The 142,894-nt window shown below is 46.1% G+C and overlaps 3 protein-coding genes, 1 non-coding gene and 1 pseudogene across 27 annotated transcripts in view; 1 reads left to right on the top strand and 4 right to left on the bottom strand.

Moving 5' to 3' along the window:
* Positions 1 to 18,596, bottom strand: part of ZDHHC18 (zinc finger DHHC-type palmitoyltransferase 18) — a 35,025-nt gene extending 16,429 nt beyond the window's left edge. For all 5 annotated transcript variants that reach the window (XM_066375523.1, XM_066375524.1, XM_066375522.1 and 2 more), the window contains exons 1-2: positions 18,217 to 18,596; positions 12,241 to 12,401 (exon numbers count right to left, since the gene is read on the bottom strand). In XM_066375523.1, coding sequence (XP_066231620.1) covers positions 12,241 to 12,401; positions 18,217 to 18,500 — 445 coding nt within the window. In that variant the 5' untranslated portion in view covers positions 18,501 to 18,596. The remainder of the gene's footprint in view (positions 1 to 12,240; positions 12,402 to 18,216) is intronic.
* Positions 5,831 to 6,311, bottom strand: LOC136397226 (large ribosomal subunit protein eL33 pseudogene; annotated as a pseudogene).
* An 18,061-nt stretch (positions 18,597 to 36,657) lies between the features above and the next one.
* On the bottom strand, positions 36,658 to 47,712 carry PIGV (phosphatidylinositol glycan anchor biosynthesis class V). Of its 19 annotated transcripts, none has more exons than XM_066375575.1 (6): positions 46,965 to 47,062; positions 45,986 to 46,074; positions 45,703 to 45,787; positions 43,139 to 43,272; positions 38,995 to 40,116; positions 36,658 to 37,008 (listed from the first exon to the last, which is right to left on the bottom strand). In XM_066375575.1, the coding sequence occupies exons 4-6, from the start codon at positions 43,214 to 43,216 to the stop codon at positions 36,727 to 36,729; spliced, it is 1,482 nt and encodes a 493-aa protein (XP_066231672.1). In that variant the 5' UTR covers positions 43,217 to 43,272; positions 45,703 to 45,787; positions 45,986 to 46,074; positions 46,965 to 47,062; the 3' UTR covers positions 36,658 to 36,726. The 19 variants fall into 19 exon arrangements, with proteins under 19 accessions (XP_066231672.1, XP_066231673.1, XP_066231674.1 ...); XM_066375576.1 differs by having other exon boundaries at positions 46,978 to 47,053; XM_066375577.1 differs by lacking the exon at positions 46,965 to 47,062 and adding an exon at positions 46,754 to 46,930 and having other exon boundaries at positions 45,986 to 46,069.
* A 7,701-nt stretch (positions 47,713 to 55,413) lies between these two features.
* Positions 55,414 to 142,648, bottom strand: ARID1A (AT-rich interaction domain 1A). Of its 2 annotated transcripts, none has more exons than XM_066375547.1 (20): positions 141,468 to 142,648; positions 112,245 to 112,457; positions 109,243 to 109,689; positions 107,046 to 107,162; positions 76,246 to 76,486; positions 75,885 to 75,974; positions 75,180 to 75,347; positions 74,207 to 74,519; positions 72,365 to 72,510; positions 72,168 to 72,277; positions 70,785 to 70,994; positions 67,131 to 67,338; positions 65,263 to 65,395; positions 64,915 to 65,090; positions 64,396 to 64,546; positions 64,180 to 64,314; positions 63,999 to 64,095; positions 62,654 to 63,545; positions 62,166 to 62,296; positions 55,414 to 58,473 (listed from the first exon to the last, which is right to left on the bottom strand). In XM_066375547.1, the coding sequence occupies exons 1-20, from the start codon at positions 142,593 to 142,595 to the stop codon at positions 56,743 to 56,745; spliced, it is 6,837 nt and encodes a 2,278-aa protein (XP_066231644.1). In that variant the 5' UTR covers positions 142,596 to 142,648; the 3' UTR covers positions 55,414 to 56,742. The 2 variants fall into 2 exon arrangements, with proteins under 2 accessions (XP_066231644.1, XP_066231645.1); XM_066375548.1 differs by having other exon boundaries at positions 64,915 to 65,087.
* On the top strand, positions 128,266 to 128,399 carry LOC136401527 (small nucleolar RNA SNORA64/SNORA10 family). The gene has a single exon (XR_010750558.1). It is a non-coding gene; the product is annotated as a small nucleolar RNA SNORA64/SNORA10 family (small nucleolar RNA).
* Positions 142,649 to 142,894: the final 246 nt, after the last annotated feature.

Here is a 142,894-nt window from a genome sequence, read left to right as displayed (position 1 = left end):
AGTAGAATGGGGCATGAATCCTGGCTCCACCTCTTACTAGCTGGGTTTCTCCTGATGATACCATTTGTAAGATGTGTGACAGGGCAAACCATTTAACCTCTCTATGCCTTGGTTTCCTTAATCACTGAAAGGGGGATAATAGTACTTACCTCATCAGGTTCTTGTGAGGATTAAATGAGTTAATATATGTGAAGTAGCACAAAGCAAATGCTTAAAAAGTGTGCACTGTTATTATTGGCTCATGGAATTACTGGGAGAAAGAAGGGGAAAGGCAGTGGAGAAAGAACACTTCACTGAGGGTCTACTACATGCTGCGCACTCTGCAAAGAGTATCTTCTTTAACCCTGATAGCATCCCAAGAGGTCAGGTTATCATTGTCATCCCCCGGTTACAGCCAAGGAGACTCTAAAGTGAGGTTAAGTGACTTATCTAAGGCCATACAACTAGTAAGTGGCAGAAGGAGGATGTGAAACCAAGTCTCCAAAGCTTGGGGTTGAGGTCTTTCTGTAAATTTTTAAGTGTCATAATGAGTGTTATTTATCCCTGGTTCCTTCCTCTTGGTGATGGCACAATCCAAGAGCTGGCAGGAACCTCGAAGAGAACACACAGGTCTGGAACACACATAGCAGATACTTGATCAATGTCCCTTAGAGCTCACTGCCTCTATTCTCATCCATTTAGTTTATAAATGAGAAAAAGGCGCAGGAGGGTAGGGGATTTGCTCAAGGTCATACGGCAGGGGAGGGGCAGAGGCAGGGGAACCCAGCTCAGAGTCTCTTTGCAGACACTTCCTTCTCCCTCTCCCCTGCCTCACCTCTTCGCTCTTCCCTTCCAACATCCTACGCAGGCCAGGCCTGTATCACCCATCAGCTTAGGACTCCCCACTCCCGGACCCTCTGCCTTTCAACCTCCCCTCATATACACTGACACATTCCTCTAAATAACCCCCTTTGAGACACTTTTCAGTTCAAAACCTTTCACTTGCCTCCTCTAAAAAAAAAAAAAAAGGACAAACTTCTTGTTCTGATATTGGGCCCAACCTCCATTCCTGGCTTTTCTCCCACTGCTCTTCCCCCACAAGTCACTGGAGCTGAGGGCTTCCTGCCCCTGCTCCAAGCTCCAGCCCCTCCCTTCCCTTGGCTCCCAGGTCTTGCTGGAGCCCTGTCTAATAGCTAGCAGCTTCTTTCACCACTTTGGCCTCAGGGGTTCTTGAGCCTTGTAGCAGCACCTAAACTGCTCACTGCTCCATACTGAAGTGTCACAGGACTGCGATGTGTGCCCTGCCTCTCCAACTAGACCGTACACCCCGTGGGAGCAGGGACTGTGGAATAAACAGGCAGTCCTATGCCTAGGAACCATGAGGCAGCAGGCAAAGAAGAAAGAAAATATGGTTTTGACACAGGCAGGCCTGGAGTTCAAATTCTGACCCTTCCATTTATGAGCTGGTGTCCTTAGGGAAGTTACTCAGCTCTGTGTGCCCACTGTTGCATCTGTAAAAGCAGACAAATAACAACTACCTGGAAGGGACTGTAAGGATCAGAAATGGTATATGTAAAGGAAGCAGCACCTGGCGAGTACTTACTAGAAGCTGTTTTCACAAGGTGCGCGCTCTGCAGTCTGAAACACTTGGTTCAAATCCTGGTTTTGCTCCCCCCTTGCTACTTAAAGAAGTCCCTTCATTTCTCTTGGACTCAGTTTTCTCATTCCATAAAATGGATGTAAGAAAGTCTCAATCTCATAAGGCTGTGGCAAGGGCTGAAAGAGATGCCGCAAGGACAGATGAGCACAGAGGCCTTGGTCCTGAAAAACACTTCGTGCTGTGGCTGTGCTCCGATAGGTGGGTATAAATCTTGGCCCAACCAGTTGTGTGATGTGGGTCAAGTTGCTGAACCTCTCTGTGCCCTCATATGAAAATGGGACATAATCAACTCCATCTTTTTTTAATGTTGTTAGGAGAATTAGGCAAGAATTCATTAAGTGGATTTAGTCAAGTGTCCAGCACCTGGCAAAAGCTTAAGAAATATTAGCCATTATTATTCTTGTTATTTAATTATTTGTGTATATGTGTGTGTGTGTGTGACAGAGACAGAGAGAGAGACAGAGAGAGGGACAGATAGACAGGAAGGGAGAGAGATGGGAAGCATCAATTCTTGGCTGCTGCATCCCAGTTGTTCATTGATTGCTTTTCTCATATGTGCCTTGACCAGGGGGCTACAGCAGACCAAGTGACCCCTTGCTCAAGCCAGCAACCTTGGGTTTAAGCTGGTGAACTGTGCTCAAAGCAGATGAGCCTGCGCTCAAGCCAGCGACTTCGGGTTTTTTTTTTGTTTTTGTTTTTTTGTATTTTTCTGAAGCTGGAAACGGGGAGAGACAGTCAGACAGACTCCCGCATGCGCCCGACCGGGATCCACCTGGCACGCCCACCAAGGGCGAAGCTCTGCCCCTCCAGGGCGTCGCTCTGCCGCGACTAGAGCCACTCTAGTGCCTGGGGCAGAGGCCAAGGAGCCATCCCCAGCGCCCGGGACATCTTTGCTCCAATGGAGCCTTGGCTGCGGAAGGGGAAGAGAGAGACAGAGAGGAAGGAGGGGGGGTGGGGGTGGAGAAGCAGATGGGCGCTTCTCCTATGTGCCCTGGCTGGGAATTGAACCCGGGTCCCCCGCACGCCAGGCTGACGCTCTACCGCTGAGCCAACCAGCCAGGGCTGACTTCGGGGTTTTGAACCTGGATCCTCTGCATCCCAGTCCGACGCTCTATCCAGTATGCCTCCACCTGGTCAACCTAGCCATTATTATTATCGATTTGTCTATATATATTTATTTGTCTATATTGCAAACAACTGATTAACGAAGAAACTTCAGAACACAGCCCATCTGTGAGTGAAGGCCAGCCCAGACAATCTGCAGGACAAGTACAGAAGTCCTTGCAGAATTCTCACAGGCCCTCCCAGGGCAGCGAAGAGCCAAGTCTCTCCTCCAAGGTGGGGAGGGCATTCCTACCAGTATGTTCTGGCCTCAGGGCCAGGATTCTTCCTCTCTAGAGCTGAGAGAAAGTAAAGCTCTGCATACCCAACTTCCTCAGGCTGCCAAGAGCCAGAGGTAAAGGAGAGATGTGTCATGCTGGATGGAGCAAGCGTACCACCCAGATGCTGAATGAATCACCAACTGCAGGACCCTAAATGTGTTGGGTCAAAGGAGGCTTTGTGGGAATGCCACTACAGAGGCTGAATTCCATGGGCAAGGAAGACAAGTAGTATCCCACTGCTTTTTCTCAGGCCAAACAGTCCTGGCCAATCACTGCTCCGGACTTGGCCTCATAATTCTCCTCACCCCAACTCCTCCCACCACTACCAGTGGTAGCTTGTTAGTGCCCGGAACAAGTCCATTTGCCATTTCTGACCACAAGCTCAAACCTCTTAAGCTTCAATAGAGGAAAAACAATTTTCTTATTGACTGATTTTGAGAGAGAGAGAAGGAAGAGAGAGGGGAAAAAACCCTCAATTTGTTGTTCTACCTATTCATGTACTCATTGGTTGACTTGTATGTGCCCTGACTCGTGATCAAACCCACAACTTTGGCATATTGGGACAACACTCTAACCAACTGAGCTAGAGGAAAACAATTTTCATACTGTACTGACATTCCCTGTCTCATTTTACACACACACACACACACACACACACACACACACACACACACACACACACAGAAAACGCTTTAAGTATGGGAAATTAGAATCCTTGCCTTCCAAGGCATTCATTTATTTATTCTTTCAAACATTAACATCTACTATGCCAAGCTGTTGTACAAGGCCTGGGGGAGGCAGGTGAGAGGATAAGGGGCGAGTACATATAGATGAGTCAAATATGCTTGCTTTGGTCACCAGTTCAGAAAATATTTGTTGAAGAAATGAAGAAAGAGAGTGATATAAGAGATGCTGTCCCTGCCCTCAGGGAACCTAAGACCCATTCCAGGGCTCTTCCTGCTTTAGGCTCTTTCCTAAGAAATAGAAAGGGCTTCCTACTGCCTTCCAGGTGGGACACTAAGCCCCTGGGGAAGTAGCAATGAGGGGGACATTCCTTCCCAATGAATGGCCCTGAGAAGCAAATGAGTCTCCAGACGCCTTCCTCCTGACCAAGTGGCCTGCTGTGGGTCTCTATACCTTAACCACAACCCGCAGAGAAGAGCAGGCAGGCATTCTGCCGTCAGAACCTGAATGGCTGGGGCTGTGAATGAAGCCCAGCGGCTGGCTGGCGTGGAAGCCCCCTGGGACTGGTCATGACCTTCTGAGAAGACTTTAGTGAGTGGAGGAGGGGATCTCCACCTGCCCTGTTGGGTCTGTTGTCCCACCTGTGGAGGAAACAGCTGTGGTCCCCCCAGCTTCCAGGCCAGCTCAAGGTCAGTCACAGTGCCCAGGCTGTGAGCACTGAGTCACTGTAATCCCCATCAGACCACTTCTGTTCATTGCAGAGGTTTATGGAGCCCCTACCACATACAGGCTTAGCGGTAACCTGGGTATACAGGAAGAGCTCAGCCTGAGGGCAGAGTGAGCAGAAGTGGATAATTACAGAGTTGGTGTAAGAGGCCCTATGAGTCAAGCATGGTGCCTTTGGGGCCAGCCTGATCTCATTTTGAAACCTGCCTCAGCCACTTTCTAGCCTGTGACTTTGAGGAAGTTGCTCAACCTCTCTGAGCCTCAGTTTCCTCAGGGTAATAGTATCAATGTTGTAAGATGAGGATGCAAATTAGACATGACATAATGGAGAAGTCTAACCACTGGTCTATCCCATAGCTCCCTGGTTGGCAAACTGCAGCTCACAAGCCACATGCGGCTCTTTGACCCCTTGAATGTGCTTGAATGTGGCTCTTCCACAAAATACCACATGCGGGCGCTACCTTGATAAGGAATGTACCTACCTATATAGTTTAAGTTTAAAAAATTTGGCTCTCAAAAGAAATCTCAATCGTTGTACTGTTGATATTTGGCTCTGTTGACTAATGAGTTTACTGACCACTGCCATAGATAGTCACTTAATGGTATTACTGCTGTCTAGATTCAATATTGTGAGACTACAGAGGGGAATATGTGAGGTAGGGCAGGAGGCAGCATTCAAGAAAGCAACAAGAAGAGAGTACTGGCTGGGTATGTCAGTGGTTAGACATACCCAGTGGTTAGACCCACTATGCCAATATGTTGCAGTTCAATACCCGGTCAGGGCACATATAAGAAACAACCAATGAGTACATAAATAAGAACAAGTTGATGTTTATCTTCCTCTCTCTCACTTTGTCTCTTTCTAAAAATCAATCAATAAAAAATTTAAAAGAAAGCAACATAAGATAAAGCTACAATTAAGCTGGGTCAGAATGAATGGTTCCTCGGGCTTGCCAGGGAGGAGGGCATGGCAATGAGCAAAGGCACAGAGTCATTAACTGCACAGTGTGGCTGGGGGCACTGAGAGTGGCAGGAGAAGGGGGGAAGGGTAGGCTGGAGTTTGCTTGACCCTGCAGGCAAGTGGCCTTCATAGGCGAGTTCTCAGGAAGGTGGAAGATAGTGTGTTTCCTGGCCATGACACTAAGCAACCTTGAATCACGTGATGAGAATGTTAACTTCCTCTTTTTTTTTTTTTTTTTAGAACAAATCCATTTTATTTATTTACTTTTCAATAAGCTTAAATCCCCCTGACCGGTGGTGGTGCAGTGGATAGAGCATCAACCCGGAATACTGAGGTCCCAGGTTCAAAACCCTAAGGTCGCTAGCTTGAGAGCGGGCTCATCCAGCTTGAGTGCAGGTTTGCCAGCCTGAGCATGAAATCATCAGTATGATCCCATGGTCACTGGCTTAAGCAAGGAATCATTGACTCCGCTGGAGCCCCTGGGTCAAAGCATATATGAGAAGCAACCAATAAACAACTAAAGTGCCGCACTATAAGTTGGTCCTTCTTATCTGTGTCCCTTCCTGTCTCTCCGTCTCTCTTGCTCAAAAAAAGGAAGGGGGGGAACAACATGACATGGATTCTGTGTCCAATGGCCTTAGCAGGAAGGCTGTTTCGGAATTTAGCACCAATCATTCCACTGTTTCCATAAGCACAAGTTACCTTTTCCCAGATGATTCTGGTTTTATTCGGTTTGCTACTGGGAGTCACTGTGTTGTTCTTTGCTTTGTACACATAAGGATACCCCTTGCCTAGATAGAATTCAATTTCATCTCAAGCAAAACACCTTCAATTTTAAGAAGAGCTTTGTGCTCCCTCTGGTTCCAGAAACCCTGCTTACAGCCAGCAAAATGGCCTTGGACCACAGCCTTCCAGACATTTGTTGTTAAAGAAGTCCTGCTTCCTACAGGCCTGCCTAGGCTCCAAGATGGTGCAAAGAAGGCAAAGTTACTCCCTTTTCAATTCTCTTTCTCTTTCCTTTTTTTTTTTTTTTTTAGGCGAGAGGAGGGGAGATAGTGAGGCAGACTCCCATATACACCCCGACCGGGATCCACCTGGCAAACCCATCTGGGGCCAATGCTCAAGTACTGAGCTATTTTTAGCACCTGAGGCTGTTGAGGCTGTTGCACTTAGACCAACTGAGCTATACTGAGGCTGTCACACACGGACCAACTGAGGTATCCTTAGTGCTGGGGGGGGGGGCAAACTCAAATGAATCGAGCCACTGGCTGGGGGAGGGGAAAAGAAAGAGAAGGGGGGAGGGAGGGGAAGAATAGCAGATGGTTGATTTTCCTGTGTGCCCTTACTGGGAATTGAACCCAGAATGGCGATACACCAGGCTGATGATCTATCCCTGGAGCCACCAGCCAGGGCCTCAATTCTCTTTCAAGCCTTTCATTCCATCAAGGAAAAGTCTCAACTTTTAATACCTAATATCTGTGATCCTCACAGGCCTCAAAGTGGCTGCTTTCAGCAGGCAATTATAACCATCAAGAATTCTGTAACATTGTTATGTTTTTGTTTTTATGATTATTTTCAATGGAGAACAAGTGGCTTTCTGCTTACAGGGGTGATAAAAATTTTAAACTACATTTAAAAGCAAGCCATTTAAAGAAAAATACTAAAGAAATGAAGGTATATGGCAAGATACAGAAAGAGCAAAAGTCCCAAAGGTTGTACTCCAATGTGTGATCCTCGGGAAATGCTGCTGAGGGTGCTAGGAAGGCACCCAAATTCTGAGCCACGAAGGGCCGAGGCCAGATGTGAGTCTTGGAGAGACAACCATGACTGAAGGGAGAAGCCAGGTGTCTAGGCCTGGTAAGAAGAGCCAATCAGGGTAGAGACAGTCCTGGGGCTGTGGAAGGACCTGAGGGGAAATACCCTGAAGATAGGATGGGGCTTGTGACCTGCTATATGCTGGCAGAGGAAGAGGAGGCCGGCGTGTTGATCCTGTGTGTTGTGACTGTCTAGATGAGTGTCCGTTAACCAGACTCAGATGTTTCTATCGCCTCCCATCACACCAGGAGTTTTATGGGCCAAAGTTCCAACCTCCTATCTCTCTCCCAACTGTCCAGTGCATCTGGACCACGTGGCCCTGCAGCTGATCCAGCTGCATGGCCTGCCAGCTGACAAGTCAGGATTGCAAACCAGGGTGGTTAAGGGCCCAGTCTGCCTGCAACTGAGGGGTTTCCCAAGGAGATTTTTATTTTTTTATTTTTTTTATTTTTTATTTTTTTATTTTTTATTTTTTTGTATTTTTCTGAGGCTGGAAACGGGGAGAGACAGTCAGACAGACTCCCGCATGCGCCCGACCGGGATCCACCTGGCACGCCCACCAGGGGCAACGCTCTGCCCACCTGGGGGCGATGCTCTGCCCCTCTGGGGCGTCGCTCTATTGCGACCAGAGCCACTCTAGCGCCTGGGGCAGAGGCCGAGGAGCCATCCCCAGAACCCAGGCAATCTTTGCTCCAATGGAGCCTCGGCTACGGGAGGGGAAGAGAGAGACAGAGAGGGGGAGGGGTGGAGAAGCAGATGGGCACTTCTTCTGTGTGCCCTGGCCGGGAATCGAACCCAGGACCCCTGCACGCCAGGCTGACGCTCTACCACTGAGCCAACCGGCCAGGGCCTTATTTTTTAAACTTTTTTTTTTTTTTTTTTTCCATTTTTCTGAAGTTGGAAACAGGGAGAGACAGTCAGACAGACTCCCGCATGCGCCCGACCGGGATCCACCCGGCACGCCCACCATGGGGCGATGCTCTGCCCACCAGGGGGCGATGCTCTGCCCATCCTGGGCGTCGCCATGTTGCGACCAGAGCCACTCTAGCGCCTGAGGCAGAGGCCACAGAGCCATCCCCAGCGCCCGGGCCATCTTTGCTCCAATGGAGCCTTGGCTGCGGGAGGGGAAGAGAGAGACAGAGAGGAAAGCGCGGCGGAGGGGTGGAGAAGCAAATGGGCGCTTCTCCTGTGTGCCCTGGCCGGGAATCGAACCCGGGTCCTCCACACGCTAGGCCGACGCTCTACCACTGAGCCAACCGGCCAGGGCCTATTTTTTAAACTTTTTACAGAGAGAGGGATAGACAGGGACAGACAGACAGGAACAAAGAGATGAGAAGCATCAATCATTAGTTTTTCGTTGCGCATTGCAACACCTGAGTTGTTCATTGATTGCTTTCTCATATGTGCCTTGACCGCGGGCCTTCAGCAGACCGAGTAACCAACCCCTTGCTGGAGCTGGCGACCTTGGGCTCAAGCTGGTGAGCTTTTGCTCAAACTAGATGAGCCCGCGCTCAAGCTGGCGACCTCGGGGTCTCGAACCTGGTTCTTCTGCATCCCAGTTCGATGCTCTATCCACTGTGCCACCGCCTGGTCAGGCAAGACAGGAGATTTTTAGTGCTAAAACAGGGACAGTCCTGAGAAAAGTGGGAGGCCTGGTCATCCAGCCTCAAACAGGTTTGTGGGGGTAGGAGCCCTATTGGGCTGCAGCTGGTAGCCTAGAAGGCCAAAGTGGGATGTCCATGGCCTGCACAAACCCAGGCCCAGGTAATCAGTTCATGTTTATATGAATAGCACCCCCAGCTCAGAGCCAGCCCCCAACCTTCTCAAAAAGGCTCAGCGACGTTAGTCCTTTTCAAGAAAATGTTTCATCCTGATCAGAAGCTTCCTTTACAAGTTTGAGAATTCAAAGCCCCCACAGATGCCACTTTCTAGTCTTGGCAACTGTTCTCAAAAGGAAAGTCTTCGACCTTGACATGCGGGCCCATGAGACTGCCTCCACCCCAACCCCAGTGAGAATTTCCCAAATTATCTGAAGTACGCATTGTATTCCAGCCAACATGGCCTGATCAGGGCCCCACACCTGTTCCCCTTCTTCCTACCCTGTCCTTTTCTCCTTCTGTTCTAGCCTGGAAGGCACCCTTCACACATCTTCCTGTGCTTGAACTCTACCCAAACTTTATGGCTTGGCTCAGTATACCTCTCCATGAAGCCTCCCCATATTCACCGGGCAGAAAATACTCCTGGTCTCCCTAATCCTCTCCTGAGCCTGATCTCACCTGTGGTGGTCAGTCAGGCCTACCTTTGCCCCCCCGACACCCCCCCACACACACACAGTTAGGAGTCAGTATTGAGAATCAACACATTAATGACCTAGCACATAAATGATCAAGCCTATAATGCCTAATGGAGAGAAGTTCCAACTGTCTCTCCATCAGTCACATGGGGACAGCAAGGAGGCTCAAACATTGGGCTAAAGTCACTCAGCTGTCCATGTGGCAAACAAGGTGAACAAGATACTCACTGTCTAGGAAGGGCTACTGGGCCCGACTAACAATTCCATAATGACCACCATGCAGCACAGGTGGGGACAGCAAGGAGGCTCAAACATTGGGCTAAAGTCACTCAGCTGTCCATGTGGCAAACAAGGTGAACAAGATACTCACTGTCTAGGAAGGGCTACTGGGCCCGACTGACAATTCCATAATGACCACCATGCAGCACAGGGCCAAGATGGCAATACGAAGTGCTGTGAGAATATGTCATGAAAGGTGTGGCCCAATGGGAGTCACAAAGTATGGAGTACCTGAGCTGAGACATAAGGATGAGGGGATGTGCCCATCTCAGGAGAGGAAACAATGGGTTTAGGAGTCAAGGCACACACTCCATCTCCACTCCTCCACCCTCCCTCCTGTGATCACCTGCCTCAGTTTCTGCCTGGTACACCTGGCTATTGTGAGGATTCATGTGAATAATGGGTGGGAAGCCCTCACTATGTATATGAATACAGTCAAGCTCTCCCCAAATGTGGGGGATTACTGTTGTCAGTATTACCCAGACCACTGACAGGAGGTAGAGGATTCCAGGCAGCCAGACCTTGAGCCCAGGCTGTGCTGGACAATAATCCTGCCTCCTGGTTAGCCCCACCCAGGAGGGAGGAGAAACAGGGCTGCAGCTGAGCCTCCCTGCTGACAGGCAGACCAGGAGAAGTCAGACCTTGGGGTTCCGACAGCGCAGAAACCAGACCGAGTGGGCTAGGGATACACAGAAGAAGGAAGCTAAATGTAGGCAGAGGAGGAAGACAGCAGCCAAGGGCGTGGCTGAGGATAGGTCTGAGCTGAGGATGTGACAAGGAACAAAGAGCGAGAGAACAGTCTGACCAGGTGCTGGCACAGTGGATAGAGCATCGGACTGCGATGTGGAGGACCCAGGTTTGAGACCCCGAGGTTGCCAGCTTGAGTGCGGGTTCATCTGGTTTGAGCAAGGCTCACCAGCTTGGACCCAAGGTCGCTGGCTCGAGCAAGGGGTTACTCAGTCTGCTGTAGCCCCACGGTCAAGGCATATACGAGAAAGCAATCAATGAACAACTAAGGTTTTGCAACAAAAAACTAATGATTGATGCTTCTCATCTCTCTCCCTTCCTGTCTGTCTGTCCCTATCTATCCCTCTCTCTGACTCTCTGTCTCTGTAAAAAAAAAAAGAAAAAAAGAAAAAGAAAAAAGAGCAAGAGAACATCCTCTCCACTCCTACCGCCCTCCCAAGCTGCTGCAGAGAATTAGTGGGATGACTTCCTGTCATGGGTGCAGCAGGGCTCTGACATTTACAGGCCACTAGGTCTCTTCAGGGCCAGCTGGGTGTTTAAAAGCTTGTCTGAAAGCCACCCTGTTAGGGGAAGAAGCCAACCACGAACAGGAAACCTGTGAGGTGTGCAAATATCTACGTCACTTCTCAGCAGGAAGGAGCTGGGGTGGAGCAAGCTGAGGTTAAAGCCCTGCCCTCCCCCCCACTGCCCAGACACCTAGGGAGACTCACGCTGTGAGGAATCAAGGGCCATCTGGGGTGCCTGAAAGCACAAGTCCTTGCTGGCCATACTGGCCTTCCTGCCATTCCCCGAATATACCAATTTGTTTACAACTCCAGGCTTTTGCTTTTACTGTTTCCAAACCGCACATGACTGGCTCCATTGCATCATTCAGGGCTCAGCTCAATTGCTACCTCCTCCTAGAGGCCTCCCCTGACTACCTCATCTAAATCAGCCTACTCCCCATACCCACTGTGCTTTTCCCCCAGATCCCCACACAGCTCAACCCTTCATCTACACAGGTGTTTCACAAAGCCTTCCCTGGCTACCCTACTGAAAATCACACACTCTCCCCAGCTCTCATCCTTCTTTCCTGGTTTCCTTTCCTGACACACATGCATTTCTTTCATTGCTGTTTACTGTTTTATTCTTCCCGCTGGAATGTCTGCTTCAAGAGGGCGGAGATTATTGTCCGATTTGTCGACTGTTGTATTGTCCACATCTAGAAAAGTACTTGGCGTATAGTAGGGATTCAATAAATGTTTGATGAGTAATGAATAAGTGTATATGAAGTTTAAGAGCGGGGGCTCTGGTCAGACCACCTGGGGTCTCATCCCAGCTCTTCCACTCACTGTGTGTGATCTTGGACCATTTACTTAAACTCTCTGAGACTCAACTTAATCAGTAAAGAGAGAATAACAACAGTACTTACTTCATCGGATTATTAGGTGATTAAATAAGATCATGGATATAAAGAGGGGAAAATGGTGCCTGGCACCCTGGAAGCACTCAGTGCTGAGCTGGCCGCCACCACACCCTTCGCCTGCTAGTGTTTTTTGTTTATCTGCTCACTTGTTTATCATCTGTCTCCACTGTAGTGTCAGCTCCTACCTGCCTTGCTCACTATTGGACCCCCAGGTCCTAGCATAATGTGGGAAGAGAAAACCAAGCCTCCCATCAAATCCAGGAATGTGGACCTAGAGGACACAGCTTCACTTGAAGTTAGGAGCCTCACCGATCTGCTTCTCCAGGGCGGCAGCTTCACAGACAGTAGCCCGGGGCAGGATCCCGGGGTCGGTGAAACTTGTCTGTAGCAGGCAGCTCATGACGAAGAAGAAAAGGATGGCAGCAATGATGGGGATGGCAAGGGTCAGTTGGCGAGCCAGGAAGGGACAGCTAGAGAAAGAAGGAGAGAAAGATGAGCACGTACCCCTAGGACTCCCTGGGGGACAAAGCTACAGCACTAGGCAGGTTTGTCTTCCCAGCAAATACCAACACATTCTTGAATAGAGCCTCTGCCGGGGCCAGCAGCCACTCCCCTTTAAGTGCCTGACACCACTAATTAATCCTGCACTTTCACCCTGAGCCTGAGCCATGGCAGATGTGATCAGTTGATCCTCGCACTCTTAACCCTTCACTTAGCTGCAGCCTCAGCGTCCTTCGAAACAGAGCTTCAGGCAGCTACAGGCAGTCCTCAGGTTACAAACAAGATGTGTTCTATAGGTTTGTTCTTAAGCTGAATTTGTATGTAAATTCGAACAGGTACATTTACCTTTTTTTTTTTTAGCAAGGAAGAGAGGGACAGAGAGACAGGAGAGAGATAAAAAGCATCAACTCATTGTTGCGGCACTTTAGCTGTTCATTGATTGCTTTCTCATACATGCCTTGGGGGGGGGGCCTCCAGTCAAGCCAGTGACCCCTTGCTCAAGCCAGCGACCTTGGCTCAAGCCAGTGACCATGGGCTCAAGCCAGTGACCTTGAGCTTCAAGCCAAAGGCCTCTGGTTCAAGCCAATGACCATGGGGTCATGTCTATGATCCCACGCTCAAGCTGGTGACCCCACGCTCAAGCTGGTGAGCCTGCGCTCAAGCCAGCGACTTTGGGGTTTTGAACCTGGGTCCCCAGCATCCCAGATGGAAGCTTTATCTACTGTACCACCACCTGGTCAGGTTACATTTACCTATTTAAATGCAACTTAGACAGGTGTTTGTCTTAACATAGTATTTATTTTTACCTTTCTGTCCATATAAATACTTAAACGTTTTCAAACCTACAGACCTATTTCATTCGTAACCCGGAGACTGCCTGTACTACCAATTAATTGGAATGTCAGCTGAGATGACTCATCCAAGACAATGTTCACTCACTCTCACTCACTCCACAAATATTTACTGAGGTCTTCTATGTGCCAGGCAACACCTTCAATAAGAAGCAGTAATACAGGCAGTAAATACAACAATAGTCCCCTGGTCCCTCAGTGAAGCTTATGGTCTAGTGAGGAGAACAGACATGTAAACAGAGAACTGCCACATAGGTTGGCTGAAGGAGGTACCTAAGCTAACGCTCGAGCAATAAGCAGGATTAGCCAGGTGAAAGGGGTTGGGAGAAGAGCATGATCCAGCTACTGACATTTTTACCCAAAGGCTGGCCCCTGATCCCAGCCGGCTTGGAGAATGCCTTGTGCACAGGTCTGATTTTGAGGCCCACCCATATTATTAACCATTGTCCTCTGTTACCTTCCCTCCCCAGAGCCATAGCAGCACCTGGTGGGGTGAGGAGCTGCTATTTGGGAGATGACTGGCCACTGGGAGGCCCGAATCAGCTGAGGTTCCAGGAGCTGGTATAAGAGCAGGAAGCAAGCCTGTGGGCACCTACCTGCCGTTTCTGGAGCCTTTATCACTGGAGGCTCTGGCCTGAGGAGCAGAGATTGCAAAGGCCAAGGGCTCCAAGTGGGACACATGGACACATTCTGCTACAGACATCTTAGTGCTCCCTAGGTCTGAACCTCAGAGCTGGCCCCTCCATGTCACCTACATGACAACTCAACCAGTTCATGTCCAACTAGACTTCTTGGAGCTAGACAAGACTTTAAGTTGGAGACTTGTAGAGCCCTCAAAAACACCAAGTCCCAGCCCCCTGATTTTAGAAACCCACAGCCAGATCCAAGGTCACCCAGCCAGTGACAGGACTGACGCCTCTGGACTCCCAGCAAATGCTCTGTCCATTCATTCAACAAATATTTACTGTATTGAGCACCTACTACACACCAGACCCTGTTCTAAGCACTGAGGATACAATAGTGAGGAGACTAAAGTCCTATTCTCGTGGAGAAAAGCATTAAACAACAGAAAGTATACATATGGTATGTCAGATGAGAGCAATAAGTCAGGGCAGAGGGAATGTGAGGCAGGGATTGCTTTCTACATCACAGGGATGGTCAGGGAAGGATGGAAGAGAGTGAGGGAGTGAGTCATCAAGCTACTTAAAGGTGCAAGGACCTGGGACAGGAGTGTGCAAGGAAGCTGCTGGGCCTGGAGGAGACTACACAGGGGTAGTGGGAGGAGGTGGGGACAGGTAGGAAGCCCGTTGTCTGGCCCTAATCCAGAGAGCCAGGGAGGACTCAGGTCTGATTTACAATTAAAGTTGCACTCTGGCTGCTACCTGGAGTGGGAAGCAGGCAGAAGCTGGGAGCCCTGCTTGGAGGCCTGTGCAATAATCCACCAAACCAAACAATGGAGCAAAGCCATTCTCAGCAGGAAGGACCTAGAGAGCCACCTTTCCTCTCCCCTCAGGCGAGCAGGAGCACCTCTCGCACCCTCCACAACAGCATTCCCATCATGCTGGCTCCCCACTGAGCTTCCACCCCAGTCCAGAAGCTCTTGGCTCAAACCCAAACTCTCCTGCCAACGTCACCATCCCAACTGAGTAGAAGCAGAGGTAAAGCTCTCCCTGAACATAGAAATCCTTGCTTCCTCTCTCTCTGGGGACAAGTCTGTCACCAGCGAAGAAGGTCCTGCTTCTGAACTGACCAAATCCCACACTGTAGGTCACAAGGCCAACTCTCGTCAAGCACTGCTTCCTTCTGCCCTCGCTGCAGCCCTGGTGGGAAGGCTGGGGCAGGACATTGGAAAAGGCACTTTCAAAACACCTCCATGGGCTGGCTCAGAACATGGATCTGAAACTCAACCCAGAGGCCAGGAAGGGCGGAGAGCAGGTGCTGGGGGCTCCCCAGAGCTTCTGCTTGCTAAACTATCCCAGAACTTTGTATCTACCTTGACTCAGAAGGGAAGGGTGAAAGGGAAAAGCTAATTGGTGGGAAGTCCTCAGCCTGCTTCAAGGGGAAACCCAATGTTGACAATACATGATGTGGCATCTGGAAAGGGTAGATGGAGGCTAGTGTCTTTGTGGCAGCCTCATTCATCACACCACAGGCCCTGGGGAAGGGAACCCTGACAGCCAGCACTGGGAGTTGATGATTCCTGCTCCTCCCCCCACTTCTCTCTCTCTCTCTCTCTCTCTCTCTCTCTTCACTAAAAAACAACAACAAAACTTAAAAGTTCTTGCTATAGCCTGACCAGGCGGTGGCGCAGTGGACAGAACGTTGGACTGGGATGCAGAGGACCCAGGTTCGAGACCCCAAGGTCGCCAGTTTGAGCGTGGGCTCATCTGGTTTGAGCAAGGCTCACCAGCTTGAGTCCAAGGTCGCTGGCTCGAGCAAGGGGTCACTCGGTCTGCTGAAGGCCCACAGTCAAGGCACATATGAGAAATCAATCAATGAACAACTAAGGAACCGCAACGAGGAGTTGATGTTTCTCATCTCTCTCCCTTCCTGTCTGTCTGTCCCTATCTGTCCCTCTCTCTGACTCTCTCTGTCTGCCACACACAAAAAAAAGTTCTTGCTATAGGCTATAAACTATGTGCATTACTTTATGCCACCCTCATGACAACTGTGTGGGGGGGGGTACTGTTATAAATGGCATTCTATAGTTGAGGAAACTGATGCTCTGAGAGGTGAAGTGACTGCCCCAAAGATCCATAGTTAGTACCTGGTGGACCTGGGATTTTTTTTTTATTTTATTTTTTGTATTTTTCTGAAGCTGGAAACGGCGAGAGACAGTCAGACAGACTCCTGCATGCGCCCGACCGGGATCCACCCGGCACGCCCACCAGGAGCAACGCTCTGCCCACCAGGGGGCGAAAGGGGGCGTTGCTCTGCCGCGACCAGAGCCACTCCAGCGCCTGGGGCAGAGGCCAAGGAGCCATCCCCAGTGCCCGGGCCATCTTTGCTCCAATGGAGCCTTGGCTGCGGGAGGGGAAGAGAGAGACAGAGAGGAAGGGGGGCGGTGGAGAAGCAAATGGGCGCTTCTCCTATGTGCCCTGGCCGGGAATCAAACCCGGGTCCCCCGCACGCCAGGCCGACGCTCTACCGCTGAGCCAACCGGCCAGGGCCCCTGGGATTTGAACCAGATCTCTTAGCTCCAGAGGTGGCATTCTTTTTTTTTTTTTTAAAGTTATTTTTATTTTTTTATTGTTTTAGATTTTATTTATTCATTTTAGAGAGAGGAGACAGAGAGAGACAGAGACAGAGAGAGAAGGGAGGGAGGAGCAGAAAGCATCAACTCCCATATGTGCCTTGACCAGGCAAGCCCAGGGTTTCGAACTGGCGACCTCAGCATTTCCAGGTCGACGCTTTATCCACTGCGCCACCACAGGTCAGGAAAGAGGTGGCATTCTTAACCACACTGTATAATGAAGACCACAAAAGATGAGAACTAGAAGGGGAATGTGGAGTTCATACCGCATAGGGTGGGTGTGTGCGTGGGTGCACATGCGTGTATACAAGGAATCACATAGCAGGTGGCTGAAGCTAGAGACCAAAAGTAGGGTGGAAAACTTCTGACACGAATATGTGATCCTGGTAAAATGAGAAGTGTTTCCTCCTCATCCATAAACTGGAGGTACCAATGTGGGCCAATCCTGGGGATATAAAGAGGTTAAAACCCATGGGGACAGCCTGACCTGTGGTGGCACAGTGAATAACGCATCAACCTGGAATGCTGAGGTTTCAGGTTTGAAACCCTGGGCTTGCCTGGTCAGGGCACATATGAGAAGCAACTGTTATGAGCTGATGCTTCCCGCTCCTCCCCCCTCCTTCTCCCTCTCTCTCTCCTCTCTCTAAAGTCAATAAATAAAATCTTAAAAAGAAACAAAAACTCATGGGGCAAACATGACCTGTCACACAAAAGCTTTTTGGACTCTCCTGAAAAATAAAGAGACACTACAGCTGTTCCTGCCATGGAACAGGCCAGAGAAACGCGCCAAATGTTGAGAAGGGAAAGAAAGCCAGAAGGTCAGGAGGTGGCCGGGAGCACCTTGGGAGGTATCTGGTGGGGGACAGGAGAAGGCAGAGGAAGGCCAGGAAGTTCTAGAGAAGCTAAGTGCTGGAGAGAAAGGGAGGCCTGGGACACCCAAAGATGTTTGAGGGAAGACTGCCTTAGGACCCAGGGGGAGAAGCAAGGGGAAAAGGTCTCAGAGTAGACAGATGACCAAGGGGACTCTGGAAGGACCCTGAAGGAAATGGGGAAGGTAGCTAGGAAATCTGTGGTAGGGTGTATCTCGCCAAAGGACATGGAAGAAGCTCAGAAGTTATCTGGAAGGGATATAAAGAAAAGATGCCTCAAAAGGTCAAAAGAACCTGGGGGTGGACCAGAGCTTGTCCTGTGGATAGGTAAGGACAGGGGAGCTACCCAAAACGCGGGAGGACTGAGGGGCAGATTCTGGGAGGGCAGAGAGGATGGGAGTCAAGGGACATGGGAGGGCGGTATTCCTGGCAGAGGCTGGCAAAGGCAGAGTGCCAGGGAAGGATGGGGGTGCTAGGGCGGGGCCACAGAGGACCGGCTGGGAGGTTGGGAGGGCGGATGGAAACGAGGGAGGAAGGATAAGAGATACGCAAGGAGACGGAGAGGCCTGAGGACAGACTCTGAGAAGCACAGGGAGGATGCAGGCCCCAGAGGGACAGGGAGCGGAGGGTGCCCGCAGGTGCTGGAAAGGGTGGAATGCCTGGGAAGCGGGAGAGGAGGGGTGCCCAGCTGGGACCAGAGGGTCTAGAGTGCGCACCAAGGGCTGGGGAAGGTGGGGTGCGCAGCCGGAGACAGAGACCCGAGAGGATGGGACGCCTGAGGGGGCGGGGACGGGGGCGCCGCTAAACTCACTCGAAGACGAAGAAGAGGATGGTGGTGGTGAGGATGAGAAGCAGCGTGAGCGCGAAGACGCCGCCGTGGCCAGCCAGCATGAGGCGGCCGCCGCAGTAGAAGCGGTTGCGGCCCGGGAACACCTCCCACTTGCGCCGTGGGCGGTGGCCGATGCTCCCGCTGCCGCTCCAGCGCGGTGCGGCGGCGGGCGGCAGGGGCCCGGGGCCCGGACCGGGGGGAGCGGCGGGGCAGGCGGGCGGCGGGGCGGCCCCGGGGCTGATCTGCTGGTACTCGCAGTCCTTCATGCGGCCGGCCGCGGGCCTGGGCTCCGCGCCGCGCGGGCCGGCCGCGCCGCACCGGGACCCGGCGGAGCAGCGGAGGTGGCGGCGGCAGCGGCGGCGGCAGCGGCGGCAGCGCGCGGCGCTCGCTCACTCGCTGGGGGCGGCCCCGCCCCGCCCCGCCCCCGCCGGCGCGGCCTCCTGCCGCAGCGCCCCCTCCGCCTGGGCCCGGGATGGCGCTCCGGCCCGCGGCCGGGTCCTGACCCGCTGCGGGGCTCTGGCCAGTCCTTCGGCCCCAGAGCCGGACCGGTCCCATCTGCACAATGACGGAGCAGCAGATGCGCGCTTTAGGGCTTCCTGTTCTTTTCAAGCAAACCATTTGTTGGGCGTCCCGTGTGCCAGGCACCGTAACAAGAGTGCCCGGGTGGTGGACTTCGTGATTTACTTCTGCAATCTGTATTGCTGGGCCAGGCAGACTTCACCTATCTCTGAGGACTGATTAGGCAGTCATTTTGCGGAGCTAGCAGGGGTGGAGACGGGGACGCAATCTTCTTTGAAAGCTAGGGGCCTGTTAACTACTGTCTTGAAGTTCAAAATGCCCAGTAGTTGGTTGTGAGTAGTATATGCTCTGGACTTCCTCAGCCAGCTTTGTGATCTGGACCCAGACCCAGGTTTTCCTAGGTGTCACTTCATGTAGTGTCCATGCCTCAGGGTCCCAGTGTCTTTCAGGAATTCTGGGTCTATTCATTTTCTATTGGTGTGTAATCTATATTACCACAAATTTAGTGGCTTACAATAGCACACATTCTCTCACAGATTCCAGGTCAGAAGCCATGCATGGCTCAGCTGAGTTCTTTGCTTAGAGTTTTAGAAGGCAGTCAAGGTGTCAGCTAGGCCTTATTCTCCCATGGACACTCAGGGAAGAATCTGGTTCAAGCCCATTCAGGTTGTTGGCAGAACTTATTTCCTTGATAATGCATGAGTGAAGGTCTGTGATTTTTTCTGACTGTCAGCTGGAGGTGTGCTACAGCCCTCTGCAGTTCCTGGGGTTACCACAATCCCTTGCCCTGTGGGCTTCTCCAACATGGCTGCTTACTTCATTCAAGCCCAGAGGCAAGTCTCTAGCTCTAGTCTGCTAAGACAAAGTTTTACTAAATAACATACAGCAGACCTTAAACACAACAGGTTTGGACTGTATGGGTCTATTTACACACACACACACACACACACACACACACACACACACACACATGATTTTATTTATTCATTTTAGAGAGGGGGGAGAGAAAGGCGGAAGGAGCAGGAAGCATCAACTCCCATATGTGCCTTGACCAGGCAAGTCCAGGGTTTTGAACAGGCGACTTCAGTGTTCCAGGTTGATGCTTTATACACTGCACCACTACAGGTCAGGCCCACAGATTTTTTTTTCAATAAATACTTGTACTGGCCCTGACCAGTTGGCTCAGTGGTAGAGCGTCGGCCTGGCATGCAGGAGTCCCGGGTTCGATTCCTGGCCAGGGCACACAGAAGAAGCGCCCATCTGCTTCTCCACCCCTCCCCCTCTCCTTCCTCTCTCTCTCTCTCTCTCTCTCTCTCTTCCCCTCCCGCAGCCAAGGCTCCACTGGAGCAAAGTTGGCCCGGGCACTGAGGATGGCTCTGTGGCCTCTGCCTCAGGCGCTAGAATGGCTCTGGTTGCAACAGAGCAGCGCCCCAGATGGGCAGAGCATCGCCCCCTGGTGGGCATGCTGGGTGGATCCCGGTCAGGCGCATGCGGGAGTCTGTCTGACTGCCTCCCCATTTCCAACTTCAGAAAAATACAAAAAAAAAAATTTTTTTAAATTAAAAAATAAATAAATAAATACTTGTACTGCTTGACCAGGCGTTGGTGCAGTGGATAGAGCGTTGGACTGGGATGTGGAGGACCCAGGTTCGAGACCCCGGGGTTGCCAGCTTGAGCGCAGGTTCATCTGGTTTGAGCAAAGCTCACCAGCTTGGACCCAAGGTTGCTGGCTTGAGCAAGGGGTTACTCGGTCTGCTGTAGCCCCATGGTCAAGGCACATATGAGAAAGCAATCAATGAACAACTAAGGTGTTGCAACAAAAAACTAATGATTGATGCTTCTTATCTCTCTCTGTTCCTGTCTGTCTCTATCTCTCCCTCTCTCTGACTCTGTCTCTGTAAAAATAAATAAATAAATACCTGTACTGTTTTTCATTCACAGTTGGGACTCCATGATGGAGAGAGCTGACTATATGCATTGATGTAGTCATTTTTTATAAGGGACTTGAGTATTTGGGCATTTTGGTATCTGCCTGGGTCCTGGAATTGATCCTCCATGGATACTGAGGGACAACTAAGTTCTTGGGGAGTCAAAGGTTAAACATGAATTTTCTACTGCACATGCATCAGCACCCCCAAGCCCCACATTGTTCAAAGATCAACTATATGGCCTGACCTGTGGTGGCGCAGTGGATAAAGTGTCAACCTGGAAATGCTGAGGTTGCCGGTTCAAAACCCTGGGCTTGCCTGGTCAAGGCACATAAGGGAGTTGATGCTTTCTGCTCCTCCTCCCTTTTCTCTCTCTCTCTCTCTCTCTCTCTCTCTCTCTCTCTCTCCCCTCTCTATAATGAATAAATAAAATCTTTAAAAAAAAAAGATTTGCTCTTAAAAAAAAAAAAAAGATCAACTATATGTAATGGGAGTGACATTCCATCATTTCTGCCATAGTCTACAGGTTAGAAGAAAGTCACAGGTCCCACTTTAACTTAAGAGGAGAGACACAGTGGATAGAGCATTAACCTGGAATGCTGAGGTCACCGGTTCGAAACCCTGGGCTTGCCCGGTCAAGACACATACAAGAAGCAACTACTATGAATTGATCCCACTCCTTGCCCCCCCTCTTTTCTCTCTTCTCTCTCTAAAATCAATAAATAAAATCTAAAAAAAGAAAAAAGAGGAGAGGATTATACAAAGGTATGAATACCAGGAAGCAGGAATTATTGGGGGTCACTTCAGGGTCTGTCTATCAGACTGGGGTTATTGGAAAACCTAAGGAAAAGTATAGGAAAAGACAGAGCTGGAGACTAGGGTAAGAGAGAGTAAGAAAAAAAGTAAAAAAACATGATGGGAAGGAGTAGAGAGGCAATAACAGTGACATCAAGGATCACTAATTGGTACACATGCCCAAGGCCACCCATCCATGCCCTCAGTGCCAAAGATTCTGGATTTGATGAGTCCTACCTTGGAGTGAACCAAGTTGTGGGCTTCCTCCCCTTTTACTCCGTGGCTATGGAACAAAGTCACAAAACTAGACATACTGCTTCCATTACACATTCCTGCTCTCCCACCTCAACTGGGTCCTCTTGAAACCCCAAACCTTCTCTTGCTCCTCATCACTTCATAGAAATCGACTTGGTTTTCAGCTTTCCTCCTATCTAACTCATAATTTCTGTTCGAATCTATCCTTTCCTCTCATCTTAAAAACGTGGACTTCTGCCTGACCTGTGGTGGCGCAGTGGAGTGTTGACCTGGAATGCTTAGGTTGCTGGTTCAAGGCCGCGGGCTTGCCTGGTCAAGGCACATAAGAAAAGCAACTACTACAAACTGATGCTTCCTGCTTCTATCCCCATCTCCTTCTCTCTCTCCTCTCTCTAAAATCAATAAATAAAATCTTTTAAAAAATGTTTAAAAAGCCTGACCAGGCGGTGGCGCAGTGGATAGAGCGTTGGACTGGGATGCCGAAGACCCAGGTTTGAGACCCCAAGGTCGCCAGCTTGAGCGCGGGCTCATCTGGTTTGAGCAAAAAGCTCACCAGCTTGGACTCAGGGTCACTGGCTCAAGCAAGGGGTTACTCGGTCTACTGAAGGCCTGCACTCAAGGTACATATGAGAAAGCAATCAATGAACAACTAAGGTGTCGCAATGCAGAATGAAAAACTAATGATTGATGCTTCTCATCTCTCCATTCCTGTCTGTCCCTGTCTACCCTCTCTCTGACTCTCTCTCTCTCTGTCTCTGTAAAAAATTTTTAAAAAATTAAAAAAAATTGAAAATTAAAAAATAAATAAATAAAAAATAAAAATGTTTAAAAAATATGTGGACTTCCCTATGCCTGTGGCCAACCCTCCATTCATGTCTTATCTCCCCTCCTGTTCATTGAGACTGCCAACACATACTCAATTCTCCTCTATCAATTAAAAAGCAAAAATAAACTAAAAAACCAACAACAGGCCCTGGCCGGTTGGCTCAGTGGTAGAGCATCAGCCTGGCATGCAGGAGTCCTGGGTTCGATTCCCGGCCAGGGCACACAGGAGAAGCACCCATCTGCTTCTCCACCCCTCCCCCTCTCCTTCCTCTCTGTCTCTCTCTTCCTCTCCCACAGCCAGGGCTCCATTGGAGCAAAGTTGGCCCGGGCGCTGGGGATGGCTCCATGGCCTCTGCCTCAGGTGCTAGAATGGCTCTGGTTGCAACAGAGCAACGCCCCAGATGGGCAGAGCATCGCCCCCTGGTGGGCATGCCGGGTGGATCCCGGTCGGGCGCATGCGGGAGTCTGTCTGACTGCCTCCTCGTTTCCAACTTCAGAAAAAAAAAAAAAAAAGTAAAACCAACAACAGAAACAGCTTTCCATGCTTGGCTACCTCCTTTACTCTAGGCCAGGGGTCCCCAAACTTTTTACACAGGGGGCCAGTTCACTGTCCCTCAGACTGTTGGAGGGCCGGACTATAAAAAAAACTATGAACAAATCCCTATGCACACTGCACATATCTTATTTTAAAGTAAAACAAAATGGGAACAAATACAATATTTAAAATAAAGAACAAGTAAATTTATATCAACAAACTGACCAGTATTTCAATGGGAACTATGGGCCTGCTTTTGGCTAATGAGATGGTCAATGTCCGGTTCCATATTTGTCACTGCTATCCGTAACAGGTGATATGACGCGCTTCCAGAGCCGTGATGCATGCATCCCACGTCACCGGAAGTAGTACTGTACGTGAGCCATGCTGCACTTTGTGGCACCGCCACATACAGTACTCCTGGAGCACAGGATGAGGATGGATCCTGTGCTCCTCTCACTGACCACCAATGAAAGAGGTGCCACTATCGCAGGTGCAGCAGGGGCCGGATAAATGGCCTCAGGGGGCCGCATGTGGCCCATGGGCCGTAGTTTGGGGACCCCTGCTCTAGGCTCAGGTTTATCTTTTCTCTCTCATTAGAGTTGCATTAAAGAGTAGCTACCACTTCCTGCTCACCTATTCATTTCTTAACTTCTTAAAATCTGGCCTATCTACATCACTCTCCTAAAACTTTTTTTTTGTTTGTTTTGGGGGAGGAGGGAGAGAGAGAGAAGCATCACTCGTTGCTCCACTTAGTTTTGCATCCCACTCATTGCATCTCCTACATACCTTGACCAGGATCGAACCTGGTCACCCGAGGTGGCCTCGGGTTTAAGCAAGCAACCCTGGGATTGAGCTGGTGACCTTGGCACTCCAGGTCAAGGCTCTATCCACTGTGCCACCACTGATCAGGCTAAAATTTCTATCTTATATGTTCCTAGTTACCCATTCTGTGTAGCATAAACTATTCATTCTCACCAATACCCACAGTTCCCAGACTCTCTTACAGATAGGTGTGGCCAAGTGACTGAATTCTGGCTAATGGAATGTGAGTAGAAGTGACAGGCTGGCCCATAAAACTCCCAGGTGTTGATCCTTGCTCTTCTTCCCATCTGCTAGAAAAATAGAGGGGACTCAGAACCTAGAAGAAAGTCAAACCAAATGTCCCCATTACAAGTTTCACGGTCCCACTCCTTCTCAATCACAAAACTTTTTTTTTTATTAAGTGAGGGGTGGGAAGGCAGGGAGACAAAGGGACAGACTCCCACATGTGCCCTGATCAGGATACACCCGGCAAGCCCCCTACAGGGAGATGCTTTGTCCATCTGGGGCTGCTGCTCTGCTGCTCGGTAACCGAGTCATTTTAGCACCTGAGGTGAGGCCATGGAGCCATCCTCAGTGCCCAGGGCCAACCTGCTTGAACCATTCGAGTCATGGCTTTGGGAGGAGAAGAGAGAGAGAAAGAACGGGGAGGGGGCAGGGGAAGGGTGGAGAAGCACATGGTCACCTCTCCTATGCACCCTGATTGGGAATCAAACCCGGGACTTCCACATGCCGGGTTGATGCTCTACCACTGGTCAGGGGCTCAATTACAAAACTTAATAAGACTGCATGACCAGGCAGTGACGCAGTGGATAGAGCATCAAACTGAGATGCAGAAGACCTAGGTTCGAGACACCGAGGTCGCCAGCTTGAGCACGGGCTCCTCTGGTTTGAGCAAAGCTCACCAGCTTAGACCCAAGGTTGCTGGCTTGAGCAAGGGGTTACTCCAGGGGTCAGGAACCTTTTTGGCTGAGAGAGCCATGAACGCCACATATTTTAAAATGTAATTCTGTAAGAGCCATACAACGACCTGTGTACCTAACGCATTATCCAATAAAAATTTGGTGTTGTCCCAGAGGACAGCTGTGATTGACTCCAGCCACCAAGCAACCATGAACATGAGCGGTAGGAAATGAATGGATTGTATGTAATACATGAGAATGGTTTTTTTTATTATTATTATTTATTTTTTACAGAGACAGTCAGAGAGAGGGACAGACGGGGACAGACAGACAGGAATGGAGAGATGAGAAACATCATTCATCAGTTCTTCATTGCGCATTGTGACACCTTAGTTATTCATTGATTGCTTTCTCATATGTGCCTTGACCGCGGGCCTTCAGCAGACCGAGTAACCCGTTGCTTGAGTCAGCGACCTTGGGTTCAAGCTGGTGGGCTTTTGCTCAAACCAGATGAGCCCACGCTCAAGCTGGCGACCTTGGGGTCTCAAACCTGGGTCTTCGGCATCCCAGTCCGACGCTCTATCCACTGCACCACCACCTGGTCAGGCAGAATGTTTTATATTTTTAACATTTTTTTTTATTAAAGATTTGTCTGTAAGCCAGATGCAGCCATCAAAAGAGCCACATCTGGCTCGTGAGCCTTAGGTTCCCGACCCCTGGTTTACTAGGTCTGCTGAAGGCCTACGGTCAAGGCACATATAAGAAAGCCATCAACGAACAACTAAGGTGTCGCAACAAAAAATTGATGACTGATGCTTCTCATCTCTCTCCGTTCCTGTCTGCCTGTCCCTATCTATCCCTCTCTCTCTGACTCTCTGTCTCTGTAAAAATAAATAAATAAATAAATAAACTGATGTGACTCTGCATCATGCTTTTTTTTTTTTTGGCATTTTTCTGAAGCTGGAAACGGGGAGAGACAGTCAGACAGACTCCCGCATGCGCCCGACCGGGATCCACCCGGCACGCCCACCAGGGGCAACGCTCTGCCCACCAGGGGGCGATGCTCTGCCCCGACCAGAGCCACTCTAGCGCCTGGGGCAGAGGCCAAGGAGCCATCCCCAGGGCCCGGGCCATCTTTGCTCCAATGGAGTCTTGGCTGCGGGAGGGGAAGAGAGAGACAGAGAGGAAGGAGGGGGTGGGAGTGGAGAAGCAAATGGGCGCTTCTCCTATGTGCCCTGGCCGGGAATCGAACCCGGGTCCCCCGCACGCCAGGCCGACGCTCTATCGCTGAGCCAACCGGCCAGGGCCTGCATCATGCTTTTTAAAAAAATTTTTTTAGAGACAGAGTCAGAGAGAGGGATAGATAGGGACAGACAAGAACGGAGAGATGAGAAGCATCAATCATTAGTTTTTTGTTACACGTTGCGACACCTTAGTTGTTCATTGACTGCTCTCCCATATGTGCCTTGACCATGGGGCTACAGCAGACCGAGTAACTCCTTGCTTGAGCCAGTGACCTTGGGTTCAAGCTTGTGAGCCTTGCTCAAACCAGATGAGCCTGCGCTCAAGCTGGCGACCTCGGGGTCTCAAATCTGGGTCCTCCACATCCCAGTCCAACGCTATATCCACTGCGCCACTGCCTGGTCAGGCTGCATGCTTTTTTTCCCCCTGAAGTGAGAAACGGGAGGTAGAGAGACAGACTCCCGCATGCGCCTGACCAGGAGCCACCTGGCATGCCCACCAGGGAGCGATGTTCTGCCCATCTGGGGCATTGCTCTGCTGCAACCAGAGCCATTCTAGCACCTGAGGCAGAGGCCATGGAGCCATCCTCAGCACCTGGGCCAACTTGGCTCCAATGAAGCCTTGGCTGCAGGAGAGAAAGAGAGAGATAAAGAGAAAGTAGAGGGGGAGGGGTGGAGAAGCAGATAGGCACTTCTCCTGTGTGCCCTGGCCGGAAATCGAACCCAGGACTTCCACATGCCAGGCTGATGCTCTACCACTGAGCCAACTGGCCAGGGCCTCATCATAATTTTTTTATTTTAAGATTTTATTTTTAGAGAGAAAGAAAGGGAGAGAGGAGGGAGGAGGAGCAGGAAACATCAACTCCCATAAGTTGACCAGGCAAGCTCAGGGTTTCGAACCAGCAACCTCAGCATTCCAAGTCGATGCTTTATCCACTGCACCACCACAGGTCAGGCTCATCATAATTTTTTGTTTGTTTTATTTGTAGCAAATAAGTCTGGTGGCTAAAAGAAATAAGAGATTATTTTATGACTACCATGGAAGCACTATGATTCTCTTACCATGAACTGACCCAAATTTGTCATTTTCTGCAAGGACTCTGATGCTTTCAGAAGAACTCCTTACATACCAACTCCCTGTAGTCATCATCACTGCCATACAGTCAAGTGCAACAACCACTTAGGGCCCCAAGGCATTTGCTTTAGTTGGCACTTCATCACAAATAACCCCAGGTGATGATTTGATTAATCATGATGCCACCGCATGTCATGGATTAGTAGCATCACATTTCTCATTGGCAAGAAGCTTAGCACATTCAAATTAAATGACACAACCAAACCAGTTCCCTAATCCTATCTTTTGAGAGCTATTTCATGGGACTGTTACTAGTACCAAATTCTATAGCAGTTAGGGTCCAGTGAGAAGCAACTATACCAGTCATTGGACAGAGAATTTAATATAAAGAATGGTTAGGAGGCCCTGGCTGGTTGGCTCAGTGGTAGAGCGTTGGCCTGGCGTGCGGAAGTCCCGGGTTCGATTCCCGGCCAGGGCACACAGGAGAGGCGCCCATCTGCTTCTCCACCCCTCCCCCTCTCCTTCCTCTCTGTCTCTCTCTTCCCCTCCCGCAGCCAAGGCTCCATTGAAGCAAAAGATGGCCCAGGCGCTGGGGATAGCTCCTTGGCCTCTGCCCCAGGCGCTAGAGTGGCTCTGGTCGAGACAGAGTGACGCCCCAGATGGGCAGAGCATCGCCCCCTGGTGAGCGTGCCGGGTGGATCCCAGTCGGGAGCATGTGGGAGTCTGTCTGACTGTCTCCCCGTTTCCAGCTTCAGAAAAATCCAAAAAAAGAAAAAAAGAAAAAGGAAAAAATTGGTTAGAATGGTAAACTAGGTATAGAGTTGTTAACTAGATAACTGAAAGGGTAAAAGGAAAACTTGGAGATATTATGGAGGCAGCAACAACAGGAAGCATCTATAGTCCTAGGGCTGGGAGAACAAAGGGAAGAGTTTGGAATTACTAAAACTCAGAAGAGGTCTCTAAGAGCTGAAGCTCAGACCTCCAAGTCTGGTCCTGGTGTTTCTTTTCTTTTTTTTTTTTTTTTTTGCATTTTTAACACTGGTCATGTTGTAGTTTCGGTGTTTTTTAATTTGGAAGAGGGACCAACACCTCTGATGAAAGGGGTGCTTGCTACCCAGTTGGGGCTGGTGTCTCTGAGTGGGACACTAATAAACTGATTCTTCAGCTGTTGGGAAAAAAACTCAGCTCCCTCTACAAGAAGGAACTGCTGCTGCCAGGGTGAGGGAACATTGCTGGGGTGACTTCACAGGAACAGGAAGCAAACAGGAGTCCTTTCTTCCCTCCTCTGGCCTCACTATCTCCCTCTGGTGGCCCTTATTTGCACAGCCAAACAAAGAGCCCACTGACAAAGCAGAAATGGGATTTGCAGAATCCCAGCTCCATTATCTCATTAGCAAAAAGTAGGAGGGTGGGTTTGAAGCTGAAAGACAGTAATGTAATAACTAGAACAGGTTTCTTTGTAAAGTAGTAGAAGAAAGAGGTGGACTTAGGTGAGAATTAGCTGGTATTCAAGCAGACATGGAAGGGAAATACAGAGAAAGTCTAGAGATGATAGGCCTTTCAGGGTGGGAAAAGCTGATTGATTCTGGACAACAAATTGTATAATATTGAAAAAGGTCTTAAACCACAGGAATTGAAAGATGTGCTCACCTCCAAAGCAAATACAGGGAAAGAGTGTGGCCTAGCCCTGGTTGGCTAGGTCCGCGATAGAGTGTCAGCCCGGTGTGTGGAAGTCCAGGGTTCGATTCTCGTCCAGGGCACACAGGAGAAGCGCCCATCTGCTTCTCCACCCCTCCCCCTCTCCTTCCTCTCTATCTCTCTCTTCCCCTCCTGTGCCCAAGGCTACATTGGAGCAAAGCTGGCCCGGGTACTGAGGATGGCTCCATGGCCTCTGCCTCAAGCGCTAAGAAAGAGCTCAGTTGCAAGCACGGCCCCGGATGGGCAGAGCATCGCCCCGTAGTGGGCATACTGGGTGGATCCCGGTCAGGTGCATGCGGGAGTCTGTCTCTCTGCCTTCCCGCTTCTCACTTCAGAAAAATACAAAAAAAAAAAAAGAGTGTGGTCGTCCCACTGATCATTTCACACAGCTTTAAGGTACCAACCATTAGTGAGAGTGAGGCAAAGGAGTGAAGAAGCAAATAAGTATATCAGGCTGAGAAGTCTATCTAGAAAAAAACTTTCAATGTTGTTAGTATCACATGGATCAGACTAGATGCAAGTAGAGCAGAAACCTGTTGCGTTAATTTTGTGTGCCAACTTGGCTAGGCCACGGTATGCAGATATTTGGCCAAATATTATTCTAGCTGTTTTTATGAAGGTATTTTTATAATTGAGATTGACATTCAAATCAGTAGACTTTGAGTAAAGCAGATTATTTTCCATGAAGTAGGAGTGTCTCATCCAATCAGTTGAAGGCCTTAAAAGAGAGAAAAAAAGACTTCCCCTGAGAAACAAAGAATTCTACCAGTAGCTTGCTTTGGGACTCAAACTGCAAGATTATCTTTTTCATGGGTCTACAGCTGCTGGCCTACCCTGAAGATATTAGACTTGCCAGCCTCCACAATCATGAGCCCGTTCCTTAAAGTCTCTCTCTCTAGGGCAGAACCACAAAATGGAAGAAGCCTGGATCCATGGTGACCAGGTTGAACAGGTCTCCCTCCTCAAACCTGCATTATATCACAGTGTAAACAAGAAAGAAACCTTTATTTTTTTAATTTTTCCCATTAATTTGAGAGAGGAAGGGCAAAAGAAGGGGGGGGGGAGGGAAGGAGAGAGAGAAGCACCAACTCATTGTTCCACTTAGTTGTTCCATCCAGCTGTGTGCTCATTGATTTCCTCTGGTATGTGCCCTGACTGGACACTGAACCTGCGACCTCTGTGTGCTGGGAGGATGCTTTATCTACTGAGCCACCTGGCCAGGGTTGAAACTTTTATTTTTAGGACACTGAGTTTTGGGAGTTGTTATAGCAGTTAGCCTACTGTTTTCATCCTTTCCTTAACCTTAATAGCATATAATCTTGGGTAACCATTTCTTTCTTCTTCTTGAAGCTATCTATTCCCCTAAAACTATTGTTTCTAATTCTTTAATGATGATAATAATGATAATAATAGAAATAATAATGGCCGCTACCATTCGTGGTTTTCTTTTTTTCTTCTTCCTGAAGTTCTCTGTGGCAGGCATCATGCTAGTGCTTTATCTAGTGTCTCATTTATTTTTTTATATATATATATATATATTATATATATATTTTTTTATTTTTCTGAAGCTGGAAACGGGGAGGCAGTCAGACAGACTCCCGCATGCGCCCGACCGGGATCCACCCGGCACGCCCACCAGGGGGCGATGCTCTGCCCATCTGGGGCGTCGCTCTGTCGTGACCAGAGCCACTCTAGTGCCTGGGGAAGAGGCCAAGGAGCCAGCTCCAGCGCCAGGGCCATCTTTTTGCTCCAATGGAGCCTTGGTTGCGGGAGGGGAAGAGAGAGAGAGAGAGAGAGAGGAAGGAGAGGGGGAGGGGTGGAGAAGCAGATGGGCGCTTCTCCTATGTGCCCTGGCCAGGAATCGAACCCGGGATTCCTGCACACCAGGCCAACGCTCTACCACTGAGCCAACCGGCCAGGGCCAATCTAGTATCTCATTTAATCCTCATGACTACTCCGTGTGATAGGTGCTATCGACCCTATTTTATTTATTTTTATTTTATTTTTAAAAATGTTTATTTTATTGATTTTAGAGAGAGTAATGGACAGAGAGAGAGAGACAGGAACACTGATCTGTTCCTGTATGTGCCCCGGCTGAGATCAAACTGGCAACCTCTGTGCTTTAAAACTGTGCTCTACCCAGTGGTCCCCAACCTTTTTTGGGCCACGGGCCGGTTTATATTACAATTTTTTAAATCTTTTTTAATTTATTTATTCATTTTGGAGAGGAGAGGGAGAGACAAAGAGAGAGAGAGAGAGGAGAGACAGAGAGAGAGAAGGGGAGAGAGGAGCTGGAAGCATCAACTCCCATATGTGCCTTGACCAGGCAAGCCCAGGATTTCGAACCGGCGACCTCAGCATTTCCAGGTCGACGCTTTATCCTGCGCCACCACAGGTCAGGCAAGAGTGAGTCTTAGACGGATGTAACAGAGGGAATCTGGTCATTTTTAAAAAATAAAACATTGTTCAGACTTAAATATAAATAAAACGGAAATAATGTAAGTTATTTATTCTTTCTCTGTGGACCAGTACTGGTCGGTGGCCCGGGGATTGGGGACCACTGCTCTAACCAACCAAGTTATCTGGCCAGGGCTATTTATTGATTTTGAGAGAGGGAAAGAAACAACAATTTGTTGTTCCATTGATCCATGGTTGACTCTTGTATGTGCCCTGGCCGGGAATCGAATCTGCAACCTTGGCATACTGGGATGATGCTCTAATTGCACTACCGGCCTGGGCTATAATACCTATTTTGGAGATGAGAAAAAAGGTTTCGAGAAGTTGAGTCACTTGCCCAAGATCTTATTGACCCTCCTTCTCTTTCTGCACTTTTCCTTTTGACAGTCAATCAAACACAATCTCAAGCCTGCTATAATGATCATGTCTGGTTGAATGGCTCCCTGACTCCTCTCCTTGTTTTCAGTTCCACATTTCCTGGCATATGAATGAGCTGATGGCATTGTAAATTTAACATGTCCTAATGCAGCTATTCAGTTGTTAAAACTGTTGTAAACACTTTTCATTTAATTCCAACAAGCCTATGAGACAGATAATGTCATTGTTCACATCTATGAGCCATAGTGTGACCCATATTTTACAGATAAGTACACTGAGGCTTAGAGACTCAGTATCTGACTCATGTTTACATAACTAGTACACAGCAGAGCTGGGCTTGGGGCTGATTTCAAGGCCTTGATCTCAATAATGACAGCACTTCGGTTCTACTCAAACTAAGCTCTCCCTGTCTTGTTCCATTACCTGCTTCCTATACTCATTCTCTGCCCTTAACTTTTAAATCTTTTTTGTCCTTCCTTCAATGTCCAGCTCAAAGGCCATTTCTCTCCGAAACCTTTTCAGGTATTCCAAAGCTGTAAGGGATCTCCACCTTGTGTGAGTTTACAGAGCGCTTACCTGTACCTCACTCACCTTTTTCTAAGCATACGAAAAAAACTTTAATTCATCTTCATCATAAAAAGGTCGAGTAGAGGCCCTGGCTGGTTGGCTCAGCGGTGGAGCGTTGACCTGGCGTGCGGGGGACCCGGGTTCGATTTCCGGCCAGGGCACATAGGAGAAGCGCCTATTTGCTCCTCCAGCCCCACCCCCTCCTTCCTCTCTGTCTCTCTCTTCCCCTCCCGCAGCCAAGGCTCCATTGGAGCAAAGATGGCCCGGGAGCTGGGGATGGCTCCTTGCCCCCTGGTGGGCAGAGCATCGCCCTGGTGGGCGTGCCGGGTGGATCCCGGTCGGGTGCATGCGGGAGTCTGTCTGACTGTCTCTCCCCGTTTCCAGCTTCAGAAAAAAAAGAAAGAAAGAAAGAAAAAAAAAAAAAAGGTCGAGTAGAGATAGACTGAGACGTGTAAGTATCCCTTCATTCCCCAAAACTGATAAGTTTCTCTCTTGATGAATGTTTCTGTGTATCAGCTAGCAATTCTGAGTTATTTGAGGATGGGAGACACAGCAAGTCATCTTTATTCCCCTAAAATAAAAATAAATAAACAATTGCTGAAAAAAAATCAATCAACTTCAAGTCTCTTGAGCCTGCACACATTACATTTTTAGATGAAGGTAAAAGCGACTGTAAAGAAAAGGAGTGATTTTTTCCCCCAGGGGGATTGGTGAAGACTTGTCGAACATCTCCTCTCCTCCCACCTTCATTAAAGAACAAAAAAGCATAGATCTCTAGGTACATGAAGCTCTGGTTTCTGTTTTAGTTGGGTCTCAGAAGGAAATTACTTTTCTCTGAAACTGTAGACGCCCAACCCAGCTGCAGCATTGTTAGACCTCAGGGTAAACAGGAAGCTTCCTGTCTTGGGCCCTTCATGTCCCTCTCCCAGACTATTAAAGACTGTTAATAGGATGGTAAAAGGACAGCTGCTGGCCATAAAATCAGCCCATTCCTTAGATCCTTAGAGAAGAGCAACTCCATCCCTCCAAGGTCAAAGAGAAAACTGTGGTCTCCAGGTGCATCCACATAGCTGGGGTCCTGTTACCTCCTCTATGATCAACTGTAACCGTAAAGATCTTCGCTAAATACCGGCATGATTTAGATACTATGGGATTCCCATTTATAGGGTCTCTTGTCCTTGAAATTTCTTGTTTCTGGGAGTGATGAGATCTAGTGTAAAGGGTAAGCTGAGACGGCCAGAGCAGTGATATCACTCCCTACCCTGTGAAGTTTGAGTCAGCTCTTCCAGTAGGGGAACAATCAGTCCTGATTATCCCCCAAGAAGAGGCAAAGAGGATAAGGCATGAGAGCAGAGTCTAGTGCTCCTACTTCTGCAATGAAGAGCTGAAATAGGACCTCAGCTCCTCCTACACACAGGGTGGAAGTCCCTGGACTTGCAGCTGTTGGTGAGGAGGGAGGGAATAATTTCTGCCAACTGGAAGGACACTACAGCAGAGATGATCGTTTGCCAAGAAGGGCACTTGGGTGTCTTGGCAGAAGGCAGAGGGCTGCCCCAATCTGTGTGTACATTTTCAGAAGCATTTGACTCTGGACCAAATTCTCTCAGCTGTGCTAAAGCTGGGGTAATGGATGGGAAATGCTTATTGGCCAGGCTGACTAGAGAAGCTCCAACAGAGGGTGCTGGGACTCAGCCAGGAGCTTCCCTTCCGCTGGCAAGTTTAGCTTTCTGTCATGGTCAGAGGGAGCGTGTCAAAATTCCAATTCTCAGGGTTCTCCAGAAGCTGCTTATAATTAACCATTTATTTTGAAGTTTTTGCTTGTAATTTTTTGCTCAAGTAGGAAATGAGTGATGATGATGCAGAACCTCTTACTTGGCTCAAAGAATAAGCAAAAATAGCTCAGCAGAGGTCAATAATCTTATTACCATTAAAGTGATGGGCTCATAACCAAATGGGGCTAGTCAGGTACTATTTCATTCAACCTTGGACTTATCTACAATTTATCAATTTTCTGGCTCCTCTGACTCATGTCTACCAATCAAACAAGCAAAGGTACTTGGGCACAGCAGGCAAACCAGTCACTACTTTGACCATTTAGTTGCCTGGCACATGTTTACATATGCAGGACAATACAGCTTTCCTTCATTCAAAGAAAAGGTCACTTCAGGTACTCCTCAGAGTTGTACCCAAGATGGAGAGGGTTTCTTCTAAGAACTGAATATTTTCTCCTAAAAGCACATTTGAGCCTCTATGTGTTTAGACTGGGGTGATTTCATTGTTTAGGGCAGCTCTTAAGATCTTAGAGAAAAGGACCTACAAGAGGTTGTATGGTTCCCTCACCCCTCAGTCCCTTTTAGGGTATATTATTTCCCCAATTTCAGAAGAGGTATTAAGGCTCCAAAGGCTCTCCCAAGGTCACATAGCTGGTAAGCGGGTTTTCTTGAGAGGACTAGAATCCAGGTCTCTGGCTTTCTTGTGCAATGCTCTTCTTACTGTGACTTTGTCCCCCAAGTAATTTGTATTATTTCTTAAAAGGTAACTGATGGCCCTGGCTGGCTGGCTCAGTGGCAGAGCTTCGGCTGGGCGTGTGGATGTCCTACGTTTGATTCCCAGTCAGAGCACAGAGAAGCGACCATCTGCTTCTCCACCTCAACACCCCCCTCTTCCTCTTCCACAGCCATGGCTCGACTAGTTCCAGTGAAAAGGCCCCAGGCGCTGAGGATGGCTCCAAGGCACCTCTGCCTCAGGTACTAAAAATAGCTCAGTTGCAAGCATGGCCCCAGATGGAGGTGGATCCTGGTTGCGCAGATGCAGGAGTTTCTCTCTCTGTCTCCCCTCCTCTCACTTGAAAATGAAGAAAAATAAGGTAACTGATTGCTCATATATCCATAAGTTATTTAATTGGCATACCTTTGTAAGTTTTTTCATATAATTAAATGGACAAATCATGAAAAAAAAATCTTCAGAAACTGTGTCCCACTTAGAAAAGAAGGTCCTACTTTACTTACTGCCACTACACTATTTAGGCCTCTGCCATCATGTATGGACTATTACCAGCCTGTTAGCTAGAGCCTTTGATTAAACTTAATTTAAATAATTTATATTTAAACTTATGTGTGGATCAGTGGTAAGTTTAAGACTATCTCTGCTTGCCTGACCAGGCAGTGGCGCAGTGGATAGAGCATCGGACTGGGATGCCGAGGACCCAGGTTCGAGACCCCAAGGTTGCCAATTTGAGCGCGGGCTCATCTGGTTTGAGCAAAAGCTCACCAGCTTGGACCCAAGGTTGCTGGCTCTAGCAAGGGGTTACTCAGTCTGCTGAAGGCCCGTGGTCAAGGTACATATGAGAAAGCAATCAATGAACAACTAAGGTGTCGCAACGAAAAACTAATAATTGATGCTTCTCATCTCTCTTCGTTCCTGTCTGTCTGTCCCTATCTATTCCTCTCTCTGTCTCTATTAAAAAAAAAAAAAAAAAGACTATCTCTGCTGTGCCTGGTTGAAAAGACAGATCCAGATATACTCTAGACTTGGAATAAGATTTTTTCACTGCCTGACCAGGCGGTAGCACAGTGGTTAGAGCGTCAGATTGGGACATAGAAGACCCAGGTTTGAGACCCTGAGGTTGCCAGCTTGAGTGTGGGCTCATCTGGTTTGAGCAGGGCTCACTAGCTTGAGCCCAAGGTCACTGGCTCAAGCAAGGGGTTACTCGGTCTGCTGAAAGCCCACGGTCAAGGCACATATGAGAAATCAATCAATGAACAGCTAAGGAGCTGCAATGAAGAATTGATGTTTCTCATCTCTCTCCCTTCCTGTCTGTCTGTCCTTCTCTGTCTCTGTCACAATAAAAAAAAAAAAAAAAAAATAGATTTTTTCACTTACTGCAAAAATAGTTGCTACTCTAAAATTTTCCATAGCCAGGACCATTAGGGGCTCTCTAGTGGCTAATACTGTTCCCATTCTTTTTTTTTTTTCTTTTTTTCTTTTTTCATTTTTCCAAAGCTAGAAACGGGGAGGCAGTCAAGACAGACTCCCGCATGCGCCCGACCGGGATCCACCCGGCATGCCCACCAGGGGGCAATGTTCTGCCCCTCTGGGGCGTCGCTCTGTTGCATCCAGAGCCATTCTAGCACCTGAGGCAGAGGCCACAGAGCCATCCCCAGCACCCGGGCCATCTTTGCTCCAATGGAGCTTCGGCTGCGGGAGGGGAAGAGAGAGACAGAGAGGAAGGAGAGGGGGAGGGGTGGAGAAGCAGATGGGCGCTTCTACTGTGTGCCCTGGCCAGGAATCGAACCCGGGACTCCTGCACGCCAGGCCGACGCTCTACCGCTGAGCCAACCGGCCAGGGCCTGTTCCCATTCTTAACCAACCTTCAAATAGAGAGGTTCTAATGGACAGAGTAAGGGTCCCAAGGCAGCACAGGCAGTGTATTTATGTTTTTGTATTTCCAGTTCCCTGTTAAGTTGGCTTCAAGTCTGTCCCCTGAGACTCCAGGTCATGTCCAAGGCAGGAAGTTGCAATGTAGGAGTAGTCCCAGGAGCCAGTAAGTCAGGAAGTAGCCTAGAATGCATCGTGTGACTAGAGAACAGGTTTTCCAGTTGTGCAAAAGTCCCATGATAGAATTTCTGGGGACCTTTTGTCTTGGTGGAGAGTCCCCTGCAAGAGGCTTCCAAGGCACAGTCTCTAGGGATCTCAGCAGTGGCTCTCGATCCTGAAGCAAGTGAGCTGGAAACCAGTACACAATAGGAGAGGAGGAGCCCAAAAACCTCGTGAGAACCTGGAAATCATAAGAGGGGGAAACCCACACATTTATTGGAATGTCACTTGCCTCAAATTGGATTAGCCTGGGGCTTCCTTGCTGTTGGATGAATTATAACCCCACAAATATAAATGTATTACACTGGACACAACATTTAGTAGAGCTTAGGATCTGCCTTATAAAACTGTGTGTGACACTAGCCAGGTGACCTCAGTGTTACAAATAAACATAGTGACGGACTAATTGCCACAATAATGGATCTATCTGTTGTAGTTTTTAGTCTTCAGAGGTCGAAACAATTTCTATTTACAATTTCTTTTTATTTTTTTAAATTTATTGATTTCAGGCCTGACCTGTGGTGGCACAGAGGCTAAAGCATCGACCTGGAACGCTGAGGTCACCAGTTTGAAACCCCAGGCTTTCCTGGTCAAGGCTCAAGGCACATGTGGAAGTTGATGCTTCCTACACCTCCCAACCTCTTTCTCTTCTCTCTAAAATGAATACATTTTAAAAAAGATAGAGAGAAAAAAATATATTGATTTCAGTAAGAGAGGAAGGGAGAGAAAGAGAGAGAAAGAGAGGAGAGCATCGATCTGTTCCTGTATGTGCCCTGACTGGGGATCGAATTGGCAACTTCTGTGTTTCGGGACAATGTTCTAATCAACTGAGCTATCTAGCTAGGCTCATTTACAGTTTCTAATAAAGGAGTAATATGTACCCTCCCCCAGCAAAAAAGAGTCAATCAATACAAATTTTACCCCAGGGCCTGGACCCTGAACTCTAGGCTGTGATGTGGAGCTTTGGGAATCTAAGGTGGTTCCCTCATCCCATAGGGATGGCAAAGCTCAGGGAAAGGGAGCAGAGGACAGTCACTATGATTCAACATCCTTTTTCTAGGGAAGTTCAGAGCCAAATGGCCTCCCAAATCTGCCTAGAAACACTAAGCTTTGCTGACATTCCCTCCACTAGCGAATCCAGCTAAAAAACTCAGAATGTTACTTTCCGTTTCCCCTGTGCCTCTTATTCACACAGCTCAAAGAACTTCTCGGTCAGCGTGCACCTCCAAGAGGCAGACACTGCTAAGGAGTGGCCAGGATGGAAACAAAAAGACTTCCTTGGAAAAAAAAAAAAAAGACTTCCTTGGGGTTAAGTTGAAACTGGGGCCACAGCCAGGAACAGAAAAAAACAACTGAATGATCAAACCTTTCCTTTCCCTCTTCATCCCCACCACCACTCCAAACATTACACAAGATATCTCCTCTGAAAACCAAGCACCCACTCACAGTACCTCAGAAAGTCAGCTATCAAGTTGAAATTCTGGGTATAAGTGTATTTGGGGAAGGTCCTAGAAGTATTCTCTGTGCTTATTCCTTTATCTGTCAAGTTAGATACTTTCACAACTCTTCTTTCCTTGCATACACTCTTTATTTGCCCAGAATGTTCTTACTCTCTACGACCTGGCCTAAATATGACTCCCTCCTTTGGTCAGCTACCTTCTTCCTCTGTGCTTCCACAATACTTTGCCTCAAAAAGAAACTCCTCTCCCATCCCACTGTGCTATAATTCATCTGTTAAATGTCTGTCTCCCATTTCTACCATGAGACCCGATAGGGCAACAATCTTATCTTATTCATGTTCCATCCTCAGTGGTCTGATTCAGGGTCTAGCACAAAGAAAGCTGCCACATAGTTGTTGAAAAAATAAATTAGTCCTGGCCAGTTAACTCAGTCAGTTAAAGTGTCATCTTGAAACACCAAGGTTATGAGTTCGATCCCTGGTCAAGGCACAGGAAGTGACCAACAAATGCACAATTAAGTGGAACAACATATAAAGGCTTCTCTCTCTTCCTCCTTTTCTCTGTCTCTAAAATCATCAACCAATTAAAAAAAAGAAAAGAAATTAGACCCAAGTCACTCAAATGGGAGAAGTTAGCTGTCTTCCCGATCCTGGCCGAGGGGTTATGCCTGTATTCACATCCTTTCCCCAGCCAGGACTCCACCTCACCTGAACGTGCATGCACAAACTGCCAAACAGCAACAGCACCACAGCGTGAACCAGGTACACGAACACCCGAGGACTGAGGAATCCAAAATCAGGCTTCTCTAGGGCCTCACTGTTCTTATTCCTTTGCATCCCAAGGGTCAGGCAGAACCAAGGGTGGGTGGTCACATATGTCCAAGTTGCCCAAGCAACCAGGATAGCTACTGGTACAGCCAGCAGAAAATTGGGTACCTGCTTAAGCTCATAGTATCTCAAAAAGCCAACATTCCAGTAGATGTCCTGGATATAGCTGTATATTAGGGGAAGTTCCCAGGAGCACCACGGGGGCTCATTTCCCTCTGCAATCCGGTAGCCCTTGTCCACAGCTAACTTCAGCAAGGGTTTAGGGATGGAGTGGGCTGAGCCTGGCAGACAGAACTGTGCATAGGCATAATATTGAAAGAGGGCAAAGGGAAGGCCAAGTGCGAGCATGGACAGGAACACAGAGCCCATCAGCTTCAAGAGCTGTCTGAGAGGATTCAACACCATGAGGGAAGACAAAAAGCTTCGGCACTGAGAATGCATGAGGAAGCCAACATTGACCAGCCCATTGGAGCGTACGCCAGTGGCAAGGGCAAAGACAAGTCCACTAGTCCAGCTTCGGCCCCGTTCCAGCTGCCCCATGGCGGTGAATGTCAGGAGGGCAAACAAAGCTTCTGAGTAACCAGCAGCCAGGAAGACATTGGCAGGGCTGAGGCAGAAAAGCAGTGCTCCATAAAAAGCTTGGTGGGGACAGTGCAAAACCAGACAGCCCAGGTCGTGAAGTGCAACTGCAGCCAGGATAGAAAACAAGGAATTGAGAAATGCTACTGAGATTAACAAGCAACTCCGCAGGCTCAGTAACTCCCGCAAGGGTCTCAGAAGTTCAGTCCCCACCAACAGGACCAGGGGGAAACCAGGGAAGAAGGCAAAGTTGTGCTCATACAGGTAGCCATGCTCAGCAATGAACAGAAAGTGTTCAGCATCCCAGTGAGACAGGCCACCCAGGAGACCTTCCACAAGTTGGTCCACAGAGCCTGAGGGCGTGAGGCGAGGAGGAGAGAAGGCTTCTGCATGGTGATCTGGGATGATGGCATTGAAGAGAGCCTGTGGGATGAAGGAGAACAAGATTTTTGTTGAGTAACTGGAAGAAAAGAATTACTGCTTAATAAAACAAAGAACAGATTTGTTGGGGAAAATCAGTTCAGTTTTGGACTGGTTAAGTTTGAATTAGGCATTCCAGAGCAGAGGTCAATGAGGCAGTGAGATATATGAGTCTGAAGGTCAGGAGAGTGATCAGAGCTAGAGGTAAAAATTTGGGAGTCACAAGTACATGGGCAGTTTTTAAAGGTATGAGATTCGATAAGAACACTAGGAAGTACAGATAGAGAAAAGATCTAAGGACTGGGCCCTGGACACCTTGACATTTAGTGACTCAAGAACCTGACTGGGGTCTGACCTGTGGTGGCGCAGTGGATAAAGCGTCGACCTGGAAATGCTGAGGTCACCGGTTCGAAACCCTGGGCTTGCCTGGTCAAGGCACATATGGGAGTTGATGCTTCCTGCTCCTCCCCCTTCTCTCTCTCTCTGTATCCCCCCCCCCTCTGTCTCTCCCTCTCCTCTCTAAAATTAATAAAAAAAAAAAAAGAACCTGACTGGTAACTCAGTTGGTTAGTCTTTCCCTGATACATCAAAGTTGTGGGTTTAATCTCCAGTCAGAGTATACACAATAATCAACCAATGGCCCTGGTTGGTGGTGCAGTGGATAGAGTGTCATCCTGGAGCGCCAAGGTCACCAGTTAATCCCAGTTCGATTTAGGGTTGCGAGCTCAATCCCAGGGTTGATGGCTCTCGAGGTTGCTGGCTTGATCATAAGGGTGCTGGCTCAAGAGGGTATCAGCTCAACCCTGAGGTGACCAGTTTGAGCCCCAGACAGGGCACATATGAGAAGCCATCAATGGCACAACTAAGTGAAACAACAAGTTGATGCTTCTCTCTCTCTCTCTCTCCCCCTTTCTTCTCTCTCCCCCAAAAAAGAATCAACCAAAGAATGCATAAATAAGAGGAACAACGAACTGATGTTTCCCTCTCTCTCTCTCCCTTTAAAATCAGTAAATTGAATAAAAACCCAAAACAATCAATGAAGGGTACTGGCAATATATTCTTTTTTTTTTTTTTAATTATTTTTATTTTATTTATTCATTTCAGAGAAGAGAGAGAGAGAGAGAAGGTGGGGAGGAGCAGGAAGCATCAACTCCCATATGTACCTTGACCAGGCAAGCCAGGGTTTCAAACTGGCGACCTCAGCATTCCAGGTCAAGGCTTTATCCACTGCGCCACCACAGGTCAGGCTGGCAATATATTCTGATGGCATGAGCTTTAAAACTGGAAGGGTGAACACAGCGGGAGAAATAACGAAGTAGCATTATTACTAAATGTCTTTTTGCCCCTTAGATTGCCAGTTACTTAAGGGAAAAGAGAGCATGACTTTTATACTCACCATCTAGAACAGTTTGTGGAACAGAACAGATACTTAACAAACTTTTGGTGGTTGAGTGAACAGTCTAGAAGACATCCTTGTTTCCAAATCGCCATCTTAATTAGAACCCAGCTGTCCTGGTTCCCTACCCCAGATGCCGATTCACAGTACTGATCCACTGGTTCTGCCAATCACTCAGCTGACACTAGTTCAAAGCTATCATCAAGTCAGTTTCTGTAGCCTGGCACCAAGAGTATATAACCCCATTTCTAGGCTCTTTCTTTTTTTGGTCAGTTTTTTTCTTTTTCCTTTGTAATCATCCCACTTCAAACAGTAAAAACAAATGAGACAGGAGTGACAGTCACTGATAACAGCCCTAGTCTCCAAGTTGAAGACACTTTTAACTAAACAGAGCCTGCTATGCCTCCTATCGTGAGAGAGAAGTGAGGAAAGATTTCCACAAAGGAACCAGCTATGAGCCTCAGAGAGAATGAAGCTTGTGATAAAAGGCAAACATAATTATGGTAATAGAACAAACCTAGGATTGTTGACATTGATTCAAACCTAGATTGTTGACAATGATTGACTACATTCAATAACAACACACACTGAGGATCTACTAAGCACTGGGCACTGTGCTAGGCACTGGATGAAATTCAGACATATATGAAATTTGATTAAAATATGTATAAGGCCCTGGCCGGTTGGCTCAGTGGTAGAGCGTCGGCCTGGAGTGCAGAAGTCCCAGGTTCGATTCCCGGCCAGGGCACACAGGAGAAGCGCCCATCTGCTCCTCCCCCCCCCCTTCCTCTCTGTCTCTCTCTTCCCCTCCCGCAGCCAAGGCTCCATTGGAGCAAAGATGGCCCGGGCACTGGGATGGCTCCTTGGCCTCTGCCCCAAGCGCTAGAGTGGCTCTGGTCGCAACAAAGTGACGCCCCGGAGGGGCAGAGCATCGCCCCCTGGTGGGCGTGCCGGGTGGATCCTGGTCGGGCGCATGCGGGAGTCTGACTGTCTCTCCCTGTTTTCAGCTTCAGAAAAATACAAAAAAATAAAAATAAAAAAAATAAAATATGTATAAGGACAGTCTTTCCTCCTAGAGAGGAAAGAGGGTTTTGCAAAAGTGCACGTGCATTCTGAGGGCTGTGTGTGGATGAAGTAGCAAGGGGGAGACACCAGAGCAGGGGACACTACTGACTGAACAAATATACAGAGATGGTCTCAGGACATTGCCACCTCTTTGCCACTCAACTGACTGACACAGTGCTTGGTATCCTGGTTAGGAGACCTAGGGCAATGCTTTGAATTGTCACACCCTAATGGCACCTCTGGATACAGAACAGTATTGTTGGAAAGGCCACTAGCTCAGAAGTTAGAAAATCTAGGGTTTGATTCTGGCCCTTCTCTAACTTGCTGCATGACTTTAGGGAAACCATTTAACCTTCCTGGGCCTCTGCTGCTTCATGTGTAAAATAAGTGATTAAACAGACCATTCTTAAGAGTCCTACCCACTTTTCAGCTATGAAGCCTGTCTATGGTTCCAATCATAGGGAGGGGCACACCTGGGAGGTGAAAAGAAGATGAGGACTCTTCTTAGTGTTTATCCAAGTCATGTGGCAATAGCATGTTCAAGACAAAAGATCAGAGACTGACCTGCAGCACCAGAGTCAGGACACGGCAGCTGACCGCAAACCTCAGCACCTCTTTCCGGGATGGGTCCAGGGGCCACATCCTCTCACTGCAGGAATTCAGGGGTGTTGCTGCTAGGACTGCGCTCCCTCAGGCTTCTAAACTCCAAAACCAAGGAGGAAATGTCACACATGGGCTGAAAGTAAATTCTTTTTTTTTTTTTTTTGTATTTTTCTGAAGTTGGAAACGGGGAGGCAGACAGACTCCCCCATGCACCCGACTGGGATCCACCTGGCATGCCCACCAGGGGGCGATGCTCTGCCCATCTGGGGCATCGCTCTGTTGCAACCAGAGCCATTCTAGAGCCTGAGGATGAGGCCATGGAGCCGTCCCCAGCGCCCAGGCCAACTTTGCTCCAGTGGAGCCTTGGCTGCGGGAGGGGAAGAGAGAGTCAGAGAGGAAGGAGAGGGGGAGGGGTGGAGAAGCAGATGGGCGCTTCTCCTGAGTGCCCTGGCCAGGAATCGAACCTGGGACTCCCACACGCCAGGCCGACGCTCTACCACTGAGCCAACCGGCCAGGGCCTGAAAGTAAATTCTTTTTTTTATTTTTATTTTTATTTATTCTTTTTTTTTTTTTTTAGAGAGGAGAGAGAGAGGGATAGAGAGAGAGAGAAGGGGGGAGGAGCAGGAAGCATCAACTCCCATATGTGCCTTGACCAGGCAGGTCCAGGGTTTCGAACCAGCGACCTCAGTGTTTCCAGGTCAACGCTTTATCCACTGCGCCACCACAGGTCAGGCTGAAAGTAAATTCTTGAAAGCATTCCTCACAGGACTTCAGCATTACTAGGCAAATTTAATCACGTAACTCCCAGATGACCGAAAAGCATATTGAAGGCAAATGTCACTTGGTGTCACCCTGAAGCACTATTTTTTTGTGTTGGGAAAGTTTCACAGTTAGATATGAAACTGGAAAGCTAAACTTGCAGAAAATCTTTAAAAAACCTATTGAGTGCCCTTATGCAGGAACTAAAGACTTGGGTTCAAGTCCTGGCTCTATCACAGTTCTCATTTAGTCCTTCTGAACCTTATTTCATTATGTTTATAATGGGATCAGATTATTTCTCACAAAATTGTCATGATGGTAAAATAAGGTGTGAAGAAGTACTACTACATTTATATTGTAGATGCTATTATTTGGTGTGTGTCCTTTTCCTCTTGCCCAGAATAATAAACTAGGTCCCAAACCAGAATCCCAAAAATAGGGTACAGAACTTAACTGGAAGACCATAATCACTACACACTCCAGCTTAACTGTCTGATGTGTGTTCAGCTGGTCTGTTAAATTAAGTGGAGAAGGAAAAGAAAACCACCATTGTCAGGACTTCAGCCAGCTTACACTGCTAAAACAAACTTAGAGGCAAAACAGGGTTGACTACTAGGATGGAGAAAACTTATTTCTCATCTCTTTGTTGGAATGGCAGCAAGGTACAAACAATTGCAAAGCCATTCTGAGGCAAGGAATGTACTTCAAGGATTTTTTTTTAAACAATTCCTTGGGCTAAAAATAGCAATGGCTTCTATAGAACCAGTCTGGGAAATAAGAAGGGAGGGCAAGAGCCTCAGAGGCAACTTCTTGATTTGGTGTTCTTGCCCCAATCCACCCTGCAACATTCACTGAGTTCCAGATGTGTGTTGAGGCTCTATCCCTAAAGGAAAAAAATACTTGGCCCTGGCCGGTTGGCTCAATGGCAGAGCGTTGGCCTGGAGTGTGGATATCCCGGGTTTGATTCCCAATCAGGGCACACAGAAGTGACCATGTGCTTCTCCATCCCTCCCTTCTCTTACTTCTCTCTGTCTCTCCCCTTCCTGCAGCCATGGCTCTATTGGAGTGAGTTGGCTTCGGTGCTGAGGATGGCTCCATGGCCTCGCCTCAGGTGCTAAGAAGAGCTCGGTTTCTGAGCAATGGAGGAATGTCCTAGATAGGCAGAACATCATCCTCAGTGGGCTTGCTGGGCGGATCCCTGTCAAGGCTCATGCCAGAGTCTGTCTCTGCCTCCCCTCCTCTCACTGAATAAAAAAAAAAAAAAAAAAGAAAAGAAATCCTTAAACCCAGATATTAATAGGGAGGGTTGGAAGACTTCTTTTTTCTCTTATCTGGCTAATACCTACCAAACCTTTAGGTACCAATTGTTTCTGGCATTCTTCTCTGACCCTCACTAGACAATGTGATATGCTCTCATTGCACTTTGCAGTGTGGTATTGATTGTAATTGCTTAACTAAGTTGCTTGGGAGAGCAGAGGCTTTGTCTATCTTGCTCACAACTATATCCCCCATGCCTAGCATACAGATAGTTTTAGCCTGTGTTCTGATTGAGTGGAAGTGGCAAGAACAGGATGTGGCATCACCAGTTCATTGGCTCTAGATAGAAAATCACTGCTCCTAGTATGCCTCTCACCATACTCATGTTAAGAGCAAGACTACAAAGTCACAGAAGCCCTAAGAAAAATAAAATTTCTCCAGAAAGGGAGCATGATTGGCCAATAGCAATAGTACTTATCCTCAGCACAAGGGGGAGCCTGCTGCTTACTCCATGACCAGGAAGCCTGGAGGAAGGGAGGGGCCACCAACGCCACACCGGTTTGCTCATCAAAATTCGGTTCAAAGGCAAGCTTCTGAAAACCCCAGAGAGCGGAGGTAGTTTGTGAATCTACCCAACATTTCCAACATCTGACTCGCTGAATCGAAAGGAATAGTACAAACAGACACAGCCAATGGATGCAAGTTCTCTATCCTTGGGTGAATTCACTTTTCCCCCTTTATCCAACCCACATGCAGAAGAGGAGTTGGGAATGGAAAAGCATTTAACCCACCTCTGCCTCTCCACCAGGCTGTCATTCTTCCTTCCTCTCTCCAGAGTCCAGCTCTAGCCCCAACGACCACAGGAGACTCGTAGCCTACACTTAGTTTACAGGTAAACCAAGTAAAAACAAAATATAGCTAGTGAGTTCTCCCTTTCAGCTAATTGCCAGCCTCATTTCCCAACAACCCCTTTGCCAAATCACTCTCTAAACTGGCAGGAGAGCAACTGGTTTTACTCTACTTTCCCGTAAGATAAATTACTCACCAGAGAGGTGAGTAATAAGAATCTCCGTAGGTTTTACATTAGCGATCTCATTAGACCGTGAGGCCAGTATAATTACCATCGCCATTTTATAGATATGGAAACTGAGGCTCACTGGGGTCAGATGACACACCTCAGGCTATATTTAAAGAGAATGTAATTTTTTAAAATTCTGAAACTTCAGTCTTCCCACCGGGCCTCATCTCGTCCAAATGGGATGCACTCTTTCTGAGACAGGGTTACAACCAAGGTCTCCCAAATCCAGCCGGGTACTTGTTCAATGATGGCGTAAGCTCTTGCTGGGTACGCTGAAGGCAGGGCAGCCTGCTAAACTGGCGCCCTGGACCCACGGGGTGAGAGAACATCCTCTGTGGGGTGGGGAAATCGCTCTAACCAAGGGTCCTTAAGGCCAGAGGCCTCGCGGTCCGTCGCGAGCCAGAGACCGCCTTCTGCCAGCCCAGTCGCGTCTAAAGCCCGTTCTACCCTTTTTCTTTCAGACACAGCCCCAACCACGGACCGGGGATCTCCTCTCCCCAAAGGGCCCAAGGGACATTTCCGAGGAGGACGCAGGGCCGGAAAGGCAGAGGAGGGCGGGCGAGTGTAAAGGAAGAGGAGGCACCCGGAGGCCGCAATGGCGGAGGGGAGGGGTTCCCCACTTCACAGTGGCCTCCGCTTCCTGAGGCCTCGGTTTAACAACTTCCCTCCCCCAAGGAGTTCAGGGCACCCACGCTGGCGCCTGACCCGCAGCGCCAGCCGGTCTTGATCTCCCAGGCAGGGCCCGAACCTCAGCTCTCAAATCCGGGGCTCAACGCCGGCCGCGCCTGCGCACTGGCTCCGCCGACGGCGGCTCCGTCCCTCTCCTGCCCGGACTCGGAGCTGCCCCGCCCCCTCTGTGGCAGCCATGATGACTCCGGGCAAGTGGAGCGCCAACCAAAGAGCCCCTCAAGTCCTCGCCCTTCTACCTTGGCACCTTTCCGCCTTGGTGACAACCTGGAGACTTCCCTCCTGCACGGCACGCTCCTCAAGCCCCCTCTCCTGCCTTCAGATAGTCACCGGGGCTTCTGTCTCAGAGTCAGTGTTCTTGCCCCAGTTCCATCCCGCAAATATCCTCTGAGCTCCCAGTGTGCCAAGACTCTAGGAGTTGGGGACTGCCCCGCGGCTTCTTCACAGAAGCCAGAGCGGCACTTTCCCTGCTGTCAGGCAACAACAGCTCAGCACAGGGCCTGGCACACAATAGATGTTCTCTGAATAGAAGGGAAAACCTCGGGATTTCTGTAGCCAGCAGTAGCACCCTATGTCCTGGGTGTGAAGAAAGGGGGGGATCTCCCTGACTTTCCACTCCTGTTACCAGGGACCTTCTGTCCTACTTCAATCCTCAGTCCCACTTCAGGTGGCTAATGATGATGGTGAAGGAAAATTAAGAGAACACACCCCCAGGACTTCTTTCTCCTTCCTCATACAAGCAGTTCCTAGGAAGTGGGGCCAAAAAAAGAAGAAAAAAGAAGCTAACTCAACAAAACCGTCTGTTAGGGAGGAGCAGCCAGTTGGTACCCCTGTAACGGAAACTGTTAGAACAACTTTGTGCCGTACCTAAAGGAAATAGATAATAAATCCTTCTCCGTTGGTGGATTTCTTGTTTCTTAGGATTCCAAAGCCTTTTGTGGTTTCAGTTATCTGCCCTCCAAACGACGCTAGGGGCTGGGTTAGCTTCTGGCCACGGCCCTGGCTGAGGGAGGGGTTTATCTTCTGCAACAGCTACTCTTGTAGGTGGGAACAAAGGAGATGGTTGCTATCTCTTAGGCAAAGAAACAGCCCAGATACAGTGGGGGCCGGGAACTGTAGCTTTTGATTCTTTATAACTTATTTCAAGCCTGGAGACCTAAATAACAACAAATGTATCTAAAGTGGATAGAGTATAAATCACATTTTAGTTGTGCATGGAATAGAAGGGGGGAAAATGGAGCTTAGAAGACTCTTCCTCCAGACTTTTCAGTGGCACACACTTGTTCTCAGTTCTAGAGGCCTGTGAGCGGATCTGCAAAGCTGTAGGGCACACCTATGACTGCCCCCTAAGGTTGTGACTTGAGACTCTTGAAGTCTATGGGGCTCCAAGCAGCACTCTGCCTGCAAAGACAACGAGAAATGAACTGTTCTTACTTTGTGAATTCATATGGGAAAAGGTATGCATTCTTAACTTTCCTTCTGCCCACACTAAATTCTCTCAAAAATCTATTTGTAAAAAGGACAGGGGTCTCTTGTGAGAAGTCAGAATGTGTTCTAAGAGCTCAACTGTCCCTTTTTAGAAGTAGAACTTTGTCCAGATCTTAGGCTCTACTTTCCTACAATTTCTCCTTCCTTTCCTTCTCTGCTACCAGCATCCCTACTCTTCCACTCTGTTTCCTGTTTCATTTTCTGGCTCTTGCTCCGACAGGAAAATAAAGAAGCTGAATCTTGTTCTCTCAGAGCCCTGGCTTGTCAGAATAGAAGACTAGGTGAGATGGGAGGGGGTTCTGAACCTCCAAGGCTGTAAGTAGTGAAAGAGGTGACTCTCTCTAGTCTGCTTTTAGAGTCAGAGGCTAAAATGGAGCCTGCATCTGCACAGGGAGCCAGCAGAGTGACCAGCACTGTGGGAGAGCGAGAGCGAGAGAGAGGGAGAGAGAGAGAGAGAGAGAGAGAGAGAGAGAGAGAGGTATCCCAGGGCTCCTGAAAGACTCTATACTACCCAGCCACTTCCATTAAGAAGCAAATATCCTATATCACCAAGAAACAATTTCATAATACAAATCCCTGACCCAAACAATGCATCACTGTTTCTCTCCTTTTTTGTATCAGTTTTTAGAATTCTAGAATATAAGAGTTATAGCATTTCTGTTTCTTGAACTTGCCTAGCTCTGTTTTTTTTTTTTGTTTTTTTTTGTATTTTTCTGAAGCTGGAAATGGGGAGGCAGTCAGACAGACTCCCGCATGCGCCGGACCGAGATCCACCCGGCACGCCCACCAGGGGGCGATGCTCTGCCCATCCGGGGCGTTGCTCTGTCGCAACCAGAGCCACTCTAGCGCCTGGGGCAGAGGCCAAGGAGCCATCCCCAGCGCCCGGGCCATCTTTTGCTCCAATGGAGCCTTGGCTGCGGGAGGGGAAGAGAGAGACAGAGAGGAAAGAGAGGGGGAGGGGTGGAGAAGCACATGGGCACCTCCCTGTGTGCCCTGGCCAGGAATCGAACCCGGGACTTCCACACGCCAGGCCGACGCTCTACCACTGAGCCAACCGGCCAGGGCCCCTAGCTCTGTTCTTGCTGTTTGCCCTGCCTGAAACACTTCACTGCCAGACCACCCTTTGGCAAGCATGTCACCTCCTCAGAGAGGCCTTCCCTGACTATCCACCACAGTCAACACCCTGTATTATCCCATTACCCTGTTCTGTTTTCTTCATAGCACTTATCACCACCTGGTTGTCCTGTCCATGAGTTTTACTCATTGTCTGTTTCCTTGTTTTGGAATGTAAGCTCTGTGAGAGTGGGGGCTTTGTTCAGTGTTTGGGTCCTGCACTTGGGAGGTCCTGCACTAAGTACACTTAGTGCTTTGCACATTGTATGTACTGAATAAAGATCTGGTAAATAAGTCAATTTGTTTAACCTGATACCTATATTTCATGAATGCAAGAACTAAGGGGAAGTGACTGGCCTCAAGTTACACAGTTAGTGGTAGACATGGGACTTAAATTCAGGTCATTAGTCTCTTAGGCAGTTTTTTTGTTTTTTCAAGAAAGAGAGAGAAAGACAAGGACAGGAAGGGAGACAAGAAGTATCAACTTGCAGTTGTGGCACTTTAGTTGTTCATTGATTGCTTTCTCATATGTGCCTTGACCGGGGGTGGGGGGGTCCAGCTAAGCCAGTGACCCCTTGCTCAAGCTAGCAACCATGGGTTCATGTCTATGATCCCACATTCAAGCCGGCGACCCTGCGCTCAAGCTGGTGAGCCCACGCTCCAGCTGGCGACCTTGGGGTTTTGAAAGTGGGTCCTCAGTGTCCCAGGCCCATGCTCTATACACTGTGCCATCACCTGGTCAGGCAGTTTTTTTCCAATACTCCACACTATTTTAATTTTTTAAAAGACTTTATTCATTCATTTTTTAGAGAAGGGAGAGAAAGAGAGAGAGAAGGGGGGTGGGAGCAGGAAGCATTAATTCTCATATGTGCCCTGACTAGGCAAGCCCAGGATTTTGAACCAGCGACCTCAGCATTCTAGGATGATGTTTTATTCACTGCGCCACCACAGGTTAGGCCACACTATTTTAATTTTTTTCAGGTTTACCTTTATCTCTCTTCCTTTTTTTCCACACAAGTAAGTCTTTATGGGCTATGCCAAGAATACCACATAGGGCACACCAAACTCTACTCTTTCCCCCACTAAATTCCTATCTTCGGAGTTTGATTTGTTCAACAAAATGGGAGCGCCTACTCTGGGAGAGATGAGGACATAATACTGAGCATAGCAGACACAGTTCTTGTCCTCAGGGAAATAATATCTACTTTGTGCATTTTATACTGCTTGGCATAAAGCGCTGTTACACCTGCCTGAATGAAAAGAGGAGTGATTTTTCCACTGAAGGTGTGAAGGAAGTTCTCATAGAACACTCCCCTCCCTGAAGCAACCTGACAACTCATTTCTCTCTAGGACTGCCTTGCCTTGTGCCTGCCACATCTGGGAATGGCCTTGGCCCCAAGCTGAGCAGGGAAACAGCCCAGTATCTATTTTCAGTAGTTTAGTTTCCACACACTAAACTTTCCTTGACCCCAATCCTATTTGGAGAAGTTGACCCTGATCTGGGATGTTAGCTTTGAGGCCATGCCATTATGGGATAAAAATGACCACATAGGCCTCTGATACCTGTCACTGCCAACTGTTAGCAGGCAGTGCTAATGACTGTGATGCTAGTCAACTGTGCCTTACCAGAATTTTATGCTTCTTCTTTCTGCTGTGGATAAAAGGCATTCATTGGTAGTTCACAAGGATGCTAGATGGCACTTACATCCATCCTGAAACCTAGGGTGGCCAAAAGCATGTTTTGGCTTCTGCTCTATCACTGGAAGATGATCATAAACCCTAGGACAAAGACCCTGCCCTTCCTCCCAAGTGCAGGACCCAAACACTGATCCTTGAAAGGCCATGGACACTAGGTTATTTTCACTCTTCCATTGGTGTTGCCTTTCAGTAGTTAGAAAACCTTGACCCCCACTTAGAGACCTAGTGGGAAGAACCTTAGCCACTTAGGGGTGGCAGTGGCTATAAGGCAAAAGAGCCAATGAGGTTGGAAGTATTGTTTAGACCAGACTTGGCAGCTCTCCAGCTATGAAAGAAGGTTAAGGTCATTTAGGGGGTGGGAAGGGAGGAGCCTGGGAAAAGAACTACTGGCCACACCCCTGGGCTCTCTACTGGCAAGGTTCTATTTACTTCTCTCAAAAGCAAATTACTCACAGCTCAGTGGCTAGCAGTTCTTGGCCTGTGCTAACTCGGTCAGAAACTAGAGACCAGGCTAGGCTCCCCCTGCATTGCAGGAGAATGGATGAAAGGAACCCAGGAAACCAAACTCCTAGGCAATGCTCCACACACACCCCAGAAATGCACTTTCTGCCCTAGAAAGTGGAGTTCAAAAACAGCCATTAGCAATATTGCTCAGCAAAATATAGATATGAAAAGCTTCCTGTTCAGTGTTTTCCAGAAGTCCTAGGAAGGTGTCCTTGATTGATGGTTAGTCAATTGTCTATTTCCTTCTCAATAGAGGAACACTAACTATTCATTCCTGTCCCTGACCCAAATATTAACAACCATATTTAGTTTTATAAACACTTGATTGAGCCTGACCAGGCGGTGGTGCAGTGGATAGAGCGTCGGACTGGGATGTGGAAGACCCAGGTTTGAGACCCTGAGGCCGCCAGCTTGAGTGCAGGCTCATCTGGCTTGAGCAAAAAAGCTCACCAGCTTGGACCCAAGGTCGCTGGCTCCAGCAAGGGGTTACTCAGTCTGCTGTAGCCCCACAGTCAAGGCACATATGAGAAAGCAATCAATGAACAACTAAAGTGTCACAACGAAAAATTGATGATTGATGCTTCTCATCTCTCTCTCAGTTCCTGTCTGTCTGTCCCTATCTATCCTTCTGACTCTCTCTCTGTCCCTGTAAAAAAAACCCAAAAAACAAACAAATAAACATTTGATTGAAATTCTTGTGATAATTTAACCCAAGCTAAATACAATAAAAGCAAATCTTGCCTGCTGAGCTCCACCACTAGACCCCTATTACTGGTGGTTGACCTCTGACCCAGGATGATGGTATAGTCTGGTGAATTGGGAAAAGCATGGGCCTTAGAGTTAGGAAGACCTCATACAAGCCACTTTCCTCAACTACAAAATGGAAGCCAGAATATTGATCTCACAGTCATGGGACTGTTGTAGGATAGTCATGGGACTGTTGTAGGATTATTTGATGTACTATGTCTGGTACATAAGTAAGTACTCAATAGAGAGCTGTTGTTTCAAGTTTCACTTCTAAGTGTCCACAATAACATTCTGGTTTGTCCATTTTTTCCCTAAGGAAGTGGATGAACAGAAAAGTTATATAATTGTAACATTAGCTTATAAAAGTAACTGCATCTGGCCAATATTTACATTTCACTTATCAACTATGTGCCAGGCTGTGCTGTAGGACAGGGATATAGAAGTGAATAAACAACCTGCCCTCAGAGAGCTTCCCTTCTGGTATAAGACAGTAGATAAGTACAATATACAACAGGCCAGATGGTAACAAACACTACAAAGGAAATTAAGACTGTGCCACCACTGACCTGTGGTGGCACAGTGAATAAAGTGTCAACCTGGAATGCAGAAGTCGCTGGTTTGAAACCCTGGGCTTGCCTGGTCAAGGTACATATGGAAGTTGATGCTTCCTACTCCTCCCTTTTCTCTCTCTCTCTCTCTCTCTAAAATGAATACATAAAATCTTAAAAAAAAAAAAATTAAGGCAGAGAAGAGAAATCAGCAGAGGAACAGATTGCTCTTTTAAATAGGGTAGCCAGGCCTGACCTGTGGTGGCGCAGTGGGATAAAGTGTCGACCTGGAACACTGAGGTTGCCGGTTCAAAACCTTGGGCTTGCCTGGTCAAGGAACATATGGGAGTTGATGCTTCCTGCTCCTCCCCCTTCTTGCTCTCTCACTCTTCTCTCTCTAAAAATCAATAAATATTAAAAAAAAATTAAAGGAATCTCTCTGCCCAGTCCTTAAGAAGTTTCCATTAAAAAAATAAAAATAAAAATAAATAGGGTACCCAGGGCAAACTGCTGATATATTTGAGCAGATTTTAAGAAGATGAAGGGTTGGATCATGTAGTTATCTGATGAGAGTATTCTGGACAGAGGAAACAGTAGTGCAAAGGCCCCAAGTTGGCAACAGCCCTGAATAAGTATAGTGAGCAATGGGGAAGAGAGAAGACTAGAGCTAACAGCAAACTAGATAACTGAGGTTATGATAATGATCTGAACTTTAACTTATGAGAGGCTCTAAAGGATTTTGACCATACTTGGAAGGGAGAGAGATGAGAAACATCAATTCTTTTTTGCAGCTCCTTAGTTGTTCATTGACTGCTTTCTCATGTGTGCTACAGCAGAGTGAGTGACCCCTTACTCAAGCCAGCGACCTTGGGGTCATGTCTATAATCCCATGCTCAAACTGGTGACCTTGGGGTTTCGGACCTGGGTCCTCTGCATCCCAGAGGACACTCTATCTACTGCACCAGGCCAAACTTGGTTTTAAAAGGAACATTTTAGTTGCTATGTTGAGATTAGGTTCAACCAGGTCAAGCAGAAGCAGGGTAGCCAGTTGGGAGGATATTTCAAGGATTCAGGAAAGGTGTGTCTTAAACTACTGTGGTAGTGGCTGGATTGAGGATCAATTTTTGAAGAGTGGTGCTAACCAGACTGGATGTGAGAATGAAAGTAGTCAAGGATTTTTTTTTTTTTTTTGCTAAGCGATGGAGTTGCCATTTACTGAGAAAACTATGGGAGAGGTAGGTTATTAGGGAAAGATGGCATTTTAATTTTGGCATGTTCAAATGAAACGTCCAGAGATATTAAGAAAGCACCTGAGCCTGACCAGGCGGTGGCGCAGTAGATAAGAGCGTTGGACTGAGATGCAGAAAACCCAGGTTCAAGACCCCGAGGTCGCCAGCTTGAGCGTGGGCTCATCTGGCTTGAGAAAAAAAAAAAAGCTCACCAGCTTGGACCCAAGGTCGCTGGCTCGAGCAAGGGGTTACTCAATCTGCTGAAGGCCCACAGTCAAGGCACATATGAAAAAGCAATCAATGAAAAACTAAGATGTCACAATGAAAAACTGATGATTGATGCTTCTCATCTCTCTTCGTTCCTGTCTGTCCCTATTTATCCCTCTCTCTGACTCTCTTTCTGTCCCTGTAAAAAAAAAAGAAAGCAAGCATCTGAATACTCATTGGGAAGCAGGGGAGAGCCAGTCTGGAGAAAGTAATGGTTAAGTTGGAGGCTATCTCCAGATAAGTGGTTGTTTTACTGTTAACAATTTCTAAGAAAAATAGAGATCATCCCCTTTGCCAACTATTTCCAGAAGTTTCCTTCTAGAGCAGAGAATTTCAACTCAAGTGCTGCAAGAATTTTTAAAACATGCGATACCTTACTATTTAGTCTGGGGCACTGACTTCTTTTCCCTTAGATTGTCAAATAAAAAAGTGACCAAAAAAAAAGTGATAACAGCCAATACAATAGCCATCTGGTGTGACTGAATCAAATTATACCTATTTTGGAGGTCAGACTGGCAAAAAAATATATTTTTTGGTGTGCTGCAGTAATTAGTTTATGTATGCCATGAGATGATCAAGATTGAGAATCACTGTTCTAGAGCATTATCAATTTCTTTGGCTATTTAAACCCACTTTATTTCAAGAGGCTAACCTGCTTTTAATGCCTTGAACTTCCTCTTGCAGGCAAAATGATCTCGACTTTCTTAAACGTGGAAGGTAACATGAAATATGGTGCAGAAACGACAGGGTCCAGGATGCCAACTTTTAGGGGAGAGAGCTGCAAGAACAGGACTCACATCCCCAAAAGGCCAAGCTTTTAAATAGTTTGAAAACAATAAAAAGCCTCACAAACGTCTTACCAAGATTTAATGTACATTTATTCTTAACACGTGGAACATATAGTATAAAGATTTCATACTGAATAAATGATATTCATTAAGCCAAAAAAGGAAAAAAGGAGGAATTTACACCAAGTTTTAGCTATACTGTTTGAAATACAAATATGCAGATTTTATCACTGAAAAAATCTCAATTGTGTTTCTTCATCAGTAACTTCAACTGAACCTAGAACTTTTTCACACCTCGATTAGAAAGAAAACAAAACAAAAACCCAGAAAAAAATAAACTATAAGTTGATTGGCTGCTGAGACAGCAAGGACTTTTTACAGAGACCTGTACAGCATCGCGCCAAGAGGGGCAATGTCTGGCAAGAGATTAAATAGCTGTGTCTCGCTTTGTGCAGGTCACCAACTTGTTAACTCGTCATACTATAAAGGGGTAGCTGGGAAGGGGACCAAACTGTGGGGACCCAAGGGTATGTGCAATGTACAACGTCATATATATACACACGTGGCAGCACAGCGGCTGCAGCTAAAGGTTAAAACCAGTTCTAAGAGGTGATCTCAGGGTTATTCATACAATCAAGGAGGAGAGAAAGAGGTCAGGGTGTTGTAGGTTCACACATGATACTTTGGGGGAAAAGCCTTTTTTTTTTCTCCTCAACGTTTTAACTAAAAACATTTTTAAAAACTACAGCTTGCTGCTGACCCAGCGTTTTTTTCTCTTGTTTCCATGTGAGACATTATTATTACAGTATGTTTACAGTATCAGGTGTACAGTACAGTACATGAAAGGGTCTACACTCTACTGCACAGGCCTCTCCAGTGAACAGTCTGTCCACAACTGCGAACTTCTCGGCTCCTGCAAGATTGTGAATGTACAACAATAAACCACACACAGTTCAGCAGTCACCTTTTTTGTCCTTCAGAGGGTTTTTTTTGTATTTTTTCCTTTTTTTTTTTTTACCATTAAAAACAGTTATGAAATGTGGCGTCCCGTTGATGCAAGGACCAGGAAAGCCATTTTTATTTTAATTTTTTTCCCCAAACTCACTGTAAACAACAGTAACTTTGGTTAAAATAAAAAAGTCTTCTATGTAGGCAGAGCTTTGTCTTTTCAAATAGGGTGGGGTCCTGAGGGGAGTAAGGTGAGGACAAGGAACAGAAAGGTAGAAAGGTGAAGGGGGCTGGTAGGAAAGAGAAATAGGAGACTTTTTTCCCAAGGGAGAAGCTGGACAGCACAGGGTAAACTGGATTCTGAGGTGGTTTTGCATAAATAAAGGGCAACAGTCAGTTTCTAAGTTCTCCACACACGCACACACACACAGGGAGGGAGATGTCCCACGGCTGTCATGACTGGCCAATCAGAAACAGTACATCACAAATGACTTGTGAAACCAATGAGTTCATCAATGGCGATACCGAGATGTCCAACAGCCGTGACTCGTACAGCGTGAACTCTGAGTGGTTCTCGTCCACCTTGGCCAGGGCCAGCAGTGCACGGGCAGCCCGCCGCATCATGTCCACACTAGTTGGCTCAAAGGGCGGGTTCTGCATGTGAAGCAGGCTCGCCTGGCTCTGTTGGAACTGTGTGGCAGCAAGGCTATCCTCCAGGAAGCCCAGGAGGTTGCCGATGCTGCCCTTCTGCACTGCGATGGCACGGGCTGCCAGGCTATCGCCCTGTGCCAGGTTGGCCAGTAGTACCACGGCCATCTCCCGGCATACCGGGTTCTTTCGGTCACTGAGGAAGCGCACCATGGTGCTATACAACTTCTCCAGGCGGCTGAAGGGGGGCGTGGCCAGAATAAGGTCCACATTGTTGTCCTGGATGCTGAGTTTGCTGAGGGTTTCCAAGACCAGTCTCTGGGGGGAGAGGACGGCGTTGGGGCCCAGGGTGGAGAAGGGGTCCTGGGCTTCAGCTGAAGGGCAGACTGCCCAGTGTAGGAGTCCATCCAGGACAGGCAGGCAAATGCTCTCAGGGTACGGGGAGAGGTCCAACTGCCCCGAGATGTTGGCTAGCGTGACCAAGGTGTTTTCCCGGAGCATCTCCAAGCAGTCCCACCACCACTCCACTTTGTTGCAGCTCACCCCTTGGTCCTGCTCCTCCTCCTTCTCATAAGTTAGTGGTGCCTGCTTCCGTTCTGGATGCTTGTGGTGTAGAAGGATCAGCTTGCCCAGGATCAGCAGCAGCCCTGGGTGTTTGGACATCTCAAAGTCGTTACCTGGCACAAATGACAGGCTTCGGATGGTATTGGAGACACAGACGCAGCGCTTGGCAAGGGAATCCTGCCAGTCCAGAAGGGTACACAGTGGGGTCTCATCTTTACTGTGGGGTTCATCCTCTAGGATCTTGATGTTCCGGTGGCTCTGTGCGGGGCTGATGCCGAATGGAAACTTGCTGCTCTCCTTTGTAGCCTCTGCACTCTTAGCTCCCTCCTCAGTCAACGTGCTAGACCGAGTAGACAACATATCATCCATAGTGGCTGTGATCCTTTTTTCTGGAGGGCCATCAGGTGGGGGGCCCTCCTGTTCTGTTGTCCCTGGTGTACACTCTGCTGTTGTGACATGCTTCTGGGTGATTGGTAGGCAGGGCACATGAGGCCGGGTAGGCAGCAGCTCTGTCTTACTCTCAAAGTGGGTCTGGATATGCTCAGTGGTGTCACCCCCACCAATCCGCCAGTGCAGCAGGCCACTGTCAAACTCCTGCACACGCCCAAGCTTATCTGAGCAGTCCACCACAAACGGGTCATTCTTCTGCACAATCTTTACTGGAAGCTTGTCAAACTTACTAATAAGTTTCTCCTCACTATTCTCTGAGGCTGCCTTGTCCTTGCCTGAAAAGGCCATCTCCTCATCATTTTCAACTACTTCCTCTTCTTCTTCCTCCTCTAGTTTAGGACTTAGAAGGTCCTCCTCATCCTCCCCTTCCACAGGGGCTGGACTAGACGCCTTGCTGAATCTCCCAGGGTCCAGTAGTGTTCTCTGCCCTGGGTCACCCACCTCATACTCCTTTAAAATGCCAAAGATCTCAATCAGGCAACGTCGAAAATATTCCACAAGGAGCTCTAGCAACCCTGGGAGCTAAAAGAGAAAGGATAGGAAATAAATTAAGGGAGAAAAGTGGGATACAACTTGAGAGATCTCCAAGGGTCTTCCATCTGATCTCCCCCTTTTCCTTCTAGGTCAGACATTTGCATCACTGAGAAAAGCAGAGGTGCTTCCTCCCCAAAGGCTCTCCACAGTTAGTCCTTTTCATTTCTCTTCTGACTGACACAAAGTTCTTCCTTCTGCCCAACCAACCTTCCTTCATGTGAGCCTGCCTCCAGAACAGGAATGGTGACCAACAGCTCTGCAACTCACTACTGATGCCACTATCTCTCAGCCTCCTCTTTCCCAACCAATTTCTGGTTTTCTTCACCAGGCCGTTTGGTCTGAATGGTCATTGTCATTGTCCCTTTTTTTTGTTTAAATTAATTAATTAATTTAGAGGCAGGGAGAGAGAAAGAGACAGGAACATTGAGCTGTTCCTGTATGTGCCCTGACTAGGGAATCGAACTGGCAACCTCTGCATTCCAAGACAATGATCTAACCAACTGAGCTATCCAGCCAGGGCTGTCATTGTCCCTCTTAAAATACTGTATTCCACTGCCAAATAGAGACCAAGACTAAACATGGTGGGATGACCCTCATGACACGAGAGGAGAGATGGAATGCAGTATGAACAAATGTTCATCTGCTCTCTTCTCTCCAAACTCCCCAACATTCTGATGTTGGATCTCCATGAATCATGCAACATAATGAGTGGTATGAAGCTTTGGTTTGCCAAACAGTGGTCCAAGTTGGTGCTACGGCAACCCAAATTTCAGCTTGGATTCTGTATAGTCTATTTACCTCTAGAAGAAGACATTAATTTCCTGTAAGGTCAATTTCTGGTGGAACAGTATAGCAGAATGGGAAAAATAAGGGCTTTTGCCCTGGCTTGGCAGCTCATTGGTTAGAATGTTATTCCTATGTGCCAAGGTTGCTGGTTCAATCCCCAGTCAGGGCACATATGAGAAACAACCAATGAATGCATAAATAAGTAGGAATCAATGTTTCTCTTTTTCTCTCTCTCAAATAAGTTTTAAAAAATAATAATTAAAAAAATAACAAAGGCTTTATTTATTTATTTGGTGACAGAGACAGAAAGAGACACAGCGAGAGGGACAGAGAGGGACATACAGACAGAAAGGGAGTGATGAGAAGCATCAATTCTTTGTTGCGGCTCCTTAGGTGTTCGTTGATTGCTTCCTCATATCTGCGTTGACTGGGGGCTATAGCAGAGTGAGTTCCCCTTGCTCAAGCCAGAGAGAGACCTGGGGTTCAAGCCCTGGGCTTCAAACCAGTGACCCCGCACTCAAGCTGGTGAGCCCGTGCTCAAGCCGAATAAGCTGGTGTTGCTCAAGCTGGTGACCTCAGGGTTTCGAACCTGGGTCCTCTGTGTCCCAGGCCAACACAGTGGTGATATCCACTGCGCCACTGCCTGGTCAGGCTAAAATAAAGGCTTTAGAATTAGAAAAATCTAGATTTAAATTCTGGCTTTTCCAGGAACTAGCCATGTGGTTTAACTTTCCAAGCTGTAGTTTTCCCATCTTTAAGGAAAATCCTAAATTTGGCAGGGTTGTTATGAGGTCTAAATGAAATATATCAAATGCTTGGAATATGGAAATTGCTCAATTATTATTTGCTCCTTTCCTTCTTCTTATTTTTTTTTAATGTTTATTGTATTGGTTTTAGAGAGAGAAAGAGAAAGGGAGAGAGGGAGAGAGATAGTAACACCGATCTGCTCTTATATGTGACCTGACCTGGGATTGAACTGGCAACGTCTGTGCTTCAGGACAATGCTCTAACCAACTAAGCTATTTGGCCAGGGCTGTTCCTTTACTTTCTCGTGGGAGTCAATATTATGCAATAAAGTCAAGTTTTAAATCAGAAAGACTGTTGCCCTGGCCAGGTAATACAGTTGGTTGGGGCATCATCCCGAAGCGCTGAGGTTGCCGGTTCAATCCCCAGTCAGGGCACATACAGGAACAGATCCATGTTCCTTTCTCTGTCCCTTCCTCTCTCGATAAAATCAATAAATAAAATTTAAAAAGAAAGAATCAGAAAGACTGTTAACAGCTGTGTGAACCTAGGTGAAGATAAGACTCTGAACCTAGATAGTCATCTGTAAGTGGCCACAAGGCTATTGTATGACATGAAAGAATGTAAGAAGAACCTGGCACAAAGTGAGGGTACAATAAATGGGAAATATGTTATTTTCTTTTGAAAAAAATATTTTATTTATTGATTTTTCTTCTCTTTTTAGAGATAGGAGAGAAAGAGAAAATAGGAGTGGGTGGGTAGGAAGCATCAACTCATAGTAGCTGCTTCTCCTATGTGCCTTGACCAGAAAAGCCCAGGGTTCCAAACCGGCAACCTCAGCATTCCAGGTTGCTGTTTCATCCAATGTGCCACCACAGGTTGGGCAGTACTTTTTTTGTTGTATTTTTCTGAAGTGAGAAATGGGGAGGCAGAGAAGAGAGACAGACTCCCCCGCATGTGCCTGACCGGGATCCACCCGGCAAGCCCACTAAAGGATGATGCTCTGCCCATCTGGGGTGTTGCCCTGTTGCAACCAGAGCCATTCTAGTGCCTGAAGCAGAGGCCCTGGAGCCGTCTTCAGCGCCCGGGCCAACTTTGCTCCAACGGAGTCTTGGCTGCGGGAGAGGAAGAGAGAGATAGAGAAAGGAGAGGGGGAAGAGTGGAGAAGCAGATGGGCGCTTCTCCTGTGTGCCCTGGCTGAGAATCAAACATAGGACTTCCACATGCCGGGCCAACCAACTGAGCCAACCAACCAGGGTTGGGCATAATTTTTAAAAAACATTTTATTTTATTTATTTTATTGATTTTAGTGAGAGGAAGGAAGGAGGGAGAGAGGGAGAGAAGGAGAGGAGGGAAGAGGAAGAGGGAGAGAGGGAGAGAGGAAAAAAAAGGAGTGAAGGAGGGAAGAGGAGGAGGGAGAGAGAAGAACCCTAATCTGTTCCTATGTGTGCCCTGACCAAGGATCGAACAGGACGATACTCTTAACCAATGGAGCTATCTGGCCTGGGCTAAACAGTAACTATATTAATAACAACGCCCCGTTAATTCCTTGAAAGATGGGTTAGTTGGTAGATGCTAAGGATGCTCAAAAGAAAGAGCAGAATGGTGCAGCAGAAATTCTTCCCAATTACTGGGAAACTCAAGGTGCAAGTGCTGTGGAGAGAGGGTCTGGAGAATCATCTCTGTAAGACATCATTAAATACCACCCCCACCCCACCCCCACCCCCAAGCACATCCCATACTACACCTTAGGAGAATGAGATCAACAAAGATCTTTTCTATTCAGAGTGGATGAAATAAGAAAGGGAATAAAGAAACTATTCTCACTGATGAAGACCACAGGTGGTTCTTGGTAGTCTAGAAAACATGGTGTCCTTGCTGACAACAGAATCTTACCAATACCAAAGAGTTTCTCTCAGATTCCCTTTGAAGACAACCTGATACCTTACATAAATTATTACTGTTTTCAATATTCTGGGCCCATAGCCAGTGGCAAAGTACTAGCATGGAAGGTATCAGAGAGAAAGCAAGAGAGAGGAGACCATGATGGCCAGGGATAACTTAATTCCCTGTGTCACTTAACACCATCAACTTCAAGAAAATACCAGGCCCTCCTAACCTTCCAATCTTTCTCAGGCACCTGTACTTACCTGACTGAGATTGAAGGTCATGATGCTGTTGTCATCATACAGTAGGATGTTAATGGTGTCTAAGGCCCATGTGCTCTCTGCCAGCAGCCCAGACTTGAGGGACATCATTACCCGCCATGCCTCTGGAGTTCCTGAAACAAAACCTCCATGTCATCCACCCACCAAGCACAGGTTGGCTGGAGATCACCCCCAGGGCTGGCCTATCAGCCTTCACTGTTATGAAGATAACAAATGGAGGCAGTTCCTATTTGGGAGATGACATACATCTGCCCCTCATGGCTTCTAGGTCCTCTTAGGACATCGCTGCATAGCAATTCCTTGACTGTAAAAGCCTGAAATCAGCTGATTGCTTCCTTATCCAAATTTCCTTGGTTCTGTTTTAGTCAATACTGGACCAGATTTTACTTCATCCAGAGTATCAGGATGGAGTGAGAACAGTGGACAAGATGGAAAGAGATTACACAACCCAACCAGGGAGGTCTCCTTACCAATGTCTTTCATTGTAAGTCGCCTCCTCTGCTTTAACACAGGCTGTGTGGCTTCGACAGAGCCAGGTGGGAAGGTAATGTCACGCCGAATCATGGGAGGCTGCACAGGGGTAGGTGCTATGTGAGAGGCAGGTACAGGGGGCCCTGCCTTTTGCATCTTCATCCCAGAGTGCAGGAATGGAGACTTGCTAGGAGAGGTGCGGTTCTCCATTGGCCGGGCCAGGGGAGCAGGGCTCGATACCTGAGGAATGTGATTCTGCATGCTTGGTGGGGGCTGGTAGTTGGAAGGAGGGGGCCTTGTCATGGGGGGCACGGGAGCAGAGGGACCATACGGGGGCTGGCGTGTGCCATGGGAAGGCCACGAGCCTTCATGGTTAGCCCTCTGATCCGTATGCAGCATTTCATCTGTTCGATTCACACCATGATAGGCGGGGCCCTGGGGGGCAGAGCCTGTGCTCTGCCTGTTGGCGTAATTGTAGGTCATGTCATTACGCCCTTGCCATATGGTGCCTTGCTGAGCAACCTCAGCTGATGCCTGTATGGGACCACCCATCATTTGTGGTGGCATGTTCTGCTGGGCACTGGAGCCAGGGGGTGCTGAGACACGGTCTCGGCCAAACTGGAATGGAAACTGGTTCTGGGGGCCACTTGCTTGTCGGCGCTCAGTGGCGGCGGCAGCAGTGGCAGGATACGCGGTGCCATACTGGTTGTACACATCTTGCTGAGGGGAAGGCTGGGCAGCTTGTTGCTGGCTGGTGGGCTGGGGCTGGGCTGGGGGCAACTGTTGCTGCTGGGGCTGCCCCTGCCCCGTGCTGTACGGCATGCTGTACATCTCCCCTTCGTGCCGCTTGGCAGTAGGGCCGTATGTGCTATCCATCGGCCGCTTGTAATTCTAAGACAGGGACAATCAGAAGGGAAGTTAATGCTTTGCACGCAGGAATACAAGAACCACGGCTCTACACAAGACATTGGGCTTGCTTCTGCCCCTCTTGAAGAGATACAGACTCCAAGAGAACAAAGAAATAACCTGTACAAATTATCTTTGAAAGTTATCTCTGAAAGCAGGACTCTTTCTCTATTCCCCTCTGGCTCTCCCTTGCTCTAAGTAGAAAAACAAAGAAAAGTTCAAAAATCAAAATAAGGCATGTCACTAGCCCTTTTGGAGAACTAGAAACTGGACTGGACTCCAAATAGAGAAAAGATTGAGGGCTTGGCTCTTTAGGCAAAACTAGTTATTTGGATGGCAGACCACAACCCAATGATCTAAAGTTGAGCTTCTCAGACTTTCCATCTTAGTTTATAAAACTAGTGCTTTGTGTATCAGTCTACCTGATACCTTCCTCACCTGCTGCTGCTGCTGATACATTGTGGTCTGCTGGCTGGGGAAAGGGCTGCCGGAAGGGGTGCCTTGAGTGGAGAACTGATTGCCATAGGAATCATGTCTGCAGGAGGGAGAAAAACAGAAGATCAGGGTGGGAAATGGCAAAGGCCAAGGCCCAGAAGCACTGAGACCAGGCTTCACTCACCGTTGTTGCTGCTGCTGCTGCTGTGGGGGATAGCGGCTAGGAGAATACATCCCCGAGTCTGGGTTGGAAGGCATGAGATTCGGTTGTGGGGCTCCAGTGCCCATGTTTCCCTCGGGTCCTATTCCAGGCTCCGTCCTAAATAAAATTGGAGAATAATATTGAGTCCACTATAGCTGTGGGGTTCTGGGGTGGGACAGGAATGGGGGCCATGCTTACCTCACTCTGTCATAAGGACCTCCATAAGGATAGTGCTGTCGTGGTCCCATTGCCACATTTGCCAGCCCAGGGCCGGCAGCTCGGCTGTAGGGGTCCCCCATCCCGCCGTTGGGGCCCTGCCCTGAGGACATGAAGGGATCACTCCCTGGAGCTGAGTGCAGAAAGGCAGGCAGTGAGCAAACTGGTAGGTGAGCAAGCCTAGCAATATACACCTTGCTTGCCCCCAAGATCCATGCCCTTTTCAGAGGTCAAGTTTATTCCTTTTGTTTTCCTGACAGGTTTAAAACAGAGGTCTAAAGAGGCCCCAATCAGCAAAGAGCATGTACTTTTAAGGGTTGGTAACAAGGTGAGACCAGGGAGAGGAAAATAAGAAAGGAGGCAGGGATAAAGAGGGGTGGTTAGGTCTGAAAATGCCTTATCTCAGAGGATGGCTTGACAAGAACACTGATTCACTCTCAACCTATCACCCCACTTCCCTGGCTCTGTCCTCAGGGTACAAGGCCAACAGCAATTGGTCACCTTTCCTCATGCTGCCATAAGGATCCTTATTTGGCTCGTAGGACATGCGCCCCATCATGTCAGAGGTATTCATACTGGGCTGGTACCCAGGGTTTGGAGTCATGGAATTCCGTTTCTGGAATGTGGGGTCACTTCCATCAGGAAAAGCATCCTGGATCCCGACTGAATTGCTCCTGCTCCAGAGCAAGGAAAGTCAATTAAACCCCAAATAAAGCAATTCCTCTGATAATGCAGGACACATGGGAGTCACTGTCTGGGTAAGCAGAGCAGGGACCACACCAGGCTGCACAGGAGCTCATGCACTTCTGTCCAAGGTACCCCAAATGACTTGCCCGTTTGTGGCCTTACCTCATGCCTGGCAGGGGGGGGATCTGACTGTGTGGTGTGGATGCTGGAGTTGGTGGCTTCAGGTCTCCCCCTTCTGCCATGGAACTGCTGGTTGACTGAGGAGTCTGTGGCCCCTGCATAGACCCTGATCCAGCTGTGGACAAAGATGCAGGGTGAGCAGGAAAGCGTTTAACTCTCAGGAAACACATGCTAGCATCTCTTCAGAAAAGATTATTTGTTACAAGATTAAAGCAAGGAAGCCTAAATCACCCTTCTCTACAGGAAATCTCAAGGCCAGGTCATAAAAAAGGGAACTTGGGGAGTCTATCATGGTCCTTGCTTTTTTTTTTTTTTTTTTTTTTTTGAGAGAGAGACAGACAGACAGGAAGGGAGAGAGATGAGAAGCATCAACTCATAGTTGTGGCACTTCAGTTGTTCATTGATTCATGCGTTCCTTGTCTGGGGAGCTCAGTCCGAGCCAATGACCCCTTGCTCAAGCCAGCGACCGTGAAATCATGTCAAGGAACCCGCACTCAGGCTGGATGATCCCATGCTCAAGCTGGTGACCTCGAGGTTTTTTTTTTTTGTTTGTTTTTTTTTATAAAGATTTTATTTATTCATTATAGAGAGGGGAGAGAGAGAGAGAGAGAAGGGGGAGGAGCAGAAAGCATCAACTCCCATATGTGCCTTGACCAGGCAAGCCCAGGGTTTTGAACCGGCAACCTCAGCGTTTCCAGGCTGACACTTTATCCACTGTGCCACTACAGGTCAGGCTTTTTTTTTTTTTTTTTTTACCTCGAGGTTTTGAACCTGGGACCTCAATGTCCCAGGCCAATGCTCTATCAACTGTGCCACCACCAGTCAGGCAAAATAGGTATAATTTTGATTTATTCACACTGGATGACTATTGTATTGGCTGTTTTCATTTTTTTAATTTGACAATTTAAAGGAAATGAGGTCAGTGCCCCTGACTAAATAGTCAGGCATTGCATGTTTTAAAAAGTCTTACAAGCACACCAGTTGAAAATTGCTGCTCTGGCTCTGGCCAGGTAGCTCAGTTGGTTAGCTCATTTTCTTGATATGTTAAGGTTGCTGGCTCGACCCCTGGTCAGGGCACATAAAAGAATCAACCAATGAATGCAGAAATAAGGGGAACAACAAATCGATGTTTTTCTCTCTTTTCTCTCTTTTTCTTCTTCTCTCTCTGAAATCAATTTAAAAAAAAAAAAAAAGAAAAAAGAAGAAAATCGCTGCTCCAAGTTGATGAGCACAGAACCAACAGTAATTATGTTTCCATTAGTTACCATTCCCAGAAGCAGATATCCCACTGCTTGGGCCTCCCTAGCTGATGAGTCATCTCAGGCACTCATTACACCCTCGGAGGTCAACACCAGAGCACATGTGTTTACACCAACCTTCTAGGAGTCCTGGCCTTCCCATGCTTGCCCAGGCCTCAGCTTCCTTTCACAAAGGAGAGCAGTCAGAGAGTTCCATTCATATCCCCTCCCCACCACCTCCTTCCCATTCATTACCATCTCAACTCCCTGGGGAATTCAGGGCTCTAGTCTGAGCTGCATTCTAAGGTGCTGACATCAGTGGGCCAAAGCTCCCAGACTGTCTTGCCTTGCTATCTGTCAGATTTCCCACTCTGATGTCCCTCCCACTTGCTAGTTTACAAACATTTGGCAAGATGCCAGGTGCACAATGGAAATTAAAACTTAAGGCTATTGCAGGCTACCTCCCAAGAGTTGCCACTGCCTGCTCTTTAGTCTGCCAACCTATTTTATCTGTGACAGAGCACAGCATACATCTCTGGTGGTAGGTACTGGCGAAAAAGGTGAATACTACCCTTGAAGTATGAGCTTTGATGGGGCTCACCCAATTCCTACCTGGAGAGGGAGGCTGGATCTTAGGCTGGGACTTCTTGGAATCAGCAGCTGCAAAGATGTCTGGAGGAGGGTCTTCTCCCCGTTCAATCTTGCACTCAAAGGCATAGAGACATTGGATATACTGCTTTTTCAAGGAGCTGGCAGCACTGCTTGAAGTGCCGACATTGAGGTTGGTCGCAAGTTCCCGCCATTTTTTGTTCTTATTGACCTGTAAAACCAACCATAAGAGTCAAGGTACATCTTCCTGCCCACAAGTCCCAAACCCCATCAGGCTACCAGGTACTTATCTCTTGTGGAATCACAATTCTCAGTTAATCACAAAAGTTAACCCCACTCAGTGGATAGTCCATAAACATTAAATTCGTGGCTGGCTATCATCTACCCTCAGCAGGCTCTATCCACAGATCACTGCAACCATCAGACAAGGCAAATATAATAGGGCATATTTCATATCACTATTAATTAGATAACAGCTTTAAGGAGGTAGTCTTTACAAATACATACTGCTGAAAAATCATGTGCAAATCACTAACAGATTCAAATCCTACTTTATTTTTAAATTTATTGATTGATTTTAGAGAGAGAGGAAAGGAGACAGACAGAAACATCAATCTGTTCCTGTGTGCGCCCTGACTGGAAATTGAACCCGTAACCTTGCCATACCAGGACAATGCTCCAACTAACTGAGCTACCCATCCAGGGCTCAAATCTTATTTTATTTTGAGAGAGAGAGAGAGAAGGGAGAGAAATGAAGATGAGAAGCATCAACTTGTAGATGCGGCACTTTAGTTGTTCATTGATTGCTTCTCATACATGCCTTGACCAAGGACGGGGGGGAGGGGGCTCCAGCCAAACCAGTGACCCTGCACTCAAGCCAGCAACCTTGGGGTTTCCAACCTTAGACCTCTCAGCATCCTAAGTTGATTCTCTACCTACTGTGCCACCTCCAGTCAGGCCCAAATATTTTTTTTTTTTTTTTTTTTTTTTTTTGTATTTTTCCGAAGCTGGAAACAGGGAGGCAGTCAGACAGACTCCTGCATGCGCCTGACCGGGATCCAACCGGCACACCCACCAGGGGGCGATGCTCTGTCCATCTGGGGCGTTGCTCTGTTGCAACCAGAGCCATTCTAGCGCCTGAGGCAGAGGCCACAGAGCCATCCTCAGCGTCCAGGCCAACTTTGCTCCAATGGAGCCTTGGCTGCGGGAGGGGAAGAGAGAGACAGAGAGGAAGGAGAGGGGGAGGGGTGGAGAAGCAGATGGGTGCTTTTTCTCTTGTGTGCCCTGGCCGGGAATCAAACCTGGGACTCCTGCACACCAGGCCGACGCTCTACCACTGAGCCAACCAGCCAGGGCTGTTTTTTTTCATAAACTTTATTAACGAGAAAGAATGGTGCAGTGTGCTTTTTTTTAAAGACTTAATTTAGTACTCAGCAGCATTTTTTAGATTTTTTAAATTAATTTATTCAGTTCTAGAGAGAAAGGAGAGAAAGAGAGAGGGGGGGAGAGAGAGAGAGAGAAAAAGAGAGAGAGAGAGAGAGAGAGAGAGAGAGAGAAGTGGGGAGGAGCTAGAATCATTAACTCTCATATGTGCCTTGACTGGGCAAGTTCAGGGTTTCGAACATCGACCTCAGCATTCCAGGTCGACACTTTATTCACTGCGCCATTACAGGTCAAGCCAGGCCCAAATCTTATTTTAAAGGCACACATAGGCCCTGGCCGGTTGGCTCAGTGGTAGAGCATCGGCCTGGCGTGCGGGGGACCCGGGTTCGATTTCCGGCCAGGGCACATAGGAGAAGTGCCCATTTGCTTCTCCACCCCCCCCTCCTTCCTCTCTGTCTCTCTCTTCCCATCCCGCAGCCAAGGCTCCATTGGAGCAAAGATGGCCTGGGCGCTGGGGATGGCTTCTTGGCCTCTGCCCCAGGCGCTAGAGTGGCTCTGGTCGCAGCAGAGCGACGCCCCGGAGGGGCAGAGCATCGCCCCCTGGTGGGCAGAGCGCTGACCCTGGTGGGCGTGCCGGGTGGATCCCGGTCGGGCGCATGCAGGAGTCTGTCTGTCTCTCCCCGTTTCCAGCTTCAGAAAAATACAAAAAAAAAAAAAGGCACACATAAAAACTAATATTACATAAAATGGAGATGTGTAGTAATACCAACAACCATTGTTGATAGGGTACATTCCAGAATCTTTCCCATCTTCAGGCCACCTGGGCCAGTCAACTGGAATGGCCCTCCCTCTACATAAACCCTATTAATCCTTCAGAAGAACTCAGGACTCATCTTTTGCCTTCCTGGAGCCTGCACAAACTAATTTATAACTACTCTTTCTCCTCTGAACTGTCTTTAGAGTTCAGTCACATCATAGCATCTAAAAGGCTGGCATCCTTTTGCAAACCATGACAAGCTCAGGCTTTGAGATTCCCTCTGTACTTCATCTTAAGTTCAGAAGCCCACCCAGTTAAAAGTATGCCAAACCTAACCCAATGTCCCCTTTCCCTACAGGCAGGAGAGGCTTGTGTGTGTGAAAATTAGTACCAAGGACAACAGCGGGAATAAGCCCAGGGTCACTTCAGAAGCCTCTGTGGCTTTGCTTCCCACGCCACTTATGTGGCAGTGCACACGTGTCTTGTTTTGTTTTGTTTTCCTTTGTGGGGGAGGGAAATAAAGCTTGAAGGGAGAAGGAATTCATAACTGACTGTTGGTTGGCTTCATTCCAATCACTTTCTTTTCTGCTGGTGACAGCTGTTTTCCTCTTCTGATTTAGAAGGTTTGGAATACATCCCTCCCAGTCACGCCTTCCCTGAGCTCAGCCACAAACTCAGGCTCCTGATCTGATGACTACAGAACACACATAGGAGGAAAATATGCAAGCCAGTGTGCCGTCTGTCAGTGTCGTCTCACCCGTTGGCCGCCTGGGCTGAGTGTAAAACAAAGCTATAAGGTATCAGGACAGAGGCAAGGCTCAGGGCAGCGTTCAGTTCAGAGGTTTATAGCAGAGATGAATTCATTCACTTCAGTCTCTCATACAGAGCAAGTGAACAAAATTTCCCAGCTCTTCTCTCTTCACAATTTCTACTATATAGCTCCTGAAATCTTACCTCCACTGAAAAGTTTCCTAGAAAGGGTCAGCAACTAGTTTTTGCTGCCCTTGCATCATCTTGCAGACCAATTATATGTAGCAGAAATCTTGCTGAAAGCTTTATTATTTCTAGCTTTAGACAGTCTAGCAGGGTACACTGTCCCTACTTGACAAGTAAGAAACATTAGGGCTCAGAGTGGTTACAAACCTTTATAAAGATCACATATAAGTGGCTAAGACAAGATTCAAAACCAGGCCTATCTCTCCAAATTTTGCCCTGGTCTACCATGCCAGACTGCCTTCCATAGAATCAGAATGCCCACAGACGTTCCTATCCTTGCAACACAGTGTAACTCTAGATATATGGTAAACGTAATGCTAATACCTCATCCTACCCAGGGAAGCCTCAGCCTTCTGGAAGTCTATCTTCTGGAAGCCCGTGCTCTCAAGTCTGTCAGTATGTGACTTGGAGAGCAGGAAAAGGTAATATCCCTGTGGGATGCATGATGCTAGTTGAAGCCACTGAGTACCTTGAGGCAGGCTTGTTGAAACCACAGGGGAAGCCAAGTGCCAGGCACTCACCTGAGTCAATCCACCAATCTCCTTCACAGACACATAGAGGCGATAGAGGTCCAGAGGTTTCCTACCCACAGCAGGCAGATTTGTCATGCCCATGGCCTTCTCCTCAGTGAAGGCAAGATAACGGTCTACCCATATCTTCCTCTCAGGCTCACCACCCAGCTCATACAACTTGGTGATCTTCTCATTGGTTGTAGTAGAAGAACTGGATTTCTGGAAGGGGCAGATAGAGATTCTTAGGAACTGGTTAGATTAAAGCCTATGCCAAGGGTCTCAGGAGTCCCTTAATTAGGGCAGTGATAAAGCTTCTTATTCTGGGATGGTTACTGACACCTGCCCTGCCTTCATATGGTTGAAAGCCAAAAGGGAGCTAAACCTTCTTCCTATAAAGAAAGAAAAATACTAAACATTGGGTGCTGTGTTAGATGCCTTTCCATATTAGGTATTATAAATTATCCTCTTCTTAAAGCTAAGGGAGCAGGCATAAGGAGGCCATGCCTAAGATCTCATAGCTTTCAAGTAGCAGGGCTAAGTGTCAAATCTTTGTCCACCTGACATCAATGTCACTACCATTCCTGCGCAACTTACCCAGGAGCTTGGACACTTTTACAGACTGTTTTGGAGAACTCAAGAAACTCAAAACATGACCTTAGACAATGGGATCAACTAACATGAAACTATCACCTCTCAAAAAGGAAAGGTCTCCCAATTGCTTGAAAATTTTGGTTTGGATAGTATTCTGTCCAAGACGGGAGGATGGCAAAAAGGTGTGGGAACCAGAGGAGAAGGCCCATAGAAGGTGGCAGCTATGAATTTTTATTTCTCTTACTTTATAAGATAGGAAAAATGAGGTATAACAAAGAACAGAAATGTTTCAAATGACTCAACACTGAACAGATCCCCAGGTTGCCACATGGCCCAACGGACAACACATTCCGGACCAACCTACAGGGACGCCAAGGACCCAAATCCTACCTGCCTCATCTCCCCCTTTACAAACCATAGGGCACCAACCATTCCTGCTGTTCTTAGTATGGTCCATGAAGAGAAGAGCAACTAGTTGCCCATGGCACATACTGGCTATGTATAGGGGGCACAATTTCACAGAGAATTCTATACTGCAAGTCTGGTATATTTCCTCCGTTACAGACAGCTGTGAGAATATAATGCTTTTTTATACATCAGGACTCCTTAGACTAACTTAACCTAATTTAATGAGCTATTATCCTGGGAAGCTTCATGATAAGAAGAGGAAACAACAATATTTTCTGAGACAACCTAGTTTTGTCATAAAAAGCTAGAGTCTAATCACCTTCTTGTTTTTCCTCCCTATCACTGGAAAGAATAAGACAGAAAGTTGAGAGGAGGCAAGATATAAATCATTACTTTGGATTTGGATTCTGTCTTGGGTGTCCCATCAGCCTTGTTGTTCATTTTGGTGGCTGGAGTTAACTTGACATCCCCAAGGCCCATCATCTCTGGGCTGGCTGCCATCCCTATAAGAGAAAAAAATATTCTTAAGTTGAATAGGTTTGTGATATGATCATTCTGGAAGAAATCTCTGAGCAATGACTAGGACTTACCTGCTGAATTGTTGGCCATGGTTCCACCCATTGGATATGGGGGTCCCTGAGGGTTGATCATGCCAGCCATGCTATTAATCCCTTGTCCATAGGGAGGTCCAGTTCCCATTATGCTCCCTTGATTCATATTGGGGTAGCCTGGTGGCCTGAGAAAGATGGAAAGAGGGAGAGAGAGAGGGAGAGAAGGAGAGAAGGAGAGAGAGAGAGAGAGAGAGAGAGAAAGGAGTTAAGAGACACTGAGCTTGCCTGACCAGGCTGTGGTGCAGTGGATAGAGCATCAGACTAGGATGCGGAAGGACCCAAGTTCAAGGCCCTGAGGTCGCCAGTTTGAGTGCGGGGTTACTCAGTCTGCTGAAGGCCCGCGGTCAAGGCACATATGAGAAAGCAATCAATGAACAACTAAGGTGTCGCAAAGAAAAACTGATGATTGATGCTTCTTATCTCTCTTCGTTCCTGTCTGTCTGTCCCTATCTATCCCTCTCTCTGAATCTCTCCCTCTGTAAAAAAAAAAAAAAAGAGAGACAGAGAGAGATACTGAGCTTTCAGATTTAGACTTGAGCAAAATAGGATTGTGTCAGCCAAGACCATTTAGTTAGGCTTACAAGGAAAAAACCACAGTCGTGCACTATCTGACTTAGATATTTTTATCTTCTACCTCCCACAAAAGGTTCAAGCCCCAAATGGGAAACCATAGCTCAATTTTAAAGGAAGCACTCCTTGAAGAATAAAGTCCTACCCTGTCTCTTAAGTACTGCCAGCCTCAAAGCCACCTTCAAAGTCAAGAATGTTTCCATTTAAGAGCTCTCTCTATGCCAAAAGGCCCCAATTGCTCAATGTTATCATGCTTTGTCACATTAAATCCCAACCAAACTGCAGCCCTCAACAGCAAAGCACCTGGTGGTGGCAGGGAATGAAAGGGTCTGGAAGGCCTGTATTCTTTCTTGATGGGCCCACTACAAACCTTGTGCTTTCATCATTCTGAAGTAGTAACCAAACCAACCTCTTTACAGTTACAGTCAATCATCCTATTCTACCTTGGTTCATCAACATCCCAGTAAGGCTAGTCACTTTAAGAACTGTAGACACCAACAATGGAGTACCAGGGCAGAGCCTTCAGAAACAGAGGAATTGACCCTGCTCATCTGGCTCAGTGGATAAAGCGTCAGCCCAGCATATGGATGTCCTGGGTTTAATTTCTGGTCAGAGCACATAAGAGAAGCGACCATCTGCTTCTCTCCCCCTCCCCCTCCCGCAGCTAGTGGCTCAAATGGCTCAAGTGTCAGCCTCAGGTGCTAAAAATAGCTTGGTTGATTTGAGTATCGGTCCAAGACATAGGTTGCCGGATAGATCCCAGTAGGAGCACATGTGGGAGTCTGTCTCACTATCTCCTCCTCTCCTCTCACTTATAAACAAAAACAAAAACACAAAAACAGAGAAATCACATTCTGTGGCCAAGGAAGAAGAGATGGATCTTCAACTCATTAAACCAAATCAATTGAACTTTTTGTGCATTAGCACCAGAGTCAAATGCACAGGACCACATAGAACAGTAGGAAATAAAAAAACTCTGAAGACTTATTTTTTCCTAATCAAAATAACTCATACTTTATAAAGTTCTTTACATATGATATTTGGTCATGTGAAATTTGATGCCAATTTAAGATACTTAAGAATCAGAACTTTTGTTGTGCTTCCTACTGTAAGAAATCCTACTCTTTAAAAAGCTCTCAGTAAAATGCATATTTACTAAGATGATGTGGTTTAGGTCTATAAGTATCTCAATGACCTAAATGACTAATTTATTTCCTTGCACTGAGACCTTCTTCACTTCCCAGGACTTACCTGTTTTGGATAGAGTTGGCAGCAACATGCATGGCGACAGCAGTTTCTTGAGTTTTCCGGTTCATGCCCCCTGGTGGGGGACACATCCCTGACCCAACCTGAGTTGGCATATTGGCCATGTTAGGGCCATAAGGCCGGTTGCCCATGGAGGCATGACTCATTCTCCCTGGAGGGAGTGTGCCATAAGGTGGGATGCCAGGCTGCCCATGCATCTGACCTCCAGCACCCATAGGGTTCATGCTTCCAGCCATGCCTGCACTGGGGTAGTTAGCATTGGGCAAGGCATTATAGTTTGGCTGCCTGGGGTAGCCTCCTAAGAAGGGAGGAAGGAAAGAAGACACAGAAATGTGGTTAGTGACTTATTAGCAACTCACTAATATTGCTCAAACTCTAAAACTCCAAAGATGATAAACAATGGAAATCATTTGAGATTTGGTCTGAAAAGAGACCAATTTCATGGTAGCCTTTACATTATTAAAAATTTTTTTCAAAGTAAAAGGGGAGGGGGCAAAAGCATTGTTCCCTCATCTTAAAGATGGCACAGAGCAAGACTGGCTTTGCTGCTATACAGGCCCAACAACGCCCAGATTCTTTCCTTTCTACATCCTTGCCTTCTAGCCCATGCTACATGAAGGACATTCAAGCTTTAGTTTAGGGCTAGTTTTGAAGAAAAATCCATTCTACTAGGACTAATTTACTAAAAACACATATAATAACCAATAATTACCACTTATTAAGTGTCTTTGCTCAGTCTGGAGCTAAATGCCTTATCCCTATTTTATAGATGAAACAGAGGCACAGGGATATTCAAGGACTTTCCCATGGTGACAGTCCTGCCCTTATTTAGTGCCTGGCCTTGGTGAATTATAAGCAAAGGAAGGTCCTACTCTTACACTCCAGGCAGCAGCATATCAGACAAGGAACTATTTTCTCATCTCATGTCTATGTACTCCTAACTGGGTAGAATACTCACCCTGTGGGCCGTACTGACTCCCCTGGGGACCATAGCTCCCCATGGAGTTCTGCTGGTAGGAGCCCATGCCTGTGTGCATCTGTCCTCCAGAAGGCTGACGCGGAGATAAGGCCGAGCCGGGCTGGGGGGAACTGTACTGGGGCATCTGGGGGTTCCTCTGCATGTAACCTATTTGTGGGTAGTGCCCATATAATTATTACCTCAGTACAATAGGAACAAATGCTTCCCCTTAACCTAGAACTTCACCATCTATAGTTTCTTTAGTAACTAATTGAATAAAATCTGTCTTACTGCTATATAACTGTGTGCCATTTTAGCCACCCTCCAAAGAGACATAGCCATTAACCAGACTATGCCAACTCTTTCTACTAAATGGGGGTTTGAAAAGACAAACAGCAATTACAGAAAAACAAAATGGTACAGCATTTAAAGAGTAAAGATTCCATGATGAGTTTTAGCATCTGCTGACCAAATTAGATACAATGTATGTAGGGCGGACTCTATCAAAATACAGACACTGAGAAACAAGGAATGATTGTGGGGAAACAGTTCTGGAGCCACAACATGGCTAAGCCCACTCTTAACTTCGTAATTGTTGCTGGGATTGTCCTAAACTTCATGGTGATACAGTTTTCCAAAAGCTACTGCACTGGATAACCCAGTGTCAGCCATAGCCCACCCTTCCCTCAAAGCCCTGTCTCTTACCTCGATCTTGAGCAATGCTTGATTGGTTCATGGAAGGATGCATGATGCTGTCTGACTGGCCACTGGGTGGCCGAGGTGGCATCTGGTTGCCTGCTCCAGACAGAGAAAGTAAGCCAATCATGGCTAAGCCTAGAAATTCTGGCTAGGAAGTCAATTCAGAGCTGGAAGACCAAGCACCTCCCAGCATCACATACACAGAGAGCTCCTACCAAGGGGCTCCCAACTCCCTTTTTTCAAATGCTGATGGGAAACTGCAGAAATGACCAGAGAGGCTTTCTCTGCCAGTAGAAGGTTGGGGCCCCCTAATATCATTGGAAGCCAGTCCCACTCCCTCTCCCCAAAACCCAGTACTTGAGGGTACCTGGCACTGCAGCAGGTGAGAGTGGTCCTGAGCGAGACTGAGCAACACTGGCGGGAGAGCCAACAGGGGACGGGGAGGGGCCTCGGATGCCAGGCAGGTGAGGGGAGGTATGAGGAGAGAAAGGAGACTGAGCTGGATTACTCTGCTCTCCTTGGCTGCTGGAAATCCCTGATGTGCTCACTCCAGGGCTCAGAGCTCCTTCTGTCCCCATGGGGAGATCATCTATTGAACCAGACAGATCCTGAAACATACCACACAAGGACATGGATTAGCAGTATTAGGCAGAAAGACTCTTCTTTGAACAATCCTACTATATGATTAATATTTTCCTTAAACACTCAAAGGGAAGTACACCACACACACTATGCTGTCATGATACTATAGCTTACATATGGCAAATTCTCTATTACAGGCCAAAGAGAAAATATTTTAGACTCTGAGTGCCATATACTCTTCTTCAACTACAACTATTCAACTCTGCTATTACAGTTCAAAAATATTTACTGATAATACTTAAAAGTTTTATTGGACCATAGCCAAAAACTGGCCCACCCTCTGGTCTATCCATCAGAAGGAGATCTAGTACTTGTATCTTCCTTCCCAGCCTCAACTTCTATAGTCATAACACTGCAGAATTTCAATAAGTCTTTAGTTTTTTTCCACTGAGGAGGCTTTATAAAGCACTGCCAGGGTAGTACCAGGAGCCACAAGAATATGTTAACAAGTTTGGGCAATAATTAAGATATCCCCTTTCTATCAGATTATTACAACCTACATTTACCAAGGACTCACTTTCTTCAAGTTACCATAATTAAAAAAATTTTTTTTAAATTTTTTGGTGGCAGATAGAGTGAGAGAGAGGGACAGATAGGGACAGACAGACAGGAAGGGAGAGTAATGAGAAACATCAATTCTTCGTTGTGGCACCTTACTTGTTCATTCATTGTTTTCTCATACGTGCCTTGACTGGGGGGCTACAGCAGACCAAGTGACCCCTTGCTCAAGCCAGCAACCTTGGGTACAAGCTGGTGAGCCTTGCTCAAACCAGATGAGCCCGCGCTCAAGCTGGCAACCTCAGGGTCTCGAACCTGGGTCCTCCACATCCCAGTCCGATGCTCTATCCACTGCGCCACCACCTGGTCAGGCTAAAAAATTTTTTAATGATTTTGAGGGAGGGAGGAAGAGAGAGACAGAGACAGAGAGAGAGAGGGAGAGGGAGGGAGAGAGAGATATCTAGCTTAGAGAATTGTCCTGAAAAACTAAGGATGCAGGTTTGATCCTGGGTCAGGACACATACAAGAACCTACCCCAAATGAATGCACAAATAAGTAGAATACCCAAACTATCGTAATATTTAAAATATAAGGGGTAGGAGGTGGAAAATGAACTTATGCACAGGAATGAGAAGTTCTGGGACTATATTCCTAACACCTGGCCCATAATAGGGAAGAACAAATGTTTATCAACTGAACAAATCCAGTTTTTTCTCTAATTTTAAGTTTACTCAATGCAGACCTAGTTTTCTGAGGACTTTGCCTTAAAATTATTAGTAAGAGTTCACTTTGGGTCAATAAACTTCAAGATTAGCAATCAGGAGCTCAATATGAAAAATATTCACCCCAGGAAACCCCCTCCCAACCCTACCCCACATTCGTTCTCTAGCAACACCACTGGCCCAACACAACATATTAAATTAACTTCAGACTAGAACCTAACTATATCTTGAAGAAAGGATGAGAGTTTTGGATAAGGGCTCAGGTTTGAGTTAAAAAAAAAAAGTTCTTTTAAAGGGACACATCTGAAGAGAAAGGAGATCCAAAATGACCTGATTTGAGTCTCTTCTTATTCCCACAACGAGCTCACCTTGGGAATTAGTTCAAGGTGACTCGGACAATAACACTGGAGGTCAGAGAGCACTTTCAGGCTCTCCTCCAAGTATCCAGGTTGGTTGGACCTTCTGCAAAATAGCTGGTTACTTCACTAGGCTAGGAGCATTTCTGCTGAGTTCTATGGAAACAAAGCTTGCCCTGAAGGCAATGCAGGCAGGTAGCTATGCATTTGTGCCTATGTCCAGCTTTCAGTGTTAGCTGAGAAGTTAGAAAACGCTAGCTTTCCACTAAGCGCAGCTAGTACGCCACAGCATGCTTTAAAAATGCAACTAGAATTGGTCTCAGCATGGAAAGGGAACTCAAGAAGCCCTTCTCTAGGTAAAAGCAAAGAGCCTCTTCTCAAAGTACTAAAGAACCTAGAGCTATAAAAAGCCCTGGGTTCATCCTGAGAGAAGGTGATTCCATCTCCATGTTGAAGACTAAGTTCTCTGAGCCAAGGAGAGTAAACTCAAAGAGGCAGCAAGATGATGAGAGAGCCAGCCATGTATGCCAGAAAAGGCCTCAAAAGCCACTTGCTAATCTCTAGTCAGTAACAGAAACCACAGCCCAGTGCTGTTTTAGGGGCCAGTAGGTTCCTTCAGCATTTCTTCCTACAGTCTCCATTCCTTATCAAACCACCAGCTTCTGCTAATAAAAGCTACTTGCTTTTAACATGAAAAAGAAATCAGTGTATTTTTGGAATAGAAGAGGACTCAAACAAGAACTTGGCTCTATTCAAATGACTTTGAAAAATTAAGGGTCTTGAACATTTCTGTCTTTTAAGTATAACACAAACATTCTCATGGTAAAAACAACTCAGTATGGATAGAGCCAAAGTACCCCTTTGCTCTTTTCCTGCTGCCCTCAACAGAACCCTGTTCAATAGGATGTATTATATCCTTGGAGACCTTTTGAGGAACTGAGGAAGGAAAAAAACAAAAAACAAAAAAACCCCAACCATAACCCATCAACCATTGCTATGGAGTCAGGGCAGGGCCTATGGATGCTCCTTCAGACACACATCTGTGAAAAACCAGAATCTCCACAGATCCCTGTGTGAATGTCCTAGTCCAGCTGAGGGAAGCCCAGGAGCCTGAAGAGAACACTGGTAGACCCTGACTCTCAAGATGCTGGGGGCATTTGTGGTGACAAAGTGGTGGCTTTCTTCACAGAGGCACTCTGAGGAGAACTGTCACTTTTGGTAAAGTGCCTTGAGATCCTTTGAGATAAAGTACTAAATAAAACCACCGTCAACAGAAAGCAGCCCCACATGGGCTGGGATAGCAAGGCTCGAATAATAGTGGGGAAGGCGGCAGCATTAACACTCTTATCTCTTTGATTTGGTTGATTTGAGGCCAACCTCTCAAACTGTCATTTCCATCAGATGGCAACCGGTCAGCATGGGTGAGTAGTTGATTAAAAAAAATTAAGTTACCAGAATGTTAGCAATAGGAAGAGACAAATCATTCACATTAACAATAATTACCATTTGATCATCTATGATGTGCCTGGCACTTTATGGAGTGACTTAATTTTCTATAATTTTTGGGAGTAGGTACTTCTACCACTAACATGTAGAAGATGAGGAGAGCTGAGGCTCAGAGATTGGGTTACATGCCCACGTCATCCAGCAACTAAATGTCAGAATCTAGATTTTGATCCCATGTTTGCTGAATCCCAGAGCCTATGTTACTTGTCTCTCCATTATGCTGATATTATATATATGGACTGAGGAAATAGCACTATACCCTTGAGTTAGGAAACCAAGGCCCATATCTTGGTACTTATCAGTTGTGACCTTGGGTTAGCTGACAACAAAATCAGGCTTTGGTTTCCTCACTTATACAATGAGAGGACTGGATAAATCTAAGTTTGTGAATTCCATGCCAGTGGAGTTCATATGCATGAAACTCTATGGCACCATATGGTCAGGGTCATATGAAATATGTGATACCAGTAGCAATGCCCTGGAATGAGAGAGATGACAACACACAAATGGTGTAAGATGGAAGACATACCCTCCAGCCCCGGTGGCTATTCACAAGTAAATGTTTTTATTGGGAAATGGGAGAAAGTTGTAAGGGCAGACTCCAAAAGCAGTCTCTCCCTCTATCTACATGAATAGATATTGCTCTGAACTCCATGTCCTTTTATTGCACAGGACACACCTCTGCTTTCTACCCTACAAAAAGCCAGTTTTTCAGGTCTTTTGTTCTACAAAAAAGCTGGATGTCTGGTTGTTGAGTCAGAGCTCAGTGTGCTCAACAAGTATAGATTTCCACAACATACTTAACACAGACGAGTTCAATCAATACCAGCCCCTAGTCTGTCTAGTGGGGGCCACCTTTAGTATGTCAGGACTCATGTTCTCAGTGCTCCCAAAAGGGTCCACCTGACAGATACCTTCTAGGAGAACTGCTGAAAGATTTATAACACTACCTCTTAAATGGAAAGATCTGTTTTCCTGGGTTTGTGCTCCTCCAAGCATAATCCTGCTAAGAAAGGGGAGGTGAGGATCAGCCCACTCAGTGCCCTGCCAGTTCCAAGGAAGCTGCAGGGCCAGGGAGAATTTCCTCACGTGTTTCCAACGTGTTTCATGCATTTTACTGCTCATCTACCATGCAGATCAAAAGCACTGGAGCAAGTCCAACTATTTCACACAGAATCTCACACTCTAAGCTGGCTACAGCCCTGAAAGCCTTCGTTTCTTCACTTGAAATACTGCCCAATGTTATTTTGGGATGTGACCTGATAGAGAAAGCCCATAGGGAATCCATGACGATAACTGTTCCAGCTGTGATTGGTTGCCCAGTCCCAGTGAGTGCCAGCATGGGTTTGTCAGGCTCTGCTGACAAACAGAACTCAGTAGCTAACACCTTCTCTTCACACCACAACAAAACCATGCCCGAAATTACAGTCCATACCTCAATTGGGGGTGTGTGCGGGTGTGTATGTGTGTGGGGTGCTAGTGCTCTCACAGGAAGGGCTGCAAGTGCTAACATGAATTGGCTGCCTGATGAAGAACATTTCAGGCAGGAAGATACCAGATCAGGGTTAGATGAGGGGGGTTTAAACAATCTCCTAACAGAACCTCATGAGGATGACATCAGTTCATTTTGCTGAGCAGATTAAATAACATCAACAGGCAAATCTAAAGAACAGGCTCATGGCATTGCTTGACTCAGTTTTTTCTCATAAATTTGGCTGAATCTTTGAGAATAGGAGCATTTGTTAACTCCCAGATGGGGTTCTCATATTCTTTTAGTTGTGAAGAGCTTTTGCCAAATTGTGTTAACTGCTGGCAGGGAAACCACCCACTGAGAGTCAGGTAAATCCTACACATGCTTGTAGTAGGTTTGTTTGTGGGTATATGTGTGTGGTGGGAACCTTGCAACTTAACCATATTCAAATGATGATCCTTGAATGAAAAAAATGCAAATGCACAGCTTGAAATGACCAAATCTGGGCTGGCCTATGGTGGCACAGTAGATAAGAGTGTAAACCTGGAATGCTGAGGTTGCTGGTTCAAAATCCTGGGCTTGCCCAGTCAATACACATACAAGAAGCAACTATGAGTTGATGCTTCTCGCCCTACCCACCCCCTCTCACTTCTCTAAAATCAATCAATAAAAATATATATAGCCTGACCAGGCGGTGGCGCAGTGGATAGAGCGTCAGACTGGGATGTGGAGGATCCAGGTTCGAGACCTTGAGGTCACCAGCTTGAGCACGGGCTCATCTGGTTTGAGCAACGCTCATCAGCTTGAGCCCGAGGTCGCTGGCTCGAGCAAGGGGTCACTCGGTATGCTGTAGCCCCTCGGTCAAGGCACATATAAGAAAGCAATCAATGAACAACTAAGGAGTTGCAACAAAGAATTGATGTTTCTTATCTCTCTCCCTTCCTGTCTGTCTGTCCCTATCTGTCCCTTTCTCTGACTCTGGCTCTGCCACAAAAAAATAAAATAAAAAAAATAAAAATAAACACACACACACACACACACACATGAAAAAACAAATGATCAAAACAGCACCAGCAATTTGTCAAAAGATATTCCTAACCCAACAGATCCATGGCCATAGCAAGAGGCTGCTGGAGGCTGCTCTCATGCTAGAGAACAGGAGGAAACCCTAAAGAACACAGAAAAGGCAGGAAACTTAACCCTTGAAGAAAGGCAGATGGTAAGAAAAGAGGCAACAGCTTTGGCAAACTTCAAGACAATTACACAGGAATTACTTAAGGCACGTAAGCTTTTGGGAGACTTGTTTTTTTTCCATAAAACCTTCCTTAAGTAACATATATATTTGTCAAGGGTCAAGCAGAGAAGAAACTATCTCTATCAAACACTTCTATCCCCCCACCCTCAGTTGTTGCTAGATGGAGGAGGGGCAATTTGACCCACCCAGACTGGTAGGGACTCCAGAGTATGGCTGCTACATTGTTATTCCAATGAATGGTCTCAATCCAACAGATTAACTGCCATCCCTGCCTAGAGAGTAGACTAGCTGGTGATGGCTTGAATGCCAAGAACAAATTAATGCATAGAATAGGTTGTCTCTTGCTATTGGTGGTCCACAAAAGGGGTTAAACAGATGGTAAGGAAGAAGAAAGAAAAGATGCAGAGGCTAACACCATCCTTTTAGCTTAGGGCCAAGCACCGCATCTCCTGCCTTCACTACAGTCAGTTTGGAATAGCAGAAATTGCTTTAGGAAAGGCTCAGAGAACTCTATTTCCTACCCCTTCTCCCCAGGTTTCCAAAAACCTCTCACCAAAACTCTCTCTTTTTTTCTACAATAGGCTATTCTGGGGATAATAGATTGTTTCTTCCTGGTATCTTCTGGCTGCCTAGTGAGGATGTACAATGGAGAAGGATCAGATTCTTCTTGTCTTCAGAGTGTTTGGTAGGGGCTCACCTCCAAGAAAAAAAATCCCCTTTATATACATATCAGAATGCATATATAAAGCTCTGGGAGCCCCAATCACCGAAATCAAGATACTGAAAAGAGGAATAAAGCAAGTCCTTTTGTGTCTCCCTCTTGAAGGGAAGGAGAACTGTCATGTGTTCAACCCTAAGGTATGTGATTGGCTCACATTTTGTTCTCACAATCATCTTTTTTTTTTTTTTTTTAACAGAGACAGAGAGAGTCAGAGAGAGGAACAGATAGGGACAGACAGACAGGAACGGAGAGAGATGAGAAGCATCAATCATCAGTTTTTCATTGTGACACCTTAGTTGTTCATTGATTGCTTTCTCATATGTGCCTTGACGGTGGCCTTCAGCAGACCAAGTAACCCCTTGCTCGAGCCAGTGACCTTGGGTCCAAGCTGGTGAGCTTTGCTCAAACCAGATGAGCCCGCGCTCAAGCTGGCGACCTCGGGGTCTGGAACCTGGGTCCTCCACATCCCAGTCCGATGCTCTATTCACTGCGCCACAGCCTAGTCAGGCTCACAACCATCTTTTGATCTCGGTATCAATCCCATTTTAACAAAGAAGTAGGAAGCTCAGAAGTTAAATGACTTACCCAAGGGCAGAGACCCATTAAACAGAAGAGCCTGTACTCTTTGGCTCCAAAGCTGCCACTATCAAAGGCTCCATGTTCCAAACAAGGTCAGGCAACAACTTGTCTCCAGACATGCTGGGTGTTTATAGCTACGTAACTCTAACAAGCTAACCTTACTAGACCTCAATTAGATCTTCTGCAGAAGGAAAGACTAAAACTAGATAATCCAATTCTATAATGCTATGTGTTTCTCTCTTTCTTAGCCACTCTTCCTATAAACTACTCTTGCTTTCTAAACCTTCTTTCATGGTTTACTACAAATTTTTCACAGCTTGTTTTCACTTTGTTTTTTGTTTGTTTGTTTTTAATTTATTTATTGATTTTAGTGAAGGAGGGAGAGAGAGATAGGAACATTGATCTGTTCCTGTGTGAGCCCTGACCAGGGATCAAACTGGCAACCTCTGTGCTCCAGGACGATGCTCTAATCAATCGAGCTATCCAGCCAGGGTGGTTTACTTTCACCTAACTCTCTTAATTTAAACCTACTTCTACACTAAAGAGTATAGTCCTTTTTCTCACCTTTGGGTCCTGAGAAGGGTACTTAATGCACAGAAGAGACGGGTGAGGCCCTGGCCGGTTGGCTCAGTGGTAGAGTGTCGGCCTGGCGTGCAGAAGTCCCGGGTTCGATTCCCAGCCAGGGCATATAGGAGAAGCGCCCATCTGCTTCTCCACCCCTCCCCCTCTCCTTCCTCTCAGTCTCTCTCTTCCCCTCCCGCAGCCAAGGCTCCATTGGAGCAAAAGTGGCCCGGGCGCTGGGGATGGCTCCTTGGCCTCTGCCCCAGGCGCTAGAGTGGCTCTGGTTGCGACAGAGCGATGCCCTGGAGGGGCAGAGCGTCGCCCCCTGGTGGGCGTGCTGGGTGGATCCCGGTCGGGCGCATGCGGGAGTCTGACTGTCTCTCCCCGTTTCCAGCTTCAGAAAAATACAAAAAAAAAAAAAAAAAAAAAAAGAGGGGTGAGGACAGAATGACTTAGAATCTAGAGAGACAAGCAGGAAATTAAGTCCCATGAAGGTAGGTATCTGGTCTCTACTGGTTTTCATTATTGAATATGCCCTAATCCTATTACCAAGCATAAGGGTGTGACCCAAGGAGAGAAGCCAAACATTTCTGGCCTCTACTTGGCCTCATCTCAGGCAATTTCAAAACCTCACACTTTCCTCCTCACCCAGAGCCCTGCAGTCATCCTTCCAAACTGCAGGATGATGGAGCCTTTATTAGGGGCCCCATTTCCCAAACTACAAGATGGGACAGCTTCTCTCTGGGGGCAAAAACCAATCAAGCTTTAATCCCTTGTTCATAGCTGTGTTCCAACAATGGGCCAACAGAGTTAATCTGTAACAGAGCAGTGTGGCCCATTTCCCAGCTGAAGAGAGATGGGTGGGAAAACCAATTCCTTAAAGTTGCACATTAGGTGCAGCAACTATAGACTAAAGTAGTTTTTTGCCTTGGAAACTTCAAAGATGAGAATAGCTCTGTGTGTGTGTGTGTGGGGGGGGGGGGGAGCAAAGCCTCCAAAGTCATAGTACAACTTCCTTTGCCCTTCAACCAACAGGTAGGACCCAGAGTCCCTCTAAGGCTGCTCTAGGCACAGTGTTATAAGACTAATAGCACTGTGTTGAATTTGCCCTTTCCCCCACTAGCCTATGCAACCAGAGCAGGACCAGTATGTAGTCTTCTGTTATTAGTGACCAGAAAATAATGTCAGGCACACAAAACAAGATGTTCGAAAAATATTGCTGAACCAGTAATCTACTCAAAAGCATCCTCTTTAGACCCAATGTCTATTAGTCCTCTCTCTTTCATCACCATTCCCCCATCCTAACCCTGTAATTGAACTTTAGACCTCCACATTCAGTAAGGCACTATTGGGTCAAGGCAACTTACTGCTGTCTAAAACTGGAAAGTGCAACCCCGAACGGGCCTTAGCCACTTGAATAAGAATTCTTGATAGAACTGCAGTATAGGGAAGGATCACCCAGAAAGGAGGCTGTCAGGAGGCAGGGCTCTGTGTCACTGAAGCAATTTCAATCTAATTACAAAAATACAGAAACCTATTGTTCTAATCCACCACAGCAGAATCTCTTCAGGTGGATATGACCCTTTGGGCGGAGGCTGAGGGTGCTGCTGAGGTGTAAACGGTGAAGAAGAAGACTGCTGTGCGGCCTGCATTCCTGTGGTGGGAGCCCAGGCAAACAGCAGCTCAGCCACTGCAGCAGCCATTGATTTTCCAACGGTCGATATTCTGCTCCCACAGATCTGCTCAGCTACAGGTTTAATCACATTGAGTGCTTCTGCTCAGCATCTCCCCTGCACTTCCCCCTCCCAAACCAACAGAACAAATACCAAACACAATGAAAGCTGGCACTGGTTAGATGGTGTTCCCCAGAGCTGGCCCCCACCCCCAGAGAAAGTCTAAGCACCAGCTCCAAGGGAGCCAAAGCTACATGGGCAGTCCACAAGAAGCTGCAGGGTAGATCCAGTCTCTAGAGAATAATTTAATCCCTTGTCCAACACTTCTATACAGACCCTTCTAGTAATTAAAAGATTTTACATTAAAAAAATCCAGGTTCCCAACTTAAAAAAATAAATAAAAAGATCCTAGGACTCACATAGGGCACTAATCAGTTGAACCCTTGCTTTCCAGGTTGTCAGTCCCTACTAGGCCTGCATAATCCCATGTCACCAAACTGACCAGCATTCTGACACACACACTTGGGCTGGAAGAGATGTCTCATCTAGTCAGAAACTACCTTTTGGCTAAAAATGTGCAGTGTTTTAACAGTCAGTAGCTAACAGACTCTTCATTTGAGGCATGACAAAAATGAAACTGGGTCAGAGATGGGCCTGAGTTAGAGTAGTCAAGAGCAGTGCATATTTATGGAATAGGACTGTGCTAATCCCAGCAGGAAGTGAGTATGACAAAGCTGGAGAATACAATGTGGTTAGGAACTTCCCACTTTCTCCAAGTCAAGCATTCCTTTTTAGGAAGGCCAACCACACACACCTTGGTCCATCATGATCAGCTTGAATCCTAGAACCTGAGCAAGGAGGGCAGGAAAAAGGGGAGAGGAAAAGAACACAGAAGAGAAAGCAGAATTCTAGGTATAAGAAGTATAGGGGGGGGGGATCTTAGGCTTCCACCTCATCTGGCTGCCCCTCAAAATTACAGCAACCAGAGGCAAGCAAAGATGTAATAATGTGAACAACTGAGGAAGACAAAGCTGGCACTGTGCTCAACGTAGCTTAGACCAAGGTCTAGGGGGCTGGGCTGCACGGCCTCCTTGGTTTGGTATGTAAAGCCCTAAATTTATATTTGCCAGCCGTCTTTTCTATTATGGGCCTACTGGTCTAGATAAAATCTAATATTTGGGGCAAGGGAGTGGAACAAACAAACCCAAGAGTGTGGAATGGATATAATCTTAAACCAGAAAAGGACAGCTATCAACCACAAAAGTCATTAAAACCAGTGGTCCCCAACCCCTGGGCTGCGGACCGGTGCCGATCTGTGGGCCATTTGGTACCGGTCCGCAGAGAGAGAATAAATAACTTACATTATTTCCATTTAAGTCTGAACAATGTTTTATTTTTTTAAAATGACCAGATTCCTTCTGTTACATCCGTCTAAGACTCACTCTTGTGATGCTGGTCTCGTAAGTTCGACAATTATATTTAAAAATACCACAGTTTTTACGCCAGTCGCATAATTTTATTTTGTGCATTTATCCATCCCACTCTAAAGGCTGATCCGTGAAAATATTTTCTGACATTAAACCGGTCCGTGGCCCAAAAAAAGTTGGGGACCACTGATTAAAACCAAAAAGAATAAGACTGAACATAGGGCCAAGTTCTAAAAGTAGAAAATGGGGTGGGGTGAATAGTCTTGATAACTGTTCCTCTCAACATTGATCCTTTTTATTTGAACATGGTTTCTCTCTTACCTTCCTCCAAATGTCAGGAAATTACCTTCACTCATCTCAGTAAACAATCTTCAACATCCCTCCCACATCACAGTTGGCTGTAAGGGGCAGGTTTGCTGATTCTCAGCTTGAGCCTTCAACCCCTAGTTTTCACCTTCAACAAGACATGGCTTCTTAGCTTCCTTGGAAAAGGTCAAATGGGAAGGAAGCAAGCTGGTAGCTTGCAGGTGAGTTCAGCCTCATGGCAGTCAGATTATGTCACAATACCAGCCAATTCCATGTTGACACCAGGTGGGGAAGATGGAATAGTTCAGGCCACAAAAGTGAAGAAAGCACAAGACCAAGCACTGGTTTCCTAAGGGACAACACTAAGTTCACATACCAGATTCACCATAGCTTTCACATAGAACACCAAATATTTTAGAAACATGCGAAAAAAAAACTGAGCTAATGCTATGCTTGATTTATCAAGTATGTTAACATAATTCCACGCCTAGGGATCCTCCCACTTGGATCAAGTTTAGAGAGCAAATTCTCACTATGGTGTAGAGGAGCCTAGTGGTTTCTGTAAGGATAGTACTGACGGGAGGGTTATATCTTGTTCAAAAAGTTCCAGCTCCCCTAACCCACCACCCATCCCAGGACAAATGAAAAATAGCTTGGCAGTACACATCTGGTAGGCTGGCCTTTTGATCTTGGTTGGTCTTTTCGGGACAAGAACAATGGCAGCTTTGCAAACAGTACCAATGTGAGGGAAAGGGAAGGGGGAAACAAAGCCACTGTCACCAGGGCAACTGAGTTCATCCATATGTTAATTTGGAGTTCCAGGAAATTCTAATTTTTGAGGTTTCTTCCCACATTTACTTCCTACTTTTGAGTCCTACATCTTCCTGAAGAGTAGACCTAATTTCAGAAGCCATAGTATTGCCAAGAAATCTCAACCCCACATCTCCTTCTTCCCTTTCTCCAAAGAGAAGACAATATAAAAGACAAAGTGTTTTCTGAACAAGGTATTCTTCCTTCTCTTAATTGAACTTTTTGCTGACCCTTTATAGGAGCTAGTCCTAATAGTAAAAGCACTGGACTAGAAGTCCAGAAAGCAAATGGTCTCATTTACTTAATTGGCCTTAGGCAAGTCCTTTACCCCTCTAGGCCTTAGGTTAGTCATATGTAAAGTGGGAGGTAAAGGGGAGTGGTAGTGTTTGTATTTGTGTGGTAAATATTCTGTGGACTAACTCAAGCTGCCTCTATCCTACTTCTTCCCTAATTTTAGAAGTTTAAAAAGTTAAAAACTACATCTCCCAGAATCCCTTCCGATGGGTATTGGATACAATTCAGTTTTCACTAATTAGAAGCAGGCTCAGATTAGAGTAATGTATAGCAGAGACCATGTTTCTGTCTCCTTCATTTGTTTCTGCAGGAGTATTTCAGCTTCATCTTCCAGTTAATTGGGTGCTGGTTGTGGCAGCAGCAGCTGCTGCTGCTTCTTGATTCCAGTTTACTGATCCCGGATAGCAGATTTAGAGCAACCAATCTGATAGTGACTCACAAGCAGGAGTTCCCTTAGTGGGTCAAATCTGGGTCTAGGTTCCTTCCATTCCTGAAGGACAAGCCTAGCAGTTGCTCCTTCAATCCTAATGTTTTCTCTTTTTTGTATGTGACAGAAAGAGAGAGAGACAGAGAGAGAGAGAGAGAGAGAGAGAGAGAGAGAGAGACCGAGAGGGACAGACAGGAAGGGAGATGAGAAGCATCAATTCTTCGTTGCAGTTCCTTAGTTGTTCATTGATTGCTTTCTCATGCGTGCCTTTGACTGGGGGACTATAGCAGACTGAGTGACCCCTTGCTCAAGCCGGTGAGCTGTGCTCAAACCAGATGAGCCCACATTCAAGCCGGCAACCTCAGGGTTTTAAACCTGGGTCTTCTGTGTCCCAGTTCGACGCTCTATCCACTGCGCCACCACCTGGTCAGGCCCTTCTAACAATTTTGTAAGACCAATTCCCAATATTAATCCCTATTATACAAACATATCTAGACCTAGCTTTCAGTGTAGAAACTACTCTGTGACACAGCTTTGTTTTTTTTTTTTTTGTATTTTTCTGAAGCTGGAAACGGGGAGGCAGTCAGACAGACTGCCCGACCGGGATCCACCCGGCACACCCACCAGGGGGCGATGCTCTGCCCATCCAGGGCTTCGCTCTGTTGCAACCAGAGCCACTCTAGCGCTTGGGGCAGTGGCCATGGAGCCATCCCCAGCGCCCGGGCCATCTTTTGCTCCAATGGAGCCTCGGCTGCGGGAGGGGAAGAGAGAGAGAGGAAGGAGAGGGGGAGGGGTGGAGAAGCAGATGGGCGCCTCTCCTGTGTGCCCTGGCCGGGAATCAAACCCGGGACTTCCGCACACCAGGCTGACTCTCTACCACTGAGCCAACAGGCCAGGGCCTCTGTGACACAGTTTTAACAGAAGATCCCAAAAGAGTACTTGTGAAAGAGAGAGAACAGAATTATTCACAAACACATTCTCTGCTAAGTCAACATCTTTTGGGAAAAATAGGTAAGAGAGGGAGGGGTGACACAGAATTTTAAAACACATTTAAAATATACCTTCACTTTGTCCCTTTTTATAAATTCCCTGCACCTTCTTCCTTCTACTCTAAGCTCTGGGAAGGTTGAATTACTCACACGAGATGAAGGTTGAGTCAGCATACGCTTTCCTTTTCATCCCTCCCTATAGTCTCTGCAAGCTTTTACTCTGCATTACCTGCCCAACCCAAAATAAGTACTCTCTGGGCTTCAGGGAAGTTTGGGTTAGAAAGGGTACCAATGCCTTCTTCAGCATCAGGAAATATGGTTTTTTATTAGTTCCAGGGCATACCTGTCCTAAAAGCCTTATGCACCTAATGAGTGAAAAAAGGTTTGGCCTGTACAAGATCCCAGTTTATCTTCTGATACCAATTTCTGGCAACTACCAGCTACCTATATAGCAGGGCTGGGACAAACTAAAAAACAATGTCAAATCTAAGTGGTATGCTTGGCGGGGGTGTGTAACTTCCCACCAGTCCTCAGTAGGTAAATGACCCCAGGAGACATCACACCAAAGGTACGGCTCAGTCAGTATTCAGACTGAAGTTGTACTAAAGAAATCAAAAGGTTCTAGCAAGAGGAATCTGTGTGAGATACACAAGCAGGAAGCTGAGCTGAGCTGAGCCACCAGCAACTAGAATAGAAACAGGAAATGGGCCCAGGAACAGGCATACGGAAATCTGCAGCAAGCAGCATAGGCTCCGGCAGGCACCAGGCAGTGTCAGGGCTGGAGCAGAGTGACAAAGATGGAGAATCGGATAGGCGAGCCCCACCAGAGAACCAGCTTTCTACAGAAGGAACATTTACTTGCTCAGGGTACATGCTGCTTGATCATTCTGGGCAGATATGGTGGGGGTGGGGATTTCCTTTTTCAGACTTTGTGAGAGCACACCTGGGCTACAACTCAAGGGGAACAAGCATAGATACACGGTCAGATATAAAGAAAACAGAACCACCTAGCTTCTGAGTATAAAAACTGCAAGTGGCATTTCTGTTACCTCTTTGAAAATAAGCTGGCAAAAACCATTGGCCCCTTTTACCACGAAATGTGACAAAAGGGAATACAAACCATGTAAACTTAAAATCCTTAAAACATTCCAATTTTCTAAGCTTTTAGAAGATTTCTCTCATCCCCCCTCCCCAATAAACCCAGATGGCAAAAGCTCTTTTTTCCTCCTTCTTCCAGGTGAAAAGGAGGGGAGACAGTGAGGTAGACTCCTTCATGTGCCCTGACTGGGGTCCACCTGGCAACTCTGTCTTGGGCCAATGCTGGAGTAATGAGCTCTTTTTAGTGCCCATGCCCAAGGCTGTCATGCTCAGACCAACCGAGCCATCCTCAGCACCCAGGGCCACGCTTGAACCAATCGAGCCACTGGCTGCAGGAGGAGAAGAGGGAGAGAAGGAGGAGAGGAATGGGGGGGGGGGGGGAGAGAAACAGATGGTTGTGGTGATGGTGTGGGAGAAGCAGATGGTCACTTCTCCTGTAGTGCCCTGACCAGGAATTGAACTGGCGACATCCATACACCAGGCCAACACTCCATCCATTGACCCACCGGCCAGGGTCATAAAGCTGGCTCTCAAACTCAGATAGATAGCAAAACCTAGGGGCTATTCAACAAAGGTTTACTGAGTATCTGCCTGATACAGGTCAGCAGATACAGACTTCCGTACTCAGGCAGAGGTATCACCATAATCTATGTGATCATGAAGAAACTGCTTGAAGAAAATGGGGAAGAAATCCCAGAGAAGGATATTTCAGCTAAGTTTTAAAGCCAAAGTAGAAGTTTGCTGAGCATTAAAAAAGAGAAGTGTGTGTTTGTGTGTGTTGGGGGTGGGAGGCTCATGACATTCTAAGCAAAAGGAAAATGGCAGGAAGGACCAAGAGTTGTAAGGAGCTTAAGGTACACCTGAGTGGCTAGAGATGAGGCTGTAGAGGTATACTGGGAGCTGTGGATGGCCCCGCAATGGGGTCTGGACTGTAGGTATGGGGTGCCCCTAGCACTCATAAAACACTTGGTGGTGGTCTCCCATTCCCATCTCTCACACTTAGAGATTATTTAAATTTTACTAAACAGCAAAAATTACTGTATTCCAAAGAATCCAGATTTATTACACTCTCAGCTCTCAGGGCTTAACTCCTTGCTTCTAAACCATTAGACAAATGAATCACCTGGGATTTTGCTAACAATAGTGGATCCTTTAAAGCTGAGGTGAGGCCCAAGAATTTGCATTTCTACCAAGTTCCCAGGTGATGTCTGTGCTCCTAGATAATGAAACCACATTTTTTTTTTCAGAAACAAGGATATAACTGATTCAAGTTAGCATTAATCAGGACACTGTGTTCTAAGAAGAAAGGCACAGAACAGGGCTTGAAGGGAAACCAAAGAACCAAACTCTAGTCAACTTTCCCTTTCCACTCTCTGAGGTGAGCCCTAGTTGATTCGATTCTCCAGCAGACCTGCCCCATGGATTTGCCCTTCTTCCCTTTCCCACCCCTTCCTATCCTATCGCAACTCAGCTGTGCCTTCACCACAAGGTCTGGAAAAACAAAAATGAGATGGAAATCCATTTGTATTCCTTCTTTTAGGACAAGTCTAGTAAATGTTAAATGGCAAAAGAGTTGAAGCTTTTTTTTTTTTATTCCCCCCCCCCCCCCCCGAGACAGAGAGAGAGTCAGAGAGAGGGATAGACAGGGACAGACAGGGACGGAGAGATGAGAAACATCATTAGTTTTTCGTTGCACATTGTGACACCTTAGTTGTTCATTGATTGCTTTCTCATATGTGCCTTGACCGTAGGCCTTCAGCAGACCGAGTAACCCCTTGCTCGAGCCAGTGACCTTGGGCTCAAGCTGGTGACCTCGGGGTCTCGAACCTGGGTGTTCTGCATCCCAGTCCAATGCTCTATCCACTGCCCCACCACCTGGTCAGGCGGGGTTGAGGCTTTTGGCTAAACATGAAAAGGATCAGATTCTCTATGTCTTTCTTTTGCTGGGTGGGATGTTACAGGAAGCATGTCAATCTGAAATATCAAAGTGAGTTGGATTCAAATCCTAATTCTTACCCTTAGTTTCATATGTAAAACAGGAGTGATTACTCAGTATATTTCAATTCCTGCCCTTCTAGGATTGGTATAGGCTGTAGCTTCTTTCCTGACCTTATTCCTGCCCTCTAAGATCTGATTCTTCAGAACAACACAGTTCCCTCTCATTTCCTCTTTCCAGATCCCTGTAACCCAAACTCTCAGGGTCTGAGACCATCACAGCAGTAAAATATGAGTGCTAATAGCTACTATATTGTTAAGTGAAATCTAGAAAAGGTTTTAGAAAACCAAATGATAAAAGAGTATCTACAGATAATGTAACAGACATTAAAAATCCTAATCCTGTTTTCTACCTCACTCCTGCCATCAATAACCACCAAGTCTAACTAACCAGAGAAAACAAGTATGATCTAGATCAGTGGTTTTCAACCTTTTTACACTTGGGAACCAGTGAAAAAAGGAATTATTTTAGAGACTGCTAAGGCAGAAAACACCCTGAGCACAAGCAAATCTAAGATCATTGGGTTTATAATCTTCATATAACATCACGGTGGTTAACTCTTCCGCGGACCTGTCCACAGACTGGCGGTTGAAAAACACTGATCTAGATCTTCAACTGCAGCCTCTAGGGCAGCGGTTCTCAACCTGTGGGTCGTAACCCCGGCGGGGGTCAAACAACCAAAACACAGGGGTCGCCTAAAGCCATCAGAAAAATATGAGAACTGCTGCTCTAGGGCTTTTTCAGTCAAGAGTATAGTGTCCCTTATAAGCTAGCTCAGTGAGTGTTCTTGATTCTTTTCTCTCATAACACCCAAAGATGTGTCCATTTATATTAATACTCTGCCAGCATCTTCACACTGCTATCTGCCTTATATACCTGCAGGTCTTGAGATGATTTGGGAAAACTCAGCTGCTTCCTCCTTCAATGACTTTCAAGAGTGCTCTTTACCTTGACACCTTTCCTTTGCTTGTTTCCTTTCCTCCAGTCCTCAGAAACCAGGTCCTTTCCTTACCTAAAAAGGATCCCAATAACTTCTTCACGACAAATCAACCTTTACATACATTTAATGTGGACCATCTTCCTCCCTCCCTTGGCTTCCATAAATGTGACAATCCTGGTCCTCCTCCAGTTTATCTGGCTTTATGTTGGGTGTTTCTACACAATGACCACAGACATTGTCCAGGCCTCTATCTGGCTCTCCTCTTCGTACTCCTTGGCCTGGGAGGCCTACGTCATTCCATGGTTTGTTTAACTATTAAATCACACAGACAACTCTCAAATTTGATTCTGATTCAGCTCTTACTCAAGTTTTAGTCTCCTATCTCCAACTAGTAACCAAGCATTTATTTTTAGATTCCTCACTATAAGGAACTTATTATATTAACCTATTCTATTAACATGGATAGGTTTACAGACAGACATACTCAAAAGTGTCTATTAACCTATCCATGTCTATCAATGAGATTTTCTATGAGTCAATCAAACTCATTAAATTTTTCACCCAAAAGAATCTACTTATTCTCAGTTCTATATACTCTTTCCTGCACACAGACCACCACACTTTTGCTAGAAGTACTTCCAAACGTTTAATTTATCCCCCTTCCAAACCAAACTACACACCAATGGATCATTTTTGTAAAGCATTAGTTTTATGTTATTGCCCTAATTATGTATCAGAAGGCCCATAAGATCAGACCCAAATGCCTTACTTATTATTAGCACACCAGGTCACAACCCGTGATCTAGCTTTCCTGCCTAAGAAGCCTGATTCTGACCAGCCCCCTAAATATCATCTATACTGCATCTACTCCACCACCTGGCCTCTGCTCAGGCTGTACTTTTCCTTTCCAACCACCTAAGTACATCCATACCTAGCTCATTCTAAACTTCTACCATGATTGTCTTCCCTTAACTATTTAGACATAAATAGATCACTGACTTCACTGAACTCTCTGACAGCACTCACAGAAACACTCTTCTTTGATATTTACAGTATTTCATGAATGAAACAGAGGAGGATACTTGAGGGTACCAACCATGTAACATTCAGAAGTACAGATTTAAGGTCCTGGCCAGTTAGCTCAGTTGATTAGAATGCCATCCCAAACCACCAAGGTTGTGGGTTCAGTTCCCAGTCCAGGTACATAACAGAAGTGACCAAGGAATGCACAACTAAATGGAATAAATGAATGCTTCTCTCTCTCCCTCCCCCCCTTCGTCTCTGTCTCTCTAAAATCAATCAATGAAAAAAAAAAAAAAAAGTACAGCCTGACCAGGCGGTGGCGCAGTGGATAGAGCATCAGACTGGGATGCGGAAGACCCAGGTTCGAGACCCCGAGGTTGCTAGTTTGAGCGCGGGCTCATCTGGCTTGAGCAAAAAGCTCGCCAGCTTGGACCCAAGGTCGCTGGCTCGAGCAAGGGGTTATTCGGTCTGCTGAAGGCCCACGGTCAAGGCACATATGAGAAAGCAATCAATGAACAACTAAGGTGTCGCAATGCGCAACAAAAAACTAATAATTGATGCTTCTCATCTCTCCGCTCCTGTCTGTCTGTCCCTGTCTATCCCCCACTCTGACTCTCTGTCTCTGTAAAAAAATAAAATAAAATAAAATAAATTAAAAAAATAATTTAAAAAAAAGTACAGACTTAAAAGTTCAGGTTCCCTTAGAAGTCATCAAAATTCAACCCTTATCTAATGTGCACCTGTCTTTTAAAAAATTTTTTTTATTTTTCTGAAGTTAGAAGTGGGAAGGCAGTTAGATAGACTTCTGCATGCGCCCGACCAGGATCCACCTGGCGTGCCCACCAGGGGGCGATGCTCTGCCCATCTGGTGCGTCGTTCTGTCTCTGCCAGAGCCATTCTAGAACCTGAGGTGGAGGCCATAGAGCCATTCTCAGCGCCCAGGGCCAACTTTGCTCCAATGGAGCCCTGGCTGCGTGAGGAGAAGAGAGAGAGAGAAAAGAGAGGGGGGAGGGGAGAGAAGCAGATGGGTGCTTCTCCTGTGTGCCCTCACTGGGAATCGAACCTGGGACTTCCACACACTGGGCCAAGGCTCTACCACTGAGCAAACTGGCCAGGGCCTGTTCACCTGTCTTCTATATAATACCCACAGCAAACAGCATCAAGTTTTACTTCAATAACAAGTAATTTATCTATTTTAAAACATCCTCCAGATTACAAAGAACTTTGTCACACTCAGGTTAACAGGTAGCCAGGTTTTAATTATTTATTTACTTTTAAGTGAGAGAGAGAGAGAGGAAGAGAAAGAAAGAGAGATAGGAAGGGAGAGATGAGAATCATCAACTTATAGTTGCATCACTTTTGTTGTTCATTGATTGCTTCTCACAAGTGCCTTGACTGGGAGGCTCAAGCCAAGGCCAGTGACCCCGGGATCATGCTTTTGATCCCGTGCTCAAGCCTGTAACCTTTGGGTTTTGAACCTGGGATCCCAGTGACCTAGGCCGATGCTCTACCCACTGCGCCACCACTGGTCAGGCAGTAGTCAGAGGTTTTAAAGCAGTAAGGTTTTACTTGCCAGGGTTTTTAATTAACTAATTAATTAACTAACTAACTAACATTTATTTTAGTGAGAGGAGGGGAGGCAGAGAGACAGACTCCCACACGCACTGTGACCAGGATCCACCTGGCAAAGCCCACTAGGGGACGATGCTCTGCCCATCTGGGGGACTGAGCCATTTTTAGCACCTGACCTAGAGGCTATGGAGCCCATGGAGCCATCTTTAGCGCCTGAGGGTAAATCGCTCGAACCACTTGAGCAGGGGTCCCCAAACTTTTTACACAGGGGGCCAGTTCACTGTCCCTCAGACTGTTGGAGGGCCAGACTATAAAAAAAACTATGAACAAATCCCTATGCACACTAAACATATCTTATTTTAAAGTAAAAAAACAAAATGGGAACAAATACAATATTTAAAATAAAGGACAAGTAAATTTAAATCAACAAACTGACTAGTATTTCAATGGGAACTATGCTCCTCTCACTGACCACCAATGAAAGAGGTGTCCCTTCCAGAAGTGTGGCAGGGGCTGGATAAATGGCCTCAGGGGGCCGTAGTTTGGGGACCCCTGCACTTGAGTCATGGCTGGGGAGAGGAAGAGAGAGAGGGAAGGGTGGGGGGAGGGGTGGAGAAGTAGATGGTCACTTCTCTTGTGTGCCCTGACTAGGAATTGAACCTGGGACACCCACATGCCAGGCTGACTGACGCTCTACCACTGAGTAAATAGGCCAGGGCCAGGTTTGATTTTTAAAAAAATTGATTTTAGAGAGAGGGGAAGGGAGGGGTCAAGGGAAGGGAGGAAAAGAGAGGGGGGAGAGAAGGAGAGAAGGGAGGAGAGAGGGAAAGATGGGGGAGAGAAAGGGAGAGAGGGGGAGATAAGGGGAGAGAAGGGGTGAGATGGGGAGAGGAGGGGAGGGGAGAGAGAAACATTAACTTGTTGTTCCACTTATTTATGCATTCATTAGTTGATTCATATATGATCCCTGACCAGGGACTGAACCCACAACCTTGGCATAGTGGAACGACACTCTAACCAACTGAGCTTCCCAGTCAGGGCTAAGTTTGGTTTTTGTTTTTTAAATGATCATTCTGGTGATTATGCTGAGGAGCGACTTGGAAGGAAAAGAACCAACTGTCAGGAGGCTGTGGCAAGACACTAGGTAAGGGATAACAGGGGCCTAAAAAAAAGGAAGTGGGGAAGGACAGGGAAAACCAGATTTGAAAGCCATTTATGAGGTAAACTAGGATTTGGTGACCAATTTGTGGAAGGGACCCAGTCAGTGATGGGTACCAGAGTGGAGTACTCCCAGGGTCGTGCTGGCAGGACAAGGGCTGTCTTAACCCAGGAATAAACTGCAATAAGGCCACAGATGAATGGAGCCCTTCCTTTCACCATTTTCAACAGATAGCCTTCCCTCCAAAACATTAAGAGTCAAACCACAGCTCTGGCACGGTAGCTCAGCTGGTTAGAGCGTTGTCCTGATATGCCAATGTTGTAGGTTTGCTCTCCAAACAGGGCACATACAAGAGTCGACCAATGAGTACATCAAGAAGTGGAACAACAAAATCGATGTCTGCTTCTCCCCCTTCCTCTCTCTAAAAATCAATAAATAAATTTTAAAAAATTTTAAAGTCAGGCCCTGGCTGGTTGGCTCAGTAGTAGAGCATCAGCCTGGCATGTGTAAGTCCCGGGTTCAATTCCCGGCCAAGGCACACAGGAGAAGCGCCCCTCTGCTTCTCCACCCTTCCCTATCTCCTTTCTCTCTCTCTCCTTCTCCTGCAGCCAAGGCTCCACTGGAGCAAAGTTGGCCCGGGTGCTGAGGATGGCTCCATGGCCTCTCCGCCTCAGGCGCCAGAATGGCTCGGACTGAAGTGGAGCAAAGGCCCAGATGGGCAGAGCATCGCTCCCTGGTGGGCATGCTGGGTGGATCCCAGCCGGGTGCATGTGGTAGTCTGCCTGCGTGCCTGCCTTCCCCCTGCTTCTCAAAAAGTAAGAAAAAATTAAGTCAATCTACAGTATCAATCATCGTTACTATTCAAGTTACCACTGGCTTCCTAGTCTAGCAATTTTTTCCTTCCCTTTTCAAAAGACTACCTAAAGTCACTGTTACTCAAATATGCTATATGCAACTTCAGCACCACCTGGTTCTTGGGTCCCCTCCCACACCTACTGAGAAAGGGTCTTTCTGTGTAGAGAGCAGTATTCTATGTTTTAATTTACCTCCAGATAATTCTTTTTATTTAAAATTAAAAATTACTGATTTTAGAGAGGGAAGGGAAGGGGGGGAGGAGCAGGAAGCATCAACTAATAGTAGTTGCTTCTAGTATATGCCTTGACCGGGCAAGCTCAGGGTTTTGAACCAGCAACCTCAGCATTCCAGTTTGATGCTTTATCCACTGCCTCACTACAGGTCAGGCTCTTTTTATTTCAAATTTATTTTTATTGATTTAAGAAACAGGAAGGGGAGAGAGAGAAAACAAGATCAATTTGTTGTTTCACTTATTTTTGCATTCACTGATTTTTTTTTTTTAAATTCATTTCAGAGAGGACAGGGAGAGAGAGAAGGGGGGAGGAGCTGGAAGCATCAACTCCCATATGTGCCTTGACCAGGCAAGCCCAGGGTTTCGAACCGGTGACCTCAGCATTTCCAGGTTGACGCTTTATCCACTGCGCCACCACAGGTCAGGCTGCATTCACTGATTCTTGTATGTGCCCTAACCAGGGATCAAGCCCACAACCTTGGTGTATCAGGATGATACTCCAACCAACCAAGCTAACTGGACAGGGCTCCAGATGATTCTTAATGCAGGCTAATGTTGAAGAAGCACTAATCTATTTAACCTTTCCAGATCAGTGCTTTCAATTCTATATCCATTTCCTATCACTAAATGGAAACCCTATCCCAGGTGTAATTAAGAATAAAATGTAGCCTGACCAGGCAGTGGTGCAGTGGACAGAGCGTTGGACTGGGACACAGAGGACCCAGGTTCAAAATCCCAAGGTTGCCAGCTTGAGTGCGGGCTCATCTGGTTTGAGCAAAGCTCACCAGCTTGAGCCCAAGGTCATTAGCTCAAGCAAGGGGTTACTCTGTCTGCTGTAGCCCCTCCCCACCTCCGTCAAGGCACATATGAGAGAGCAATCAATGAACAACTAAGGTGCATCAACAAAGAATTGATGCTTCTCATCTCTCTCCCTTCCTGTCTGTCCCTATCTGTCCCTCTGTCTGTCTCTGTCACAAAAACAAAAAAACCCACTAAAATGTAAATTTACAAGTGTGCCTCAGAAAAATGTGGCATTCATTATTCTAGGGAAGCTACATACACTTTGACAAGTCACTTAAATAGAAGCTTTTAAAGATGCAACTCAGCCTGACCAGGCGGTGGCGCAGTGGATAGAGCGTCGGACTGGGATGCAGAGGACCCAGGTTCGAGACCCCGAGGTCACTAGCTTCAGCGCAGGCTCATCTGGTTTAAGCAAAATCCCACCAGCTTGAACCCAAGGTCGCTGGCTCAAGCAAGGGGTTACTCAGTCTGCTGAAGGCCCGTGGTCAAGGCACATATGAGAAAGCAATCAATGAACAACTAAGGTGTTGTAATGCGCAGTGAAAAACTAACGATTAATGCTTCTCATCTCTCTCCGTTCCTGTCTGTCTGTCCCTGTCTATCCCTTTCTGACTCTCTCACTGTCTCTGTCAAAAAAAAAAAATTGATACAACTCCAAGTCATTCTCAAAAAATGACTATAATAAAAAGTCAGACACCAATTTTCAGAGTCCCTTAAAGATTCTGCCTGAAAATACATACAATGAAAAGAAATCTCGGGAGAGGCACTCACCCGAGGGGAAGTGGGAGCTGTTTCAAAAGACAAGTTACAAACCCTAACCCCAGATTCTTCCTATGCCATTGCCAGGAAGTCACAAATAAATTAATCCATCTTCTATAATAGAGTTTGGGCCATCCCATCACAGTCTGTGATACCAACAATCCAGTAAACATGGTCGAGCTGTCACCCTCAGATATACTTTCTAGATGAGCAATGTAAATGGAAACTGTTCTCAGGTTCCTTCATTCAATGAGTTGGAGACTACTATATGTCAGGTACTATGAAAGCAATGAGCAAGACAGAGCAACTCAGCCCTCAATGGGCTTACATTAAATAAGTTACTGAAATTACACCTGAGATAAGCACTAACAAGAAACACTGGTTCTAAGATAGTCTATTATGGTTTGAACTAGTGGATCTCTACCAGAGCTGCAAATCAGAATTACCCAGGACAGACTCTAACCACATCAAAGCCCAAGCATCACCCCAAGTCAAACAAATCGGAACTCTATGAACCCTGGTTTTTGATTTTAAAAATTGCTCACTCGCCTGACCAGGCAGTGGCACAGTGGTTAGAGTCGGATTGGGATGCGGAGGACCCAGGTTTGAGACCTCGAGGTCGCCAGCTTGAGTGCGGCTTGAGTGCAGGCTCATCTGGTTTGAGCAAAAGCTCACCACCTTGGACCCAAGGTCACTGGCTCGAGCAAGGGGTTACTCGGTCTGCTGAAGGCCCACGGTCAAGGCACATATGAGAAAGCAGTCAATGAACAACTAATGCAGGGGTCCTCAAAGTTTTTACAGGGGGCCAGTTCACTGTCCCTCAGACCGTTGGAGGACCGGACTATAAAAAAAAAACTATGGGCCCTGGCCGGTTGGCTCAGCGGTAGAGCGTCGGCCTGGCGTGCGAGGGACCCGGGTTCAATTCCCGGCCAGGGCACACAGGAGAAGCGCCCATTTGCTTCTCCACCCCCCCTCCCTCTCTGTCTCTTTCTTCCCCTCCCACAGCCAAGGCTCCATTGGAGCAAAGATGGCCCGGGCGCTGGGGATGGCTCCTTGGCCTCTGCCCCAGGCGCTGGAGTGGCTCTGGTCGCAGCAGAGCGACGTCCCGGAGGGGCAGAGCATCACCTCCTGGTGGGCATGCTGGGTGGATCCCGGTCGGGCGCATGTGGGAGTCTGTCTGACTGTTTCTCCCCACTTCCAGCTTAAGAAAAAAAAAATATATATATATATACAAAAACAAAACAAAAAACAAACAAACTATGAACAAATCCCTATGCACATTGCACATAACTTATTTTAAAGTAAAATAACAAAGCGGGAACAAATACAATATTTAAAATAAAGAACAAGTAAATTTAAATCAACAAACTGACCAGTACTTCAATGGGAACTATGCTCCTCTCACTGACCACCAATGAAAGAGGTGCCCCTTCCGGAAGTGCGGCGGGGGGCGGATAAATGGCCTCAGGGGGCCCACCGGCCGTAGTTTGGGGACCCCTGAATTAATGTGTTGCAACACGCAACAAATAAACTAATGACTGATGCTTCTCATTTTCTCCGTTCTGTCTGTCTGTCCCTGTTTATCCCTCTCTCTGTCTCTGTTTAAAAAAAAAAAAATTGTTCACTCCCCAGGTAACTCTAACATGCAACCACCAGTCTTGAGAGTCACATGATAGGCATTGGGGGCACAGAGGTCAATAATACAGTTCCTGCCTTCCAGGAGCTTACTTACTATCTAGTGGAAGGGATCCAAGTAAGTAGAGGTATCAGCAAAATGCTTTTGGCAAAATGGAGCAAAGAAACCTCAAATACAATATGATGCTTCTCTGTGTGTAAGGGTGGGGAAGTGATCCCAGAGGGCTATATAAGGTGCTTTTACAACTATGTTAACAAAGTTTAGTTTCTACAGATGAATAATACTCAGGCTCCAAATTACTCTTTACACTTTATGTTTTAAATATTGCAGTTTTTAAAGAAATAAAAACTGGCCCTGGCCAGATAGCTCAGTTGGGTATAGAACATTGTCCCAAAGTGTGGAGGTTGTCGGGTGGATCCCCAGCCAGGGCATACATAGAAACAGATTGATGTTCCTGTCTCTCTCTCTCCCTAAAATCAATAAATAAACATTTAAAAGAAAAGGAAATAAAAAATAAAAACTGCTGCCTGACCAGGCAGTGGCACAAAAAATAAGAGTGTTAGACTGGGCTCAGAGGATCCAGGCTCGAAACTCTGAGGTCACTGGCTTGAGCGTGGGCTCCTCCGGCTGGAATATAAGCTCACCAGCTTGAGCACAGGGTTGCTAGCTTGAGTGTGGGATCATAGACATGACCCAGTGGTCGCTGGCTTGAGCAAGGGATCACTCACTGTACTGTAGCCTCCTGGTCAAGGCACATAGGAGAAAGCAATCAATGAACAACTAAGGTGCCACCAGGAAGAACTGATGCTTCGCATCTCTCTCCCTTTCTCTCTGTCTGTCCCTATCTGTCCATCTCTCTCTCTCTGTGTCGCTAAAATAAAATAAAAACAAAAATAGAAACTGCCTTTAGTTAGTGAAGGCACCATAGAAAATTATTTAAACTGAGTTTTTTTTTTTTAATTTTTTTTTTAATTTTTTTTTACTTTATTTATTTATTTTTTAGAGAGGAGAGAGAGAAGGGGGGAGGAGCTGGAAGCATCAACTCCCATATGTGCCTTGACCAGACAAGCCCAGGGTTTCGAACCGGCGACCTCAGCATTTCCAGGTCGACGCTTTATCCACTGTGCCACCACAGGTCAGGCTAAACTGAGTTTTGAAGCTTGAGTAAGAAGGAGTTTTTCAAGGAAATGATCTTGAAGTTGCAGGCTGAAATATGAACTGGAGTAATTAGAAGGAAAAGTGTATGAGGTCAAGAAAAGGATCTAAAACAGAAAAGAAAAACACAGGGTCTTACAAAAACTGAGAGAAAGCTGAGAGGAAGGTAGAGAGCAAAAAAGGGACACACTTTAGAGGTACTTAAAGTGCCATCCCTGGACAAGTAGAATCAGCACTATGGAAGAAAATGTTAGAAATGCAAATTCTCAGGCCTCCCATTAGACCTACTGAATCAGAAAATAGAGTGGGGGCAGGGGACACAGCCTAGACAATAGTAAGGACTTGGGGTATCATTTCACAATTAATGAAAAATAATTGAGAGGTTTTATAAATAGAGGAATAACATAATCAGGATAACTGTGGTTAAATCGTTTGGCATTAAGAGCTAAGCAAAAACGCCTCAAAATATTGTTTTTTTAATAATCAAGATTAAAAATCATACTGTGTCTTTAAATCAAAAGTCCAAATCACAATGTCTTTAGGGCTAAGCAGTAAAGTGAATGAGTGAGTGAAGAGAGTGATATGGAAAGTGAAGGGGCTGCAACTCCAGTCAGCCTCGCATCTTCTCTGGAGCCAAACATGAATAGCTGTTTGAGTAAAGGAATATATCATCGGTAAACCATCAGAATCCCTTAACACAGCTGCTTAGGAAGGAGGCCGGACCAGGCGGTGGCAAAGTGGATAGAGCATCAGCCTGGGAAGCTGAGGACCCAGGTTCAAAACCTCGAGGTTGCTGACTTGAATGTGGGCTCACTGGCTTGAGCATGGGATCATAGACATGACTCCAAGGTTGCTGGCTTGAGCAAGGGGTCACTGACTTGGCTGGAGCCCCCTGGTCAAGGCACATATAAGAAAAGAATCATTAAACAACTAAGGTGCCACAACTATTGAGTTGATGCTTCTCATCTCTCCCTTCCTGTCCTGTTTGTCTGTCCCTCCCTATCTCTCATAAAAAAAAAAGAAAGAGAAAAAAAAAAAGAAAGGAGAGGATCCTTTGTAGGGAATCTCAACTTCTTTTTTCAGATATGGCTGTTTCCCAGCCTGGCTAGGAAAATCTGGCATCAAACCAAAATTTCAAAGAAAAACCACCTTTTGTTTCTTGTTCCAAGTAGCAGAGGGATAAAAAGCAATTCAACAAATAAGATGCCAATAACCCAGCCAGCTCACCTCCCACATGGAGCTTCTACCACAGAGTAAATGACCCATTTGGATGAATCTATAGTAGAAGCCTGAATCTGGGAATGCTCCTTGTGATTGGCTGCCCAAGAATAACCCTCCCTTGGGCCCAAGAGGCTGCCAGCCCTGGCTGGATAGCGCAATTGGTTAGAGCGTCATCCTAAAACACCAAGGTTGCATGCTGGATCCTCAGTCAAGGCACATACAGAAACAGATCAATGTTTCTGTCTGTCTGTCTGTCTGTCTCTCTCCCTTCCTTCCTCTCTCTAAAATCAATAAATTAAAACAAAAAAACACCTGATCTGTGGTGGTGCAGTGGATAAAGTGTCGACTTGGAATGCTGAGGTTGCCAGTTCGAAATCCTGGGCTTGTCTGGTCAAGGCACATACAAGAAGCAACTAAAAGTTGATGCTTCCTGCCTCCCCCCCCATCTCTCTACTTTCTCTAAAATCAATCAATAAAATCTTGAAGAACAACAACAAAAAAAGCTGCCAGCACTTTCACTTCAATAGGCCAAATCAGAAGCTCTTGGCTGCATAGGACAAGGCTCTCAGACCTTGAAAACATGCAATGTGTTTATATGGTAGGCTTCTTGGGACTAAAAAATACCAAATGCACTTTTGTTAAAAGGTCAGTAGGAACAAGCAAAAACTTTCTGATGGGGAGTAACTTACAGCACTGGCAAAAATCCACCAGTCTGTGTTCTTGCCACAATAGCACCTCACCCAGATTTAGACACAAACCATAGTTGAAGGGGTGGTTACACATGTCTGATAAATCAGGCTGAAAAGCACACTCCCGTGAAGTTCAGAATGCAGACAAGAATTACAACAGACATTAATGAGAAAGGAACAAAGAAGAATTGCCTTCCCCCCTCAAATCCTCAGTAGAAGAGACAACAGCCTCAGAAGTCCCATCTGACAGTGGCTCTACATCCTGGCCTGAGAAGCCAGAAGAAGTGCTAATGGACTCCACAGCCTTTGTCCTACACTAAGGTTATGGCTCAGAAATATACAGGGAAAACCAGAGGAGGCTTCATGATGCAGAGTTTCTGCCTCCTACCTATTACTTAAAAATCCAGAAACAATTTTTTCCCCAAATCAGAATAACTGAAGCGATAGGCTTCAATACTAAGTAAAATAAAAATTTTAAAACTCCTGTCTGGGCCTGTGTGGCTAAATTTCCATTTCCTAAACAGAATTTGTAATGGAGGGTTTGCGACCTACTGTGTTATTGATTTCAGAGCAGCCCATTTCATTCCTGAGATTAATTTTCAGAACTTGAGTGATATGACCACATGTAATAGCAAAGCTAAGGCTAGGGTTAAATTGATAAATATTCCCAAAACCAGCTTACTCTGGTTAATGCAAACTGCCTTTCCAGTATCAAAGATAGTCCCTGCCTGACCAGGTGGTGGCACAGTGAATAAGAGCGTCGGACTGGGATGCGGAGGACCCAGGTTTGAGATCCCCAGGTCGCCAGCTTGAACCCAAGGTCTCTGGCTTGAGCAAGGGGTTATCAGTCTGCTGTAGCCCACGGTCATGGCACATATGAGAAAGCAATCAATGAACAACTAAGGTGTTGCAACGAAAAACTAATGATTGATGCTTCTCATCTCTCTCTGTTCCTGTCTATCTGTCCCTCTCTCTGTCTCTGTAAAAAAAAAGAAAAAGAAAAAAAAGGATAGTCCTTCTGGGATGATGATAATAGCTGACATCTATGGAATGTCTACAATGTATCACCACTTTCTCCTTATTAACCTCTTAAACGTTAATAACCACCCCCATCAAGAGGGTACTTTTAGATTCAGTTCACAGATGTGAAAACTAGAACATGGACAGGCTTGCTCAAGGCTGGAGTCAGTGGCAGAGTCAAATGCTCTTAACCAGCAGACTATACTGCCTTTCTCAAGATATAGTCAGTCCATTCCATAAACAGTAATCGACCATCTGGGCACCAAGCATTCTACTAGACAAAAGCACCTATTCACACAAAACACCAGAAAAACTGCTTTTATTCTTCCTGTGGTCAATGTGACAATTCATGCTGCACGCATCCCAAATCCTACCTCTTAGCTACATGCTAAGACAAAAACCTGAAATTTAAGCCCTCAAAAGTAAAAAATTAAAAAATATAAAATAAACACCAAAAAATTTAAACTTCTCTAAACTTTGATGGGGAGCAGATAGGCTCCCAACATCTTCATCTTTTCTGTCTCTCACACGGTCCATTTCTAAGAGGCCAAGATTTAAAACCAAAACCAAAACACTCTAAACAGAGATCACAAACCTATTCCCTAGGCAGAAGTCAAAACAGACACTACAAGGTCAGTCCATAAATTCTTATTCAGAATTCTGAACCTGAAATAGCTCATTGTTCACTTAGTTTAATACCATCAAATCATCCAACCAACCAGAAACCAGTTTTCTTTGCTTTCCTCTCTTTTAGAGGGTTGCAGGCATACTCACAGGCAAGCTTGAAGGTCTTGACTGAAGACTCAGGTTCATATCTTCTTGCCCTCCCTTACTGGAGGTCATTGAGGGGGTTGAGGATGCCTGAGACCCAAATGAATCTTGAGATAACTCCTAAAAAAAGAAAAACAAAAAACTGTGAAGGCCAGGCATTGACAAACCAGGTAAGCCTGCCTCATGGTGAAAGGGCTATGGAACTCTCACACAGGGGAAGCTGGGTGCGAGAGACTGCCCAACTGCACACAAGTCATCTGAAAGCAAAAAAAAACAAAGATTGGGCCCTCGCTAGTTGGCTCAGTGGATAGAGTGTTGGCCTGGCATATAGATGTTCCAGGTTCAATTCCCAGTCAGAGCACACAAGAGAAGCTACCATCTGCTTCTCTGCCTTTCCCTTCCCCTTCCCCTCCTGAGCCAGTGGCTCAACTGGTTCAGTTGGTCCAAGTGCATCAGTCTCAGGAGCTAAAAATAGCTAGGTTGATTCAAGCATGGGCCCCAGATGGGGGTTGCCAGGTGGATCTCAATCCAAACACATGTGTAAGTCTGTCTCACTATCTCCCCTCCATTCACTTAAAAAGTAAATAAAATAAAATAAAATAAAATAAAATAAAATAAAATAAAATAAAATAAAATAAAAGGTGTGGCTCTCCAGACAAGAATGTCAACAGTAGATATAAGACTTTTTGCTGGCAATGTTGACCATTTATCACTACCCACAGAGAGAGAGCTATTCCTTGGGGTTAAATTCTAAAGTCTGGCTAACTACAAGTTATATCTATCAAGTAATAAGACCAATTATGGTTTTAAAAACAAGAAAAAACTCATGCTAGCATCTCTGCATTAAAATTACTACTATTTCCTTCAAAGTCATTGTGCCTTGGGATATTTTTCAAACAATAACCACCAATGCAAAAAATGTTTAGTGGCCCTATCATCACTCGGTCATTTCTCCTCTTTTATGCTCTTTAAAGAATAAAGCCCAAATTGTTATTTTTAGGCTTCATCACCTACTTTGTTCATAGACATAGCTACAAGTGAATTTTAGCCATTCCCAAAAATCAAACCCATCCTCAAAAAATAAAAGGATTTGCCACCACTGATAATATTCTAAAGAGTGTGCTGTGAGCTCTGATGGCAATTTCCTATGAAGGGGTCCAAAATATTTTGAGCAATAGCAGAACAAAATAGCAGCTGAAACAAATGTCCAGTACAGCCTCCCAAAGTTATTCTTCTGTTTTCTTTTTTTGAGAGAGAGGCAGGGAGAGAGACAGGAACATCAAGCTGCTCCTCTATGTGCCCTGATCAGGGAATTGAACTGGCAACCTTCATGCTCCAGAACAGGAGTCCCAAACTTTTTACACAGGGGGCCACTCACTGTCCCTCAGACCGTTGGAGGGCCGCCACATACAGTGCTCCTCTTACTGACCACGAATGAAAGAGGTGCCCCTTCTGGAAGTGCCGTGGGGGGCCGGATAAATGGCCTCAGGGGGCCGCCTGCTCCTAAACTACGCTCCAACCAACTGAGCTTCTGACCAGGGCCCAAAGTTACTGTTTTAAAAAAAGACCAAACTGTCTAACCAGTGATGGTGCAGTAGATAGAGCATCAACCTTCCATGATGAGGTCCCAGGTTCAAAACCCCAAAATTGCCAGCTTGTGGCTGGACTCATCTGCCTTAAGTGCAGGCTCATTGGTTTGAGCATGAGATCATCAACAATGATCCCTTCCTTGAGCCCAAAGGTTGTGTGGGCTTGAAGCTTAAGGTCACTGGCTCAACTTCAGCCCCCTGGTCAAGGCATGTATGAAGAGCAATCAATGAACAACTAAAGTGACACAACTACAAGTTGCTGCCTCTTATCTCTCTCCGGGGGGGGGGGGGGGACCCCAACCAAATTTACTTGGATGCTCAAATTCTAAATGCTAGTTTAAAAAAAAATCTATTCCATTATCTTCAATTTATCTGTCTATGCAACTTTCTATTGCCCTATTTTTTTTTATCAGTAAGGAGAGATACAGGCTTTTACGCAGTTAAAAAGGTTATGCCTTTATTAGTTCAATCAATCTAGTTAGCGTGTTAACCCACCATTTAATTGGTGTTTAAGTGCACTTTAGAGAACCAATCTGTATGGCAAAATTCTCATGACACCAATCCCCAAACTGTCTGTGGTCATATGTAAAGAAGGGCAAGAGGCATCTTACCTGTGGTGGAGGGAAGCGCTGCTGGGAATAGGCGGTTTGCTGTGACTGCTGAGACTGGGGCTGAGGGTACGCAGCCTGCTGGGAGAGCGTCGAGGATGCTGGCTGCTGAGGTTGCTGCTGCTGGTAGGGAGACTGTGCCTGTGAGTAGGGGGGCTGGCTCGGGGGGTGCTGCTGGGTTGTAGACTGTTGAGAAGGGTATGGAGTCGGAGACTGCTGATGTGGAGGCTGGGATGGCTGCTGGGAATATGGAGGCTGAGTGGACTGGAGCTGTGGTGGCTGAGACTGCGGCTGCTGCTGATATGAAGGCTGGGCATGAGGGGTCTGGGATGGTGGTTGCTGGGAGTAGGGTGGCTGCTGCTGCTGGGGGTGAGGACTTTGCTGGTTGTAATATGGAGTCTGGCCCTGCTGACCATACCCGCCAGGGCCTTGCTGTCCATAAGGAGGAATCTATAAGAAAGGGAAGAATACATTTTAGCACTGACTCTTCTCAATGAAGAAAGATGAGATATTCTGTCAAAAGCTATACCCTATAAAAAGAGTATAGAAAGCAAGCAAGCCATGTCTTACAGAAGGCCCAGGGTTTTTCCACCATCTCTGTCTAAATTGAGCCAGGAAGGATGACTGAGCTGGACTACTAGTTGGTTTGTTTACAAGTGGGCTGCATTCATCCACAGAAAATTTTATACTGTACTACTTAATATTTAGGCTATTTACAAGAGTTCAAGAGCAGCTGTTTTCACTAATGAGTCTTCTCTTTTTATCATGGCCCTACACTGTTTTTATAAGCACTAGAAATCTGTTTCCTAGCCACAATGAATAGTCAACAGCAGCCTAGCTCAGCCAACTGAAAACCTAGGGTTTATAATCTAGTGTGCAAATCACTCAGCTACTCTGGTTATTTTTTTTTTCATTTAATTTTCATTCAAAAAAATATTTGAGAATCTTCTTACTTGTGCCAGGCACTATGAATTTCAGACACTAAGAATATATTCTGGTTGGAGAATACATTTGATAAGTAGGCAAAAACAACCCAAAAGAATCCAACAATATCTACCCCATCTAGTCTCCATTTTCTCATTGGAAAAAGGTGACAATATTTAATTTTGGGGTGTTTTTCCTATTTTTTATATTTAAGGAAAGTTAGGCCTTTTCAGTATGACTATCATTCATATATAAATGGTAGAAAAGGCCCTGGCCAGTGGATGTCCTGGGTTTGATTCCTTGTCAGGGCACACAGGAGAAGCAATCATCTGCTTCTCCACCCCTCCACCTCTCCCATCTCTCTCTCTTCCCCTCCCACAGCCATGGCTCTTTCGAATGCATTCAGCCCTGGGTGCCGCGGATAGCTCCATGGAACCTCTGCCTCAGGCACTAAAAATAGCTCCATTGTAAGCCACAGCCCCAGAGAAGCATCGGCCCCAGATGAGCATCAGCCCCAGATGGGGGTTGCCAGATAGATCCTGGTCAGGGCACATGTGGAAGTCTGTCTATCTTCCCTCCTCACTTGGGAAAAAGAAGAAAAATAAATACATAAATGGTAGAAAAACACATCAAAACAAAAATGACAATGAAAATGGTGTGGATGTCTGCACAAAAGGAGATGAGGGAAATTTTAACATTTATAACAGAATTGTTAGCATCCTTACTGTTTCAATCTTCCCTCTTCCTACTACCCCCCGTCTCTCCTAAATATTCATTGTGACAGACAGCTTTATGTTGAAGAAACATAAAAGGCCTCTTCCGACCCCAGGACACGTTATGAGAAGTTTTCATGGTAGCACTGGGTAGGAACTCAGCCACTGCCTTTCTTTCTTTTCATCTCCCTCAGAGATCACCACTTAGTGGGTACAAGCAGGCCAGCCAGGTTAAAGGAGACAGGTATATACATACAGCCTGTGGCCAGAGAGCAGTTTTCCTTTGAGCCCATGGGGTGGTGCCTACAACTTTAGCCTTGTAAGTAGCACACTATAACTAACAATTAGTTGTTCTATGCTCCTTTCAAGAGGTTTAGAAGCCAAAGCAATATTCTTTTTACTTAATAGTACAAAGGTCTTTATTTATTTATTTATTTATTTATTTAACACTTATCATGCCATGAACTCATAAGCAATGTGTTCTAGAAGTTCTGGCTCCTTTCCATGGGTTCTCATAATGTGTGTTTCTCTGAGTGGAGCAGGCTGATGCTTCAGTTTAACCCAGATACCTGTTTAGATTCCTCCTTTTTCTGATCATTTTTCTTCACACTTTTCAGGAAGCTATCTCAGCTCTTAACAGTGCTTAATATGCTCAATATGTACATTAATTCTCTTGGCAAGAATCTTACCCTTGTTTGTTTACAACAATGCCCGTTACATGCTGGGTTACACTGTAGACTCTTCCGGTTTTACTATGGCAACATTTGTGGGCATTTTTTTGAACAGTGCCCATGCCCTTGATATTTACATTAGCACCTTTCTTGTATATTATTAGATTGTATGTGACCAAAGGAACAGCTCCATGCTTTTTAAAAGGTCTAGAGAACACATAGTGGTACCTCTTCTCTTTCCCACTGCATTAGTCATTTAGGCGAATTACTGGAAGACAACAGTTCCAGCTAGAAGGCCAAAGACATGTTCCTTGTTTCCTTTATTTAAATTTTTCCATTGATGAGGGAGGGGAGAAGGGGAAAAAAGGGGAGGAGGAGAAGGAGAAATGGAGAGAGGAAGGGAGGAAAGGAGAAAAAGAGGGGACAGGAGGGAAGGAAAAAGGGAGTAGAGAAAAGGGAGAAGGGAACGGGGAAAGGAGGGAGAAAGAAGCAGCAACTAGTTGTTCCATTTAGTTACGTACACATTAATTGCTTCTCATAAGTGTCCTGACTAGGGGTTGAACCCACAACCTCAGATGCTGGGAAAACACTTTATCCACTGAGCAACCGAGCCAGGGCTGGTATGTTCTGATTCTATAGCTCATGGCGACATCCTGGACAGATTAAGGATTAGGGTAATTTAAGAGTAATCGTCTACCTGCTGTGCATAAGAGAGGCTGCCCATGGTACTCTGTGCCCGGCCCTGCATGGTCATTGGGTACCGCTGTGGTGTCTGGGACCCATATGGCTGCCCTGGGTACCCATGTCCTTGCTGCGGTCCTGACGGAGGTCCCTGTTGTTGCGAGTATGGGTTAGTTCCACCATATGGCTGAGGTCTCATCTTGCCCATCTGATCCATTGGACTGGATGGCTACAAAATAAAAGAGAATTTCATTAAACTGAAGCTTTCATAGCCTCTGGCCAATATGAACACAAACCTAAATATATAGGTCTGTACGCCACATAGAAAAAACAGTTACTACGAGAAATAATGGTACAGACCCAGAAACCCTTGGGCAAATCATTTAACCTTTCTCAGAACTCTGATTTATCATATGTAAAATGAAAATACTGCCTGTCTGTGACAGCTTCTTGTAAACTATATGTGACTTGGTAAGTATGATATTTATAGATAGAGATCCAAGGAACACACCAGGTGTGGAGAAATGAATATATGTAACTCTGTGGTGTAGAAAATCTGAACAAAGGTCCTGCAGTTGGGAGAGGACAGTGCTGCAATACTTTTGCTATGATCAGCACCAAAACTGATGCTTCAATACCGTGGGTGGGGGGATTCAAGTATACAAGCATTTAGAGTAGAATCTTTTTTCCTTGTATTTTATAGCTTGCTTGCACTATGGCACAAACACTTAAATTTATGCTTTCTTCCAAATGAGTAACACGGCTAAGTTATAGCTGTTAAGGCAACTGTGACTTCAATTTACAGCTCTGTGCATCTCACCTGAAAAGTTCATCTCCTTTAATATTCAAGAGTTTGAGTGTATACGGAGGATATAACTTTTGGCTCTTCAAAGAGAGAAAGATAGAGGGGTACAGCATAGCACCAATAATGAAAGCTCAAAGTTCACCTCTCGGGTATTTGGCTACAAACATAGTTTTCTTTCTTCTCTTTGAGGAGCAACAGGTTCAATTAGCTTATTTGCTTTCTGACATAACTTTATCCTGCTGGAGCTATACAGGACAGAGCCTCAGAACACTTGCCCTACCAGCGATGCCTACTTATGTCTATCTATTGGTGGTATGGAGGGGAAGGGGAAGTTTCCTTAAGCACCTTACAAATAGATAAACCCAGGTTGGAGAGTAGGCCTGGGCCTGACATAAAACTTGAAAACTAAATCTTAGATTGGGGTGGGGAATAGATATTAATATTATAGGTCTGAATTTCATGAACTTTCAAGTCGTTCAGTGGTTCTCAAACTTTAACATGAAAATCACCTGGAAAGTTTGTTAAACCACAGGCTGCTGGGACACATCTCCAGAGTCTCTAATTCTGTAGATTCATGTGGGGTGTAGGATATACATTTGTAACAGTTCCCAGGTGATACTCATGCTGCTGGTCCAGGGACCACACTTTTATTTTTATTTATTTATTAATTTTTTTCAGGGACCACACTTTTAGAACCACCTGCCTAGATTATATGTAGAATCTCTTCAAGTTTTCTTATTCTATCATTAATAAATTATAACTTAAGGTGTGTAAGACCTTAAAAATAACAAAAACACCTCCAAAATAAGGGGGAAAACAATTGGTTCTCTGTACATGTCTTTTCGGGGGTGAGGGCAAAGCAGAGTACTACTTAAGTGTTTTATAATAGAAGAAGTCAAGCTGTCATGAGAGAAACGGATAAGACAAAAAGCCACAGAGACTATTCTTCTAAATATCAAAAGGAATAAAGTAGAAGTGCAAAGTTCTCTTAGGCTGCAGCTGAAATCTTAGCTAAAAAGGTTACAGTGATGATGGGAGTATCCTCATCTAAACTACAATCATAGTAACACTGTGTCCCAAATCACTACTAAATGCCAATATTAAATTGCAATTCCAACATAACTAAAACAATTTTTGGCAAGTCTGTATCAGAAGCTCCAATAATGTTCCCAATCATAATTTTGGAGCTACACGGATTCTTTTGGGACTGATTAGAAAGTTCAAATTAAACTACAACTGGATTAGTAAGTAAGTAATAGCAGGTGGTCTTCCTCAGATACACCTGCATTCAAAACATTACCATTATCTCCTGTAAAGAGGTCAAGGGCTTATGGGCACATCATGCTGCACAAAACGAGGAGATCCTCATCTCATTCCAGACTGCCACTGCTGTCCACGTGGCCCCCAGGTGAAGACTACATTTGCTGAACAGAGACCACCCCACTCTGTCAGCCCAGATCTCCCTACAACACTTGAGGGGTAGTTGTTACCATGGCTACTATAGAGCTTCTAGAGCCGTAGCTATTAACCAGTGCTACAGATGAGAATTTTCTGTGAAGTTTTACAAATGCCTGGACCTTTCCCTAGAAATTACAATGTAGTGAGCCTGGCAGCGCTTGGGTTCCCCTCACCCTCATCCTATAAAAATCCTTGGATGATTATATACTAGCTGAGAACCAATGATCTAAAGAATACTCAATAAAATTTTCTGTGATATGTGTCTCTTAAGTACTTGAAATATAGCTAGTGTGACTGAGGAACTGTTTTATTTACTTTTAATTAATCAAATAACCATATGTAGCTAGCTAGTGGCTACCATACTGGACCACACGGTTCTAGAGCAATACTCACAAATCATTTTCATTTCTCCTTGTTCAACAACAGCTCCAAACTTCCTACCTACAACATCTTGTACTACTAGTATCATACAGAAAGAGCAAAAAGTTTAACAAACGGATAGGCATGGGTTCAAATTCTAAATCTATCACTGTCTGATATTGAACACATCAGTTTTTCAGCTAAAATGCACCTAAACACTTCATACAATGCCTGGTGTTTAACTGTCTAATAAACAGTAGGTATTATCAATAATGATAAATAGTGTGCTTCTGCCTAACTCTGAAGCCCTCCATAGTGTGCCCCAGTTCTACATATTTTTTCAGTCTCACACTGAAGTCCTCCACATATGGAGCATGCACAGCTCTCTACTATGGTACAGCTCTCTACAATGGTACCCTCCTGCTCTGCCCTCCCATACACAATGGCTTCCACCAGCAGAAACCCAACCCCTCAACATGAAGCCACTTCCTACCTTTTTCAGCACACTCTTATCTCTCACATTTCAAAATGTTCTATTATAAATTTAGTCAGAATCACAAAGTTTATCTCTTAGTTGTCCAGCTGACTAAATCTCTCAAGATTAAGTTCAAGGAAGCCAGAGATCAGATCTTTTATTTTAAAAGACCCCAAGTGCAGAGCTAGGACTCAGTAACTTCAATGTGCCAGGCTGACCTACTGCAAGAAGTGGGTAGGGGATACGATGGAAAGAAAACCTAGATCAAACCATCTAGCCATACAGGCAGTGGCATGCCCTTAACCAGTTTATGACTTTGAGGGTGGAAAAATCAAGTGATTAGTAATGAAAGAGGAGAGGGTGGAATAAATAGATAAGGGAGAACAAGCATATTTTTGAGAAGACTCTTATATGCCATCCTATACCCGAGAGGTCTTCAAACTATACAGACATCCCCCCCAACACCCTGCTTAAAAACAAAAGGCTAAAGGCAAGTGGCCTTTTTTCCCTCTCACAGCAGGGGAACTGACTCACCAAAGAGGACAGCTACTTACAGGGGAGTTAGTAAATAAAGGGTTCAAGGCTTCTCCCACCAACTTCAGGAAATCGTTGCATATCAAAAATAACACAAGTCAAAAAAATTCTTATTCTAAAAATAAAATTGAGACATTTTCCTTTCCTGGATATCAGATTTCGGATTCCCTCTCTTCACCAAAGGGTTAAAATCAACAGAATATGCAGCTTAGCAAACTAAAATATATTTGGCCCCAACAATCAGATTACTCTGTTCTCAGGTCAAAGTTAAACATCTGCTCATATCAGAAAGGGAGGAGGGCAGGGACCTAACTCACATTTCTGACATTTAAAACCTTTGTGAAAGATTTGTGATTTGCAGTTGCAGATGAAATGCCATCTTCCAATCTCTCAAAACAGAGATGGGGGGGGGGGGGGGTCTTAAATGTTCACTAATTAGTTGATTTAAAAGTAGCAATTTCAGACCAGAAAAATCCCTACTACACACAAGATATAAAAGCCAGTATCAGCATCTGCAGACACCAAGGAAAACGCAATGGATAGCAAACACCAAACCCTGGGCTGCAAAGAGCAAGAGATTCCTTTCTGGGAAAGACGAGAGGAAATCCTTTCAAAAGGAAACCACAGGAGTAGATTACTGTGATTACACTTCAAAAGCAAAGGCTTTGCCATAAAGACACATAATTGGGAGGAAAATGCTGCCCCCTTGATCAGGGAAGTCAGGCCCCCTGCTATATACTCTCCTGAATTCATAAAAAATAAAAATAAATAAGTGGAAAAGAGCCAATAAGAACACCCCCCCCCATCTCCATCTACCACTTATCTCTTTCCAGATCACTGGCTGTGTTACAAGCTGCTTGCCAAATCAAATGCATCAAAAGATGCAGTTGTAGGGGCATCAAAGGCAAGGATGCCTAGCAGGCTGGCCCCTCTGAATACATTCAGAACAAACAGCTTGCAGACTAACCACTTGAAAGTTTCCCCCTGCTCCAAACAAATGACATTACAAGCCTCTCCAGACCAGCCAGCTAACAGAATCCCTCACAATTTCTTATTGCACCAAATAAAGCTAGAACAACCCTCAGGAGTTGCTGATAACAGACTAGGCTTCCAATTCTCTAACCTGTGACCATGACTGACTGATGCTAGTGTATCAGGAAAACAGAAACTTAATTTTTTCTTTCTTCTTTCATTTAGTGTGTGCCCACGTGCATATGAGTGTGAGAGAGAAAGGAAGAGCAATGAGAAGCATCAACTCGTAGTTGTGTCACTTTAGTTGTTGGTTGCTCCAGTTAAGCCAGTGACCATGGGATCATGCTTATGATCTCACACTCAAGCTGGATGAGCCTGCACTCAAGCAGGCAACCTTGGTGTTTCAAATCCATGACCTCAGTGTCCCAGGTCAACACTTTATCCACTGCACCACCACTGGTCAGGTGAGAAACTTAATTTTCTTGAAATAAAAGTCCAACTGAGAAAAGCTCCAGGCCTCAGGCCCAACCCAAAGATGCAGAAAGAAGTGACCAGGCTGCAGCCCTAAGAAGCCAGATTTGGATCGGCAAGAATACTATAGAGAGGGATGGGCTGGGGCTGCCAAAAGGCGTCCATCAGAGAGAAGTCTTGACTACCACTTGTTCTGTCACCCTAAATTCCAACTGGCTGAGGCCAATATAAACCTAGAGTCCTAATCTTGGAATTTGGACAATTACATATTACTTCTTACTCTTTGTGTTTTCAATGTATTCCTAGCCAGATTTGTTGTATAACTTTTAATAATAACAATTAAAAAAAAATCCCTGGCTCTTTAATCGAAAGAACCCCCTAATTGATTCCCACAGTAATTAACCTGCATTTTACCTCAGAGAGCGGTAGTTAAGGAAGTCGGCACTGCTATTTATAACTCATCTCAAATTGAGGGCAGACTGCCTAAAATCTAACACATCCCAGCTGTACTCCTGTTTGAACTGGGGCCAAGGGAATTTTTTAAAGCAATCTTGGCACCGAATGAATGACACCAACAGTATGAGAGCACGAGCGGTTGTGTTGTGGTGACGTAGCACTGGAGGTGGAATGGGAGGGGGCCAGTGTACTGTGATCCCTCTCGTGCATGCCTGCTGCTTGCCTTGCTGAGTCCCAGTACAGTAAGCTGGAAACCGCCCACTGAGAGCCAAACACAGGAAAAGGCTTTTCCTGTGGAACGCCTTGAAGTGAGAAACACATGGCTAATCTGCATAAACGCGAAGCCACACCACCCTTGCCAGGAAGGTTAGTGCTCGTAATCTCTGGCCATGAAGCTGGCTGCCTGGGAGGACTTGGACTGGGGCCTGATAACCCAGAAAGAGCTGAGAGAACAGATGGGTAAGGACCCCAGCAGAAAACAGCGCCGGGCCACGTGACTTGCCACATGGCCCCGCCAGCACAAACTATTGTCTGGCTGCGAGCTCCCTATACAAAGGCACCCAGCCTCAGCTTCCTGTGATTACAGGGACAGGCGGCAGCTGTTGATACAGTTCCCATATTGGGCCCTCCCTGTTAAGAAGCATTCCAGGCAGGGACAAATATAAAAGTTAAGGCCTCACCCAACTAACCCGCTAGGTTCCACATGGCTCCACTCAGATCTTAGGATGGACAGAGCAGACTTCCATAAAAGAATCACCCTTTATACCCTGATACACAAATTAACCAGTATAAGTCATTCTCACTGTGCCCTCCCTCCAGTCAATGCCTGGCTCATCCTGCCTTTTCTCACTCCTCCAGTATTTCATAGCTTTGAAGACTGATAAAAGACTTCTTCCCCAAATGAAGAGAAACTGCCCAGAAACCTGCTTGTTTAGTCTATCCCCAGACTCAGCCTCCTAAAAAGTAAGGAGACCCCCCACCTAGGATAATAAGATTCCTGACATCTCCTATTTGGCCTCACTAGAAACATCATTAAAGGTTTCCTAAAGTTAAATTGATGATGTTAAAAATCTCTCATCAGATACACCAACACCTGATCCAAGAAATTAAACCCACTCAGCCTATGACTTTTATCATTCATAACAGTAGAATCAATATTCCATTTTCTATTTCACAATAGATGGAAAATGATTCTTTCATTCTAGTTTTACTTCATTCAAGTTCTAAACAAACTGGCCATCTGCCTATGGTGAGAGAGAAATTACCAAACTAGTTGGCAACTACCACACCAGTGAGACAGATTTTTAAGAAATTCTTTCAAAGTTCCATGAAATGTCCAAGTTGAATATAAACAAAAAATCCAAAGTCAATGGAAAGTTCTAGCTACCTTATTCTGCTTATAGAAATGATTCTACAAGGTCAGAGCACATTCCACTTTATAGACTAAGTATGAGCCAATTTCAAAGACATCACCCAAAGCACTAACTAGCCTGACAAAACTGATTAGGAGAGGCTTCAACCAGTCTCAGGACCTTCCAATCGAGACTCTGTCTCTAAAGTGATAGAGAACAAGACAAGAAGCCTGGCTCTCTCCCAGGCTCAGAGATAGTTAGGCTGCTGTGCTCTATCCTTCCAGACCAGAAGATCTGAGAAAACTTACCATGGGTAGAAAAGAGAAACCAAAGGGGGAAGAGTCATTGAATCATCTAGCAAAACTCAAATTATGAGAGCCAACTGTAATAACCACCTCACAGCTGTCCACCCAAAAAAGGCATGCAGGAAAAACCACAACCAGGTGGTATTTCTTTATTTTTTCCTTTGGTTCCAGAAAGAACCCTTCAAATAAAGCAGCTAGAGCACCAAATTAACTAATGAATTGCCCAACTAATGATAAAAGTCCTGCTCTTCATCCAGAACACTTTCATTAGCCACCTTTCTTTTTTCTTTTCTTTTTTTTTTTACAGAGACAGAGAGTCAGAGAGAGGGACAGACAGGGACAGAGAGAGATGAGAAGCATCAATCATCAGTTTTTCCTTGTGACACCTTAGTTGTTCACTGATTGCTTTTTCAAATGTGCCTTGACCACGGGCCTTCAGCAGACTGAGTAACCCCTTGCTCGAGCCAGTGACCTTGGGTCCAAGCTGGTGAGCTGTGCTCAAACCAGATGAGCCCGTGCTCAAGCTGGTGACCTCAGGGTCTCGAACCTGGGTCCTCTGCATCCCAGTCCGACACTCTAACAACTGTGCTACCACCTGGTCAGGCTTAGCCACCTTTCAACAGAGAAAATGCCCTTCCCCAAAATTATGAAGATTAACTTTTTTGGAAGACCAAATTTAGCTAACAAGTATCTCCCAATTTCCAACAAACTACAAAAGCTTTTAAGGATATCATGCAACTCGAGAAAGAATTCCTCTTTAGGTATTGCTTAAAACTCAGGGCTATAATAGCATTAAGGCCACAAGAATGATGCTTAAACAGGAACCAAAATACCATTTGATAAAAATAAACATCCTTTTCTTTACAATTTTTTAATCTCAGGAGTAAGGCAACAGTACATCATGGTGAAGAATATGAGACAGAGAACATCTGGGTTCCAATCCCAATTCTCTGACCAACTCCCTGGGGGGGGAGGGAGGAGGCACTAATCAGATTTTATCTCAACTTTCTCAGCCACACAATCGAACCCTGCCCTCCAGATTCTAAATAAGCAGCTGTAGGATGGGGCCAGAAATCTCCTTAGGCAATTCATGTCCAGTCTGAGAGCATTTATTTGGGTTACACAGCCTCCCTCTTTTAAAGATCCTGCCATCTCCAGCACAGATTGACTCTAGAACTCAGATACACCTTCCGTTTCCTTAGCCAAACAATGATTCGTCTGAAGAGGGCAGTGCATGGCCAAGAGAAAAAAGCAGGAATGCACCTCAGATTCCCAAATAAGCAGCATTCCCGATCAAAGCCAAGCTTTCCCCAATTGCTATATCCAGCCCGATTATCCATTCTCTTGAAATATCACTAACATATATATGCTTTACTTATTCATCTTGTTCACTGTCTGTATCCTAGACCAGAATACAGATTCCTATGCTCCAGGAAGGCAGAGAATTATGTATAAAGCAAACTTTCCTACTTTAAAAATAGGAAAGGGAATATGGAAGAGAAAGTATAATTCTAGAGGTCTTGCAAGTCCTAACCTCCTTCACCCTGATGAAATGCTTTGGTTCAACATGGCCAGTCCCTAGGCAATGGTCAAGAGTTCTGTCCCTCAGTTTCCACACCAACAGTATAGAAATAATAGCAGTGGTACCTTCAGGATTGAGTTCACACAGTAAAACAAAACAAAAACACTGTTTTCTTAATCCAGCTGGATATGCTCTCACTTCAGAACCTTTGAATATACTGAATTCCACCTGAAATACTTTTTTTTTGCGCGACAGAGACAGAGAAAGACAGACAGAGGGACAGATAGGGACGGACGAACGGACAGTGAGGGAGGGATAGAGATAAGCATCAAGTCTTCACTGCTGCACCTTAGTTGTTCAATAATTGCTTTCTTATATGTGCCTTGACCAGGGGGCTACAGCTGCTGTAGCCCCCTCAAGCCAACGACCTTGGGCTTCAAGCCAGCAACCTTTGGGCTCTAGCCAGCGACCATGGGGACAGGTCTATGATCCCCAGCTCAAGCCAGTGACCCTGCACTCAAGCTGGCGAGCCCATACTCAAGCCGGATGAGCCCGCACTCAAGCCGGCGACCTCGGGGTTTCAAACCTGGGTCCTCTGCATCCCAGTCTGACACTCTATCCACTGCACCACTGCCTGGTCAGTCTAGAGTACTTTTTTATTTTTATTTTTTAGAAAGAGAAAAAGACAGGAAGGGAAAGAGATGAGAAGTGTCAACTTGTAGTTGCATCACTTTAGTTGTTCACTGATTGCTTCTTATACGTGCCTTGACATGGGATGGGAGGGCTCCAGATGAGCCAGTGACCCCTTGTTCAAGCCGGTGACCTCAGGGTTTCAAACCTGGGACCTCAGCACCCCAGGTTGACACTCTATTCACTGCACCACCACCAATCAGGCACCTGGAATATTTTCTTCTCCCAGATTTTATTATAACTTCACTCTTTCGTATCAAGTATTGGGCTTGCCTGGTTACCCAATGTAAAATTTCAATCCGGATCCCTGATAAACTTTTCCTCCTGAACATGTATTACTAACATTCTACATGTTTTATTATCTTGTTCAATGTCTATATCCTAGTCTAGAATATATCAGTCCCAAGAGGTACATAAGAGTCTTTGTGTGTTTGACTGTATCTTCCAGCACCCAAAATATTAGCTATTATCATCCTACACAAGTCCCAGATTTCTAGCAATAAAACTCAGAAACAACAACAGTTAAGGTCTGGTCCCATATACTCAAGACCAGAAACTAAGAGTGATTAGCTAGAGGTTAACTAGCAATCAAGTAAGCTATAAGATTATGCTGTGCTTTCTCTGTCTGAGCAAGTCACTTCACCACTTGGCATAAGACCACTTGTAAAATGGGAATGTAAAAACTGTCCAACAAAGACATAAGGCAGTTCAAATGATAAGTATATGAATATTTTTACAGAATCACTTTATAACGGATATTACTTCCCTCTCTCAACCCTCAATAGGAGAAAAAGCAGAATGGATTGAAAGCTGTTTCAAAATACCTCCTTAAAAAACAAGAACAGCCTGGTCTGTGGTGGCGTGATGGATAGAGCACAGCTTGGAACACTGAGGTCGCCAGTTCAAAACCCTGGACTTGTCTGGTCAAGGCACATATGACAAGCAATCAATGAACAACTAATGTGAAGCAACTATGAGTTGATACTTGAGACCCTCCACTCCTGTAAAATCAATAAATAAAATCTTAAACAAACAAACAAAAAAACAGAAAACCAAGAACACACAAGTTAGACACCAAAAGGATTGACCAGTCCAATTCTCAAGCTCCATCTACTTTAAGTCTGATCTCCAAAGGCATTTGTTAAACAGCTCCTTCCAATAATCCTGACAGTCAAGCACAATAGTTTTCAACCAGGACAATACTAACCCCTTAGAAGTGTTTGGAAATAATGTATAACACTGCCTCTTTAGGTTATCCCAGCAATTGTTTTGTTACTGGCATTATTATCCGGGGAGCAAGATGCTAAATGTCCCGCAATGCATCTCCACACAAAGAGCCTTATAAAAAACAATGGACTCTAGCCCATTAGAGTCCACTAGAGATTAATGGACTCAAGACCAATCTCAGAGGCAGAATTTCCTTTAACATTTAATCCTGGAGCAATTAAGGGAAAGAACTGACCAGTACCATCCCAAGAGCCTAGCAGTACAAAGTCAACCACTAGCCAAGGTAATCAGAAAGAAACATTTACTTTAAAAAATAGCTGGAAAATAATTTATTAAAGGTAGTACTTCTCCAGTGCATTTATTATAATTATAATTATATAGTTATCAGTGGTTACATTTTTAAAGATTTAATTTATTCATTTTAGAGAGAGAGACAGAGAGAGAGAAACAGAGACAGAGAGATAAAGACGGGGGGGAGCAGGAAGCATCAAGTCTTATATGTGCCTTGACCAGGCAAGCCCAGGGTTTTGAACTGGGGATTGCAGCATTCTAGGTCAACACTTTATCTACTGTGCCACCACAGGTCAGGCCTATTTGTGATTATTTACTTACATCTTTCCCCACTAGAAAGTACTCCATCAGAGATAAGAATTATGAAGCCTATGTTCACATCACAGTGCCTGATACATTGTAGTAGCTCAAAAAGTATTGATATATACTGCATTAACTGTAAGAAACTGGCATATGGTAGATAAATACTCACAGGTTATTAAAAAAAGTTTCCCTATGCCTGGCCTGTGGTGGCACAGTGGATGAAGCATCAACCTGGAATGCTGGGGTCGCTGGTTTGAAACCCTAGGCTTGCCCAGTCAAGGCATATACTAAATACTAAAAGCAACCAATCAGTAGACAACTAAAGTGATGAAACTATGTGTTGATACTTTTCAATCCACCCTCCCCTCTCCTCTCTCTGTAAAATCAATAAATAAAATCTTTAAAAAAATGTTTCAACGTAAGACTTCTCACACTGTTAAGTCCCTAGTATGGTATGCTTTAAATTAGACATTTCAGCAACAGAAATGGGCAATTAATGAGCTTTTAAAAAGTTCTCATCCTGAGGCCCTGGCCGGTTGGCTCAGTGGTAGGGCGTCGGCCTGGCGTGCAGGGGTCCCGGGTTCAATTCCCGTCCAGGGCACAACCAGGAGAAGCGCCCATCTGCTTCTCCACCCCTCCCCCTCTCCTTCCTCTCTGTCTCTCTCTTCCCCTCCCGCAGCAAGGCTCCATTGGAGCAAGGATGGCCCGGGCGCTGGGGATGGCTCCTTGGCCTCTGCCCCAGGCGCTAGAGTGGCTCTGGTAGCGGCAGAACGACGCCCCGGAGGGACAGAGCGTCATCCCCTGGTGGGCGTGCCGGGTGGATCCCGGTCGGGCGCATGCGGGAGTCTGTCTGACTGTCTCTCCCCGTTTCCAGCTTCAGAGAGATAAAAAATAAATAAAAAAAGTTCTCATCCTGAAAATTCTTGAGAAATGGAGACTATGACTTAAATCTAAAAATCTTGATTGGTATGCATGAAAGATAGGTTTGTATACTGTACCTAGTACATGCTCAAAATTAAAAACTTAACAATGGCCTAACCAGGCGGTGGCACAGGGGATAGAGCATCGGACTGGGATGCCGAGGACCCAGGTTCGAGACCCCGAGGTCACTGGCTTGAGCGTGGGCTCATCTGGTTTGAGCAAAAAGTTCACCAGCTTGGACCCAAGGTCGCTGGCTCGAGCAAGGGGTTACTCGGTCTGCTAAAGGCCCGTGGTCAAGGCACATATGAGAAGGCGATCGGTAAGCAGCTAAGGTGTTGCAACAAAAAACTGATGACTGATGCTTCTCATCTCCCTCCGTTCCTGTCTGTCTGTCCCTGTCTATCCCTCTCTCTGATTCTCTCTCTGTCCCTGTAAAAAAACAAAACAAAAAAACCCAAAAAACTTAATAATGTACAGACCTGTTACCACATGAAGTGGTATGGGTTCACACCAGAAGAGGTACTTCCTCCCACAAACCATCCTTTGGTGCTTCAACTAAGGAAAAGACTTTAGTATGGATGCACTGACCACAGCCCAACCCAATGGGGACAGTTTTTAAAAACACTTTCTACCCTGCCTTTTTTTTTTTTTTTTTAAGATTTACTGATTTTAGAGAGAGAGAGAAAAAGAAGAAGGGAAAGAGCGGACGCACCTACTAATAGTCATTGCTTCTCATATGTGCCTTGACTGGGCAAGCCCAGGGTTTGAACTGGTGACCTCAGTGTTTCAGTGGTCAGCAAACTCATTAGTCAACAGAGCCAAATATCAACAGTACAACGACTGAAATTTCTTTTGAGAGCCAAATTTTTTAAACTTAAACTATATAAGTAGGTACATTCCTTATCGAGGTAGCGCCCGCACGTGGTATTTTGTGGAAGAGCCACATTCAAGGAGCCAAAGAGCCGCGTGTGGCTCATGAGCCACAGTTTGCCAACCAGGGCCCTAGGTCAAGGCCTTATCCACTGCACCACCACAGCCAGGCTATGCCCTGCTTATTTGTCATAATCATTAAATGATATGGTACACTTAAAGGAATACATACAGAGGCAAGGGTCATATAACCTTATGCAATATATCTTTTCAATAAAGACAATACTTGTAAATCATACCTAGCTCTTCTAACTTAGTTTCTAAATTACTCCTTCCTCAGCCCTGGCTGGTTAGCTCAGTACGTTAAGAGCACTGTCCCAAAACGACAAGGTTGCAGGTTCAATCCCTGGTCAGGACACACATGGGAAGCAACCAATGAATGCACGACTGAGTGGAACAACTAACAAATGCTTCCCTTCCCTCTCCCCTCTCTCTTCCTTCCTCTCTCTGTCTCAAAAATAATAAGAATGATAATAAAATAAATAAATAATTTAAAAAATTAAGCCCTAACAGGATAGCTCAGCTGGTTGGAGCATTGTCCCTGAGCATGGAGGTTGCTGGCTGGATTCCCCAGTCGGGGCACTTACAGGAGCAGCTCAACGTTCCTGACTCTCACTTCCTGCCTCTCTCAAAAACAACAGTAATAGCCTGACCAGGTGGTGGTGGAGTGGATAGAGCATCGGACTGGGACTCAGAGGACCCAGGTTGGAAACTCCCAGGTCACCGGCTTGAGTATGGGTTCACCTGGTTTGAGCACAGCTCACCAGCTTGAATCCAAGGTTGCTAGCTTGAGCAAGGGGTCACGTGGTCTGCTGTAGCCCCCCAGTCAAGGCACATATGAGAAAGCAATCAATGAACTAAGGTGCTGCAAGGAAGACTTGATGCTTCTCATCTCTCCCCCTTCCTGTCTGTCCCTCTTTGTCTCTCTCTCTCTCTCTCTCTCTCACACACACACACACACCACACACACCAACAACACAGTTCTAGGTCCTGCCAATTTTTTCCTTCTATACTAAAAAAATTCTGTGACACATTACCAAGCTACAGAAATTTGATTTACATGCAGTCACGGATCCCATTTATCATGCTTTGATTGTCATCAATCAACTCCTGTCTTTTGATGGAGACACTGAGAAGCAGAGGCAAAGCCACTGTGTTTATTCCATTAATTCTAGGGCTGCCTTGTCAAAAATGCCAGTCTTTCACCTGGTCCCCCTAACTCCACTCTGAACTATGACAGGCACAATTACATAAGTTAAAGAACGGCTCACGACACAGTCAACCTTATTAAGATTATAGGTGCCCCCAAATCCTCAGGTTTTTTTTAAGGTCAGCAATTCCCTGAATAAAAGGCCAGAGTCCTATAAATTTTCCAGTTCTTTTCAAAGTTCCAAAAAGTACACGGGTACCCACCACCTCTATATCATTGTCCACACAAATGTGTACAGGAGACCCTACCTTCATCATTTATACCAGAGACACATGGGACCAGGTCAAAGTTATCAGCTGTCTTTTCTGAAGATTATTTGTCTCTCCTCTTTATTTGCTATCTCTGGCCAAATTGGGATGGATACTTGGTATGCTAACCTATGGAAATCTACCTAAAATGTATCATTAGCCCCACTCCCATCCCCATGTCTGTTTTAGCTCATACACTCTTTTGAGATTGTCTTACTGAAAGTGCACAGAATTTCCCTTTGGTGAATATGTCTGTCTGGGTGGGTGAACCCAGCTATCTCAATCTCATTTTATTTTAACCCAAAATGCCATAATGAAACCACATATTGGTCACTTGAGGTTTTATGCAGGGGTTTTAAAGAAGACAACTCAAAGCTTCATTAGGAAAGCAGAGGATTCAAATCACAGACTAGAAAGAAAGACAAGAATGTTACAAATCTGTTCTAACAGAACCCTAAAAACAGTATAAGGGTGGGGGCTTAGAAACGGTCTCCAGACTAAAGGTAACACAGTGGGAAAGAGAAGAGGTAGAGATTATGAAACTTCTGTTTATGAATTAGTTAGGCAAAGGCACTTTCTACCTCTAGTTAGCCAGGCCATTCCAACAGAGGTAAGCAGATCCCAGGAATATTCACTGAATGATGTTGATCTTAAAGTGGTATGAATTGCATCTGCAGTCCTGAAAGAAGACATCTTACTAACACTGGGGTGATAGTTACTGAGATCTCCATGTGTTTTGCATTCTATTAACACAGACACCAAAGGAGAGAACAAAAGGAAAAACATAAGAACAAGGAAAACAGGCCCTGGTCAGGTGGCTCAATTGGTTAGTCCTCCTGACATGCCAAGGTTGCAAGTTTGATCCCTGGTCAGGTAACAGCAAGAATCAAACAATGACAGCATGTATGAGTGGAACAATAGATCGATGTTTCTCTCTCTCTTAAAAAAAAAAAAAAAAAAGAAAAAGAAAAAAAAGCTCTCGGTTTGAAAAAGAAAAATGAAAGGGAAAATAAATTTAAAAATCTAAAAGTCAGAGGGATGATGAAGTGGGTTTAAAACACAAACAAGCCAGGTGAAACAGTCTATTAAGAGTAGCATCTTGGCCCTGGCCGGTTGGCTCAGTGGTAGAGCATCGGCCTGGTGGGCAGAAGTCCCGGGTTCGATTCCCGGCCAGGGCACACAGGAGAAGCACCCATCTGCTTCTCCACCCCTCCCCCTCTCCTTCCTCTCTGACTCTCTCTTCCCCTCCGGCAGCGAGGCTCCATTGGAGCAAAGATGGCCCAGGCGCTGAGGATGGCTCCTTGGCCTCCGCCCCAGGCGCTAGAGTGGCTCTGGTTGCAACAGAGCGACGCCCCAGAGGGGCAGAGCATTGCCCCCTGGTGGGCAGAGCGTCACCCCCTGGTGGGCGTGCCGGGTGGATCCCGGTCGGGCGCATGCGGGAGTCTGTCTGACTGTCTCTCCCCATTTCCAGCTTCAGAAAAATACAAAAAAAAAAAAGTAGCATTTTGCTCTCTCAGCTCTGCATAGTTACACTGGTCTGCACATGTGTGAGTTTCGTAATGGAGAGAGAGAGAAAGGACCTCCTCAGGACATCAGGCTGGCCTCACAATGGCCACTCTTTCCTTGAGGGGTGCAACAGGCACTGGGTAAAAAAAAAAAAAAAAAAAAAAAAAAAAGAGTAGCATCTTGGCCCTGGCTGGTTGGCTCAGTGATAGAGTTTCAGCCTGGCACACTGATGTCCTGGGTTCGATTCCCCATCAGGAAGACTATATTTTCAGGGGTCATTTCTAGAGTTCGTTGGATTCCCCATCAGAGTACACAGGAGAAGCAACCATCTGTTTCTCCACCCCTCCCCCTCCTCTCTCTCTCTTCTCCTCCTGCAGCCATGGCTCGGTTGGTTCAAGTGCATGGGCCCCCGGGAACTGAGGATGGCTCCGTAGCCTCTGCCTCAGGCACTAAAAATAGCTTGGTTGCACGCATGGCCCTAGATTAGCAGAGTATCGGCCCCAGAGGGGGTTGCCAGGTGAATCCCAATCGGGGCGCATGTGGGAGTCTGTCTCTCTATCTCCCCTCCTCTCATTTGGAAAAAAGAAGAAGAAAAAAGTGGCATCCCCATATACCAAGGTTGCAGGTTAGATCCCTGGCGGTCAGGGCACATACAAGAATCAACTAGTGAATCTGTTTCTCTCTCCCTTCGTCTCTCTCTAAAATCAATCAATAGATTAAAAAAAATAAATAAAACTGAAACACACAAAGAACATAAGAATCACTACTAGAGTATTTCTGCATACAACTACCAAATCACAAATCAATCTGTTAGCATACTGCCTCCTGGAAGCCTCGGTCTTCATCATAGCCAGGTCACAGTGATCACAGCTTCACTTCTCGGGCAGGAGGGAGAAGAGGTCTGGTACAAGGACACTTATTCTTAATGGGAAGGATACTGAAACCACACCAGGTTTTCAGAAAGCCCAGGTGAACTAGAACACTTGCCTCCACTTGGTCTTTGCATTGTTAATGTTTACTGCCTGACCATTTCTGTGCCAAGCATACAACTGGGACAGGTCTTGGCTCAAATGTCCACCCCTCAGAGAGCCTTCATTCACTTCAGAGATGGGACAACTTGTCAGGAGTCTTTTTTTTTTTTTACAGGGACAGAGAGAGAGTCAGAGAGAGAGACGGACAGACAGAAACTGAGAGAGACAAGAAGCATCAATTATCATTTTTCATTGTGACACCTTAGTTGTTCATCGACCGCCCCCTCACATGTGCCCTGACCGCGAGCCTCCAGCAGACCAAGTAACCCCCTGCTCGAGCCAGTGACCTTGGGTCCAAGCCGGCGAGCTTTTTGCTCAAGCCAGATGAGCCCACGCTCAAGCCAGTGACCTCGGGGTCCTGAACCTGGGTCCTCCACATCCCAGTCCGACGCTCCATCCACTGCACCACCGCCTGGCCAGGCAAGGAGTCTATTTAGAGGATTTATTTGCTAGGACTTCACAAGGGACTCATGGAAAGAATTTACAGCAAAACTCGGGATGGCCATTGGGGTTGGGGGGGGAGAGAGGCCTACTGAGAGCTCACTAGATCACCAAAGGCCCTGTTCTCAAATCAGTTGGTCATTATCACAAGCAAAAGGAACATTGTAGCACTTAATTAATACTCCAATACTGGCCTTCGGGTAGCATTTTCAAGAATCACTTTCTTTCTTTACTTATTTTAGTTTTTAATTTACTAATTTTATAGAGAGAGGGAAACATTGATCTGTCATTCCACTCATTTATGCATTCATTGATATGTGACCTGACTGGAAATTGAAAGCACAACCTTGGCACATCAGGACAACCTCTAACCAACTGAACTACCTGGCCAGGGCCAAGAATCACTCTCTTAGGCAGTTTACTCAACTGATCATACTTGGAGAATACCATAGGTAATCATCCTAAAATGATCACCTTCACCAACCAACCAGGACCACAGATTCAGATTATCCTCATGCTAACACCAAAGAGCTAAGAAAGAAATAACAGTGGAAGTCAGGGAGTATACAAGTCCTATAAATATACAAGCTTTGTCACTAGTTTATCATTATTGCATAGTAGAAGATCATTTCAAAAAATATTTTCTTTCTTCTTCCCCAACCTCAAGCACTTTTAACCTTTTCTCCATTCAATAACACTGGCATCATGGGAGGGGAAGATATGTCTGAAATATTAGCCGATAGCCTGACCAGGCGGTGGCACAATGGATAGAGCGTCGGACTGGGATGCAGAGGACCCAGGTTCGAGACCCTGAGGTCGCCAGCTTGAGCACTGGCTCATCTGGTTTGAGCAAAAATTCCACCAGCTTGGCCCTGGCCGGTTGGCTCAGCGGTAGAGCGTCGGCCTAGCGTGCGGAGGACCCGGGTTCGATTCCCGGCCAGGGCACACAGGAGAAGCGCCCATTTGCTTCTCCACCCCTCCGCTGCGCTTTCCTCTCTGTCTCTCTCTTCCCCTCCCGCAGCCAAGGCTCCATTGGAGCAAAGATGGCCCGGGCGCTGGGGATGGCTCTGTGGCCTCTGCCTCAGGCGCTAGAGTGGCTCTGGTCGCAACATGGCGACGCCCAGGATGGGCAGAGCATCGCCCCCTGGTGGGCAGAGCTTCGCCCCATGGTGGGCGTGCCGGGTGGATCCCGGTCGGGCGCATGCGGGAGTCTGTCTGACTGTCTCTCCCTGTTTCCAGCTTCAGAAAAATGAAAAAAAAAAAAAAAAAAATTCCACCAGCTTGAGCCCAAGGTCGCTGGCTCCAGCAAGGGGTTACTCGGTCTGCTGAAGGCCCGCAGTCAAGGCACATATGAGAAAGCAATCTATTAACAACTAAGGTGTTGCAACGCGCAATGAAAAACTAATGATTGATGCTTCTCATCTCTCTCCATTCCTGTCTGTCTGTCCCTGCCTATCCCTCTCTCTGACTCACTCTCTGTCTCTATAAAAAAAAATAAATTAAAAAAAATTAGCCGATAATATAATTTGGAAGAAGCTTTAAAGGTAATTCAGATATATTCCATAACCCAGTTGAACATAAATGCATAAACCCAGTAGTTCTTAAACTTGACCGTACATTAATTACAATTGCCTGAAGGGCTTGTTAGAAAACACTGGCCAGAGTTTGCCACAGTTTAGGATTCAGTTTGAGAATTTGCAATTCTAAACAGGGCTCAGGTAACGCTGATGCTGATGATTAGGGACCACACTGAGAACCACTGCACTACTCTAGCTCTCCAACTATAATAGGTGCTTAATAAAATGGGTGCATTTTTAAGCATTAATTAAGATGCAGCTAAGTACTATGAGACAGTTTTTAATTTAGTGAAAACCAATACTCTCTTTAACCACTTAATTCTATCCTGCTCTCAAACAGGGGACTCTACCAAACAGGAGTCGTGTTTGAATTTTATTTGATAATAGTACTTTCAGATAAACTTATTTACTATTCACTATAGCCTACAAGGTAGTCATTTTTCCTTACTATATAACTGAGGATACAGATTCAGAAAAGTTAAGTGACTTGCCTAAAGTCACACAACCTGAGGGAACTTTAAATCTTGGTTTTAGAGCTGATTCTGTTATGAAACTTTGTATATGTACAGCCACTTAACCTTTATGTGTTCATTTTCCCCAAGTGGAAATTAAGACAATAATCCCTGCCTCCCCAGTGAGTACTCCCAGTTACAGAAGTAAAATCACTCTGCAAATGTTTTTATAATGCAAGTTACCTCTCAGATCAAAGTGAAGGACTCTATCTTTGAACCTGAATCTTACCCCCAACCACAGCTCTCTAAAATCCATCCCAAGAAAGGAGCCCGAGGACTAATTCTCATCACTGGGATCACAAGGCCATTCATCAGAAACCTAGGCATAGTGTCAAGTTGTAACTAAGGGCTTTTCAGTCTTTCACTGCATTTAAGAGTTCCAGGCTATTGCAAAACTAATGTCCCAATAAGCCTTAGTGCTTGAATAATTTGTTTTGGGGAAGCAATTTTAGTAGTTTATAGTGTTAAAGCTCTGGAAAATCAAACAATCCTGATTCAAATACACACTCTACCTTTTACTAGCTATTTGCCCTATCCATGAGTCAGGACAAAGTTATGGATAAACTACCTATGAGAATTGTTCCCTAAATCCTTTTTAATATAGTTATCTTTGGCAGCCCAGATTCCTAAACAGGTAACAAGTCAGAAGTCTGGAGATGGAGGACAGATTGTCCAACTCTGAATTATCAAGAGTTTCACACTGCTAAGCTAATGCTGGACCAACTCATGAACTCCACCACCTGACCAGATCTGAAAATTGTCCACAGGGGAAAGAGAAAGTCATCTGTATTTGCCAGAGAAGACAAACAGCAACTAATTCCCAGCATTTCTGCTCAGATGACTTAGTCTCTATGGACAACAAAAAGCCATATTAAGGTCTAACCAAGAGAGAGGGGAAATCACTGGGCAAGAAGAGCCCAAAGGCATATCTGTTTCCTCTAAAAGGAAGCACCCAGCATGACGTAGCCTTTAATTCTCCACCACGTGGCTGAACTCTCACTTTCTTAAAAGTCAAAGTACACCAGGCACGAGTCAATTGAGAGTAAATAGCTGGACCTAGATGCACTCATGCCTGGCAAGCAAATTATGACCTCAAGGAAAACAGGAGGCAAACTAAAAAACACCAAGCACAAAGTAAATGGGTTTTTAAATAACTGATATCATATCAACCCCTAAACTCCCCTGCTGCAGTCATGCTGGTGCTAAATCTTGAGGGAGGGGTTCCTTTTAACAGAGATGTCTATAAATAAGCAAGCTGAAAGCTAACAAGTTTAAGAGGGAAAAGCATACAAAATTTTTGGCTGCTGGTGATGAGCCATAGAAAATCACAAATGTGCCTGTGCCAAGGGAGGAGGAAGTCTAATATCTAACACTGCAGACTTGGGAACCAGAAGGAGCAAAGCCATAAGGAAGCCCCATGCAAGAGGAAAAAAGTACATGGCACATTTCCTCTTCATATGTGTGACAATTCAAAGCAGCACTCCTGGCCTGCAGAGCACATAGCCCTAGTGCCCAAAGCCCTTTTAGTATTTCATATCAACATTAACTTCTGGAGGGCGACAAAAATCTGTCCTGGATTACTGGGTGATTTCTAATATGTACCATAACCAACACTAAGTCAACATTTTAGGGATCAAATTTCCTACTTTGCAGTATGCTGGAATGCATTCTTGGCATTAGACTTCTTCCCATGAAGAACACCCTTAGAAAATGCAGAAGCCACTGGGAATAAAGACTCAACCTATCCCAAGACCATCTTCTAATATGTACAAATGACTAACAAACACAAAAGTTCACTCAGATGTCCCTTCATATTCAATAAAAACTAATTCCATCCATTTAAGTAAGGGGAGGGGGGCAACTGCAGAGAATAGTCAAGGCAGTTAAGTCAACATTTACCCTAACCTGATCCCTCTAAAACCTGGGATTGAATAAGGAGTTTATTATCTCAAGCCCCTACACACCTGCTGTCCATGGCAGATGAAACATGGTGCCCAATTCTGAGTTACTAGAAACTCGCTTTTGCAAAATGCCAGAATGGCAAGGCAAAAGAAGTTAGAAGAAATATTTTTAAACTAAAATCTATTCAAAATCTCATATTTCTATACTGGAACAGAGTAACCCACCCTCCGCTTCCAGGTGGAAGCACAGTAGCCTGGCACTAGACACTCCATGCATCCGCAGCTGTTAAGCATCCACTTACAGCCCTTGAAAAGTGCCAGAAGTCATGTGTGGTCCAATCACATATGGATCAGCAGGTAAGGAGACTCCAAAATCACTACATTTCAGATGCTCTCATAAGGAGTAAGCATGTATTTGCAGTATTAATGAGCTTCTTGGCCATAGCCAACCTAATAAAAAAAATATTAATGGCCATTTCTGTGAACTGATGAGCAAACTGCATATGTACAGGCTTACTTACCCAACAACCCTCAATGTAAGTAAGGCCTGACCAAAGCAACTCAGTTCAAGCTCAGCTCCCAGCCCTTCAAAAATAACAGGAATCCCAACAGGTACTTCATGGCTTGTTTTAAGAAACATGTAGGCCTGGCCTGTGGTGATGCAATGAATAAAGCATCAACCTGGAATGCTAAGGTTGCCGGTTCAAAACTGTAGGTTTGTCCAGTTAAGGCACATACAACAAAGCAATCAAGAAACAAAGTGAAGCACATGAGTTGATACTTCTCACTCTCACAACATCTCTCTCCCTGAAAAATCAATAAATAAAAATCTTTTAAAAAATAAATAAAAAGAAACATCAATTAACTATGCCCAAAAAACAAAAAACTCAGGCTCTCCAAAGTTGAACTATTGTCACTGCAAAGTTGTCCAGGGCACACTACTCTGAAGGTGACATGACCTTCCAAACCCAAAATTACTACAAAAGAGCCCCTGAATTGGCTGAGAACTTGGCAGGTTGTACTAAATGCCCCACATAACGACAGGAACCACTAAGACCCTAGAACCATTCTCTTTCATGGAATTTTATAATTAAGAGTTCAAATTCTCAAAGTCACTGGAAGGAGACAACTACCAGTCTGTGGATGGATGTGCAATTTGGATTCTATAAAACCCATGGAACTCAGTAATGTTATGAAAAAAGCAAATTAATATTTTAACTTCCCCCATCTTAAACATTTAGCTTCACAAGTCACTGCCTCTGAAAAGCTGTCCCAACGTAACGTGTCTAACTGATTACTCATTCTTGGATTTCTTCAGCCCATAGACTTAGTTTGGTCTAATATCCATTTATAAAACCTTACTTTGCAAGTTTTCCAGATGTGTGAACAGAAGCATGCTCCCCCAAGAAAACTAAATGCCTCCAAAACAGAAATTGCGTCTATCTTTTAAGTTCCTTCTTGGTATCTAATTGGTATGTTCACATACAGCAATTTCCCATCCCCATTTGAATCTCCAGATCTCCCTGAGCTAAAAATCATGCTCTCAGCAACAAGATGACATTCTAACACCCTCACCACCATCACCACCATCACCACCACACTGTGAAACGCCTGGGCAATCAATGTCAGTGTCAACCTAAGTTTCCGTATTCTGTTTAAAACAAGCCGATAGCCTTTGGTAAGTTAGCTAAACCTAAAAATTATGGTCAGGGCCATAATTACATTCATATTCCCTACTATTGTGGTAAGTCAAAAATGCACTTCTAGAACTCTGGTCTATAAAACACTTCATGTGAAGAAAAATGGTGTCAGAGTCAGTGGATTTAGTTTAAAAAGGGACTCAGAGATAAATCTGGTCAACTCACAAGGCTACCAAAGCAGAGTACATACGTATACCACAGGCAGACTGCTAAGATATTAAACTTCTAAAATATCTCTATAAAAAGAGTGTTTGATTAAAAAACTAAAATTAAAAAAAAAAAAAAAAAAAGAGTGTTTCATTGAAGGAACCCAAAAATGTTTCTAATCCTAAAATGGCAATTTCAAAAACAAAGACTGAATCTACCCACTTAACCCTTCAGGAAGGATTTAGTGAGTCCCCAAACATTTGGGCTTTGCATCAACCCAGGAACCCAGGGGCATTCATTTTAATATACATATAAGTGACACACAGGAGTCCAGTAAAAATTATATAAATAAACCCAGCACTTGGAGTGGGCTTATAACCCTGAGAGCCAAGCAGAACAGAGAGGATGAAAACAACACTGAAGTTACAGTACCTTTTTTTCTACTTTCTGGTATTTCAAAAATGTAAACCCAACCCTAAAAACATCTCACAAACCTTAAAAACCTTTCTGAAAGAACAAGTCTTTAAATTTCAAAGTCTCACACCAAGCTTTTGGAACACACCTCATTATTGAAACTTAGGGCCTTCTTTCCAAACTTCAATTTGTTTTTACTCAAAAATTGCAATTGGGGGAAAAAAAATTGCAACTGGTTTTGAAGAGGGCTCCAATGCCCTGAGCCCAGCATGGAGCCAGGGTCACAGAGGTTCTTCTTCCCGAGCAGCATCTTTTAACTTCATTTCTCTTTTAGATCACTGCTCCTCAGCTCTACGCCCTCTGCACCCCCCCAACACTACCTACTCTCTTCCCTATTCCTGTCTTTTCCCCCAATGTTATTTTATTCTACCACACGAGAAGAGACTAGCATTATCTTTGATTGAAAACTGTTTATTAATTTGCCTGTCAAACATTCTATAGAGCTGTTCACATCTTACTACAGAAACCTCCTGGGTATATATTGACAGCTCAGCAAGTATTTACACAAAGCTCTGAAACATTTTTTGGTTCCTTCAGAGAGGAAGAAGCTGCTGCGTCAAGCAGAGAATTATCAAACACCTTTCCTACTACCTTTTCCCCTTTTATAAAGGGAACCTTCCTTCCAGCACACCTTTAATATGCCGAAATTACACTTCTAAACTACTAAGCCAGGAGGAGGGGGGAAAAAAAGAAATTCAGGTGTGCTAAAGAGAAAGAACAGCATTTCTAGGACCACTTGCAAACCACACCACACAGTTTCAAAAACCAGGGGTGTGAGGAAAGGCAATATACCTATGAAATTGACCCTGAGACTCTTAGCTTTTCCTGTTCTAGTCTCAGGAACTTTTTGCTCCTCTCTCAGCAAAATTTATAGGGCAAGTTCAGGCACTCAGATTACAACCAACTGCCCAAACCAGACCTAGACCTGCTCAAACACCAGAAAGTATGGAGAGCTTAATGCCACCTCTCCCATCTTCCTATCCTCCCCCCCAAAGAAGCAGTGTTAATGTTGAATTTATCAATGTCCACTCCCCATCCCTAATATACCTCCAAAATTCCCTCTTGGTAAATTTTGAAGAAACTATTTTTCATGTCTTCCTTTAATGAAGTCTGCCTAATTTTTCAATTACTATTTAGTGTTTATAAACCCCTAGCCAGGTGGAATGACTCATGACAGTCTGGTAGGACTTTTTCTGTAAAGGGCCACAGACCACCACTGCACCTCGCTGTTCAGAGCTTGTTTCTATAAAATCCTCAGGAGAAAACAGCCTTGAGTTTCTTAAGTCCAGGGTGAGAGGGATAGTCTCAAGACCCCTACTTATAAATGTACAGAAAGATGCTACCCTCATGAGTTAAATATGGAAGCACAGACAGATGTGTAGCATCACAGAGGGAGAAGGTCATGTAGTTCCCAACTTCACTTTACTGATGAAGGGGGGGGGGGGGACAGAAGGCAAATAATTTGCCCGTCACACAGCTTAATCTAGAACTATGTGTGGAATCAAAGCCTCCTTTTCCTCCAGAGTACTGTGCTCTTTACTCCTTACCACTGTGCCGTAGACAACTTGATTTGTATCAATAATGATAATGACCAATCTAAACAAGGTAAAACCCACAGATAAAAGCCAGGAATCAGGACTCCATTTCAGAGATGGGGGTGTCATCTCAGGTCACCGGCAGGAGAAAACTTTTCGGTGCCAATATATTTTGAATACCATATTTTAATCATACTTGCATGCTTCAGTTGCTTCTAGTACTTGGGGATTTGAAGCCAATCAATACATCCTTTGTGGGTGGGGGTAGGGCAGAATGAGAAGGGACCCAGACCATTACTTCGGTTAGTCTATTTCTACATTTAAAAAAAATTTCACTGCCTCTTTGCAAAAGACCTACTGTAGACATCACACCTTACAAGAGTCAATCCAACATATAAATGTTTAATGCAATCCAAGACATCTTGTTACAGCAGGTGCCACTTTTCGTGGTGACTCTGTCATAGACAAAGGAACCTTTATAAAGTTCTTGCAGGGCCCAATACAAAGAAGCCACCCTCAGTCCTATGCTTTCTCTTCTCTCACTGCCACTCCAACTTCCATCACCCCCAGTTCTCTCATGGGCAGTACAGAAACATGAAGCCCCACAATGAAGTGCCATCTCAGTGTGGTTTTCCTGGTCCCTCCTATTTGAGAGAGCTCCAAGAGTCCTGTATTTCCGCCAGACCAGAGTGTCTGCCAGTAGGCATTCCCATAACAAGCCCAGAATTCCTGCATTTGTTTCCTAGTAGTTTATCATTTGATATTTCCATAGCTAGCAGGAACAGCCAAATGTCCACAATCAAAACCAGCTTAATTGTGGACTACATACTCTATTTCACTTTTCTATTGTACTTTAATGAGCTAGTACTACTGTCAAGGTACTAGAACTATAAGCATACCAAATAAAAAGCTTTACATCAGGGTTAAGCATATAGGTGACCGAAAGTATTTCATCAGTAGCAGGATTCAACAGCTTAAAGAAAACGTATTTAAAGAAAAGGATAAAATTGTCTGCTGGGATCTTCCCAGCTCCTGTGAAAAAGACATAGTCACAATATACACATTTAGCTAATTTTTACTTTAAAAAGGCAGAACTAAATGAAAACATTACCACTTTAACTATGTTAATCAAGTCTCTGCAAAATAATCTGTAACCTAAGACTGAGTTAGGGAAAGGAGACAGAGCCAGACCCTATTATTTAAGAATACTTAAGCATAGGGCACCATAGTCTGACAAGAGCTTTATCCTTTTAAGTAGCAAAGAGGAATTCAGAACAAAATCCACCTATAACCCTCCTCTAGACTACACAGCTGAACTGAAGTAGCCCACAAAACTGGAATTTTCACTGTCTTCCACACTGAACTGAAATCAAACAGGAATCCACAGTGTATGAAGTGCCATGTTGAGTGATGTTAAAAAGGAATTAGAAAATTCACCCAAAGGCAGCACAGACAAGCTTCCAAACAAGGACTATATCTATTTTCCTACCTTTTTACCCAGCACAGATCATAGCACAAAGAAAGTGTTCAAATATTTGTTTAATGACTAAAAACAGAAATTACTATATGGCAAAACTTGGTTTTATCCAAAGAAACAAACAAAACACGTATTTGCCAAACCAGCAGAATTCAAATTAACTTTTGCTTTTAAATAACTCTTGACTTATCCCAAATTATTTCCTCTAATAGTTTAAGGTACATTTCTCACCATCCCCCACAAAAAAAAGGAATGAGGGGAAAAAAGTGTAGATTATAGAATGACCCAAAAACAAGAGGATGTTCTGTTTACTAAAGCAAAATACTTATCCTCCAGACACTAGAAATCCAACTGAAAATTCCCCAATTTCTGGCCCAGATGTACAACATCATGGAAGATATGGAGTCAAGGCACAGAGCTCTAAACCTGCCACCTAACACAACTATTCTCAAAATTCCCAACTCAAAAGAAAGGGCAGAAAAGCAGTTCTAGATGGGAGGGAATACAGCTAATTAGGCTATCTAAGTGAACAAAATCTCATACCACAAAGGTACAACTGGGTACTGCTGGGAGGGGGAAGATATGAAGGGAGCTTTTATTCTTCGCTTAAAAGATATATGACTCCACAAAATACCCAGTATTTCTGCCCAAAGTATTGGAAACAGACACAACAAAGAGGGAGGAAGAGCAAAATAAAATGCTTTAAAAAGTACCTAAAAGTTGTAACTTCTAAAAAATATGAAATATCATTGTAAATTACTTTTATTATCTTGAAAGATAGGAAAATACCTTAAAATGCAAAGAAAAAAACTGGCCAATCTCTATTTAAAGCTCTAAAGTGATATATAATGAAATAGAAAACTGGCCTTTTTGATATTCCAAGAACAAGTGATAAATTTCACCAAATCACCTGTTAGGATAAAGTCCCTCTCAAGATCATGAAAGATGTGTCACCTTCCCTTTAAATTAAGCAGCTTGCCCAAAGTTCAATTAACAAAAGAAAAGTGTTAACAAGATTCAACATGTAAACAAAGAATGAGGCCAGCCTTTCTTAAAACAGAACACTTGAACCTAATATGAAATTCTCTTAAAAAGCTTGCAGTCCCCCCTCCAGAAAAGTTTTCTCCTATTCCTCTCATAAATACCCCACATTTGCCACACAAGAAAAAGCCCAGTAAGATCATTTCAATTCTGCAAAGTGAACAGGGTCAAAATTACTCAAGACAAATGCATCTTCAGAGCCATCAAAGAAGTCATTTATACCATCAGGAAAGTCACAAAACCAAAACAAACAGCAAACCCATTGTACAGAAAAACCCAGCTACTGTTCTAACAACACAGAATCTATTTCAGGCTGCATAAAACGTAACAAAAAAATAAATAAATCCAAGGTACAAGCAAAATGCCACTGCCTCTTTTGTTTCGGACACAATGTAACAAGGGCAGCCTGTCTGGGGCTCTGCTCCTGCTGATACAGTATTACTGCTTAAACCTCCCTCCTCAAGGTCACAGCCAATTTCAGCTCTAGAATAAAAGGCAGATAGTGGCAGCGATGGTTTGGGTTATCACTGGCAGAAAAGCAGAGTGTAAAAGTTTATGAGCTCATCAGGATTGTTGTACCATTACATCAGAGGCAATTATAAATGGCCAAGAGCAGGAGATGGGGAGCCAATCAGATCACAGATAGGATGTCAACCTAAGACCAACTGTCTCCTGGCTTTGACAGAAGGATTTTACCTCCATAATTCAAATCCCAAACCAAAGCAATCTGCACTTACTACTCCAATCACTCAGCTGTTTACCAGCACTTCCAGGGAGAAGCCCAGGCCACTGGGCCCACGGAGACTAAGACAGGAGATGGCCCAGGCTACTCTGGGTGAGCCGCAGCCGGCTTCTAGCTGTCCCCAAGCAAGCCCCTGCCCTCCCTTGAGGTCCCCCAAGCCCGAGGGGCCCCTCCTTGAAAGCACGGATGGGGGACAGCCTGGAGGAAGGCGTAGGGGGTCAGAGAGAAACGGCAGGTGAGCAAAGAACTGTACATTCAACTCCCGAGCTCCTAGCACTGCCTACACCCCTAACCTAAGCCCCCAGCACTCTCTCACCTCGGACCAGGCCCTTCCCCGCACATTCTGCCTCGCACCCCCTTGAAGACCCCTGGAGTTCGAAGGGACCAGAGGAGAAGAAGAAGGGGAGCAGACACATCAGGGAAAGCCCCACACAAAGGCTGAAGGAGGGAAGGAAAGGAAGGGAGACAGGCAGCCATTTTAAGAGAGAAGAGCCAGACAATGGCAGCTCCCCAGCAGTGGGAGCCCCGGACTGGGGGTAACCCACGGCTGTGGCCCGGTCCCCGCAGCCGCCACCCACCCGACGGACCCCGCTCGCCCCAGCCCCCTCCCCATTCAGCTGTGTACCTGCGGGGTCCGGGCGAGCGGCTGCCCCCCGCCGCCGCTGCTCCCGGGGCTCATGGGCGCGTGGTGGCTCCTTTGTTGGGCCCCTCCCGAGGCGGCTGCCGCCGCCGCCGCCGCAGCAGCAGCAGCCCCCCAGCACTGCGAGGCCATGTCCGCCGGGCCCTTGCCTGCGCCCCCGTCCTGGGGCCCGCCGCCGTAGTCGCCCCCAGGGTAGCCCTGGTAGCCCCGGGCCGAGCTGGGCGACGTCAGCAGTTGGTTGAGGGTGGGGGTGGCGGTGGGCTGGGGGGTTCCCCCGCCGGCCGCTGAGGAGCCGCCTCCCCCCATGGCCCCGAAGCGCTGCTGAACGAAGGACGAAGACGACGAGGAGGCGGAGGCGCTGGAGGAGGGAGGCGGCTTGGAGCCGGCGGCTGCCGCCGCGCCGGAGCCCGGAGTGCCACCTCTCGGGGAGCTCAGCGCGTAGGCCTGGGGGGGCGGGGGGTAGGCGCTGCGGTTGGGGTAGTAGGAGTTGTACTGGTGGTTGGGGAAGCCATGGTCGTGCGAGTTCTGCTGGGGCCCCGCGTAGGGCTCCAGGCCCCCGCCGCCGCCACCGCTCTGCAGCGCTGCCAGGGCAGGGCTTTGTTGTCCGCCATGTTGTTGGTGGAAGACGGCGGCCGCCGCGGCGGCGACGGCAGACGGGCTCCGGCCGTAGGGTTGCCCGAAGCCGTAGGCTGGGGGTGGCAAGGCGGCCGCGGCTGAGTGAGGAGGCGCCCCCACCCCATCGCTGCTGCCGCCGCCACCGCCGCCGGGCGGCTCCGTGAGGTTATTGTTCAGGGCGGGCCTAGGGCCCGCGTTCCCATTCGAGTTCTTCAGGTCCGGCTCCACGCCGGGCCCGCCGCCGCCGGCTCCGCCGCCACCCCCATTGCTCTCGGCCCCGTCCTGCAGCTCCTTTCCCAGCGGCTGCGGCGGCCCCACGGCGGGGCCCTCGCTTTCCTGCCCGGCGGCTGCCTTCATTTCCCCGCGCTCGGCCGCTGCCGCCGCCGCCTCGCCCCCCGCCTCCTCCCGCTGCTGCTGCTCCGCTTTCTTCAGCTCCGAGGGCGGCGGCGGCGGGTTGCCCAGGCTGCTGGCGGCGGCGGGGGCGACCTGCGCGGCCATGATCCCCGCTGTCTCGTTCGCGGAGAGACCCGGCCCTGTCTTCGTCGTTTTCCCCCCTCCCACCCCGCCCCGGGGCCGAGTCCCCCGGGTTGCCCTCCCCACCCGCCCGGGCGGGCCTCGCGGGGCTCCGCTGCTGAGCTGCTCTCGCTCGCTCGCTCCTCTCCCCCCCGCCCCGCCGGCTCAGGCTCCGGGCTGGCGGCGGCGGAGGAGGAGGAGGCGGCGGCGGCTGAGGCGCCGGCGGCTCAGCTGCTCCCGGCTCTGTAGGCTCGGGACCCGGCTCTCCCGGCTCATTCCCCCCA

Source organism: Saccopteryx leptura, chromosome 3 (assembly GCF_036850995.1).
Source record: "Saccopteryx leptura isolate mSacLep1 chromosome 3, mSacLep1_pri_phased_curated, whole genome shotgun sequence".
NCBI classification, from domain to species: domain Eukaryota; kingdom Metazoa; phylum Chordata; class Mammalia; order Chiroptera; family Emballonuridae; genus Saccopteryx; species Saccopteryx leptura.
This window is presented reverse-complemented; position numbering and strand designations above follow the sequence as displayed.

Excerpts from the sequence above, each read along its gene's own strand:
- PIGV (XM_066375566.1), bottom strand. The coding sequence starts at position 43,216 with ATGTGGCCCCTGGACCCATCCCGGAAAGAGGTGCTGAGGTTTGCGGTC. Across the intron at positions 40,117-43,138 it reads TCCTGACTCTGGTGCTGCAG|GCTCTCTTCAATGCCATCAT; the intron begins GTCAGTCTCTGA and ends TTCATCCCACAG. Across the intron at positions 37,009-38,994 it reads GTTTGTGCATGCACGTTCAG|GTTCTCACGAGGTTTTTGGG; the intron begins GTGAGGTGGAGT and ends TATGATTTCCAG.
- ARID1A (XM_066375547.1), bottom strand. The coding sequence starts at position 142,595 with ATGGCCGCGCAGGTCGCCCCCGCCGCCGCCAGCAGCCTGGGCAACCCG. Across the intron at positions 74,520-75,179 it reads GAGTCAGTACGGCCCACAGG|GAGGCTACCCCAGGCAGCCA; the intron begins GTGAGTATTCTA and ends CTCCCTTCTTAG. Across the intron at positions 64,096-64,179 it reads CAGCAGCAGCAGCAACAACG|ACATGATTCCTATGGCAATC; the intron begins GTGAGTGAAGCC and ends TCCCTCCTGCAG.